The 127,863-nt window shown below is 40.3% G+C and overlaps 6 protein-coding genes across 10 annotated transcripts; 4 read left to right on the top strand and 2 right to left on the bottom strand.

The window, feature by feature from the left end:
- Nucleotides 1-7,470: 7,470 nt before the first annotated feature.
- serf2b (small EDRK-rich factor 2b) lies at nucleotides 7,471-9,202 on the bottom strand. Its single transcript, XM_072380268.1, has 3 exons — nucleotides 9,049-9,202; nucleotides 8,116-8,224; nucleotides 7,471-7,869 (listed from the first exon to the last, which is right to left on the bottom strand). The coding sequence occupies exons 1-3, from the start codon at nucleotides 9,053-9,055 to the stop codon at nucleotides 7,800-7,802; spliced, it is 186 nt and encodes a 61-aa protein (XP_072236369.1). The 5' UTR covers nucleotides 9,056-9,202; the 3' UTR covers nucleotides 7,471-7,799.
- An 18,605-nt stretch (nucleotides 9,203-27,807) lies between these two features.
- LOC140301682 (RNA polymerase II elongation factor ELL-like) lies at nucleotides 27,808-53,900 on the top strand. The gene is made up of 12 exons (XM_072380267.1): nucleotides 27,808-28,065; nucleotides 28,674-28,721; nucleotides 40,899-41,026; nucleotides 41,894-42,057; nucleotides 45,752-45,996; nucleotides 47,592-47,716; nucleotides 48,082-48,184; nucleotides 48,603-49,083; nucleotides 49,720-49,771; nucleotides 50,091-50,262; nucleotides 50,374-50,418; nucleotides 51,514-53,900. The coding sequence occupies exons 1-12, from the start codon at nucleotides 27,928-27,930 to the stop codon at nucleotides 51,622-51,624; spliced, it is 1,812 nt and encodes a 603-aa protein (XP_072236368.1). The 5' UTR covers nucleotides 27,808-27,927; the 3' UTR covers nucleotides 51,625-53,900.
- A 1,525-nt stretch (nucleotides 53,901-55,425) lies between these two features.
- On the top strand, nucleotides 55,426-60,520 carry wdr93 (WD repeat domain 93). Its single transcript, XM_072381302.1, has 15 exons — nucleotides 55,426-55,494; nucleotides 55,650-55,851; nucleotides 56,097-56,161; nucleotides 56,301-56,383; nucleotides 56,472-56,553; nucleotides 56,815-56,899; nucleotides 57,151-57,247; nucleotides 57,526-57,596; nucleotides 57,868-57,954; nucleotides 58,097-58,231; nucleotides 58,905-59,112; nucleotides 59,259-59,319; nucleotides 59,435-59,591; nucleotides 59,723-59,909; nucleotides 60,087-60,520. Exons 1-15 carry the CDS (start codon nucleotides 55,426-55,428, stop codon nucleotides 60,193-60,195), a joined length of 1,698 nt encoding a protein of 565 aa, XP_072237403.1. The 3' UTR covers nucleotides 60,196-60,520.
- Nucleotides 60,521-64,306: 3,786 nt separating this feature from the next.
- Nucleotides 64,307-71,742, bottom strand: LOC140301681 (putative gonadotropin-releasing hormone II receptor). The gene is made up of 4 exons (XM_072380266.1): nucleotides 71,654-71,742; nucleotides 67,607-68,210; nucleotides 66,408-66,612; nucleotides 64,307-65,155 (listed from the first exon to the last, which is right to left on the bottom strand). Exons 2-4 carry the CDS (start codon nucleotides 68,153-68,155, stop codon nucleotides 64,629-64,631), a joined length of 1,281 nt encoding a protein of 426 aa, XP_072236367.1. The 5' UTR covers nucleotides 68,156-68,210; nucleotides 71,654-71,742; the 3' UTR covers nucleotides 64,307-64,628.
- Nucleotides 71,743-79,385: 7,643 nt separating this feature from the next.
- Nucleotides 79,386-90,421, top strand: LOC140301679 (signal peptide peptidase-like 2A). Of its 3 annotated transcripts, XM_072380263.1 has the most exons (17): nucleotides 79,387-79,584; nucleotides 80,743-80,853; nucleotides 81,092-81,274; nucleotides 81,560-81,649; nucleotides 82,018-82,151; nucleotides 82,391-82,575; nucleotides 82,686-82,782; nucleotides 83,073-83,174; nucleotides 83,567-83,648; nucleotides 84,374-84,448; nucleotides 84,784-84,840; nucleotides 85,914-85,967; nucleotides 86,566-86,665; nucleotides 87,075-87,155; nucleotides 87,443-87,603; nucleotides 89,257-89,290; nucleotides 89,936-90,421. In XM_072380263.1, the coding sequence occupies exons 1-17, from the start codon at nucleotides 79,531-79,533 to the stop codon at nucleotides 89,965-89,967; spliced, it is 1,632 nt and encodes a 543-aa protein (XP_072236364.1). In that variant the 5' UTR covers nucleotides 79,387-79,530; the 3' UTR covers nucleotides 89,968-90,421. The 3 variants fall into 3 exon arrangements, with proteins under 3 accessions (XP_072236365.1, XP_072236364.1, XP_072236366.1); XM_072380264.1 differs by lacking the exon at nucleotides 89,257-89,290 and having other exon boundaries at nucleotides 79,386-79,584; XM_072380265.1 differs by lacking the exon at nucleotides 85,914-85,967.
- A 765-nt stretch (nucleotides 90,422-91,186) lies between these two features.
- Nucleotides 91,187-127,042, top strand: trpm7 (transient receptor potential cation channel, subfamily M, member 7). Of its 3 annotated transcripts, none has more exons than XM_072380256.1 (40): nucleotides 91,194-91,391; nucleotides 99,342-99,421; nucleotides 100,497-100,535; nucleotides 101,068-101,275; nucleotides 101,492-101,705; nucleotides 102,868-102,992; nucleotides 103,080-103,251; nucleotides 103,529-103,703; nucleotides 104,808-104,931; nucleotides 105,747-105,819; nucleotides 107,140-107,240; nucleotides 107,684-107,818; nucleotides 107,913-107,966; nucleotides 108,056-108,196; nucleotides 108,452-108,586; nucleotides 108,707-108,984; nucleotides 109,086-109,314; nucleotides 109,818-109,973; nucleotides 110,072-110,215; nucleotides 111,935-112,063; nucleotides 112,288-112,539; nucleotides 114,012-114,186; nucleotides 116,415-116,547; nucleotides 116,765-116,943; nucleotides 117,076-117,208; nucleotides 117,620-118,887; nucleotides 119,302-119,390; nucleotides 120,697-120,793; nucleotides 120,876-120,952; nucleotides 121,103-121,140; nucleotides 121,257-121,285; nucleotides 121,795-121,848; nucleotides 122,330-122,374; nucleotides 122,585-122,650; nucleotides 123,190-123,473; nucleotides 123,590-123,672; nucleotides 124,477-124,682; nucleotides 124,923-124,974; nucleotides 125,076-125,182; nucleotides 126,575-127,042. In XM_072380256.1, exons 1-40 carry the CDS (start codon nucleotides 91,389-91,391, stop codon nucleotides 126,685-126,687), a joined length of 6,195 nt encoding a protein of 2,064 aa, XP_072236357.1. In that variant the 5' UTR covers nucleotides 91,194-91,388; the 3' UTR covers nucleotides 126,688-127,042. The 3 variants fall into 3 exon arrangements, with proteins under 3 accessions (XP_072236359.1, XP_072236357.1, XP_072236358.1); XM_072380257.1 differs by having other exon boundaries at nucleotides 91,195-91,391; nucleotides 117,620-118,413; XM_072380258.1 differs by lacking the exons at nucleotides 110,072-110,215; nucleotides 111,935-112,063; nucleotides 112,288-112,539; ... (17 more) ...; nucleotides 125,076-125,182; nucleotides 126,575-127,042 and having other exon boundaries at nucleotides 91,187-91,391; nucleotides 109,086-109,307; nucleotides 109,818-109,906.
- The last annotated feature ends 821 nt before the right edge of the window (nucleotides 127,043-127,863 follow it).

The following is a 127,863-nucleotide window of genomic DNA, read 5'->3' as shown; positions in this document are numbered from 1 at the left end:
GCTAAATTATTGACTGGTCATGTCACAAACAGGTAAACTACATATAAAAGATGGACATAGCAACCACTGATCATTCTGTGATCTGCTGCGTGGATTTTGGATTTTGGCCATCGCTACCTTGAGTCGTTGCAAAGAACCTTTGTTGCTGGAAAACGACTTGCCGTAACAAAGGTTAGAATTAATCTTGCTCTCTTACAGAAAAGCCAACAGGAGAACATCAGATCATCAGTCAAGCTCAGCTGAGTGAGTGAGTCCATCCCTGAATGGTTCAGAATCAGCAAAGTTGAAGTTTTTGGAGTTTCTGTCTGACCTGACAGGAGGTCCTGAATAGAACCGTTCATGCTCACAGGTTATCAAATGTGGCTGCATTGAGCAGTTACACAAATAAGAATGGGCCAAAATCATACAGCAGCAAAGCCAAACTGACCCACAGTTCATTGAAGTAGTTGATTTGCGGTTGTATAAAGTAAAACACTGCCTTTGAAGTTGATCAAAGTTTTTGTTGTGTAAAAATCTGATAAAGTTTAGTATAAGTTATGGAATGACAAAAGAAACCAAGAGGGTGTAGAACACTAGTTGCACTTCCTCTGCTATCTGCTGCTACAGTCAACATGCAAATCTGAACATACTTCAGCACCGCATATAACTGTCCACCATTCTCACAAAACATCTGCAAACATCCAGGCAGTTTGAATAATTCCCACCAGACTGCATTCTAATGAGGCCACGCTGCAAATGGTCTCTTCATAGAAAAGGAAAGACGTGCATCATCTGTTGCTGTTGTGCAGTGACAGCTTTTATCTGACTCTTTGTTGCTCCGCAGGCAGTGGTTACAGAGAGAGCAGTTTGGGATGTAAATTTTTGCCACATGGCCTCGGATACTTCACTCTCTCTGGCACGGATTTTATTGGAAGTTTCTAAACATTTGAAAAACAAGATTTATCATTTATCATTCACCGACATTTACATGTGGAGTCAAAGGACTTGGGCTCTCATACTGTTTCCTGTGAATGTTGTGGGCTGTGTTTTTGATTCCCTAGTCCATTGGTCTGATTTTGATCGTATGTTCTGGTTTATGTTGTAGTTCGTCTTGCTTCCTGTTTTGTTTTGCATAGCCTGACCCCTTGTGTTTTCTGTTAAGCTTGCTTTCCTGTTCTTGTTTTACATTTGGATTCATTTAGCTATCACCACCACCTGCTTTCTATCAGTAGTTTGCTCCCACAGTATAAAATCTCCTTAGTTTCCTTTGTCCTTTGCTAGATCCTTGTCATTACTTTCTTCATCATCCCTGTTGGTCAGTCCTTTTTTCCCCTGGGTTTTGTTTCTTGTTGGTTTTCGCTTTGAGTTGCCCTTCCTGCCTCGGCAGCGCCTTGTGTTTATTATATCAGTAAAGTCGTTGTTTCTGCTGCCTCCATCTTTCAGCAATAAGCCTGAGGGAAAAAACAAGACCAACACACTAAAAGATTGGGAGAGTATTTAATGAATAAAGTAAAAAATATAATAACAAATTGTTATTATTATTATTACTCAGTGACTGGATTTGACTGCGATTGCAAAATATGAAGCAGAGTAATTATAGCAAGACAATTATACAGACAGGTTACATAGAGAGCTTTTGAATGATTTTTGAAAGAGTCTAAAATGGGGGTAGTGATGAGAGCACAGAAACGGTTTCAAGATCAGAGACTTTTATCAAAATGACCAAAATAAAACACATTTACAAGTCAAATTGTCTCATATTTGTAGGGGAAAAGACAAAAAAAGATTCAGTGGGTTTTTATTTCTATTGGCCACCAATAGCCACTTCCTAACAATCTTGAAACAATATTTGTTATGTTCCCTGTGTAAGGTGCGAGATGTTGGCCACAAGGTAAAATATCATCACAAGTACACATGTCCTCATTTCAGATCTCTGAATTGGACAGATTGTCTCTATTTCGTCAAACATTTTTGTAAAAATACAATGAAGAAACTATTTGTCCATGATAAGAAACGTCTTCTCTAAAGGTTTTTGTTAACATGCTGAAACCAGCTTGCACTCATACATCATTTTTTACATTTAAATGGTTGAATAAACTACTGTTGGAATCACACTGTCTCTCATGGGAGCTGTCATCCAGGCCCATCTTATTTCACTTCAATCGACTCCCGTATTGTATTGACATCGTAGTCTATCAGTATATAAATGAGCAACATTTTTAAGATTAAATGGCATACAAATGAGAATGTTTACGCTTTCAACATATGTGTTATTGTGAACATATGCATGCAATGGCTCTACACAGAATGAAAGGAAACAGTGAGACACAAAGCATGTCGGGGGTTTATTAAATGGTTATGCATATACTGTACCAAGTACTGAAAGTGGATCAAAAATACTGTTTTTGGCTGTAAAATTAACTTCACCGTGGACAAAACGTGTAGAAAAGTCTTAATTCATTTATGTCCCAACACTTAAAAATTCAGCTGTGAGCACAATTTACTGGCTTCCTGTATCTCAGACTGTCCATGTGAAAGCCACGATGGTCACATGGATTGAAAGAGCACCCAAAGCTTGAGATGATGGACCCTCAATTAACATGTGCGATTCGAGCTTAATGGATTAAAGCAACATTCTACTCGTATTTTCTCTGGCTGTGTTTTTTCCTCAGATTTAAAGCCTGTGTCTGTGTGTCAGCATCTCCTCTCTCCGCTGACGTCCTGTGACACATCCCATTTACTTTCAACACCGTGCAGCTCATGTGCTGTCACAGACAATTTGATGAAGAGCAAAGATGGTAATTTGCGATTCATTATTAACACATCACTGCACTGTGAAAAGTGACTTTTGTTTGCCGCAGCCTTGAAAGGAAATACAGTCAGCCCGCATTTCAGCCGCGATTGTGTTGCATATTTCGTGACACAAACAGTCATGACATACGCTGTTTGTGAAACCCAAAAGCAGATCTTTTCACAGTCAATAAAGGGAAATGAAAGATCTTTTAAATGAATTCAAACCACGCATTCCAGGTCAAATATGCCAACTCGTCATCTCCCTACCAGCATTGGTTGTTCGTGTAAAAATGAACAGGGTTTCTTTTGTTGAGTGAGTTCTTTTGTCTTCTTCGTATTTTCTGGGTTATTAAGATGTTCTGTAGTTCAGCCAAGCATTTCTTGTTTTACTTAAAAAATGGTTCCCCCTCCTTTCCAGATAGCTAAAGACATATATGGCAAAGTTTTGTATCAGTGTCAGTCTCAGTTTACGGTGAAAATTATGCCGCTGACCCGTCAGATAAGCATGGACTGTGAACTGACCGGTTTGTGGAAAACACTCACAGGAAGAAGCCTGCATAAAGAAATACCAAACAAGGAATCTTCCATGTTTCCAGTAGAACAGACTCACCCAGGAATGACAGGCGAAACTGAACATGATCAATTTGAGAGGTAAGACAGCCTAGCAATACCGTGCTTTTACAAATGGTAAGCAGCAATTATCTTCCACAGATGAGACAAGATTGCAGCAGGGGGTAAATTGGGCCCTATTCTGCCCACGGATAGAGCTATACGTGGCAAAGGACTCTTGAAAAATCTGCTTTCAGACACTGTATCGTGTGGAACAATGAAATGCAGCATGTCTGCCTTCTTTCTTTGACTTTTTTTAAACCATGACACACAGCAGCTGGATCAATACCGTTGGCAAATTTGAAGAGAGTCTGTATGCAATTTGCAGGACATAACACCACAGCTGTAACCTATCATTTACATCTTTTGATCTGTCATGGTGATTTCACACAGCAAAACTAAATGGGAACAAAGCAGTCACGCTCTGGATTAATCCGTCACCTTCAGAGCCGTCCATATTATTATCATCGAGTTCAAATGATGTGTCCTCCGGGGGAACAAAATATTCTTTCTAGTTTATGAAGCAGTTTCGTTTCAGAGGGTTTGCTGCGCCAATAACATGAAAATTAATTGATTAAATCACGGATACTGACAACAAGAATAGAGCAACAGTCAGTCTGTTATATAAAAACACAATCTATCCAAAAACCAATGAGTCTGAGTCAGGGACTTTGTGTAGGTACCTTTGTTGACTCAATAGAAAATGTATCATCCAGTTATAGGTGATCAAACTTTCAGTTTGTATTTACATGTACACATGTGGTGGGAGAATGCTAAGATTTTAATGCCCTCACAACTACCCGCTTGCAAACATTTGTCCTTTTTTTCACACATTGTAGACCTTTTATTCAGAGACACATCAAGCTGTAAGACTAAATTTATATTCAATCATAAAAAGCAGTCACACGTTTAATGTGTTCCATATCAGCACATACCATATTTCATCCATCCATCCATTTTCTATACCCGCTTATTCCAATTCAGGGTCACGGGGAGGCTGGAGCCTATCCCAGCTGCCGTTGGGTGAGAGGCAGGATACACCCTGGACGGGTCACCAGTCCATCACAGGGCCACACAGAGACAACCATTCACGCTCACACTCACACCGAGGGACGTTGCTGTGAGGTGAGGGTGCTATTGCTGCAATTGCATATCATTAGATTTTTTTAATTGTAACTGTATCACTAAATGTTCACACCCAGAAATCTTGTGTTTGTTCAGATGCAACTTTGCACACCTAAAAGAGGCTTTCTCCTGACAACTCTTCCAAACAAGCCACACTTGTTCAGCCTTTTGCTAACTGTATCATGCTCAACCTCAACAGCTAACATGCTAACTGATGCCTACAGAGTCTGAGATGTAGCTCTTTGGTTCTCTAACGGTTTCTCAGGGCATACAGTCTGACCTTTGGGTGAATGTGTGTGAGGGAACATTTGGGAAGATTGACAACTATCTTGAATTTTTTTCAACTTGTGAATAATTTTCTCGCTGTAGAATGATGGACTTCGACTCGTTTGGAACTGGCTTATGACCCTCTCCAGATTGATGGGAAACAACAACCTACTTCTGTGAGATCATTGCTGATGTCTTTCCTCCTTGGGATTGTGTTAACACACACACACACATGAGCGCTCCAGACCAGCAGAGTGCCAAAACATCTGCTTATTAGTAGCACCTGGCTGCTACTTACCCTGCGAATTCCTGGATGCAGTGAAGACTATTTAGTTTCTCACACGCATTTTTTGCATTTTGGCTTATTTTTTAAGTAATGACTCAGCGTAATAGGTATTCATCTTAGGTCATGTTCTACTTCATTTTAAGGACTGTTTTTTTTCCCACCACATAAAACGATGAAAAGACATCTTGTGATAAAGCAACATATATACAGTACACTGTGGTTATCATTTAGTGAGATGATCTATAACACTGTTTATTTCCCAAGCAATTATCCCATGAACAGATGGTTAGAGCAGCATCTCCGTTTAAAGCAGTGTTGTACAGGATAAATGTGATAATCTTAAGTTTCTTTAAAGAACAGCCTCCCTCGTCTACCTTGTCTCAGGCTATAACAGTTTGAGGAACTGGTAAGCAGGCGAGTTATTAAAGGGTACATCTGGCTCAAAGCTGCTGCTTCAGAAATAGTTTATTGTGTTTCATTTTTAAGTTTAAATGGATTTTTTAAATTTCATTTTTAAAACTATCTGCACTCAATTACATATGATGACTAGAAACAAACATGTTTTTAGAATTTTCTACCATTTAGCCAGGTGTCTTGTGTTTGCTTTATCAATGCCTGCGTTTTGTGTACAACTTGCAGTCTATTTTCAGTGAAGATGAAAAGGTTGAAACCATGAAATGGTTAGTTGGTTAACACCTGACCTCTAAGGTTGTGTGGCTGCCTCTCAGCAGACATAAATGTATCTGAGACTGAATCAAAAAAGTCTAAAACGCAGGGTGTGACTTTGTTAACTAGAAACGCCTAAAGAAGTTCCTAATCACAGCTGCAGTCTGAGGACATAGTGCTTGCAAAACTCCCAACAATCCTTTGCTCAGTCTGACTGACACATGTAGGACTTTGAAGTGACTGTAGTTTTCCTGAGATTGAGCATCCAGAGAGCTCTAGATGTAAAGTCTCTGTCATCTCATAGCCAGAACAATGGAGAAGTTGATTGTTGACGTGATCAAATAGTAAGATGTAAGCTGCATCTCTGTAGGGAACTGACTGAGGACAGTTGTGAGCCTTTATTGTCCCACTTCACCTTTTTAAGTGCAGTGAATGTGGGGTCTGGTGTGGGGTCTGGTGCCTTCCTGCTACTTATGTTTTCATCATGTGCTCTTTTCTCTAAATCTTTGAACAGCGCTCAAAGGTCATAGTGGGATGATTTGGAAACTGACTTAGATTCCAGTCTGAAAATGTTCCATCTTAGACCAAATTTAACATTTGAGAAGTCAGACACATGCACCACATTGTTGTTCTCCTTCCTGTCTTGGACTTTGACAGGGGGCTGTTCAGAATTGTAAATAACGCACAGCAAGGCATTTTCCCCAGTGCTTCTACATCTTAACAAATTCAGCAGAGGGAGATTGAAGAAATGCGTCTCCCCATATGAATCTAATTAAAGGAGCCGACTGTAGCTTTTCTTTTCATCTCTCAATACCCCCCTCGATCTATTGAAAAAAGACAACCTGCCAGAACCCATAGTCATAGCCTGTTGTCGGCCTTACGCTGGATTTCCAGCGATATCTATGCAAAGCTGTGGGCAGAGTACAGTGGATGATTGCGGATAAGCGTTGAATTTTCTCACATTTACAAAACTGGCTGATTCTGCATAATGTCCCTCTTCGGTATTCAGCTCCACAGCTGCTCTTTTGCTACGTGAGATGGAAAAAAAAAGATTAATTTGTGACTTAAGCCCACTGTGCTTGTGCTCCCTGAAATCTGATAACCAGAGACAAGCTTACTGGGCTTCTGTCAGGACTCATGGCTTATTCACTGTTAATAACCAGAGCAAGCTTACAGACTTTAAGATTTCAGCAGTATTAACTTTACTGTGTTTGAGTCATGTGCTCAAACAAAGCCCTTTAATTGTCTTAAGATTCAAATGGCAAGCAGTGTATTTAGTAAAAAACAACCAGCACAGTCAAGTAAAAAAATATAATACAGTGGTGTCTGCTGCCACCTGGTGGTCATTGTGAAACTGAAGGCTGCCTTGTAAATACATTTGACAACTCAACACCAATTTAATCAGGTTAGTCAAGTGATAAGAAGTCTTGGTGTTTCTTAAAGTTCTGTGTTTTAAACTAAACTTTGACAGATTTGTTAATCAAAGTTAGGTTTTACTCTATGAAGAGGCAACACAAGGCTGTAGGATCATGTACTTCCACCGCAGCACGTTTACAAAAGTTATGAATCGGGAGATTTTTGTAAATTTCTGCTGGAATATTGGATGACGAAGTCATTCAAATACTGAAAAAGCACAAAAACAGCAGGTAGTTTCCCCAAAGACCCGTAGCAAAAGGAAACTTCAAAGTGTACTTTGCTCGGCTCCTCGCACGGCACCGACGTTCTGAATAACTCAAGAAAGCATCAACTAAAAAGATACACTTTATTTGAAACCAGCAGGGGACACTTTTGTACAAAAATACACAACTGTTACTTGGGTGCTTCACGTCATGAACTGTTCAGCTGTGTCCTGCTTACGCCAGCAATGATCCTCAGCATGCAGGACCAACGTGGGACAAGCCCTAACTCGACGAGACATAATTTCACCGAGTAAAATAACAAATCCAATTAGCAATGTTATTTTCCGCAGGGAAGAAGTGAGGATCCTGGATTCTTGAGTCTTGACCAAAAAAACGACAGGAAGAATGTCGAACGGGGATGCTCTCAGAACAGTGAGCCGAATTCTTCTCCCACTTCATTTTTTACCTGGATCTTTTCCCGTTTCATTCGCCTTCTTTTGCTTTTGTTGCATTATTTCAGCATCCCTTGGTGGAGAAAAAAAAAAGAGACATTTCAAGAGAGAAAAGGTTAATCAAGAGAGAAATAACTGCAACATAAACTAATTATCATCACTTGCAGCGTACAAACTGTAGACACATGCTATTACTGTGTATTATTACAGCAAGGGTTCTATATTCAAGCATGGAAACAGTGTAGAAAACAGCCAAAACATGTGTACATACCATTCTATAACTATTATTATTTTCTTTTATAATAAATCTGCTGCTCACCTCTGTTTCCGGGCAGCAGCAGACAGCCCATCTTCATTCCTCTTCCCTTTACCATGTTCATTTTGCTTTTTGGCATGCTTCTGGCGTGCAAGCTCACGTTGGTTTCCTCCTGCATGACAGACAAAGACGAGCACAATGTAGATGAACAATAGCACAACAGTGAGACGCCCTGGCAGGTATGTGAGGTGCACCCTTCAAACTCTTAAGAATCTACCTAAAAAAACACGCAGAAAAATAAAAAACTAATCTGAGTTGGCTTTTGAGTGTGTGTGTCTCGTAAGCCATAATCTATGAAGACTGACAGATCAGTTTGTATCATGCACGGCTCAAGATAAAATGGAGCAAAACTTGAGAGCAGCCGACGTGGCAGAGGCGCTCGAGAGCAGTTTAATGCTCGGACCAACGGTACAGAGGGAGGAAAAGCATCTTCCACCGATATGTCGCACCCAGCAGGGCTAAATGAGGACGGGACAGCGACTAAAACTAAACTAAAATGCATCGTTGGTTAAGCCTTGTAATCTACAAGCAGGGTAGATCCCCAATCGTTCAGTGTTTTTTCCCCAAAAGCTACCAGCATCCGAGCAGCAGGCCAGGACTTCGGCTAACAGCCGGACAACAAACAGCCCATCGACCCGTCGATACTGACAAACATAAGACGCCTCTTATGCAACATGCTGACACGCACTGTGGTCTAACAGCGAATCGTTAAAAACCTACTGACGGCAGTATGGACATTGGTTACAATGGACTACTATTCAAACCGACGATACCGACAAGAAAACGGTGAAATGCGTAGATCAAGTTGGGTTCCGTCTATTTACTGAAACAGACGGAGCCCCACGTCGGCCTGTGCGAAGTGGCAGAGCACAAACAACAAACAACCGGGCAAAGTTCACGAATCCCTTAAAAAACGAGCCACGCGTCGATACTCACTGGTCATTTTAGTAATCAGCGCTTCTTTCGCCCAAAGTCCAGATAAGCTCAGCCAAAGGGCCGCTGGCTCCCTTCTCGTCGCTCCAGTCGCTGTTTTTGCTGTGGTTGAGCCTCACTGTGGCTGCCAAATATGCGCGAGACTTCCGTACAAGAACCAGAACATTCCGTCTAAACACAAGAGCTGCGCATGCGCTGACAGAAGAAAAGCTATAGGAAAAAAGGTCTGGGACTCTGGGAACCTACTGACATTTGTATATTGACGATATGCTTTTGATGCTTTGCATTGAATAGCTGATGTTGTTCTTCTGTGGAATAGGAGGACAATATTTATGGTAGCATAAATCATCTTGGTTTGGTCTGGTTTCATCCTGAATTGTGTTGCTTGTAGCTCCAGCAACCACATGAGAGACTCCGCTTTTGGACCGCCGGGTTTGATGCTTTCGTTAAAGAGCACGGAGGATGACAGTCCTGCAGGGATTTTTCTCCTCCATCACTCTGGCTAACCAAGAATGGAGACACTTTTTCACGTTTTCATTCAGTGTAATAGCACTTTCTGTCCAGTAGATGTAGCTATTCTGTTACTAAACTACAAGAAAAGTAAAGGATGCTTTAAAAAATAAAAAAATTATTTTCACGGCTGAAAATTATTCTGCATGTTTGAATGCAGAATCATTTTCGAACAAAGATGTTCTATCAGTACCTCATATTTAGAACATTAAGTTTAGGTTTGAAATGCTGATTTAATAGGACAGGTGACCATAAGGTCAATCTCAGCCCTCAGAGGTGGGTCCAAAGCTGGTTTCACAACAGCCAGCAGGTGGCAGGCTATGCTTAAATAAATGTGAAAATAAAGGCACAGACTCCAATGAGTCATTTTCATCCTGCACAGAGTGTGTCCATTGCACAGCTTATATGTTTAAGATATTCGTAAATAGAGACAAATTTATGATATCCAACAAAACTTGTCAAACTTATTTGAAAAAATACTGGTTCACACACAGATTTCCTGGAATCATCAAAATAATTTTCCCATTTTGCATAGTCAGAACAAGTACAGAATTAAATCCTCTAACAGGAAGACCGCAAGATGTTTCTCACCGGGCTTGGTTCTGGGATTTTATTGACTGTCTGGTTGTTAAATAAGCTTGATGACTGAGTCATGTCTGCCCAAATCTGAATGTGTTCTCAGACTCTGGAGCTATGAATAGAAGAAGACGCAGCACACTGTGCAACGCTGAACTTCCACATGGTTGATGCTCTGTCGTCTCGCTGAAAAAAACATATACTTAAATTGGGTTCTTGTGGAAAGTTTTGGATGTCTTTTTTAAAAGTGGGAGATAGAAAACTGAGTCCGAATATCCACCATACAGTGTGCAAAGCAAAACTGAAATAGACATCTTCAAATGTTTTCACAGAGGTGGAAGTGAGCTGTAGGAGGAGAGTGAATACAGGGTTGGGTTTCTTGCTGAAAGGTGGATACTGTATTTTAAGGACATAATTGCTGTGTGAATACAATGAGTAATTAAACTGCTACTGCAATTGTCTAGCCAGTGGTCTATTTGAGCGAAGAGTACGGTCTCTTTAGAATTTAATTATATGCTGTAAGTTTGCTCTGGTGTGCAGCTCATTTCTTCATAGCTTTTGGACTAAAAAGGCAAATGTACAGTTTTTGCCTGTTCCCCTCAGAGCTCTGGGGTCAAAATCATCTTCAGAGCACATTGCTTCAAACATTATTACACGTCAGTTAGAAATATCCTTGCAACAACCGGTCGTACATTACCAGCTGGGTACTCAATGTCAATAAAGAGGGATGCTCTTTTCTGTCTTGATTTTTACTGTGGACTGCAGCAGCTTTTTTAAAGCTCGTGCTTTAAACACAGCTAAAATTCAGAGGGAAGAATTGTAGCTGTAGTGGTGGCTGCCATAAGGTGTTTAAGATGGATTTATGTTATCACATAAAGTTTTTTGGATTATTTAAAGGTTTTTGGGTATGGGTTGCATTGAAGAACCGATTCTCCTGTTGAAATAATTCAAGAAACGTTTTCTTTCTTTTTTTTTTAAATTGATTTTCATGTCAATCCATTGAGTTACTGTAAAGTAAAGGCTTTAGGCGCCATGAGGCAAAGCAGACAGGTGAGAGCGACTTTGGTCGAGTCAGTGATCAATATCACTAAAAGAATATCAGCAAGACAAACGGGACTTAAGCCTCTCAAACTCTGTTAGACTTTCTGAGCTAAATCCCAGTCAGGATACTAACGAAAAAATCCAGACCAGCAAAAAACAGGAATAATGTTAACCCTGTTTGCCTTTAACATGTTTGCAAACTAACATTTGCTTACAGGCCCTAAACACACGGGGCAGCACAGACTGATGGCAGTTTAATTAGCTCTGCTTGTTTTGTCAGAGATAAAATTACTGGGCAGGTTTTGGTGATACCACGATACTTCAGGTTAGTTGAGTACAGAAAGCGCACACTGAAGTTAGGGATTCACCCATTAGGGGTCATGCACACACAACCCAAATGTTTAAGATCACAATTGCTCAACCTTTTAACATTTTAATGCGTTACATTTAAGGCTTTTTATTTTCTTAGGTTCAGTAACATTCAGATGAGTTTTTCAGATCTTGCCTGATGGATTCAAGGCTGGTTTTTAAGTATCCTTTATTAATAGAGCCCCAGTTTGTTCAGTTTGGTCTTAAAGTTGTTGATCTGTTACACTCTGATTTACCCTTTTTTATGTCCCCAAACTATGGACTTCCTATTGCTTACATACTGTGTTTGACACATTTTGATGCAATTGATAAGGTTTGTTTGATCATCTTTCTTCAAATACTTTGAACAGAATCTTACCAGGCACATATTTCTTTATATTCAAAGAACAAAGTCATCATATTGTTCCACTAGTTTCAGTCTCTTATAATTGGGCAATTTTGTCATTGTCCTGCCCTGGATGTATGAGAAAAATTCAATTCTGAGACAAAGCATTTATGGACGGTTCCATTAAAGTGAGTGACTGCAAACAGAGGAAAATGCGGATAAACAGCCCTGGCTCCTTGCGTGCTGGAGTAAGGAGACTTTAACAGCCTGTAGAACAGCATGTCAAACACTGTGGTCAGTTTATTGGGCTGGTGGCGACACAGGGCAGACTATGACTTGTTTTCCCCACAGCTGCTTTTAGTGACAGCATCTTGCTTTAACCAAACTATTTTTGTCTCCAAGTGGAATAATCACCACCTCTGCTTTACACAGCCTCTAAATGGTAATGCTGCCCTTGTGTGACTGTTGTTCCTCACACTGTCAGTCATGTCTCCAGTGTAATCAAAGACAGATGATTGGTAGAGACATGTTGTTTTTCCTTCAATTTCTTCCTAAATTTAACTTAGGGATTTTATGCCAACAGCTAGTGTCTTTTTTTCTGTCATTGCCTCCAACACATCCAGACTGACTTCCCAACAGGTGACAAATTATTCACAAAATTGTGGAGTGTGCGTGGAGTAATGTGGGGACATGACAACCATAATTCCTCCTCCAACATTTGATTACACGGTCCTAATGCCATAGCTGCACTGTTTTAGAGGAATCTTCGTTAACACTGATCATGAAGTGTTTAAAGCACTGATGTGACAAGTTAGACGTATAGTGCGTTTCTCTCTGTCTCATTTCACTGCCATCATCCATCACGCTGCCAGAGTCCTGCCTGCTGTCATGAATGATTGATGAGACCTTCTGATTCCATCCTCTGCATCCTTCGTGCTCTGATTGTTGGGAGCTAATTTTGACATTAGTCTGTGAAATTGTGTTGCTTGTGCTGTATTGCAAACAGGCATTTTTGACAGCAATTTTGCAAAAACATGCGTATTGTTTTAATTATGCAAATGTCTCTGTGTTTAACTCAAATGTGTGTGGTAACCATGCAAAGATTTCATTTAATTTCATTCACATGCACCAATTCTCAGCAGAAGTCATCTCTATCTTCAACAGTCTGCAGGCGAATGTTGTGATAGATCGCATCAAATTTAGCACTGAGATCCAACAGGACAAACGCAGACACAAGTCCTCAATCAGAGGCCAGGAGCGGATCACTGACAACTGTCACCAGAGCTGTTTCTGATGTGGTCTGAATCCTGACTGAAACTCTTCACTGATCTTTTCAGCGCAAATAATTATAAAATATATGCAATAAACATAGAAGGGAGAATGGATATAAATCTATAATTTGCAGTCCAGGATCAAGAACTATAAGGTTTGATTACAGCAACCTGATGAACATGTGGTACATTGCCTGTCAACACGGACAAACAGATCAAATCCAATAAGAAAGTCTTAATCAAGGTACAAAACCTCCTTAAATTATCTGGATGATAATGTCTAAATACAAGTTGATGGTTAAACTACTTCATTCAGTGCTTGTTTCCTTGCTGTTTTGTAGCTGCTTTACACATAACAAACACAAAAATTTGTTTTCAAAAAGAAAATGGTTAAAGTTTGGGATAAGAAAATGTTTGGAATTGTACAACCTGAGATCATTCACACTGATTAAACTGATTAAAGTCAGTTTGGCCACAGACGCTTCCCTTCCAGATCGTTTGTCTTATGTATTGTTGTTGCTTGAATATTTTGTACATGGTGAGGTAACATAGTAGATAACAGTGGTTGTTGATTGAAGTACCCGCGATTAAGTCACTGTTCTTACTTTGATTAATTCTATTGTACTATTTTAAGTGTGAAGTTGTGTGTGATCATCATGTATGTCTACTGCGATAACACACGTAGTTCTGATGACTGAGCGAATCAAGTGCTTCGTACTGGTTGTACATGATTAAATTAACACAGCCGTGATGATTTCCACACTTTTAAGTTGCAGGAATCTTTGCTAACGGCTTTCAACTTAATTGTTAGTCAGTGAGGAATGAGAATCCGCATCATATTTTCAGTTGATGCAAAGATGTTTTACAAACTGGTTCTTTCTTAAGGATCTGAGCGTGCAGCTTTCACAGGTGTAATCGTCTATATTATGCAGTGCAGTGTGTTTTTTTTCACCTGCACCCTTGTCCTCCTCTGCACTGAACATAAGGGTTTCAATATAAACAAAGTTTGCATCGTGGAAAAGAACAATGAAATGCGTTATTGCATCACTTTGTTGCAAAATAGGCCATTTTTGCTGGCGTGGTGACTTCTTCAAAAGACGTTATTGACGTTGCTGCCTGAAGTGAAGGAGTTATTGATTGCTCAGAATGAAAGTCTGTTTCTTTCCTCATCTTTTTCCCGTCTTTCTTGCCATGGAAATACTACTATTAATGTACATTTGAACAGTAAAACCTGAGGGAGTCTAGAAGATTCATATGCATTTATTCAGAATAAGGAGTTTTGTTGTGGTGATTCAGCCACACAAAAGTGTCTCCTCCCCCACTTCTTTTGCTTGTCCAGTCCAGTCTTACAGACTTAGAAGTCATTGTTTCGGCTGTCATCTGAACTCCAACTGTGTTGCCTGAGGGGAAATAGTCTATGTGGTCAAGAGAGGACATGTGATTGTTGAGATGATATCTCAAGGATTGCAGAGTTGAGCTGGTTGACTGTGGAACAGGGGTGGAGGTTAGGCTGGACTACATTTCACTGACAAGAGCGTGGGTGTAACTATGAAAGCACAGAAATCCCTCAAAGTCAAGACAGATCAAAGAGAACAAAAGGAACATTTCAGAAAAACTGGCAAAAAAGAGCAAAGACACTCTCTGTCACAGAAGTTTGAATTTCATGCTTTTCACACACATTTCAAAGTGTGGAAACAAACATAAATGAATTTCACTTAACATATTTCCCTGCCGAACCGTTACTTTAATATTAACTTAGCAGCTTGAAACACAAGAATTATGTCAATCAGTCAAAATATATGTATCAAAATTCCGATTTTTGCTTGTGACTGTGAGTGGAGGCCTGACGCTATCTATATTCAGGTGTAAGTAAGCGTTGTCACAAACACCTTTCTTATGATGAGACTAGTGACAACAAGTAAACATTGTGAATTCATCCAGACAACAATAGCTAAATTAATTCAGTCTACCCTTTACAAGATTGCTTCCATCTCACTGGTTTTAGATTTTACTCAGCAACACTGTGGGGTAAAATGTTTCTGCCTGTCCTCTGATACAGCTAAAGTGAATGTTCTTTCATTTTTCACGGAACAGCAGCAGCCATCCAAGGAGGTAATGATGAATTTATTTGTTCAAATTTACACCAGATGTACACTCTGCCTTCTACTGTGTTTACCTAGTTTAATTGTGTCTGTAACCTGATTTTAACTGTGTGAAAATGAGGATGTGCACTACATCAGCTATAAATGAAACAGGCTGCCGTCCTCTACAATCCTCTTTTACATTTTTTTTCTTTGCTACATTAATACTTTCACTATAAAGGCCAGATTACAGAATAATTCTTAATGTTATTTCAGCGATTTCTATTGGCCACATTGTCAGTATGGGCTAACATCAAGACTGTTCTTATAGCATCAATGAAAGGAACATTGTCCAGATGATGTGTTTAGCAATGGTTGCCAAGGTAACAGCCATATCCCTCGTACAAGGTTGGATGGTCCAAGATCAAATTGAGTTTGGCTCAGGATAATTGCACCAGAAGTACAGTGAACAGATACACACTCATCCTCAACTGCCAAAATATGGATCTGGTCATCCATTACATTTGGAAACGTGCTTGTTTACATTGCTTTTTTTTTTTTTTTTTTTTTTTTTTTTTCTCAGATGTCCCTGTCGTCATCTGTCTGTCTCTTCTTCATCCTCCTGCAGTGGATGAGCTCACCACTGTTCCTAACTGACTCATATCGGCCAGTTTCATACAAAGACAATGCAACCGGAGGCTTCCCACTCTGCATGTAAAGTACAGTGAATCGTTCCAACTCTGTAACAGACACTGCAGACTCCCTGAAAACACACAGAATACACGTGATGTCCCTATACAAAACATACATGTGTTTATGCATGCACTTACAAATGAGGATATAACAGTGCAGCTAACATCGAAGCTAACAATAAGCTACATAGGAGGAAAACACTAGTCAGACTCTGTCAGGGGTGACATAGAGGGAAGTGCAGAAGGAGAGTGCAGTAGAGGGGGTAGGGAAGTACAGGGTAAGTGCTAGGATAGGAGATGCTCTCTGAAGAGCTGGGTCTTCAAGAGTTTCTTGAAGATAGACAGGGACGCCCCTGTTCTGGTAGCGCTCTTTAGGTCATTCCACCATCGTGGAACGACAAACATGGTGGACAGTGTGGAACAGGATAAATTAAGAGGCTATAACATATTAATTGCATGTAATGTGTCTAAAAAAGTAGCACATCTCAAAGCTTTCATTGTCATAGGATGGCAGTGTAACGTTAATGCCACTTGATCATTATATTTCAGTTTAAGAGAAACATCCCAACAGCTCCTTGATTGATAAAATGCTGCATGTAGATGAACATCACATAAACCTGAATAATCCTATCGTGTGTGAATATGCTAAGTTTCAAATAAACAGACATTTATATTTTAAACAACTAATGGAACATCTTTTAAGCTTTTCTTTGCACTTATAGAAATGTTCAGCACTCTAAAAGTGTTCCCAATAGAATGACACTAAATGTATCATCCCAGATGTGAGATTTTCCACCATGGCAACATGCATTAACTAGGCCTCAATTAAGTGGAAGGACACATGGGAACCCCTTACCCATCTTGAGACACGGCACCTGAGACCAGAGCAGAGGGGAGAGAGTACGAAAGACAGGTTCTGTACGGTTACGTTCATTGTGGTTGTCGTGAGGTGTAACAAATATCCACAGTGCCCTTTTCCCAGTGGAAACATGTGGAGACAAATATTATGAAGGGTGGAATTAGATGCAGTAAGCAATTTTTGTCTTGTCGCAGCTCCCAGGGCTCTTTGGCTATAAAAGTCAGAGTAAAGTTGATTACGACAGGTAGTTAACACAGTCATGTTGTGGGGGAGTTCATCGTTGTATGCCTTCATTTTCAAGCAATATCGGCTGTTGTAAGAAATTTTTAAAAAGCATGACTTCTTTCACTGAGAGCTTGTAAACTTGAAAAATGCAACATGACACTGATATTTTATTATCCCCTCAGAGTTAATGTGATTAACTTATTAGCCTGCAGTTTCTTGTACTTCAGGAGAAAATTCAGGAACAAAATTCCAGCACGTAGTTTTAGCTCTAATTTGATCTCCAACACAATAACTCTCTCAAACTAGCTGTTTAAAAGCTAGCCGCTATCTATTCTTTTATTTGACACTGCACAAGCAGCATGGGGTGACTTTTTAAAGCTTTTTCACTAAATAAGAAAGAATAAGACAAAACATAAAACCAGAAGCAGACAGCGACCAAACACATGCCTTTTCTCAGTCCAAACGATAATCACATGCAAGTCTCCTTTAGTGAAGACCTCGAAGATCGACAGGCCAAAAGCCCTGTGCCATATGTATACATATTTACTCAACTTATTCAACTTCACTTCACTTCCAATGCATAAAAAGGACCTAGTCCAAAACAAACTTACAGTATTGTGCTTGTTTAGCGTCATTTCTGCAGTCTGTAGATAATAATACATCAAGTCCATGCCACCATCTCTTAAGCCACATATCACATATTTATTGTGATCGTAATCAAAAATAACATTCCGAAGCAATTCTGCCACCAAGTGAGACCCACTCTATAACAGACTCAAGCAATGCTGTAATGAAACCAAGGACAAATACATGCAAAAGATGTTGACAGATGTGTACCTTACAATTTTGAGCAGTGTCTGACAAATATTAGGGTTTAATATCCAAACAAGCTAAAGTTTTCAGATGTTTTCTGAATTTAAACAAAAGAAAAAGCTATTAGAAAGTAAATCAGCATTAAACCTTGTAGAACCTGTACTGCTCTTAATACCTACATGAGTGTTTAAGCTGGGATACAAGGGTGACTTGTATGTTTTCTAGGACTTCAAAAAGGATACATGTATAAATCATATAGATCAATTGGATCCAGTAATGTAGATTTTTTTATTAAAATGATCTGTTCCATTGTAAGAAAGCGGCACTGAGGTGGTGCATGCTCCAAAGCATGCATTGTTGTTTGTCTCGTTTGTCCCTAAGTTGGCCCTGTGATGTATCTTGTCTGTCGCTCAATGGCAGCTGGGATAAGCTAAAGTCCTCCCTTGACCCTGAATTGGATAAAGTAGTTTGAAAGATGGATGGTCTTTAGTGCATCTAATTAAAAAATAATCTATTAAATCAGTCTGAGAGGCAAATGTCATGGAAGTGTACGGAAGTAGTTAAACAGCTTAGCTTTAGATCGCAAGTAACACAGGACACATGAATGTTTTTACAACCCCCTATCAACAGTAGACCAGCTGCTATCTCCTCTTTTGAAGGGTTGCATTTATTATTGGGAGTGGCCAAAGTGGGAGTCCCCCCCCCCCACACACACTTTTAATGTTGTGGCTTCATTATGTATAATTCACAACCAAAATTACCTAAAACATACATGTTTGCAATATGCAAGGCTATTCCTTTTGTTTCTTTGTCTTGTTCTTTTTTCCACATCTATCTTTTTTTTCTTACTTATTCAGTTTTTGAAGAGCCATGCAGCTGTGGCAGTGCTCTGAATATGATGACGTCTTTGGCCTGAGTGAGTCATCAACACCCTCAAGAGCTGCCAGGAAAGCTAGAGCTCACTGAATGACTGTACCCCCCGCCCCCCCCCCCCCCCCATGAAGCTCAGGATGAGCTGGCTCCAATCATCCGGCTGAACAACAGGAACAAAATGAGCTGTATTGAACTCAGAGATAAGACACTGTGCAACTCATTTTTGGTGTTTTCAGTCCTTTGACTTTCAAGTGTGATTACCTTGTTGTGATACATAATGCAGCTCTTGACAAGGTGAGGACTTTAATCAAGCTTCAAAGGCAATAGCGCTATGTGGTGGCAAGACACACACAGACTCACAAAGAGAAGGATTTTCTCAGATGTTTCACATGATGACAACCCTGCTTTGGAGTCAAGAGTGTTGAAATATGAACTGCTGACCGTGCAATGTTCTGTCAACTGGACAGAGTCATCTGCACTGATCAAGATAAACTGAAATTTACAAAAATGTATCAGTTCAGTGTTGTATTTACTTCCTTATCCGAAATCTTAAATCTAATTCCAGTGCTTGTTAAACTTTTACATAATTCAGCTTACCAGTTAGGTACATACTTAGATATTCATGTATAAACTCCTGAAGATACTGAAATTAAAATTTCATGGGGTCCAGTCAATGAAATCCTTTGGCTATAGTGATAACAGTATGGTTACGGTACTCTTCTAGCATAGCCATGAGGTGGATATGTGTGGTGTCAGCAAAATGTGCAGTCTCGATACTTCACAGCTGGAGAGTGTGAGAACCTGTAAGATGCCGAAGAATAAACCATTTTATTTAGAGGACATTCTAAAAAAAAAAAGCTTTTTACTCGATGCTTATAATGATGCTCGGAGTATTGTCTCTCAAATGGTTGATGTTTAGAAAGATTTTTTTTCAAATAAACTTTTCTGGCAGTCTGCGTTCCTTTTGGAAAATTCAGGGTTAGCAGTAAAGACAACCCTTGAGTCGCTGAAAGTGTTTCCACTGTTTTCAGGCAAAGAGATGCTGCCTGAGCCAAAGTAAAGAAATCCAAAAATTCCTTTAGTTTGGACTAAATACAGAACAATGAGAACTAAAGGTAGGAAATGAATAACAGATTTAAAATGTGATTAGCATCTTACAATGTGAAATGAAAACCTGAATCATCCTGTTCATTATATTCTGGAAGCAGCTTAATTCTTCTTCAGCTTTCACTTTTTCCATCACGCTTTCTAATTTTCAGAAAGTGAATTAAAAGGAAGTCAAGGGAATAAAACCATTCTTATAAAAAAGAAAAAAATGTTCCTGACTTCACTGCTGAGTCTATTGCTTCCTTTGTCAGTCTTAACCTTTCTCCCAGTGTCATTTAAATTTAGTTCTGGTTCTCCTGCTGTTTAAGGGTAAAAACCCTTCACATTTAAAAACCAGCCTTCGTATTTGCAGATTATTGGAACTGGCTAAAATATTTGAATCCCTCATAAATGACCAACTGAAACCATTCATATCAGACAATAATATTCTTAGCCATTTACCACAATGACAGCAGCAATGCTATATATAAAGGATAAACTCAAAATGTTACCGTAGAAACATTTTAAGAGTAACCAGACACATCTTAAGAGTAACCACAGGTGTTCCTCAAAGATATATTTTAGACCCCATTTCATTTTCCTATTTGTGTAAAAGAGTAAGGACGGTAATTAAAACAGGCCAAGACACATCTTTATACTGGTGACACAACCCTTTATACATCAACATCTTCTTGGAATCAAGCCGTAAAGCTCCGACAGGAGGCTTTTCAGTCACTGCAGCTCTCACTGTTGAAACTAAAATTGGTCCTAAACTGAAATAAAAAACAAAGTTAGTACTTTCACTCATTCTGACCGTAAATCAGTTGGTTCTATTTTGACACCAGATGGTGCGTGTATCGCAAAGGGTCGCTTCTTGTAGAATATCTAGGCAGGTTGCTTTAAGATATGCCAATTTTTTAAATTTGTGTTCACAGTTTGCTTGTTTATTAAAAATGCTTTCCCAGGCATGTCATGCTGCATTGCACGAACTGTATCAAATTCAGGCTCACTCTCACCATTGCACTTTGAATGACTCATCAGGATGGCCTTAAAACAAAGCAAGAAATATGCACATGTTGCTGTTTATTGCAAAGACATTGCAGGCAAAGTATCTACTTACATTATTAGTCCTCTGACATTTTACAACAGCTAATATGATACTAAATCTACAACTTTGCTTCCTTTAAATCTTCCAAGGGTGCACTAAGAGCCAGGCACCATCTAAGCTACTTATGTATAGAATGAGCTTCAAAATATCATAAGCTGACAAAGACCCCCTCTTTTTTCACTAACATTTCGAATTGTCTTTTTTGCTAAACTTTTACATTGAACTTTTGCTCATGCTGCCTTCTTGGCTAGAACTCCCTGAAGAGGAGATGTTGTATCTCCATGTGACTTTCCTGGCTAAACAGAGGAAATAAATAAATAAATCTTTAATCATTCATTGTTGTGCTGCGGATATATAATTTACCTCTGGGAACTCAGAAAGTAGCAAAGTAATAGTCTTTGGAACTCCACTGCAGGGAGGATGCATCATTTGTCTGAAAGATTTTACTTCATTTGGCATATGGATGATGGTGATGCAGAAAACTGTCAGACTTGTTGATGCCTGAGAATGGCAAAAACTATATGCTATGATTTCATCTGAATGTTTGTTTTTTCATTGACCATTCCCTCCAAACACCTCCCACAGTTTCACTCGCTGCTCCCTTTAATTTGCCACCATCTATTCTTCAGCCACTATCATGAGGAATGTGTTAACAGGATGCTTAACCACATCAGCCAGATCCTCCTGAATGCATGACTGGACCAGTTCATCTGTCATTTTAGATAATAAAACGACAGAGAATATTAAAGTTTCCTTTGTAAAGTTTCTGCTATCAGAATGTGGCTCATCCATTCATTTGTTTTGAGTGAGAACTCAAAATGTAGCTTCAGAAACACAGCTCTTTTCTATTCCCCTGTAATAAATGTTTTAGTAGTCTGTGTCTGACTTTCATTGGGCGCTCTATCACTTTTGTCCCCTTGATTATGGGAAATTGGTTCCAGCTTCCAATTACCCAATCCTGTTCTAGGAGGCAGGCACCACTCATTGTCACTGAAAGTGTGTGGTGGCTGAGAGCTGGTTATTTCAGACTAGACTGATGTTTTAATCAGAAAATTGTCCAATTATGATGATTAAGCTGTGAAAACACAGACACAAAATATCCCATCACCTCTGAGATTTTGCTTTTAGCTGAATGTGGTTGGTACTGGAGTGCTTGAAAGCAAACTGAAAACAGGGAGGTTAGAAAATGGCAAATTGATGCAACGTTTACAGAAAGACTGTTTAAATCCAGACCTTCTCAAATTTCAACAGGAATAATGTTATGAGTAAGTCTACCAGGTGAAAGACAGTGAAAAACAAGGGCTGTTTGAGTTGCGTCTCTTTTCGTGCATTGAATGATCACTCATGCCTGTACAGTCACCGCAAAAATGGCCATAAAGGCTCTGTGTTCTCTGTGAAACACCAAAACACCTGTCTGCTTAGCAACAAGTGTGTACATGCAGGGGTGTGATGGCATAGACACAGAGGAACACGCACACACATTTTCAGAGGGCATGAAAAGTTTATTTTCACGTCTGATTGGGTTACTTTGTCTGACCCACACCTCCCTTTGAGAACAAGGAAAACAAATGTGCAACTCTCACATGTGAACATAATCCACAGTACTTGCTGAGTAAGCCAAAGTTTACAATAGACTACCAGCTCCAGATGTTTTTCTATTATTTTTGAAACAGTTTCTGTAGGACAGATGCTGGTAGCATGAGGCAATCGGGATTAAACTACAGCCTGTGCAATCAGCAAATATGATGTTTTGATTCAATCTTACTCTACGTGGTGAATTAGCACGGTAGGCTTTGACTCAGGCTATCACTGGAGCTTTTAATGTATTTGAGTCTCTCTTGCTCTTGTGTGTGGACGTCAGATGAAGCACAACTAATATTGTCGCGTTGAAAATTGCAAAAGATAACATCACTTCAGGTTTCACAAAAACCATAAAGGCCATAGAGATTGCTCTGGGCGGCAGGACTGCAGCTTTTAGTGAGAGATTGTGAGGTTGTGGTTGCAGCTGACTGCCAACATGCCTCACAAGTAACATGCAGCCTTGAAATTCCTCCACTTCTGAAGCACAGAAGCCTTGAGTATGGCTCAGTGTAACAATCTCAGGATTCCTGACTGATTCCCCCTCAGATTTTTCTCACTCACTCAAGTTTTAAATGTTGGATGAGTAAAAAAAACAACATAATACTCATGAATAATGTACAAACACACTGCTTAGATCAGTTTAAGCTGTGAAGAGCTGAACATTTCAGCAAATGTTAATAAACATGTATGTCATTGATGGTTTTTTCTGCACTTCTCCTGCACAGTTTACTCTTCAGTAACAACTAAATGCAATCTTAAGTCATCCTCCCATAATTGCTGTATGTCAGCAACACTTAAATGATCTATCAACTTGCAGCAAAATGGCGTTCGATCTTAGCTTTATCTTGTTCCTCAGCACAAAAATGCAGAATTAATTACGGTGTTGACCATACACACATGGGTGTGCCTAGTGTCTTGACACATTTGATAAGGCGTCTCAGCTTACTTGGTTGGACAACATTCTATCAGCTCGTGTTGACAGGCGTGAAAGTCAGATAGATATGTAAAAGAAGTCAAATAGCCAGCAGGACTGGATTATCTGTATTTAAAGATATCACGAAAAGCAGTGATATTGTCTCGGCTTCTGACATCAAGCTCATTTGTGAACATCACATGTATTTCAGAAAAACTAAAAGTGACTGACCTCCGGTGCAGCTCAGCCAGCATTCATTCATGCACTCTTCCTCCTTAACAAGCTAAAAGTTGATCAACTTTAGCTTCAACAGTGTACAAGACAAATTATGGTCTCATTTTCAGTAAGAAAGTAAATTTCCAAAACACATTTAAGTGATGTACAAAAAACAAACTACTGTATCTGAGCAATATAATATCAGAGATTACAATGAAAAACACCAAAAAAATAGGATGCAAATACAAAGTTATAGACATGAAACTTTATTAAAGAGTTAATTGGTAAGAATGATAACTCAATAATGATGTGTCTTTACACTTTGTTTAACAATAGAGGGAAATAGAGGAATATAATCATAGGAATACAGTTGCAGTCTAATTTCATGAAACTGTAAAAAATGGTCGTTGTTTGGCTAGGTTTAGACTGTCGAAGCTAGACGCCCCGGGGGGAGGAAAGCATCGCATCTTAAAATACACACTGTGAAAACCTCTGCCATGTACTGATCTATTTCTGGCTTATCAGCTGACGTGTGTCTATCATTAAACCATCAGCATAGATACAATGATTTATATTTTGTGACTATTACACATTTTGTCATAAAACAGGGTTCGGACTGTCCCAAGATTATAATAAGGAGCGACCTGTCAATCACCACAGTTGGGTTCTTTTTTTTCTTCAAAAATGTACTTAAAGTTATTCCACACGATAAAAAATAAATAAAATCCGTATTTTAAACAGCAGCCTGTTGTGTTTGACACCAGGCAAAGCAAAGTGTCTGTGTGATGCTTCTCTCAAGTCCATGTGTTCCTTCTCACTCTCTGTAACACCATCCCTGCCACAACATTTGACTGACGAGTTTGTTCTCTGCTGGATGTAAGTAGGCTTCGGTTTGATGGACAATATCCACCTTGTTGGTAGTATTGCATCATGGGTAAAATAAGCACCAGATTCTGAGCAGGAAAAATACATTTTTAGAATGCCTCTGACCTGCCAATCCTGGATCTGACTAGTGCAAACCATGGAGTTTCTCTATTTTCAAAAGAATTTAAAATGATTATACATCATAAAACTTGATAGATTGTCTTTTCTTTCTGTCAGGCTGTTATTTAATCCTTAATCAACATTTTAGATTTAAATTGATGGCAGAAGTCCATCACTGCATCCTCTGAACAGCAGCATAATGTGAATAAACTCTGCATTATGTTGGTTCCAGGTGTCTGGGAGTCACCAACCTCAGGTGTGGAACGTCACTCCCAGGGGTCAGTGTGCATTAGCAGTTTCCCATACAGCAGATGGCAAGCCACAGACAGTGATTGGATGAGACAGACAAGCCAGGTAAAGAGGAGGGAGGGAGAGAAGTGAGTTAATCTCCTGTTGGTTGTCTGTTGGAGGAGCTCGTTGAAGCCTCGTGATATTTGCAATGATAGATTGTACTATTCAAATCATAATACAGTATGTTTTCATCTAAGGAGCGATATTTGAAATTATACTGAACATTTCCCTTAAAACTTAAGTGTTGTATTTAGAGACTTGCACTGGGATCAGAGGAAAAATCTATTGTCTGAATTGATGTTTGACGTAAAGATGTTTGCCACTTCTGTCTCCCGCTGACCGCCGGTTAACCCCCCCCGTGCTTTCACTCAGGCAGTAGCTTAGCAATTTAACTAAATAGGTTTACTTGTCAGAGTCACCCTCCACCCCTCACTTTAGTGCTTTCTCACAGTTATGCTAACACTTAACGCTGCTTTGATTTGCTGTCATTCAGCTTGGTCACGTTTGCTGGACTGTGAGACATCTAATTCGGCACGTGAATACCCTTAACAGCAAGCAGGGCTACTCAGCAATGTGTTTATAATCAGTTTTTAGCTGCTCCTTTGTAGTCGCTGTTTCGCTGTTACAACTACAAAGGAACAGCAACAGGAAAAGCGAAAGTGAGCAAGAGTGTCATAAATGATGATAACTAAGACCATTAACTCATCAGCATAAGAAACTTTCCTGTTAAGAATTATTTGTTGACTGACCCTAGCTGAGCTTGTCCTGTCTTTCATCTTTACATTCTTGCTTTTTTCCATTATAAATGTTAGAAAGAAAACAAAAAATATTTTCATTTGCATTTCAGAATAACCTTATCTCATAAAAAAAACAAAAAACACTTTGAATAATACTTAAGAATTCTACAGAAAAAAACATCAGTGCATCTGTCCAGGAGGTGAATTTCAGCAGAAAGTAGTTTATGCAGTCAGACATCACACTTAAGCACATAAGTTGTTCTACTAAGGATGATTAAATAAGAGTAAAGTAAATGTTCAAAAATGGCCAAGTCAAAGTCCTGACCTTAATCCTGTTTAAATGCTGTGGAGGGACCTGAGGTGCACAGTTCGTGTGAATAAACTCACCAGCATCCTGTGCATCACAAGAATTCCTTCAAGTTGATTTAAAGAACTGATCAACACTTATCCTCCACAAATAAATCACACCAGATATCAAAATCAAAGGTTGACAAACTTTCGCCACTTACAGATATGCAATATCGGATCATTCCTCTCAATAAATGATGGGCAAAATATTGTATTTTTAGACTCATTTATTGGGTTCTCCTTCTAATCTGGAAAATCTGATGATATATTTAAGTTGTATTTTGGCAGAAATGTAGAAATATCCCAGAGATGTTCCCAAACTTTGAAGCTCGCATTGTAAGCATATTGAATCAATCAAATTACTTAAAGGGATAGCACAAGTTTTTTGAAGTGGGGGAATTCTAATGGAGGAGCGAAACTACCAGACACTGAGAGCAGGAACAAAAGAAGAGTGAATTTTCGCCAACTAAAAGAGCTCAAATGGAAAACGTAATAGTGGTCCGGTGAACACTACAATTGTAGACTTTTTTTTTTTTAAATGCATCACAATTGCATCAGACCTTTGTTCACTTTGACACTATTATCTCAGCTGAACAACTTCCAAGACGTCACAAATAATCTACCGTATATGGAAAGTGAGGTCTGAAGACTCGTTGTCAAACGGATCACCATGTAAACAGCAGAAATATTATGCTCGTTTACAAAGTAATTCAGCAGGAATGCATGTTTCTATGAATGGGATCAACCAAAACAGGCCTTTGGTGAATGCTGCTGCAACGCACTGATGACCTGGTGTTGTTTAGTGATCACTTTCTGCATCAGCATCCAGGACTGACAGAGGGGCTCGGTTCAAACACATAAGCAGGCAGCATTTTATTCTGAGTCGCTGAAATCAATCTGGATGCTTTGAGATCAACCAATAAGCTAACCGATACCAGAAAGCCTTTTGGTGCTCAGGGAAAGTACAGCGGAGGCTGATTTTTGTCATCACGTGTAAGCTCTTAATCATTGTACAGGCAACTAAGCTCAGCATTTTGCCCTTTGATTTGTAGTTCTTTTGTTTGACCAATAGGTCTCTCCTTGCTGGAAGTGGCATATAATTGATGAATATTGGAAAGATGTTTGACATATGGTTCTGAAATGTGAAGCTTGAAAGGAATGACAACAAGTGCAACTTCACTGACAATATGTTGGCTCAAAAACAGTTGCATTGTGGGATATTTTGAGTGCACTATATAGACTATAGAGTAACTAAAATCTCACTACACATTCGGACAGCATTACAGTATGGCAAACCCAGCATGTAGTCGGCTATATCATAAGTACTGAGTCATTTCAGACACAGCCTTTGATTTCAAGGGATGCTCTCCTTTTAATTAGTGTGCTGAAGGTTGTTCTCTCTTCATCTCCAACCTCTTGTCTAGATCTTGTACAGCTTCTGTACACTTCTTCTTCTGTACAGGCTGTGTTGTACTACTGCACAGTGAATTAAAAAAAAAGTTTCGATAGCTGCAGGATGAGGAGTGGCCCAACATTTGACAGGAATATGTGGACTTTTGGTGCCACACCCCCTCGGCAGCCCCACTAGCAGTATCGGTGCTAAATGGGCCCAGAATGTTAATTAGCTTTATTGGCTGCACCTGTGAAGGTCTGGATGAAAGGTCAGCCTGGTGAGACTTACAGGCGACCGCTGTTTTTGCTTCTGCACTGCAACGTGTTCACAGTTGCGTGTACACAGTAATCCAACGGATGACTCGCCCTGGCACAGACCTGAGCAAATGTGTAACAGCTGAAGCAAAAAAAAGTTTAAAAAAATAAGAATGAACGTCACATATAAACAGTAAAAGTGGTCTGGTTCGGTGCACAGTGAGCCCTCCGAGCACGGTGCCACCGAGGCCCCGCCCATGTCGTGACGTAGCAGGGAGAGTGCTGAGATGAGGGAGGAAAGCAGCTTTAATTGTAGGACAGCGAGAAGAGCCAGCGATGGCTTCGCTCAGGCAGGAGCAGCACTATGGGCTCTCCTGTGGAAAAAATAACAAAAACGGCCCCAACACAACGCTGTACCATGTCAAGCTCACGGACACTGCTATCAGAGCGCTGGAGGCTTACCAGAATCTCAAGGTACCCTTTTCTCCTGTGTTTTCTGATGAATTATCTCTCTCACACCTCTGAAAGTTTGCGTTTGAGCTTCTCTTCTTTGTAAAAAAATAAAATAAAATTGTTGCGCTTTGCTGAAAAAGAAATTACCGTGCTTTTATTTTTGTAGCCACCTTATTTTCTTAAAACTTGCCGTCTGTTTTTTGTGGCGTAAACACACATAGTCGCCTATACCAGCTGCTCCTACAGCTGCTTGCGTCTACGTTATTTACCCCTGAATCATTTGGACCACCACTGCTGCACAGCATAGCAGGACAGAACCCAGTGGTTGTCGGAAAGAAGCGGCTCCTCAGCTGTTTGCTCTCAAACCTTCCTAGTGCTTGAAAGTAAAGCTTAGAGCCCGCAGTTTGGTAGCACACGCTGGTTCACGTATTGACTAGTAGGTTAGTTTCACTCCCAATTATCTCCAGTGGACACTATTTAGAGCACACGGGCATTATTGATTGTGTAACTTCAACTTACATTTAAACAGATTACGGTATGATTGTGTTTACTGGACTAATTAAGGTTACACAATTACCTTTGCAACAGTGCCACAACAAATTCCATTTTTCTTTCTCCTCTTTCCTCAGGGAGCGTTACAAAGTGAACCATCAATCTGTTTCAAAGGAAACCAGGGGGTAAGTGGGATGTCTTTTTTTTTTTCTTTCCTTCTTTCAACAGGTTCAGCTTTATGTGCATTTAAAAACAACCAGGCTGAAGACAAGGGTTTCTTTCCAACCCCCTTTTACCTGTGATACAGTAGGTTATAGTCATCTGCATATGTCACAGCTTCAGCTCATTTGCTTAAATGGATGAAACTGCATTATGGGATGAGTGGATGTGTTGAGCAGGCAGTTATCTCTCAGTGACTTCTTTTGAAACCCTAGCAGATCATTTCTTGTTTTCCTTGTATATGTTACCCTCTGCTACTGACTTGCATTCTCCACCGTGCTGCCACCCTCACAGAGCTGGGGTGGGAGCTTATTGCTGGTCATTTCCAGCAGATAGGCGGCATGCAGGTTACTGGGTCAGGCTGGTGACTGTGCAGAGGCTTTGTTGGGTCAGCGAGCGGCGCTGGGAAGAGGATGAAGAGGAAGGGGGGTGGGGGGGAGACATTGTCAGAGCCAGAGTCAACATGGAGAGACGAGTCAAATGGTTCAACTGGTGTGCATTCTCTTTGGGAGAAATGCAGTTCAATGTGCGCTTGTGTGCGTGCATGATACATTAAGATAATGTGTTGGCAGCTTTTCTTTGGCTCTTTGATATTTAGCCACGTTATGCAGTAAGCAGCCTGAACTATGTGTGTTTTGACTTCAGTCAGGAGCAGCTGTGTCCTTGGGGAATACTTACTTTTCAGTCAATGCTAATTGCACAGGCTGGTTGGAAAGAGTTGCAACCCCCTTCCTGTCACGACAAGACGAGCAGAGTGGGTGTGAGTTTTGGAAAGGGGGCTTGTGTGGTTAACAGACTGGATGAAACCTGTATGGGTGGTGAAACAGTACTTTGTGTGTGTCTTTTGTGGGACAGTTTTAACTCATAAAGGACAGTATTTGTTTGTACTTTCTGACCTTAAGAATACATTTTACATTGAGCTCCTGGATGGTTGTAAGCTGACATTACTCAAAGTGCCGTGTAGGATTTATTTCCAGGTGATAGTTGTGTCCATGGAGGTTGGGTATTGAAGGTGAATGGGTAGTCAATCAGCTGTTATTTGTTTGGGGTTTTTTTTCCCCCCTCAGTTGTTTGTTTTGGTGGAGTTTTGGCTCTAAAGATTACAACTGCAACACCCAGCGCACAAAGCACTGATAAGAATACATGTGACATTTGAATTAAGAGCAATGCTGCAAATCCAAAGCTGTGAGACAGTATTTGCTGATAAGTACTAGTAGTTGTCCATGAAACTAAACACAGTAATTTGATTAAGGTGTTATTTTATAAGAGAAACTGATCTAATTGTAAACTAAATCCCTGTGAGTTTAGTATTTTAATTTTGTAATACTTTACTGGCTTTGTCTTGTGCATGCAAGTGGGAAGTGGCGGATTTTCTCAACAAGGATCCAAGCACGTGCGACTTTAATTTGGGAGACTGCTGGACTGAAATATATCAGCACAGCAATACAAATGGTTCCTGACAGCTCTCTTGTGTGCTCTGATGGCCAAGGAATTGCAGGGAATATCACACCACTCCTAATATGTGGCACAGAGAGCTAAAGTTATTAGCCAAATGAGTGTTTAGAGGTAATTACAGTGGCTATAATGCTCTTGATTACAGAGTGAGGCATCATGACTTCAGTTTGCATTAGCTTTCGCTGTCTGCCTGACTCAGACATCTGTGACTGTGTGTGTGCGCGTTTATGTGTGTGGATCTGACAAATCTTTGCTGGATTAATAGTGAAGCTGATGACATGAACTCTGGCCTGATGATTTTTCCATCCCATACCCGGTTTAGACTCCCACCTTTTGTGTAACTATGAAGGGCAAACGAATGTAAAGGGCTGATCATAGATATCTATAACCTCTACATTAGTCCCTTGCAAACGTATGTCTATGTGTTACAGTGTTTTGCTGCCTCTTGGGGACAGTCTCATAGATATGTGGAAACAATCCGAGCTGTGAGCTGCTCTTGGTTGTGTTGGTTATTTAGCTTTGCTCTGTTGTTGAAAACCCAGAACTCATAGAAAAAGATCTGCTTTGTGATCGAATAAAACTAAGTGTTGAGGTAATCAATATTGTCCTGTGTAGCTGTTGTCTGTCACTTAAGCTTCTTTGCTATTTATAGTTTGTCATTTTGTCTTCTTTGCTATGAAATTGGTAGTTGTTGATCCCTCCCGGCTCAAGTTAACTTTCAGTTGGTCAGTATTGGATCAATGCATAGTTTCTGGAGGGCTGTACGTATGTTCATCTTCATTTTAGAAAATAGCCATTTGCAGAGACTTGGAAAGGTGCAGATCGATTCTTCCGTGAAGGTACAAAATGGCGCTAAGTTAGCACGGTCACACGTGCATTTGAGTCGAGTTGTGAGTGTGATTACAGCTCACCTTGGCCATTTAAATGGACCACCATTCTTGTCCACATACACAAGAGTAGAGTGGGTTTATTAACTCGGGTACAATGCAGGGAAAAACATTAAAGACATTCTGCCACTTCTAACTTTCTCCACGCAAGATCCTCGTTCATGTAAGCTTAGCTGAATTCACTGCACAGATATCGTCTTCAAGTTACTTGAATGGTGACTTTTTTTTTTTTTTTTTCCCAGATGACTCTGTGGTCATCTATATGCTATAAAATCTAAATTTTATTAGAGCAGAGCGGCAGTCTTGTTTTGGTTAGATGTGTATAAAAATGCTATCATCAAGTGACTGTGCATGCTTTTTGTCACATTTGTTTGCATAACCTGGGTGTGGATGTGTTTTTTCTTCCCTTAATGTGGGTGTGTTTTGTTTATGTTTTGTCCTGTGTGGTCCAAAGACATGACTTATTCATGTCCAGCCTCCTTTTTCCTGTCCTGCCCCCCTGTGCCCGTTGTGCTGCAGTTGTCAGTCTGGCAGGATCAGAGTGGATCCCCTGAGGACCCTCTTTAAGTTGTGTGTATGTTAGTGTGGGCTGACTGCATGATTGAAAGTGTGAATTTTTGATACTGGGTTTACAGCAGCTGTGTGTTTGAATGCGCAGATCTGTCTGTGCGTGCATTTGGGCTGCCTATGCTGAGATCATGGGAGTCCCCTTGGGTTGTGTGCTGTCTCCTCTGATTTGAATAACAATGAGCAGGGGAATGCAGGCTATGTGTTGTCTCCCTCCCTGGATCACCCAAAATGAATCAGGTTTTTCAGCCCAGTGCACTGCCATCAGTCCAGATGTGATGTGGCCTGCCCTGAGGGTTTGTTTGTGCCCGGCATGATAGAAGCATCCCTGCTGTGGATAATGGAGTGGAAACTGAGACTAGGAACACTCTAAACGTCCTCCATCGTAGACACGTTTGTCTAATGTCCAAATTAACATGGCACCGTTTTGTTTATTTTTGTTTTGTGTCCTTTTTTTTTTCTTTTGTATCTGGAAAAACTGAAGTTACATCCGTTGCAGTAAATGCTTTATTATTGAGTAGGTGGGTGTGAATTACTGGCAGATTATCTAAATACATTCAGATACACTTACTATTGCAAAAGAGCTTTCTTTTCTTATCCGTAATCTCCTGTTGTAAACGTGTTTCTCCCAGACAACATTAATTAGTGTTGGCCCACAAAGGGAAAATTGTTTTAGGATTATGATGTTTTAAACGGCACGGCCTATTTCTACCTCTTCTAAAAAGCCAACAATGAAAATCTTATGCTCAGACCACATTAGTTTCTGTTGCAAGAGTGTGACTGCTGAACGAAGACAAACATCCCTCTGGGATCCAAAAAATGGGTTCTCTGATTAAACCGGGTCGAGATATGGAGCACATCTTGGCTTGCTGTGGAATGCGTCCTGTCTAATTGCCTCATGTGAAAACCATAAGTTAATGAGGCATGTGTGTCATACATGGTATGGCTCCACATGTCTCGAAACGAAGCGTTGCGCCGAGTAGAAGTAGATGCTTTAGTTGGGCACCATGACCCACAATTTAGTGTAGTGGGCAGTTTGGCCCTCAGGCATCTGACGGAGACATATCATTCTTGGCAGTTGAGGGGTAAACCCCAGAGGAAGCTTGTGGCACTGGACCCCTGCCTGTCTGCCTTATTCTCAGCGACTGCTGGAGCTTGAATCTCTGGCAGCAGCTCTGCCCCTCTGTGAAAATGCAAATGAAAAGGAATGGAAGGTGATTACAGGCTGGGGCTTGATTACATGCACTGTCTCCCACTCAAAGCAGCCACATTAATCACCCAGCGTCAGCATGTGGAACTCAGCGAGGGAGAAGACTCTGCAGCTTCAAGCGTTGACTGATTGACTGTGGGATCATAAACACACCCCTGCATTAAAAACACACAAGAAATGCTAGTTTCTGTCTTTCCTCTTCAGCTCTGCTGCCCCCGTCTTCTCTCTTCCATGCAACCAGAAACACAGACGCACATTGTGTTTTGCATCTTTGTCCTCTGTTGTAGGAGGAGGGGACTTGTCTTTAGTGGCAAGTGTCAACTTGTGGTCCTGGGAACAATTCACTTCTTTTGTTTGCGATGAGATGATGAGAAGTAGTGTTTACTGAAGTGTGGTATGGATGAGGGCAGTGGGTGGCTGTGGTCTGTGTGCTTCTGTGTGTGTGTGTTTCTAAGACAGTGGTGTAGATGTTTCCCTGATCACTCAACTTTGGCCTCACTTTTATGAGTGGCAGTAATGCTGATTACAGCCTGGCGAGAGAAACCGGAGCTGGGCCTCTTTTTGCTCATGCTGGATTAACACGCACTCACACTTGCAGAGTTTGCCGTAACAGCCACCCCAGAGTGACTTGGCTCCTGCTGATAACAAACAGAGGTGGTGGCGACAGGTTTAACTCCCCCCTCCTCCTTCTGCACGTCCTCCCTTCTCCTCCCATCTACCAGAAAGGGGAAGCAGTGTCATGGCATCTCACTCTGGAGCCGAGGAGGCCCGGACAAAAGACAGCCTGTTTTCAGACGGCCATTACTCAGGCTGCAGAGGATGTGGAAACAATAGCCTGCATGAGATCTACACCCAGTCCTCACATTCACCCAAAAGCTTGCAGGAAACATAAGCCCTGTGCACCGACAGCAGTCTCTTACAGTTTTTGTTCCATCAACTTTATAGTTTGATAAAGCCCGGAAAATGAGCCTTTCCCCTTCTGCGCCTTCAGCATGCAGAGACATTTATGACAGCTGACGGTGAACTTCAGATCATTACATAACCCACACAGATTTGACAGTATTCACTTTATTTTTATCAAACATTTTGCAGTCCATAGTTTGGTTAGTTTTGTTAGGAAATGTCTGTTTCATTCACTCTATTTTTTTATTTTTTTATTTTTTTAGGTGGGAAATTTTAATGTTTAAGATTTTAATTTCTAACTACCCTCTGAATTAGTTAAAAAATCAAGACAGAAATACTGTCTTAATATTTATAATATTCCACATCTCAACATATTCACTTTGCAACTAAATAAGTGTAACTATAATAAAGCATGACTGTTATTGTTAAAGTACTTTGATATTTTGACTTTGTGGGCTATAAGGGATGTTACCAAGGTGAGAATTAGCAAGAAAGAAGACGTGCATCATAAAAACAATCGCTTTATATCACTATGCATTGTAGTGGTTTATTTTTTTCTAAGTCTTTCTGACTTAAACTACAGTGATGCCTCATATAAACCAATTCTGGGGCAAAAGTTTAAAAGTCAATAATAATCAGCTGTTACAGCATGATACATATAGCAAAAAGGTGTAAGACCTGAGGGACTGAAGTGGAGGAAGCAACCTGTCCTGTTTGGTTCCTTTTGTAAAAACAGCGGAAAGGACACTCGGAGGGTGATGTTTCAGTTAAGCCTGTACAATTTAAATAAATGAATAAATGTGCAGACATTTCTGCACACCCTACTTGCTGTCGCTGATAGTGCCCAATAACATGTATTTTTACAGGAGTAACGTAACCGTGAGTTTTCTTTCTCTATCAGTTCTTGAACCTGTAAGACTAGATCTAGTCTTGAGCAGTGAATGTAAAGAAAAGTATTCTTTTTTTTTTTTTTTTTTTTAAATAAAACTTGGTTAAAAGATTTCAGTGTGTGTGTTCAGTACTTTTTGAACACCTCTAACAATAATAGTGATAATATCGATAACCGTGATATGAAATTTTCATATAGTTACATCTCTACACACTTACTTTTCAATCATTTGATTATTGCAATGTTGATCTGTTCCACATAATATATTACTAGAATGAAAGAAACATGGCAATAGGTTGATCTCAAAGATGGCCTGAGATTAAATTCCGACTAAGTGGACAGCAATCCTCCGACAGTATTCAGATTATTATGTTTGCATGAGTTTGAGATGAGATATTTTTCTCAGACTTGAGAGGTGACTCAAGCTCACATTTTTATCTGCCTGTACAATTGCAATGTTTGCGACCATCCAAAGTCTTAATTCCATCCATATTCCTCTAAACACAGAGGATTAGCCTTGTCAGACTTCTCTTGCCCCAAAGTGGCTTCTATTTACCGCAAACCTTCTTATTGTGCACTGAACTCTGTTGGAGCTGGTGTTGCTAGATTTTGTGACAGAAACAAGCAACCCAATCTATGAACATGTGCCCAAAACAAGTGACTGTGTCCTTTTTAAAAAGAAACAACCTAGAAAGTTACTTATAATGAGCAGACATGGCAACTCTGGAGTCGAGGTGAGTGTTTATAAAAATAAAAATAAAGTAGATTTTTATTTCACAAAATGCCATAAAAACTCTGGTAGGATGTAATATTGCAAATAAGGTGCATGCATGTCTTCATAATACTGCCGTACTTCACATTAGTTATCGCTTTCTCCGAATAGGACTTTTTAGATTATCAGAAATGTTATGTTACCAAAACATTTCTGTAAATGTAGCCACTGCTGGAATTGAAGATGGTGCAAATCACGGCGTAACTGCTGTTAAAAACCCTAATTTAAGGAGCCATCCGATATGAATTCAGCATGAAATGAAGCTTTCTTATGAGACATTGGCACGCTTGGAAAAGCATTCAAGCAAACCCAAATTGAATAAATGAGGAGAGAAAAGGTTCCAAACAAAATGTCTCGTATTTCAAGAAGGAAATCCAGTTTACTGTAAGCCCGCTGTTTAATTGTGGCAAGGAATACGCAAAAGGAGTAAAATGTAGCCTACAATTGAGCAGGTATGATCAATCTGCATACAGTGTTGCAATGAGTGGCTCGCATTAAGCTTAAAATGATGATATCTTTGTCTGTTAGTGCTTCATTTCAGCATGGTATTTCTTTTGTCAGACTGATCATATTACGGATCTTATACGGAAGGAATTTTTTTTTCTCTTGGTTCTTCTTAGCTTATTACTTTTACCATACTGCTCTGTTTCCTTCATTCAATAGAGCTATATACATTGTTGCTCCCCACCCTCCCCCCTAGGCGTTAACGGTGGGGACGTAACAGGCGCTGAATAACGTGTCCTTTTCTTTGTTTTTAAGATACAAATGTTATTGGAAACCTGTAAAAGGAGTCCGTTACTGACTGAAACAATAAAACTGATAAAACTTCTCAAAAGAATGAAGAAAACAGATGGAGACAGGCTTATGCCAAGAATAACGCCTTTGAGAGAGATTGATGGAGACAAAGGATGGAGTGAGAGAGAGACGGAGGCAGACTAACAGATGGACGTTGCACCATAGACAAGAATTTGGAAAGGCCGTATGTTTAAAAATGGAGAAATTGGTGAAAAGGTATAACAACCAATAGAAGATGGTGTAGGAGCTTAGTTTTGGTTTTAAAGTTTAAAATATTTCAAACCACTTGTTGGATTCGGGTTCTACTTGCTTTGCCTTTTGGCCCCTGAGGGTCACTAAGCTTTACCGGGGTCACAAGTCCCCTCTCAAGGGTTTTTTGTTTGTTTGTTTTACATTCATGTTTTAAGAATAGACCCCTTTTTCTTTTACAAACTGTTTTCCATTTCTTCATCTTGCTAACTTGTTGCTTGCTCGTTCTTCCAGTTTTCATTTCTGTTCATTCAAGAGTCGAGAAGTTTAGGAGCAACTCGAAGATTCTCTGAATATTTCACTTAAAAAGAAGTCAATAAATATTTGATTATTTATGGTCAGTTGCATTCTTAAAGAGCCAAATCCTTTGTAAGAGCTCCTCTCTGGATTTAAGTTGCAGTGTGTGGCTCTCGGGGGAGCGTGCAAGGCTTTTGTGTTGGAACCTGAAGTGCTTGTTGTGGTTTTCACAGCGGGAGCTCAGACATCTGCCCGTGGAAGTCGTACAAGCAATGGTCGAACGATAAATACCAGAGAGTTCCCCTACGTGCACTGCATGGTGGGACATCTTCCACAGCTGGAGTTCTGTGGCAGTACAAAGTACAATCATTTGAACAGAGTCTCTGAATTATTAATTGTTGTTGTTGTGGAGGAAGGCCAGAGGAAGTGTCCTCTGATGACCTCCTCATTAACTAAGCAGCAGGTTTGTATCATAAGTGAATGCTGCCTTTTTATGAGGATAACACTTAGGTTGAGATGTTTAATTTTCCCCCAGAAGTGTATTGTAAATGAGCTTTTTGTCACATCACGTGTTGTATGTGACCTGCACACAGGATATGTGAGGTAAACTTCAAACACATGGTTGAAAACAAATATTTCTGGCATGAGTCAGCTATGCTCGGAGCTTAGTAGCCTCGAGGCTAATTCATAGTTTTAGTATTTTTATGCAGAAAACATTTTGCGTTTAGAGAGATTCTATAATGTTGCCATATTCTTTGTGCTAAAAAGGAAATGGTGACTTCTTTCATAGGAGAAAATCCTATAGCACAAAAACAAATTAGTGTTTAAAGAGAGTGAAGATGTCAGTGTGTCATTGAAGGCCTGCTTTTTTTTTTTTTAAGGATTAATTATTAATATGTGGATAACTTCAAATCTCCTCGTCGCCCTGATGAAATCTTTTGTCATCAAGATGATTTATAGTTGCTGTTCTGCTAGATAAACAAATTATTCTTTCTTTTTCTTTTTTTTTTGGCAAATTATTTGACCCCTTTAGACTGTTTCCCAACCTACAGTTTGCAAGTGAAACATGAGCTCTTGCTTAAAACCAACCTGTCAGCTGTTTTTGTCGTTTAACAGCTAGTTCGTTCTCCTAAGGAGTTTATTGTTTGGAAAGTGAGGGTAAAATGTGCAAAAACTAAATGATGCAGCGACCTCTTGAATCACTTTTAGTGGTTGTCTAAATAACAAGGCTTTTAAAACTTTACTGCCGTTTAGTTCATGGGTATGTATGACTAAGTGGAGATTTAAAAGACGGAACACGCATCCCGTTGGAAAATGTTAATGAAAACGTCTCCTTAGGGTGATCCCTACACTGTAATCAACATTTCTCTTTTTAACAGACACTAAGACTCAAGTGTGACTTTTTAAGTGTATCACTGAGAGGTTATCCAGCGGCAAACAAACATTACACAATCCCACAAGGTCACATCACAGCACATGTTATGTAAGAAACTGAGGTCTACCTGAGCAGCTGCATGCAAGATACTCTGCTCTCACAGTTCAGCCGTATACAGTTTGCACAAATTCCTGCCGTGAAAAGCTGCCAGTAAAGACTTGTGCAGCAGCATGATAAGAAAATAAGAGCCAACGTCTGTGTGGCTTTGCTGCACACTTCTGTTGGAGTGTTTGAGGTGACCTTTATTGCCAATACAGAAAGTTGAGCCGAGCATCTTTCACATCATTATTTGCTCCAGTCTAGTTCTTGACCTATTTAGCTTTTAGTCATTTTCATTGTGTACATAACTTTCATGAAAAATGAGTGATTTTTTTTTAGAATAAATGGATAAAAACAACAACAAAGGGTGGTCCACAATAGTTTTATTTAATAGCCTCAGCATGCGTTATTGATAACTTGGTGTGTTGTTCCCAGTTAACTGTGTTTTTTTTTTTTTTCATAGAATTTGACTTATTTTATACCACCAGAAAACTTTTAAAAAAATATTTTTTTTTTAAAGCCAATTTCATTAACCAGAAATATGCTTGTGTGGTTTAAAGGAGCAATGTTACCTAATGATAAATCAGCTGCTGTCAAATCATGACATTTTCTAATCTTCTGATATGATACTTATGAGAGAATGTTGTTAAATTGGCGTGTCTGTGCATGTATATATTAATAATGTTGCATTATAAATTGATGGCATCAAATACACAATGCATTCGGTGATTGGTATCAGCCAATCCTGCTCCCAGCAATCTGTGAAAAATTATTTTATGTGTGTGTGTGTGTGTTGCTCTGCCCTGGAGGTTGCAGCCTTGGCTCTGCTGTGCTCCACTGAGTCTGCCAAGAGATCTCAAGGACGCCTCAGTGGAGCAAACTCTTAAAAACACTGCCTACCCAAGGAGATTTATTTACAGTTATAGCGCAGTACAGAATCTGAGTCTAAATCCTCTGTGTGTGTGTGTTATACAATGCATTTACTCATGCAAAGCTGTGTTGAAAACAAATAGAGCAAATGGTGGATAGAGTCATGATTATGAAATTTTAGGTGTTAGATTAACAGTGATTTGGTCGATTTTAATTCTTATGCCACTATTAAGAAAACAAACAAAAAAAACATGTAATGTAATAACCTACATGTACCTTTTACGGAAATAAAGCTATTTATTGGCAATATATTCTGGAACATTGACGATGATGATAATGCAGATGGGTCATGTTGAGGATTGGACTTGGTGGACTTAAACAATAGAAATTTCAGTTACTTTTTTTTTTGTATACAGGTGAATGAAAATGATTTGATCAAAGATTTCTAACAATTACACAATTATCAAGTAATGATGATCAACCAAATAGTAGTTTTTAGTTTCTCATTTCTGTCTAAAAAGGCTTCGGTAATTTTCTAATGTTCTTTTTGTTTGTTTTATATCTCTATACGTCTTTTGTGTGATGAGGATATGCTTTTAATTTCCTCCTCAGCCATGATGGAGGACGTGTGTGTCATCCGGTTTCGGAAAGTAATTTTTTCAAACTGCTAATATTAGCCAGTCTTTGTACAATAATTTGTGTGCCTCCTGTGTGGGGATCAGTGAAGAAAATAGACATTGAGGGAATGAAAGAAAAGTCGGTTGTCTCGGTTTCAAAACAATCAAGGTAGAGTTTCCTAGGCGCATTTTCTTTGTTTGTTTTTTTCTGTTACCTTATATTTAAAAGAAAATTTAATTCTCAGAGCAAGAAGCTCTGACAGATGATAAGATAATGTCCAACTCTCATTAAATTACACGATGGATGTTCATACAGGGGTGTGGTAAAAAGGTTCCTGGTTCAAATCCTGTGTGGAGTTTACATGTTCTCTCTGTGCATATTTGGGTTCTCTCTGGGTACTCCAGCTTCCTCCCTCCATCCTAAAACATGCATGCTGGGTTTGCTTTATAAGTGGTGCCTCTAAGTTGTCTCTAGGAGTGAGTGTGCATGGTTTAGTGTCATTTGTCTCTGTGTTGGCCTTGTGATGGACTGTCAGCCTGTCCAGGGTGTACCCCACCTCTCACCCAATGGCAACTGGGATAGGCTCCAGCACCAAATGAATGTGAACTAGGTCATTTGGGGGCTGTGAACTTAGTTCAAAATTTTGAATGGTGAACTAATTCAGTTTTAAGACTGACACCAGGCTATGTGTGATCCCGAATGAGTCTATAACTTACTTGAGTTACTCCCTCCATCTAGACTGGACTGTGAGAGCAAGCCAGAGTACCTGGAGAGAACCCCCCCACACAGGGAGAACATGTAAAGAAGGGTCCCAGCCTTCTTGCTGTGAGGCTACAGTGCTAACTATCACACCACCAGGCAGCATGGCAAGACCCTTTTGCCTGCACGTCTCCTTTTTACAGCTTCACTGTATTTGCCAGCCTGATACTTGCTGCGGGCTGTTTAGTTGTGAAAATATGCACTGATTTATGTTGATTGCAAAAACCATGACTTGGACAGCCTTGTGCTTCTTGGCTACAGTGAATTTGGCAGCATACTAATAATTGCTTTTCCCAGCAATATATTCGCAGTGTGAAGGATGACAAAAGATGTATAAATGCTTAGGTGAAAGTTGACAAGTTGAAAGCAAATGTCTGATACCAGGCCAGTGAACAAGATGTTCCGTTTTTTTGGTTATTGGTTTATACAAGAAATGTTTTATTCTGTTTCCCTCTTAGTGTATCAAGATTCCAGCTCCAACATCGGAGTCTCCTTCTGCTCTCCGCGTCTTCTCCTTCTACTTATCCAGTGACAGCAAAGACCAGCCACAAGCCAGTTTTGACTGCATCCATCAGTATGTCTCAAGGTATGAATTTAATGAGTTGAAACTCACTGTTGTTTTTGCATAACAATGACAGAGGTTAAGTGTACTGCTGTCATTGTGTGTTTAAAAAAAACAAAACATCTATTGACTCAGGAGAAACTGAGGTTGCAGCTTTTTGCACACAGTATGGAGCAGTTTGTGATTTGCTTCATATCTCTGAGGCTCTCATTACTGAGACTTGCGATACTTTATTTATGGAGGGGATATGCTTGGAAACTAAAAGTTGTGCTCCGTTTCTGCCTCTGCATGCCAGGTAGCTAATTGAGGACAAACTTTACTGGTTTTGGCCCCAGTATTTTGCTTCAACCGAGAAAAATAGGATAACAGCAACGGGCATGATCCTGCTCTCTGTGCCCCCACATGTATTTTCATTATTTAGAGGATAAAGAGGAGAGATGGTCAGTGGTCATGTGTGTATTTGTACTCAAATTAGGATTGAATGAAGATTAAAGGTTCCTGTTTTCATGCAGTTTGAAAAATGAGTTTGGCAGCACAGTAAATCCTTCTTACAGCATTCATGCACCCCAGGTTCACATATCAAACTATTTGCTTTTGTCAAAGATGATCCTTATTTTGCCGACTGGAGCCAAGGTAATCCTGGTGGTTTTCCACGTGCTCAGTCCTGCTTTGAACCAAGCTACAGGTCTATATCTAGCATGTGACATAACCTACAATAACCATAGATCTGTCTCAACCCGCTTTTACCACAAAGCCACATATTTGGCTGCATGGACACTGTACCGCTCTGAGACATCTTGCAGGACTGTTTTTCACAGAATTTACCATAGGGCGAACAGAAAGCTCTGCACTTCACCAGCAGTGTGGTTTTTTTTTTGTTTGTTTTTGCAGTGATGGCCGTGAGCAGCTAGAGGGTCAAGGCAGCATCCAGGACAAGATCACTGTGTGTGCCACTGATGACTCCTACCAGATGACCCGTGAGAGGATGTCTCAGGTGGAGAAGGACAGCTGGAGCCGCTCTGCCATTGAGATCAAACCTGGAGCCACACATCCAAGTAAGATTAGACTTGGGGCCCCTGCTGTAGAAAAACAGTGTGCATCGGGGGATGATATATCTGCAGTTTGTGTGTTTGTTAAAAGGCCATGTGGTTTTATGTTTTGAAGGGTAAATCAGAATTGGATGTGGGTACAATGGCTCCATGTAAAAAGAAGAAAATTGAAACGTAATAGCACCAATAAAAGTCATATGAATATTTGCCTTACTTGAAAAGGTACAGCTTAATTCACCGCTTAAAGCTGAAAACCAGATACTTTCCTCTTTTGATGACTAATAAAACCAGATGTGCAGACTGTGCTTTCAGTCACACAAAGGAGACCAATGGTAAGTATAGTCTCTGGTTTAAAAAATTATTAAATCAAAATGTCTGTTTTACCAGTTTTTAATTTTAATTTTTATTTCTCTTAACTTCTCAAAAATGGCTTTGAGCAACACCACACATTTAAGCACTATAGACCAGTATGAGATGTAAATACATGATCTTATTTTGCACTGAAAGACATGAGCGAGACATGTCAACCAAACATGCCTTAAATGCAAAGTTTGCTCCCCAACAATAGTTAAATTTTTGTTCAAAGCACGTTGAATTTCTGCGGTGTGGTTCCAGATGCTTGTCTGGAACTGGTTTAACTCTCCCATAATACCTCTGATCTTAACAAAAGTAAAATGTTTTCCACACAACTGAAAAGCTGAAGTTGACGGATAATATATTTGTTTCTTTTAGATTTTAAACACAAAGGGTATTTGAAAGCATATTAATCCTTTGAGATTATGAGTTGAGTAGCCTTTTTTAAAAAAAAAATTTTTTAGCTTTATTTTTTGTTGAGTTGGAGCTCCAGGAACCTGATACTCTGGTTGATCTGGGCCAAATTTAAACTTTGTAGATTGTGCAACATCAGATCTTAAGGTGACGATGACAAGAGCAACATACAGTGCCAAAGGGGAATATTTAATAACTACGCTCTAAAATCCCCTTTCAGTCTCGAGACATCTTAAATGCACTGTGTCTTATAAAGTATGCTAATACCAACATAGCATCTGACTTACTGTTCTTTCAGCCTTCATAAAAGTCAATAAATACAGAGGCAGAGGTCACATTTAAAGCTGGGCAAATGCAAAAAAAAATTAAGAAAGATGCAAATAGAAAATATAGAATTTAAGATGTCATACAAAAGAAGAACAGTTCAGAGTGAGTGGCATTAAAAACCTGCAGAGACATGTAGATTTAAAAAAAAAAAAAAAAAAAAAAAAAAAAAAAGGAAAGCTTTAGAATTTACTGGTTGCAGGTGCATAATAAGTCAAATCTATGTACAATGTCACTATAATCCATGGCTGAATGGAAATGTGCTTTCCTTTTGGTGAAAACCATTAATTTTCTTCATCTTTTTAAATAATCAAGACCACAAATACTATAGTAACACCAACACAAAGACAAACATGACAGTGAAATTAATTCAGAAATTATTTCTATATAATATCTATAATCTATATTATTTCTATAAAGACAGGCTGGCACAGGTCTTGGAATAGATGCACACTGCTGTCTGCTTATGAAGTAAACTACTTCAGAAGCATTTTCATTAAATCCAGTATATAATGTAATGTATCAAATTAAAGCAAGAATATTCCTGCAAGAACAATAAAGGCACAATGAAATTCCTGTCAGTCATGTCTTAGTCATGTCTACAACTGCGAGCCCTCTTTGCCTATGCTTTTCTTATTTTCCCAGGACATTGTTGGGTTGGTAAACTGAGACTTTAACACAAAATCCAACATAGCAGCGCCTTCCTGCAGGATTTTTTTGTAGGTCCTATGAATGCGTTCATTTGTGCTTTAAATTATAACCACTGTAAAACAAGCTGTAAGTAAGGTTTTACTTCTCTGAATTACTGCTTTGTTCTGTACTCTCACATTTTTAAACACTTCTCACTCAACACTGGCTGACCTGTTGAGTAGGAGAGGAGGGATCAGGTTAGACTACAGGGTTTGCAAACCGTGACATAAAGCAACTTTGTCTGCCTTTTTAAACAGTTTATTAAGTACAAATTCTGTTGGTTTTGCCAGGCATGATCATTTGAAGATGAGCCTGCGGTTGGTGAGGCCAGATTTCTCTCGACCTTTGTGAATGGTTCACCTGAAAGATTAAAAGTACATGTTATGTAGCATTTTACAATTTGCTTTAGGTGCAGAGAGGAGACCTTATTTTTAGATTTCACCTCTTCCAGTCTCGGTTGTATTGTCAACCTTCCATGCCTGAGTTATTTGTGCAGGCTGGCATGCTGTGAGATGATCGTAAAAGGTAAAGGTGTGCCGACTCTAATCGGACTTGGCCATTTCTTATGAACAGAATTAGTTTTTTGGAGTGTTTAAAGTGAAGAGCCATCCCTATTTGCTTGAGCAGGAGTATACAGAGGAGTTCAGAGAAAATGTAGAGAAGACATGGAGAGGGAGAAGGGCAGAAGTCAGAAAAGGATAAATTTTGTAAATATAATGACATCCTCTCTGTTTGCACAAGTTCTCCACTCTTCCAACAGCATTTTTGGTGCCTTGGTTTCAAATTTCTTTTCCTGTTTGAATACCAGTAGTCATTTCACTCCCCCAGAAGTAAAACGTGCAAATCAACCCCTACTTTTTTGGTTTTAGAGAGTTGTTTTTGTGCTTCAACTATGTTATGCTATTCCTCTTCTTTGCTACTTCCTCTTCCTTCGCAGACATACTTCCAACTCATCACCAACAATTTCAACGCAACACTTTTCTATGAACAGGAATTTATTAGAGATCTTTTTTTAATGTTGTCAGTAATCTCAGCCTGGCAATTAAACAGTTTTGCTTTATATGATTGCTCTGTATTATTGAATTGTTGATATTTAGCAGTTTCAAGCTTGGCGTTCTCACTAAATTTGACTTCTATTGGAGAGAAGAAAAATTCAATTGGAAAAGATATTATTTACTATCTGTAATTTACAATTCTTGACTGGTAAGTATACCAGTGACAATGCAGGGTATTGTTAGATCTTGGCTAGGCACACTTAAGTTGGTGAACAGAAAGCTCTCTTTTCCTGTGCTTCTCCCCCACACTGACCTTCAAAGTACAGATTAACCTGTAATGGGATTAGCACAGAGAGAGATGGCTTTCACTGCTCTAACATGCCCCATGTGTTTGCAGCAGAGATGTAGGCAGTAATCAATTATATCTTTACATTTGAGGAAATATAGCCACAGGCCTTAAAGCCCTGTGATGTGTAGATAATTATCAGCAGATATTGCGATGGATGCTTTTAAATGAATTAACCAGCTGGTAAAATAATGCTGACATATATGCTGAACCAGTATCAGAGGTGTCAAGGGTTGTCAGTCGCTCTTTCGTTGTCACATCTTGCAGCTTATGATTGACCTCTAACATGAAAATGTATTGCTATGATTGAAATGCCATGCTCTTTCCTGAGTCCTACTTACAGAATTTACATTTCTGTAAATGTCAAAAACTCCAATCTGAGGATTTGAAGTCTTGGGGCCTACTGACATCTGAGGGAGATGAATGTGTAATAGAATACTGGATAAAGATGTGCAAATTTGTAACATGATTTAATTTGGAGTTTCAGGGTAACGTCATAGTTATGCGACTAGCAGAATGACTTTATCTGATCGAGCATCACTTATCTCAATAGAACTGTCTTTTATTCTGTGTTCAGGTAAATGCATCAAGTTCCAGAAGAGACCAGCTCCTTTGTCAGCCCCAGACAGCAGCTTCTATAAGCAGTCATCCAACAACCGGAGGAACGGCAGCATGGCCACTGCAACCCTGAAGCCCCTGAAGGACCGCATCATTCACCTGCTGGCCCTCAAACCATACAGGAAACCGGAGCTTCTGCTGTGGCTGGAACGAGAAAGAGCCGGACCGAAGGACAAGGCCGAGCTGAGTAGTGTACTTGAAGAGGTACTTAACACATCCTGCATATAAACACAGACACTTAACCTGCAAGCACACACACTTTGTATTCCACAAATGCATCGAACAGACAGTTTTTTGCATTTATGCAGCATGCATGTCATGAAAACAAATACTCGTGTACTCTTATTTGGGTGTATGCTTGTGTGTATTTATCTGAAAACTTCCCACACCTGAATGAATTCTTATGTACATCCACGCAAACATGTTTCTGTTAGCCCTTGTTTGGTTACTCTTTGGTTTTCACTCACCCACTTCAGTGGGTTTTCATCCCCAAAAACACTAACATGTATCAACACAGTGTTCCAACCATTAACATGTCATAGATCACATTTGACCCCATTTTTAACCAACGGCTTCAAACCTAGCATTTAGTACCATTTTAAAAACCCCAGGCAAGAAATGCATGCTCATTCTACCATGTCTGTTGCCCAGGATCTTACAAACTGGAGACCAATATTTGGTCCAGCAAACATAAAATCTTGGGCTGACTGAAACAAGAACCAGCTGTGCTTTCATTGAAGTTGTGATCTAATTTGGAGAAGTTTACTTTCTGTGACTTTCCTGTATACATTTTTGAGTAATTCCTAAATGATGTATGTGTGTTTCTACTCACAGCACCAGTGTGTGAGTTTTCCAGGCCTTATATGTGTTGTGTGTGCATGCATGCATGTGGGTTTTTTTGTGTCAGTGCATGTGAGTAATTAGGTCGCTGCGGTAATTGTCTCTTCAGAGATTGTGTTTGCTGCTGGGCGGGTCGCTCTGTCAGGAGGCACCAGAAAGATAAATGTCCTCAGAGAAAGGCAATCGGACGAGATGTTGATACACTGTGAGAAAGAAGGTCTGAGACTCTCGGTTGGCACCAGAAGCACAGGGAGCTTTACTTTTTAGGAAAGCTCATATGATACTTTTTTAGACTTAATTTTGTGCAAAGTAAACTTTTTTTTTTTTTACATGACTGGGAATAATGAAATATTGTAACAAAAGAATGTATCCAAATGGCCAAATCATTATGGTTGTTAATTTCCCTCATTCTTTTAATTCTAATTCACAACACTCAATTTAAGCCAATATTGAGTCAGAATGGCTTTTTTTTTATTATTATTTTTTTTAAAGTTGGACATGAATGAGTAACCTAAACTTTATGATGCATCATGCAAACAATCGATCAATTTGAGTCTGGAGATTAATTTATGAAACTATTGAATAAGTAGAAATGATCTTATTAAGAATGTAAGGAGTGCTGTTGTCTTGGTTCAAGCTCACCACAGTGAGCCGTGCCTACAAGAGAAAATGCTCTAAAGATTAATTAACCACTAGCTGGTGAACATCGAGAACCTTTAGTGACCCAAGTACCTATTGCTTCCCTCGGGAACAGGTCCCAACACGTTTGTTCTTAGACAAGTTATACATTTTCTACATTTTCCCACATAGATTGATTGTTGCATTTTTTTCTTCCAATCATAGTTACACAGTCCACAGCTGTGGAGGGACTGCATTACTCCGGTTGCAGTCTACAACTTTACCCGTTAATTTCATGACCCTGCTCTTTAAGTTGAAATGGTTGTTTTCTAATGTTTCAGGTGGCCAAAGTGAATCCCAAAGACAGCAGCTACTTGTTAAAGGATGATTTCTACAAGCATGTGCAGAGGGACTGGCCGGGCTACAGCGACGAAGAAAAGCAGCTGATCAGCCGGTTGTTGGCCAGGTATGTTAGAGCGGCAGTGCTCTTTTTAAGGCGACACCTTATATAAAGTAGTAATTAGAAATGGAAACTTTCTAGTTCACTTGATTGTTCTTCTTTTGGGTTTAGGCAGGAACAAGCTCATGAGTTACCTTTTTCCTCTGTTGTGTTCATCCTCTGTTTTCAGTCTGACACATCTCTGTACACGTGCCAATCAACACTCTATGGCAGAGCTAGTCTGTAGTCGCTTGTCAAATAATCTGCTCACTGTCATGCTCGGCTATAGCAGGTCTCCTGTAAATCGATGTGACTTTGCAATGACATTGATTCAGACTAAATGCTTCTGACATCCAGAGACTATATCTTTGTTCTTTCTCTGTCTTTAACAGAAAGTTGCAGCCACATATCAGCAACCTGTCAAGAAACCTTCAAGCAAACTCATTAATGCTGAAAACCTCAGAGGATCAAAGCGTAGCAAAAAGTCCTGCTGTGGTAAATGGCTTTTTCTTTCTTTGGGTTGTGATTAACCTGTCAGTGTGTGCACAAATGACTAAATCAAGTTGTGAATTCAGAAAGCTAAATGTCCTCAGAGAAAGGCAATCAGAAGAGATGTTGATATGTGCTATGTAAGTCTGCCACTCTTTGTTGGCACCAGAAGCACAGGGACAGCTTTTTTTATTATCAGACTAATCTGTCTGTAAAAACTCACGCTCTCTGTAATCATGTTTACAACACATGTTCATGTAAATTAAAAGGCTTTGCATTTAGGTTGTAACCCTCTTGTCTTTACCCCAGAGTCTGTTGAAGTGAGGGTGTGAATGCCATTTCGTACCGGAGCTTGACATCACATCAGTTTAACTATTTTGCAACTTTTTTTTTTATTTTTTTATATGATTCCTTCCATTTTCAGAAACGCCCTGTGCCTTTTGACTCATTGGAAAGACTGGCTGTTAAGAGACAGAAGCTCGCAGATCAGAGGTTACAACACCAGTCCACAGTAAATGGACTCTTGAACAATAAAGGAGTGCACGATAACTCAACTCTGACCCTCGACCCCAGTTTCCACCCAAAGACTGAGTCTCAAAGGATAAGTAACCAAACTGATAACCAAATCAGCCAACCCAGGGGCCACCACGGCCTGATGCACAAACTGTACAGCAACTCTGACAGACCTGTTTCAGAGACCACAGAGCAAGAGCCCAAAATAAACGGCCTTCAGCCACCTCAGCATGACTCTAACTGCACTCAGCAGCTGCTCGCTAACAACCAGCACAGAAAGAAGAAATCCAAAAAGCACAAGGACAAGGAGCGGGAGAGGTTAAAAGATGACAAGGGAAGCGAGTGGTTAAAGTCGAGTCCTGATCTCAAGCAGAATCCAGACAAACTTGACAGTAAGGCCCTTTTGCATTATCCTTCTCACTTTTTATATATCTTAGATTGTTTGCTGAAATCATAAAACCCTATTTTACCACATTCCTCCTAACTTCTATGTGGCAGTCTTTGTTGTTGTTCTTGTCTCAGTGCTACATCTGTCATGCTTCAGTGGTCACACCCTTTTGTTACGTGTCTGGACTGTTGTTTCTCCCCTGCAGCTGCATATAGAATACCAGTTTAACCACACATCCTTAGAACAGATTACCAGTGAGTGCATGAGGTCGCACTGAGTGACCATTTACCTGACAGCCCACTGCTGCATTTGTATAGTATTATCCCATAAGCATGACTGTTTGCTCCTTTAAGCTCACCCTCTTGAGTCCTCTCTATCTTATGTGGCTGAGTGACTCAACAGCCTGAGCAGTGCACATGCTCTCTAAGCTGAGAGGTCCCCTGACACCCTCAAGCTCTTAACCAGTCAGCACAGAGGCGGGCAGAAACGTGCACACATACATATCGTGTGGCTTTTAGCCAAACAAAAACACATTGCTAAACATGCAGACAATGGCAAAGCATCCTATCATTGACTGTATTGACTCACCTCGGCTGATGCACTTTTCTTTTGTCTTTTTTTTTTTTTTTTTTTGCTCCAGATGCTGACATCACAAATGCCATGACCTCTGAGGAGAAGCCGGATTATGTGCTGTGAGTGTAAACATGACTTAAAGTAATGCAAGGTAGAACATAGCCTTGTGGCTTTGTGCCATCTGGTGTCAAAAAGAGGTACTGCAGAAGAAGAAAATAAAAGTCAAATGTTAGGCAATGCCGGTGGTCTCATCTAAAAAACTTGACATATTAAAAGTCAGTTGTCCATAAAGAAAAGGGTGGTCACTACTACATTTATCTATCTGCCAGATAAAATACATGCTCCAGATGCTCTGTGTTGTTGCGTTGTATTTAAGACCTTATAACATAACATGTTCATCATCCCTGGCTATGTGTTTGTCTGTGTGTCTTCTTGTAGCGCATACGGCACCATAACGAATTTGGAGCAACGTCAGAGGTACCAGGAGGATTTCTGTGCAGAGTATGATGAATACAAAGACCTCCATTCCCGGATCGCCACCATTACTCACATGTTTGTTCAGCTTGGGTCTAAGATCAAGAGCCTCTCCCCCGGCACACGAGAATATAAGGTATCTAGAAATGAACTGATACAAGGCATGTAGCGTTGAACTAAGATGTATATTTTACGTGCGGTGACATTGGTGACAACAATTTGGTGATTTGTGCTTTGTTTCCTTTAGATAATGGAAGACCAAATACTAGAAAAGTACAACAAATATCGAAAGGTAACAGCATTTAATCAGCATTTTTTTTTTCTTTTTTTTTTTTTTAAATGTTAAAAGCCCTACATCTTGATTTAGTGAAACTTGGTATTAAGTTCCTATGCCAAAATGAGTAGAGAAGTGTCATTTATCACGACAGGGTGGCAAGTTCATCAGCCAAAAGGTTTTTGAGGGATATCATCACAGAATATTGATCCATGGCTCTGATAGGACTGAAATATCCTTTACCGTCTCAAAGTGGTTCAATTATGGTAAAAAAAAAAAAAATTTTAAATCAGTGAACATGGAATTATTGCACCCAGTAAAAGCAATTTGAGATTGAACTCCCACCTCCTTCACAGTGGGTGCTAGTATAAATTCAGTCATTGTTTTAATTGGAGGGTTTTCTGCGAGTGCTGTGCTGTCCTCCCACAGTACAAAGAGATGTGTTGGGTTAAGTGGTGATTATGTAAAAGTATATGCGTGCATGGTTGCCTGTCTCTGTAATGAACTATTGACTTGTTCAGAGTGTACCCAGCCTCTTTCCTCATGACAGCTGGGATAGGCTCCAGCCCCCTGTATTCCTGACCAGGATACAAGAAAGTACCTGTACTCATTAGATCCAGAGTACATGGCTTTGATAGATGAACTTCATGTTGCACAAGATAGTTTTTTTTTTTTTTAAATGAAATTTTGAGAAAGTGTCCAAAAGTAAATCAAATGTACGCTTTTAACAGTCCAGTTAGATTTGAAAAAGTCACAAAATGGCCACCAATATGTGAAAGTTCAGTAGAAAAAAAATCAAAAATTAACACATCAATGTGTTTGGGTTTAAATGTTTATGCAGTGTCACTGTGCTGAACTTATAATTTACATATGTCACTGGTGTAGATGTTTCAGGTCATTGGATGCTGGTCTGCATTATAAAAAGTTTGCTCCTCGGGGCACATGTTGAATCTCATAGCTATGTTTGGAGTGCTAGTTTTCTCTCTGACCTTTGCCCACACCTATAACTTACATGAATATGCAAGGTGATTTGTCTGCCTCTACTTAACTGGTCGCTATCCATGTTATCTGAAGGCAATCATTTCACTGACACACCGTCTCTTCTCTCCACAGAAGTTTCCAGGCTACCGGGAAGAGAAGAAACACTGCGAATATCTTCATGAGAAACTGTCCTACATCAAACAGCTCATCATAGACTATGATCTCTCCAAGGCTTCCTTATAGCATTTGCTTGTAGATTTTTATATACAGAACCATCTACTTTGCATACACGATTGTCAAAAGCGTTTTCACACGAGAGCGATACAAAAAAGTTTTGAATGAGACTCCAGCTGTGATCAAAGATGATGCTGTGTTCACTAATAATGAGACCAGACGCTGATTTTTGCTCTAGTTTCTCTGAGCATATTTGCCTTGGAAAATTTAAAAGGAGAAACATAAAAAGTCACCCTGATTTAAAAAGAAAATAAAAAGTGAAAAAAAATCTGTGGAAGCAATTTTAAAGAAGTTATTTTAGAGGTAGGAATGACTAACTTATTCACCCTGTTTTTCACACTTTTTAATCAGACATTCCCTCAGGCAGCGTCTCTCTTTCCTACTTTTCTTACTTTTTTTTAGATTTTCAATAAAAACTGTAAAGGAGAAGATACTTTTCAGTTTATACAAAGAGAACTTCCTTTGTGACAAATGATTGATGTCCCCCACTAACCCAAAAACAAAATATTCTGAATGACTTGTTCTCAGAATTGGCCCTTGCATTTTATAAAGCAAGCAGGGTGAAATAAATCCACTTGTTCCAGCAACTTGTGCATCAAGTTACTAAAACTAGATTTTTATGAAAGGTAAGGAGGAACCTGTTTTTTTGTTTTGTTTGTTTGTTTGTTAGTTGGCTTCATGAATAGAGCGTGTGATCCTGGCATATCACGAACTAATTTTAGGGTCATTTTAAAATCAGCGAAAGTTGGAAATAAGTCAGCCTGTTGCAATTAATTGATCAACTTGTGTCCCAAATGCACTTGATTTAATCTTATCTATTCTAAGTATTTATTAACCACACTCCCTGTCGTTTGTACAATGGTAAATATACCAAAATACATGCTTTTTTTTCTTTTCTTTTTTTTAGATTTTTATCATCAATTGACATAACGTATTTAAACCCAGTGAAAAAAGGCCTCCATTTCTTTTTGCATAGAACTACTGATGTATTTATTTTGAAGCCATTTTCTTCTCTGTTCTGTTACATTGACCTCCGCAGCTTGTGGCGTCTGGTCTTATTGAATCAAAGTGTTTGTAACCGGGCAGCTGAGGAAACTGTGTGACGAAGGTTGTGAATAGATAAAAGGTATGTTATATCATGTGTTTTGTCTCAGTCTCAAGAGTCTCTGGGTTAAAGTTGGCCTCTACAGGCCTCTGTAAATGAATGGATTGATGCTGCAGCAAAAAGCCTATAAGTCCATAACAACAGTATGAGACACTTCTCTAGTATTGTAAAGGACAGAGCATGGTGATGTTGCATTTGATTCATGTTGTTCTGCTTTTTTTTAGGGCGGGTTACTTTATCCTTTTGCAGGTGAGTGAAAGAGGTAGCACTAAACTGTGAACTTTGACAGGTGATCAAAGTGCACAGTGAATAATTTCAGAATCGGCCCTAGATAGCTGATTTATAGCCTTCACATTCAAAATAATGATCAGTGCCCATTCCAGTTGTAATTGTTCAGTCTGGTTGTTTTTTGGTACTGAATGTAATTACACAGTCGGTGAAATAGAAGCCTTAAAGTTCCACTTTCATAGATTCAAGTCTTAAAACTGCCAATACAAACAAGAGGTAATTTTTCACACACATCTATTATCTGCCTTATCTTACTGGTTTTATTAGGAACCTTTTCAATAAACGCCACCAGTGGCTTTCTGTTTATAGCGTACTAATTGTTGATTGAGCTCATCGGCTGCATTTATAACCACTGGTACTTTTTAAACTGTCACAGAAGTAAATATTCAGGTATTCATCTTTAGGAATACCACAGATCTTTATGCTGCCGTTGACATCCCATTTGACTTTGCATAATTTGTGTCTTTGGTGGTTTCTGCCAGATTATGGGTGAAAATTGTGTAGAGGTTTCATTAATAATGGTGTCAAGGGGTTGATTGAGGACCATAATCATCAGTGGATTATTGACTTTGATCATTTGATGGAGACCACTGGTTATGCCTTGTGAAAATATCATGAGTCATAAAGGCAGAATATTTCTTGCAAAATTACTGAGTGAATTTTATCTTCTCAAGTCTTAATCACAAGCTCCTATACCAGCTTTCTTTTCTTTCTTTTTTTTTCTGGAGGGGATGGTGTCTAGTGTTGAGCATTTACAAGGCACCAGTGTGTACTGCACACCTGTTGCGAGGACGGCCTTAGTCAGAGGAGAGAGTATGCATTATGAACTGCAATTTACAAATGTGTACTTTATCTTGTGCTTTTCTGCAAGGTTCCAAATGGTAATAAAAAAGAATTCAAGTGATCTTTTCTCTTGAGTTTTTTTCTCTTTTGTACTCATTTCTCCATGCTGTTCACTCTAAAATTGGATAACAGTGTTTGCTACTTTTATTTATTTATTTTCTGGCATGCACACATACTCGGCCCAATTTCTTTTTTACTCATCAGACCTCATTCATGTTTTGTTTTTTTTCTTTCAACATTGTACAATCCCATACCAGGTTTCTGTGAGATGTGTATGGTCCCTGTGCATCACCGGTGGTGTGCAGGGTATATGTGAATATGTGGTTCTCATAGGGTATACTTCAAAATCCCCTGTGATATACGTCACCTTCAGTAGAATGGGTGTTTTTGTCCCAAACAGGCAGAGACATGGCCAGTCCCCCTCCTGCCTCTCATGGTGTAATGGTGTAAACGCTTGAAACCAGAGGAGAGCCTGGATTTCTTGGTTGTCCTCAGCCACTTCTCTTCTTTTTTTTTTCTTTTAACTCCACAGCACAGTGAAGGTATTTTCCAGTACGTTCAGAGTCGCTCGGTAATTTTATTTATCTTTTGCCGAAATCGTTGCAACTTTTTAGTGAGAATCAATCCGTTAACTACTACTTCAGACTGGTAGGTCTCGGCCGTTTTGAACGCATGCGCAATCATGTCGTACCAGACGCTGTTGTCATGACGACCCGAAACGTTTCATGGTGGCGGAGCGTCTCACAGAGCTCAGTGTAAACTTGAAACTAAGGTAAGGATTTCAGTGGCGAGTATTAATATTTCAAAGTCACGAATTTGCAGAAATATCTATTGTTAAAGGGTGATCAGGTTAAGTGCTGATATGATTAAATAAATTTAAAAAATAACTCTGAATAATAGGTGGTCCTGAATAGAATAAAATAAGCTTTCATTTTCTAAATCTTCCCATGATCTTTCCAATGCTAATTGGCAACAATCGCTTGGTATCACCTGCACGTTGTGATCACGTGCTTCAGAAATGCTTCTTATTATATCGCTGTCCATCTGAACACATCAATAAACCATCTTAGCACGATCAATTCTTCGTTTGATGCTTATTTAGAGCATGCTTCTGTGTTTACTTTATTAGGCATTATGGTTAGGATAATACCCTTGTTGTCAGGCCTCCTCACAGAATATCAATATACCTAAAGGCGGTCAATGATGAAATATGACCTCGGCTGGCAAAATAACTGAAAGCTGTTGAATAAAACGCTCACTACTGCGGATTATCTTTCAGACGATAATAGAAAACATTTTCAGTGTCAGTCCAAACAATCATTTACTACTGTGTAATGTTTGAAATGCTTTTTTTTTTTTTTTACGAGATCTCCGCTATCCCTGCAGCTTTGCATATCTGCACGCTGTAGATTTGCCTATTGTTATAAGGTCTAACTACTTTTAATAATATGACATCTCCTGCATGGTAATTAACTTTCATCTTCCAGCTATTGTAGTGTTTAATCAGATTCAAACCTCTTTGTTTAACATTGATATGTTTTTGCATATTATATTCCACCAAAGGAACACCAGAAATGAAAGCCACTTGCAAAGCAGAGAAATTTGGAGAAATAACAACTTTGGAGCTCCCTGGTGCGAGCGAGGTACTGTACAGGCTTCCTGAGAGAGATGTTAGCATCTTGTTAAATATTCTGATTAAAAGTTTTTCTAAAACGTTGCTTATTTTTAACCCAGATCGTGTGTTTTGGTCTTAACATCAAATAAGTTCAAAAGGCTTCATCGTAGGTCTCTTCTTCAGCTTCCAGCGAACACCAATTGCCTGGCATGTTCAGAGGATGGCAGATACCTCTGTGTGGGTCATTCCCAGGGCCTGTCTGTGTGGTGTGCATCTTCTTTGATCCGTGTTGCAGAGTGGCTGCAAGAAGGGCTGGAAATCACTTTCGTACAGATGACCAAAATGGCTGAGAATACCTATCTGCTAGGCACTGTTGATGATATGGGTGAGTGGGATGCCTCTGATCAGCCATCAAGATGCTTCAAATGTTCCATCCCTCCTTCGTGTTAGACCAGATGGTCAGATTTCTTAGGGTTGATATACACAGACTGACATCTCTTTGTCAGTTTGAAATACACGTGGTCCTGGAGTCATCTTGGAGCGTTACTGTACTGAGGTAACAATCTGAGTGAGGAAAGGTGAAGGTTTAACTGAACTGTATTGTCGTACATCTGTCATCTCCCACCACAGGCGTTGCCAGAGTGTTTGCACACCACTCTGATGGCATTCATCTTCTAAGTGTTATCAACATCATGGTTCGTGTCCTCACTTTCTGTTTTCAATGTTGTTTTGAAAAATGTTAAGTTTAAAAAGGCAGAATTGCGTCTTTTAGTCTTTTAATTCTACTCATGGGTAGAACAAAAGCAGAATAACAATGAATTATGTAAATAACAGGAAGATGTCAACAAAAGAAGCATTTGTTTGACACTTGAGCTACTTGCAGGGGGGCATTGTGGAGCCGTGGCAATCAGTTGTAAGTGAGGACTTTTTATTCTCTGACACAATTTCAGTTAAGACTGAAACTCATTCAAATTCTAATGACCTCCGAAATGTCTTTTCAGGCAGTGATGCTGTTTGGCTCGAGGTCTATCAGTTTCCCACAGCAGCATGGCTGGAAGAGTTCGAGATGGTGCCATCGCAAAAGCAGGTAATGAACGGTAATTTAATCTGACTATAGGTATGCATTGCTGCCAAAGGAAGATTTGCAGCTGTCTTTTGGTATCAAGTACTCATTCTGTGTACACATGAGGCGTGATCATTTTCCCAGCTATGCCATTCCTTTCATTCCTGTGAACTGACCTGGCTGGAAAGCAATTTTCTGCTTTCTTGTGGAACTGGTGCCGGACACTCTAGTGTGTCACTGTGCTCTATAGTCAGAGAGCTATTTAATTTTTTTTTTAATCCCCAGGACCCCAACTTAGCAGGAGATTCGAGTGTGAAATGGTCTCCTGTTACACTGATGATGAAAGTTACACCACCCAAACTTCCAGCAGGTATAACAAACATTTCACAGCCTTTTTTGTTGTGTAATAGACGGAACATAAATCTAATGTAGGTGTAGATTTCTGTAAGCACTATTCTATACCTTATCTCTGGTATTGATAAATTGAATAAACCATCAGTTCTATGTTTTGTTTTTGTTTTTCTCTGCTCTCAAACAAAAAGAAACCATTTCTCAATGAGATGGAGCAAAATTTCCAGGTTAAAATGCAGACAAGTGTTGCACATTTCTGCTGTTTTGCAGGAGGAGTAACAGAAGATCCACTTGGGACCGTGCACAGAACAGACTATTTGGCACACTTCCTGGCTCTGGATGCAGTTACAGGCAGCAGTCCTCAAGGGTAGGAATCGTTTTTCAATATATATTCAGGAAAACCAAATGAGAACCTTGAAAGCACAAGGTGTGATATCGTTTAAACAAATACAATCAGCATTTGACAGCTGGGCTGCTCTGAAAGCTCTTCTGTAGATTTGATATATTTAAAGCAAACTGACATGTGCGCACAGATTGCTTTTTGATGTTTTAATGTCACACTTGATGTATTCTCAGGCTGTGATCATTACCTGTAAATGCTTGTCATCGACCTGTCTCACATTAGTTACATGGATTCTCTTTCAGACGTTGCACCCAGCACTTCCTTCTGCCTTGTGGGCAGTTTCCTGATGAAAGTGAAGCTCATCTCCAGCCAGGTTTGTCATGGAGTAGGTGTCCTGTTGGACCGTGCAGCTGAAAATTGTGTTTTACATGTAAATTTCATCTGAACAACAATCATTTTTACAGTTTGAGAGGAAAAATGTATAGAGGTGTTCCACAGCCATTTAGATTAAGCAGCACATGCCAGCATACCTGCACACTCGATGATTGACAAGCACTCATTCAATCAAACCCTTTTAAAAGCATATTCTACTGCGATCACAGCCCATGCGCCCATCACAGAAACTTGTAAAGGTCTTTTCTCAGCAGGTATGCCTGTTGCTGTCGCTGTGTGGTGGACTGGCAGCCATAATCTCCTTCAATATTCACTGCAAAAAGCTCCAAAGAACAAACCAGGGAGGATGTTTTTATTCCTTCAGTTTTACAGAAAATATTCTGGATGCTCGTGACTATGTTTTTGACATGTTTCTTGATTTTGAGCTGGCAATGTGATGATAACATGTTGTTTTGATTTGGACCTTTCCTCTTTTTAAAGCAGACGTGGCATCCATGCCAGATGTGTTGTGGCCAAATGCAAAGGAAATCCTCTGCTCAGCTGTTAGCAGATGCACACGTTACGTAGCTCTTGGGCTTGATGATGCTCTGGTGTGTGTCTGGGACAGGCGATCTGGTGAGTAAATCCTACACTTGGGTTATCTCCACGTTTTTGTGCTTTATTGTGTAATGTATAACATGGATAAAATACTCATATCTGAATAGTTTTAGCTCTGCAAACAACACTGTGTTGCCTATAAAGGCATTTTTTTTGTTTACACCAACTCCGTCAGGATCTGTGGTCCCCACTGGAACCAAAGTTAGGGTAGAATCAGATTAAACCTTCAATATATGATCTTTCAAATCTTAGCACAGCACCAAACAGCTATTTGCTATGGCAACATAAAACTATACACGGCCTTTCTCCCTCTGTGTTTTTCATAAATTGAGCGGGTTTTTTTTAGTGTTGTGGCAGCTGATTCGGCTGCAGGTGTGTGTCTGAGTTTCAGCTGTTCTGTCCAGAGGTGTCAAGACTTCTCAACTGGATGAACTTTGTTCTTTAGCTGAAAAAATAAAAAACCTTGCCATCATTTTCCCTAAATGGATATTATCAAGGCGCTGTGAGCGGCTCCAAGATAGGTTTCACCCTCAGTTTTAGTGTTGTGTTTTGTTCTGAGATTGTGCAACTCAAGTCCTACACCAAGTGGGTCAGTAAGAGGGTATATTGGACCATTACAGTTAAGGTTATAATCTGCTAAGATAATAACTTTAGACTTGTTTGTGTCTCTGTCTTTGTTCTTTTCCGTCAGGAGCGCCTCTCTCCATGGTTGCAGTGCCGGCAGAAAACAGCACCCTCCTCAGGATGCAGTTTGTTGATTGCGGGCCCATGTCTGCTGCTGATTGTCATTTTTTCACTGCAGAAATGGTCCATCTTTTAGTCCTGTGTGAAAATGGAGCAATGTATACAGTGGCTACAGGACAAGGGACACAGTCCTGCCGCGTGCAGCTAGTTGAAAGGTTGCCTGAGTTTGATATATTTCCGTATTTATTATGCTTTTAACATTTTCCTTAACAAACAAAATGCTGGTGTCCGTCTGAATATATTGTTTTGTATCTAATGCAAAGACTCATCCAGTTACACATTACTTCATATGTCTTCATAGGCCAAAAGACCCCAAGGACCTCACGACTATCACTATGTCAGTGCCCCACCTGCGGGGTGTGGTAAGAGCTGTTTTTTAAATAGGAAAAAATGAACAGAATTAATTATCGCAATACTTTTATTTATTAATTTCAGACTTTGGGTTTCCTTGTGTGTTATTTTTCCTTCCTAAACTAGTCACTTGTGGTGCAAAGAAGTGGAAAAATGTTCCTTCTCGATGTAATCAACAAAGCCACTGTGTGCTTCTTGGCTCCTCCTACATCCTATCGAGTTGCTTCTCCCTGCAATCCTGTTTATGCACTGAACACCAAACAGCAGGCCCTGTTCATACGAGGTACACCCAAACACAGCAGATATACAGTATATTAACGTATTGATAATAGTGGTAATTTGTGTGGGTGTTGAAAGGCATTATATACTGTCACAACAAAAGTTTTGTTACTAAAGTTTTTATTTTTCACCAAGGTGACTGGGACTCCATCTGCAGTGCTTCCTCTGAAGAAAGCAGGCAGAGCCAGCTTTTCGTCTTTCATTTTGGTCACTCTGAAATCATTAAACAGTATCTTGTTGCACACGAGGACTTTCCACAACAACAAATTACACAGAGCCACGTTAATCTGGACGAAATGTGCAATCTGTATCTTCAGCAGAGGTTTGTATCGTTTTGGCTTCTCTAATGCGCTATGCAGCATTTCAAGTATTTCACTCTCAAGATGGGTTCGGAAGATATGAAGATTCCTTACAGTTGTCCCAAAGGACAAACCACAAAACTGTTCGTAATTGAATGTTAGTGAAGTGTCATGTTTTTCCCCTGTGTTTTCCTGTGAAGAGTGCTGTCTGCTGATGAAAGAAACAAAGCTGCCGCACAAACATGGGAGCAGCTACCGGAAATCGCAGCGACTCTCCAACAAAGACAGCCGGGCTGCCGTCAGCTGTAGAGGTTCAACAAATAAGTACTACAGCATGTAGAATTTTGATCTTTTTCAGTACCACTTTTCTGAATTCTGTTCAACATAAAGAGCTCATATTAAGTGTTGCCAAATTCAAGAACTGAAGAAGCTTTTCAGATGAAAGATGAAACATCTTCAAGAACCACAAAAAGAAGTCCAGTTGCCCTTATTCATGCTCTTAGGACTATAAAACAACTGACCGGTCCTGTTATTCAGTTTAAATGAAGTAAATGAACATTTTGATTCAATTCTCATGGAGTGCCTTGAATGCAGGCTTTATTGTAGGGAAGAGATCCTTTATTGTTCTTCAGATTTCCAGGAAATAGTAGTCATACCTGTATGTTAAAAGTAATGTCATTTACTGTAAGTTTTATTTATTATTCTTTCATTTTTTTTATTTTTATTCAAAGTGAATTGCAATAACTACATCTTGTTATTATAGACTTTCTTCCTTTTTTCTTTTAATGGATAGATTTAGATAGTTGGGAAGATTTTTTGTATAAGTATTCGATCTTGAAAAACTGTTTTGAATGATCTTTTGTCAAATCAAAGTCAAATTCCAGACTTAGTTTTCCAACAAATTAAAGATGATGCATGAATTATTTGCAGCAGTCATTTATACTAGCTTGCTAATGCTTTGTGTACAACATATTGTTTCCAGACACAATAAAACAAAAGGCTGCAAGGCAACAAATACAGTTTAATTCGCTAAAATGAACAGAAAAAAAATATTATTGCTTTAGTATCATTAATTAAAGAGCCCCTGATTTACAAGTTATATTTTTTAGGTCTGCTGGAGGAGGTTGTTTAAAGAAAAGGACAATCAATCAGCTTTAATTAACAAAGCAAACCTTTTACTTGCACAAAAAGCCATTTAACAGGAAAAGGAAAAAAGCCTGAAAGCATAATGTGACACCTTTTAAAGCTCTGTTTACACAACTTGCACAACCAAAGGTTTCATGACTGTGGGGTGAATCATCATGATTCAGTGAGATTAAGTTACTGAGGCGTCTCTTTTCCTTTTCATATTGTTAGTGGATCCTTTTACAGCACACTTGACTGAGCATCTTCGCTTGATATTCATTTCGTGGTGCCAACTGTGCCCGGTTTTTATTTAACGTTGAATAAAATCAAACAGATTTGAGGCACTGATGCTGACTTAAGAGAGAGGTCGCCGTGCTTATATCTGTCTTGTTGGAAGATCATCTCTAAAATGTGTTTTGAAAGGCAGAGTGCATTCTTGCTTAACTCAGTCGTGGCAACATGGGTGACTGAATGTCGTGTTTTTAAAAGACAGAAAAGTTAAGAAATGCTTTGGTGGCTTTTCTGTTAGTGCATTTCTCAGAAAATTATAAGATGTAACAAACTGTGAAGTAAAACTAATCAGACAATTTCAGTTGTGATGTATGTCGAACTGCAAGAGAGTGCAGGACTCAGTGAGTCCCAAAGTATCAGAGATGGGGTAAAATACTTGAGTTTAGAATCAGCATCTATGTGTTTACTTCTATTTGTCTTCACTTGTCACATAAGATCATACTGGTATGTCTTTCTGAAGGGGTATAGATACAGATTTTATTGAAAGTCTCACTTGAGTTTCTATAAAGAAAGAAACGAAAAAGTCCTTTTACTTTAGAATAGGCACCGACAACAAAGGAGAGACTTCAACAATGATATGCCTCTTTAAGCATTTTTACATATTGCCTGAGCCTTCCAATAAACTGTTTTGTTTTTTTACACCCTCAAGAAGAGTTCGATACTTGGCTAAAACAAAACCTCATGCAAACCTGTTTGATGTGAAGGACAAATTCACCATAGAACATGAGAAATTGTTGAAAATTTGATCCCTTCAAATTCAGTTTGAACTTAATTTTGTAGTTTGACATTCTGAGTGATAAACCCTTGTCCTGCCTTTTCAGTAGATGTGGCAGCGTACCACTTGGACTTTAAATGCTGTTTCAGGGGTTACTGGTAGCACTTCTCATTCACTTTGAATAAGGTAGATTTTAGGTCTGTTGCTGCCCTTTTACTGCCGTACTTTGCCACTGAAAGTTGAGATTGGTTTAACTCGTTTGATCAGCTGCAGCTAATCAAATCACCTGTCTAGTTGTGTGTCGGATATTGTGAGTGATTGTCGGTATAATTTCAAACATCTCACCCCATGCATTGCATCTGTTTGAGTCCTACGCAACATGAATCAGTTATGAGACCAGTTATGCCATTTGACTGAAGGGTGCCTGTGCTTTCACTTTATAAGTTGAACTTTTTTCAGCTCACCAACCGCAAGCAATACAGGCGAAGCAAAGGCAACAAGGGATTTTATTCCGCTCAAAGACAGTGAGAAACAGGACCCTTGAAGCCTGAAACATAAGTGAGAATCCTGAGTTCCATTAAGCTACAGCCAGCAGCTGGTAAAATAACCCTCCATTTAAAAAAAATAAATAAATAATTAGATATAACATGATTCTTTCTCCGTGACCTGGTGGGCAAACCTGGTTATTTTTTGCTCTTTACAGTTTTTAAGATGAGCTGAGCCAACTGGCTGCTGGCTGCAGCTTTATTGTATGTTTGCTTTGCAGATATGAGATTAGTTATTTGTATTCAAATTTGATTCCAAAATGCCATGTTTCCTTTTTCCAGTTAACTGAAGACACAGATATAATTTGGATAATCTATTCATGTCTGACCCCCTTTTGAAAGTTTTATTGCTTACACCCAAGAACGTAATTATTACATTGACATTATTTTCAAATGTCAATGTAGAGACTTATGAGGGGCTTTTTTTTTTTGGCTTCTTGCTATCGTCATGTAACTGCTTCCTCCATTCATGGATAAAATGAAGAAAATATTCAGAAGTAACAGCCTTCATCAATCACAGATATTTACCCAATGGTTGCATTTAAAATTCCACCATTGTCCTGGCCACATATCCACACTTTTTGTAGGAATTGATGAAAGACACAGGCATCAGTTTGAACAGCTGCCTTGTCAGGTTTCAAATTATTCTAGCTTGCAGTTTATAAAGAAAGTTACCTTGAAGTTCCTCCATGTGTGCAAATTCAGCCCTCATAAACTGTAGGGACACATTTCTGCAGATCATTCTGTATTTCCATTTGCATAACAAATATGACTCAATAAACCACAAAAAAAAAGGTTCTAATGTTTGGCATTTAAAACGGGTTTGATAAATGCTCCAAAATTACATCCTTCTCCTGGTTTTTTAAAACAACATTAATATAAACTTAACCGACTGAAAATAAAGCTGTATTTAAATGGGCATGTAGGTAAGGGCCCCCCATTGCATGAGCAGCTTATCAGTCCGTAAACGAGCATGTCGGACGGGACTTTTGTTGTGAAAATATGTTACTCCGTTTCAGAACGAATTAAGTTGTTGGTCTGCATCAAGCAAACAATTAAGGAGCCCACTGAAACTAAACTGGGTAAAGAATTCATTGTAAAAAGCTAGGCGTTTAGTGGTGAATCATTGTCATCGAGGACGAGATGTGGTTATAGTATTTCAACAGTAAGAACTTGAAAATAAGATTTTATATTCTTAATGCAAAGAGAACTCAAGGTACTGGGACTAAACAGCTGTGTATCTCTAAGAAAATCACTTATCAGAGAAGCTAATCGGAAAAGAAAAGGTTTCAGCTTCCTTGGGAGCTTGTAGATTGGACTGTAGGACAATACTACATCCATCATGTCAGGGTGACTTTTGTTGTTGGCCAAACAGTGTTTGTTTTCTATGCTCTGAACTGAGGCTTTTTTTTCCATAAAGAGCTAAGGATGGTTTTAAAAACTGACCGCCACATATTGATTTGTCAGATTCCAGTGTGGAAATGGCCTTTCAGTTTGGATGCAATAATGCGTCTGTAGGCAGCCACTCCCCCCCTCAGGGATTCTTCTGCTACACATCAGCACAGAGACAGAATTGTGTTTGTATGAGAGATCGTCACTGAAGTTGCTTGGAATTGCTGCCCAGTGCAAATTTGCCTCTGTGCAATTGCAGCCAGTTTTTTATATAATTTTCTCCATTCAAGGTGCTTACCTTTTCTAACAGCAGTAGATGAACCAGTGAGTCACTCTGTCAGCCACAGTGAATACATTTAATTCAAGATGACCACACATTACAATTTACAAAAAACAGTTAGTTTCTTTTATAACCAAAGCTCACATTACACCTGTGTAATTAGATCATTTTATTTATTTATTTTTTCAAATGCAGCTTCTTCTCTTCCAGAACATGCAAAGGTACGAAGTCTCAAGCTTAAAGGCATTTTTTTGGCCTCTATCTTTTGCACACGAGTATGCCTAAACAATATGTTTTATTCAGTTGGATCAAACACTTCAGACGGACACTGAACAAATAACAGTTATACTACAGTATTAAAAACCTGAAAGAAGGCTCTTCTTGTTAATCCATCTCAGAACATACTCTCAGGGCTGATCTGGTTGGGATCTCTCTCTGTGTCATTGTCAGCTATCAGAAAGCTGCTACTTCGGGATGACGGCTCTGCTTTGCTGAGGTTGTCACTGCGCAACATAAGCCTCTCCTGGCTGGGACGCCTTAACTCTCTTTTCCCTGACAAAGGATTTGCAGCACAGGCAAAGGATCCAGTTATCACTGTGTTGTTATCCATGTCCAATGCCGCGGTGCCATTGCTGTAATACCTTCGGAGCCCCTTTCGAAAGTGTATGGTGAATAAGCCGTAGATTATTGGGTCCAGACAGGCGTTGAAAAGCCCAAAGATGAACAGGATGTGGGTCAGTGAGTGCGACACCTTTCCCTCCAGGTCGTCAGGGAAGAACCAATACCACAGGCCCAGCAGGTAGTAGGGAGTCCAACAGATAATGAAGGACAACACGATCACAATACTCATTTTTAGAGTTCTCATCCGGGCTTTGGGGATGTTATTCTTGGAGCACCGCAAATACACTTCATTTGAGGGCACTGGGAACAGATCAGAGGGCAGAGACACAATAGATTACATATTAAAAGACTTTGATATAAAGTAATACATAAGTTTGTGTTCTGCATTTAAATTTAGATTTAAAAAAAAAAAAGATTGTTAAATAAAAAAAAAATCTCTCCTGAGATTACATTGGGAACTAGATGGTGCAGATCAAACCAGCAGCACATGGTTAAGAAGCACGTTCATGGGTTCTGACTTCGAGATTCTTCACTCATAAGTTTATGGTGCTTTGAGCAAAATATTAACGCATATTTCTGTGCTTACAATGAAATTGCTAACATACCATGAACTGTATATGAAATCTGTGCATCGCCTCCAGGGTCAGAAGAGCGAAGCCAGTGCAGAAGTGACATTTTTTTCTAATAGCCAGCAGACAGACAGAGACAGCAGAGGCGAGTCCTCTGGCTGCAAAAAGAGATCTAATTTATTGGAGGTCTTAGCTTACTAAGACAGCTAAATTTTTAAGGCATTTTATCTAATATTGAATGATCAACATTTGGATTCGGATTAAGTCTCACATGGGAACATTTTAGAGATCCCCGGTGGCAATTCATCAGCTGACCACCAGAGAAAAGTCTGAAATTTCTCAGTTCATTTTGGACTTCCAAGGGACTTTGTCAGCAGTGACAGACCAAAATGTCACTGGATACTCGTGGATGCAACAAGCAACAACAATATGTGGAACAATATAACCTAACGCTGAACAACGTGCTTTATAGTATCGAACCCACTCCTTTTTATACAAATATGATTCATGGCAGTGCCAGGTAGAAATCTGTTTCTGCCTGAGTAAAAGCAAAATTAACCATTGAATTCATCAGAATTCATCAGATTCCCATCACCACATTTGAACCCAATGTTAAGCCCATTCAGCCAATTGTTGTAAAAAGTTTTCAAGAAAGTGCTGGTTTTAGATGAAAAAAAAAAAGATGACAATCAATATGATTTGTCCTCTGCGGAGCATGAATTTCATGGAACCTCTGACTGATTAGACATTTCACCCAGTGAAAAGTTGTGGATAAACGTATGAAGCCTCTAACCAAAGTCATTGTCACTCAAAAATGCATAAAAATACACAGGATACATGATAAAAGGTGTACAGATTGTCCTCTGTAGTACACTGACTCACTGAAGATAATATAAAGCAGACTAAGGAAGAGATGTTTCAGATGATTTTTTTTCTCTTTAAATCTCTTTAAATTTCAAATGTTGGCTTAGGTTCAAACTTACAGTTGTCTTTTTTCAGCCGTTTGGAGATCTCGCAGAAGATCCTGGTGTAACAGGTGATCATGATGACCAACGGCAGCAAGAACAGACAAGAAAAAGTGAACATGTTGTAAGCTGTTTCGTGCCAGTGAGGGACGAAACTCCCACGAGTTGTGCACTGAGTGAAGTCCTCGGGATGGGTAATGGTCACGTTGTGAAAAAGGAAGATCTGAGGAGGGAAGTGAAAGGGCATTTTCAGTCAAATAAGGTAACATTGGTGGTTAATCCCACAAATCTGCCAATTAAATAACTCACAGGTATTATTAGGGGCTCAGGTTGACAAATCATGAGTGCGAGCTGTCTGAAGAAGAAACTTTGTGCTGTTAAGCTATGGTTCTAAAACTAAATTGCTCTTGACCCACACATTGATTACCATCCCCTCTTATGGGTGAACGTGGGAAGATTGTAGAAACCTCGGGGATAAGGTCAGAGTTTTGAACCCTGTGCTGGCAGAATAAATCTTTGTGGGAAAAGAAAAAGGCAGAGCTGGCCTCTCTGAGTGATTGTGATCGCTCTGGGCAGCTCTCAGGCAGGAATGTGAGCAGGTCTGTTTTTATTGTTTTTTTTGGAAATATAATCTATCTCAAAGATAATATTACAAACGGCTCAATGCACCACAGATGTTTTTATTTGATTTACACACTAGCGGTCATCTTCCTGTATTTCTTTTGCTCTGTGAACATAAACACCACACCAATGCTGCTCTATGACCTTATCAAGTGTTGGGGGGGGTTGATTCTTTTTTTTTTTTTTTTTTGGTTTGTTTCTTTTTAACGTGGCTGCTGTTGACCCACACTAAATTTGGTTACAACTGTGGAAGCTTTTGGTTGACTAAATGAAAAAAAACTTTAAATTAAAACATAAATTATTGAAACAAAAAAAAACTGATCAGTTTCTGGTCAGATTGTTCATCAGTATTAACTTGACAGTCCTTTTGAGCGTACAGTGACAGAGGAAAAAATGACAACTGCAAAACAACATTATATAATATGAATTGTGTTTGTTCATGATAATAGAAATATATGTTTTATTTTAAATCGATAAGAAAGTAAGCTGACACCCGTTTATACATTTCGCTGGCTAAGATTGCAAAAATAAAACTACACATTGAAAGTTTAATGGCTTCGAAATGAGTCCTTAACTTTTGGAATCTCTGACCTTACCTGAGGGACTGAGAACACAACACTCATGCCCCACGCCACAATGAGCATGACCCTGTTCCTCATTCTGGCTTTATTGATAGCCAGAGGGTTGAGGATGGCTGACTGCCTGTCCAGACTGATCACCACAGTGACAAAGGCGCAGGAATACATCGCCTGCAGCTTAAGAAACATCAGTAGTCTGCAGGCAAAGTCCCCAGCAAGCCACTGGACTGTGATGTTCCACACAGCATCCACAGGCATCACGATGAACGTAACCAGCAGATCCGCCACCGTCAGGTTGATAATCAGCACCTTGACGTGGGATTTTCGTTTCCCATCACTGTGTGCCGCCCACAGGACAGCCAGGTTGCAAAAGGCTGATATACCGCAGAGAATGAAGGTGATGATCACTCTAACTTTGGCTGCTGTGGTGAATGTGGGAAGCTGCGGGGCGTCTCCCCCGGCCGTCCAGTTGGAAGTGACTGTGGAGCAGTTGAGGCTGGTATTCTCTTGGTGGCCTGCCACCAGGTGATAGATGGTCATCGCAGAGTCACTCAAAGAGGTGTTCATTTTCTGGGGCGTGCGGAGGAGTGAGCATCCTGTTCATCCACTGCAAATGTCAGCGCTGATAACAAGACAAAGCAAAAAGAGGGAAGCAGCAAGAGACTAAATGGATGAGTTGAGAGCTATTAAGTGGGCGCAGTTCATTTGCTCACAGCTGTGTTACAAAAGAAATGCTAGCAAGCCATAAATTAATAATAACAGCACATCAATGTTTATGTTTTTTGCATTTGGCAGATGCTTTTATGCAAATCGACTTACAAATGAGGATATAATAATGCAGCTAACATCAAAGCTAACAATAAGCTACATAGAAGGCTCTGTCAGGGGTGTCAGTGCAGAAATAGAATGAAGGAATAGAGGGAAGTACAGGGTAGGAGATGCTCTCTGAAGAGCTGGGTCTTCAAGAGTTTCTTGAAGATAGACAGGGACACATCGCAGTTCTGATAGCGCTCATTAGGTCATTCCACCATCGTGGAACGACACATGAAAAGAGTCTGGATTGTCTTAAGCTTGGTGTAGGCTCTGCTAGACGACTATCCTTTGATGACCGGAGTGACCGAGTCGTGATGAGCCTTTGCGAGAGCTTATATCAAGGGGAAATAAAATGCTTACACAAAATGTCCATTTGCACTGAGCTGGAAGGATGGAACTTACACACTCTGAAGAACATGAAAGGAACATTTGCTAATGATAGAAGCACTGTTTGTTTTTTCAAGAGCGTATGCAACAGTGATTAACAAAACTTACATGCTTTTTTAAACCATGAAAATATCTATAAAGGTACAACCATTTTTTTTTTAAAAAGGACTCTAAAATGTAGATAAAGTCTGAATGTTTCCTTGATGATTTTGAAGGAATAAGTTACCATAAATCTAACTGAAAATGGTAATTTATGTCATACTGAAGCAGAGAAATGAAAGAAAATTAAAAGAGATGTGTCACTCTGTGTGGACAAGTAGTTCAACTCTTTGATAATAAAAGGATGTGTGGATGTTATCAACTGCAGTATGTGAATAAAAATTTCAGCAAATCTGGTGAAATTCTCTGCACTCAAAGGCCAAGGCTGAAAGTCACAACTAAACACATGCAATCTTCCAGCATCACAGCATTAAAAACCAACACGGTTCCTAACTGGAAATCATTGCATGTGCTCAGAAACACCTATGAAGACCACTGTCTTCAAACATTATTCATTAATACATCCAAAAATGCTATTTAAGACTCTTTCTTTAAAAAAAAATAATATAAATAAAAATAATTCCTGCTCTCTCCTCTGGGTTCTGATTAATCGAAATGCTCAGTTCTGTAATCATGGACACAGCATCCTTCAGGCTGAATGGACCATTTTGCTTTTCAAAAGCCAGCACCGGTGAAGACACGGGTGCATTAGTGCATGGACAAAGTGAGTCTTTATGAAAGAAGGGGTGATGGGAAATGGGCATAAACATGCCCTACTCTTCTCTGGAATCAAATTCAAATTGAGCATTTTTTTTCTTTTCGAAAGGTAAGCAATGTTGGTTTGAACATTGAATGATTGATTTGTAAGCTATGTTGTCAGTTTCAGCTTGATTTTTACAGAGAAACCTTTTTTTTATATATATATATATAATCAACAACACTGGAATGACAAAGAATGAATATACAGTAGTGAATAAGAAAGTAGAGGTTTCATGGATGAATAACAACTAACTACTTATTGCAATGTGTCAATATTTCTTCAACAAAACCACAGAAAACGCTTGTGGAAAAAGTAAATGCACCTCATGATTCAATAGAACAACCTTCAGCTGAAATAACTTGAGGGAACTTTCTTTTTGACATCATCAGTCTCTCATATTGTTGTAGAAGAACTCTGGCCAACTCTTCTTATACAACTTTGTGGGCATTCATGTATGCACAGCTGTTTTAAAGTCCCATTCTTTTTAAGTCATTCTGTTGTAGATTTGCAACTGTGTTTGCAATCATTATCCTTTTGAACCACCCAGTTTTAGCTCTCAGACAGCTGATGGCCTTGTATTTCACTCTAGAATACTTTAGTATCCAGGCGGGTTCATTTGACGACTAAATGAAAAGGTGTGCAGGTCCTGTGGCGGCAAAACAAGTCCAAACCATCAGCCCTTCAACACCATGTTTGACAGCTGGTATGAGGTGTTTGTGCTGATATGCTGTGTTTGGTTTTCTCCACACTTGGTGCTGGTGTACTATGGCCAAACATCTCCTCTTTAGTCATTTCTGTCCAAAGAACACTATTCCAGGAGTTTTTTCAGATGCAACTTCTCAAACCTGTATCTTGCTGCCATGTTCTATTCCAAGAGGAGATGCTTTTTGCTGGCAGTCTGTCTAAACTAGCTGTAGTTGTACTGTCAAACATTTTGACATTTAATGCTCTGACAAAGCCCTGTAGAGTCTCAGATATATCTCTGTTTTTTTTTTTTAGCATTGCAGTCTGGCCTTGTTATGAACTTGCTGGGATGTGACATCTGAATGCTCCAGAACTGCCTCTACATTTATAGAAGGTGGTCACTTGCTGATGATCAAGTAATCAAGTGTATGTGATTGGCATTCAGTTACCCCACACTATATGTAGCCAGCAACAGTCTGAGAAAAGAAAGCATGGTTTTATGTACTTATGCTATTGATATTAAATACCAAACGATAATTGTTTCCTGTAATTTGCTTGGAAGAATGAATGTACCCCGTAATTATAAATAAAAGACAAAAACCCTGCCTTTAACAGAGATTTGACAGAGAGAACTATGAAAGAAAACTTGACTATGTGCCATGAATAAATAATGTGGGGCAAAAACCTGACCTGACAACACTGTGAAAAACATGGCATGAATGGTAAGGTGAGGATTTCGCGATGACTGTGAGTGAACCTGGAAACTAAATACTGGGGAAGGTGATTGGTGACGAGGTGCAGCTGTGAAACTTGAGTGAAGCTAAGTGACAGGGGAAAAAACATGAAATTAACCTGGAAACATGACAAAAACCTGAAAACATGACAAAAGAAAACTTAAAACGTGACAACCTCTGTCTCTCACAACCACATACACACTTTAACATTCTCATTTTCAAAATGATTTCCCTGTTTTAAGACGATTTTCTTCTTGAAGATGAGCAATAGTGGAACAAAGAACTGAATCAGTATCATCTGAACATCCAGACGTCATTAGCCCAACGACTGCATGCTGCTGTCGGCAATAAAAAAAAAAACATTTAAATATCACTAAACACATTTCTGTCCTGGTCTCGTATCCCCATTTCTGTTTCTGCTCCACAGATGGCATTTTATTGCTCATTCAACAAGAACTTGGATAATTAACACTTTATAATCATCATCTCAAATGTTTACTGGCACCGAACAACTCGACCTTCGCCAATATCCAAATACTGCAATTAAAGTAAAGGTTTATGACAGAACATGATGAGCAGTTTTTATTCATCCCCTAAAAATATATATTTTTGTATTTTTTTTTAAAGGGGAAAAATACGTGCACATACCAGTAAAGCCAGGCTGTGGGATCCTACTGAAAAATGAAAACCAATGCAGGGCAAAATACAGTTCCTCGGTGTCCGTTTGTGTTGCTTTGGTGTGCCGATGTAAGTTTAGAGAGGCAGCACGTTGCTGTCAGCTCCTCCGCCTCAGCTGCTCCACCTTTATCTGCGCATCTGTCAGAGCTGCGCTGGATGAACCTCCGGGGTGGGGTCTGACCTTAACTCAACACACATGCACAAGAACATTAAAAAAAATCCCTCAAATGAAGATGGACTGGATCATCATCATTCCTTTTTTGTTGACTGGTCCACTGTGCACGAGGGTGTTGGCAAGGCTTCAGAGTTTGAAGGCTGAAAGCGCAAAGTTGAACTGAGAACTCACCTAAAACTGGACTATAAGATGTATTCCTGCCAGCAGCATTTGTGACATAATATTTTGATTGGAAACCAGTCCGGGTCCATTACAGCTGCAAAGTGGGAGGAGATATTGTTCCCTGTTCCGTTTTCTATTCATTTTCTTTTCCACACTCATGTTGGAACACTTGCACAGCACGGATTGGTCGTCCTGTCATCATCGAAATAACCTTTCTCTAACTTTCCTTTTCTTATCTTATTTTGCAAAGATCTAATCTAACATTTAATAATAAACTGTGTGTACTATCTCCTCCTGATGTGGATTCAGTCACTTCAATCCATTCTCACAACAAATGCTTGTAGCCCAAGAGGACTTGATATCAGGTAATATGGTAATATGGTACCCCTTAAAGTTTCTACATCCATAGTTATCTAATAGAGTTAGTCCCCCAGTGTCTTAAGGATGTGTCACTGTGGTAACAGGTATAATGGAGGGGAAGCTTGCTGCAGAAACAAGATGCGTGCCAAACATACATCCTGTATGGTTAATATCAAGCGATGATTTTATTATGATTTTATAAAACCCAACCATGTAGTTTGACAATTGGCAGATTTCAACCATTCAGAGTTCAGAAGTCAACAGAAGTTCATTTTCATGGGCCTATTTTCACAGGTAACTGGTAAAGGTCATGCAATAAAAGTACTTTGAGAAGGTGCTGAAAACATCATGTCAGGCATTACAATTAACAATCAATTAAATTTTATTGCTAAAAGCTTTGCCAAGATTTTTCATGTTGCCACGGTGACGTGTTATATTAACAGCTCAGGAAAAAGTGACACATTAATAATACCCTCTGCATTCAAAACCAAACACTACAGTGTGCTATGATAAATTGGGAGTGAGAGTGGGTTGATGAGAACAAAATATGAGACATTTTTCAGCCCGAAAACAGACAAACTCTTTCTTGTTGAGCTGCAAAATAACAGTAAGAATCAGTTTGAATATAATGCAGGCTCTTTAAAAACAATACCCCTTGAAGTACATCTATCTATCTATTAATTCAAACATATATATATATATATATATATATATATATATGTATGTATACGCAGTATTCTTCCCTTCGAGGTATTGCATAGAATAGTTAATGAAGTAGACTGAAATGTTAGACTAAGCCATTTGCAGAAAGGGCTGCGTGTGGTTGTGAGCACCATCCATTCACCTACTTTTTTTTTCATAATACTGACATTTCAGCTGTAAATACCTGATAAACAAATTGTGGTTATGAATTGCTCTCATAGTAGGCAGTTATTTCACCCTGGAGCAAAATAGTTCCAGCGATGCTCTTTTCTGAGGCTGTTATGTCTGATGTCATCTCAATTTTTCTTGGCTGATTACTTTTTAAATTTTGTATTGGATCCTTTTAAGTAGTTATTACACACCATCTATTTTTTTTTTACATTTTAATACATTTTATTTTCATTTATATCTCTTAATGCCAATTTGATACCACCAACAACAACATAATTAACCAACACTGAGCTGAGAGAGTAAGCTGATGACCTAATTAATGCTTAGAAAACATAATAATGATGCACAATATGCACAGTGCACATACAATCACTGCTAAAGGGTGTGAGATATTCATTCGGCTTTTACTCCCCTCCTTGTTGGTTAAGTTTGTAGTGTTGACGGAAAGAAAGCAACATTTTACTCATTGATATCAAGAAACCTGTTATCATCATGACATTTCCAGATGATTAATCTATTGCACGGAACTTGTAAAGCAGCATATGGCCCCCTTCCTTTCATGTGTCCTTGCAGGCAGGATTTTGATGTGATGTACTGAGACACTGAGATGGATTTATTTCGATTAAGTGTCATCCAAATTGCAGCCAGGAAGGAAGGGAACATACTGACCCAAACATGGGGATGTTATTATGTCATCCTATTCTTTGGGCTTTACCCAAAGCCTCTCTGGAGAACTTAACACTCTTGTTTTTAAGCTTTAAAACAGATTTGCTTAACTTGTAATTGTTGATTATTGTAAGATGGAAGAACACCAAAGACATTGATTGCAGTTATTTTCACTATTTATAGTGGTTTTATTTCATTTTTCAGTTGATAGAATTTGCCCTACCCATCTCTGCAAACACAATAAGACATAACTATAAAGTGGCGAAAAAAGAAGCACATTTTAGCAAATCTAGTAAAAATCTAACTAATTCTAACTGAAGTGTTTAGATTCTTTTATGCAGTACCTCATCCTGCTGTGTTTTACGGTTAACCTGTCAGATCAACAGGACAAGTAAAATCAAAATATGGCCTTTAGTGGCAATCTATCATTTAAGAAACACTCTCAAGTTCTGAATAAATCCTGCTGTGGATATTAACAAAAATCTCCTTGGTGGCAGCTGGTGTTCATTATAGCCATGACTAAAACCCGCAAATAGTTGCAGGTTTAGGAGACTGACTGGTCTAAATCAGCTCTTTCTTGATCACAAACACACTGCTCTTATAAGAGTTCAGCTAACAAACAAGATCAGCGGCTAGTTCCTCCCTTAGGTGTGCTGAAGCACATTCCTGATTACATATAAGATCCCACAACAACTTACAAAAAGCCATGAAGTCAGCACATCATGGTGGCCAAAAACAACAACAGCACACAGATAGTAAAAAAAAACCAACAACGTTTAAAATCTTAAAAAGCAAGAAAATAAGAAAAAAAATAAAGAAACTGAATGTTTTTTTCTTGATTCAGTTCGAACTCAAGGAGCAGAAAGATGCAGAATGTAATTTGAGCGTAGAATCCAATGTCACACTAACTAACTGACTTCAACAGACGGATGACTATTACAAGAGCCCCTTATCCATCAGGTCTTTCATGACAGCAGTGTGCTAAGGGGATGCTTCTCAGCTGCAGGGGTGGGGGGAATTAATGCAAAATACATAAATCCTAAATACGAAGATGCTAATACGAAATGCTCAACCCTGTGGAGATGATGCTCAGAAGCACACAGCCTGAACAAACTTGCTATCAGTTCAGAACAGCTCTTCAACCTTCCTGCCAAAAGCCTGAATTAAACCTTGAAGAACGTCTGTGGGGAGAGTTGAAGATGGCATTTTACAGATGCTTCCTGTCTAATATAACACAATATTTGGTAATCGGTCCTGAAGCACACAGAGAGGAACTGTCTTTAAAACTGAAATCATTTTCTTTTAATCCACCTGAAGAAGTAAAGAACCTGGGAGTTATTTTTGATTCAAATTTAAATTTTATATCTCACATTAACAATAATAACAAAGATGGGGTTCTTTCGTCTGAGGAATATTGCAAGAGTGCAACAGTTCCTCTCTCAGGCCAATGCAGAGATACCGATCCCTGCTTTTATTACTTGTAGAATAGATTACTGTAATGCTCTTCTTTCTGGTCTTCCTGGACTATAAGACTATAAATCCGTTACAGCTGCTCATCTGCTGACAAAGACCAGAAAGAGAGCTCATTGTTGAGCTCTTTGTCTTCCTGTATGTTTCCACATTGATTTAATAATTTTTTTAGTTTTTAAAGCTCTTTATGGTTTTGAAATAATTATTTATCTGACTTGCTTTTAGTTTACGAGCCTCCCAGAGCCCTCAGGTCACCAGGGACTGGTCTCTTATTTATTCTCAAAGCAGGGACTACATGCCACATTCACCCATTCACTCACACTGATACAGCACGTCTTACTGTATAACTACATGTTTTCTACTCATTTGTACAACGATGGATGCATCAGTTGGCAAAGTGGAGTTCAGTATCTTGCCCAAGGATGCTTTGACATGTGGGCCAGGGAAGCCAGAATTGAATCACTGCTCTTCATCCTGAGCTACAGCCACCAAATGTATGTCTATGTGGGACTCTTGGGCTTGTGGTTTGGGATGAGTAAAGTGGCGTTTTTTTTGGAAATAAAGATTGATTGATCGAATCTGACGGAGCTTGACATTATCTGCCAGGGAAGCAGTACCTTACAGAGTACAGAAATCCAGAAATATATATTTTTTAAAAAGGATATTTTTGCTATACAACCTTCAAGAATTATTGTATCACACCAGCCTGCTCCGTCTACTCAGGGAAACAACATAACTAAAAGCCTGAAGCCTCACTAGCAGCCTTGAAACACTGAAAGTAGTGGCATCTTATGGTGAGCTGTTAGTTTGTAACAAGAAGAGAGAGTATTTTTGACAGAGAAATGGTGTGGGGGTGACTTATGTGTAACATGTCATGGTGTTTTTTGAAGCCTGAGTGTCAGAACTTAATAGGATGTCAAATGTCAATGTCACTCTGATTCTATTTTCATTCTTTTTTTGTTTGCCTGAGATTTGCCTGAGATCCTGAGCACTCTGGAAAAGGTTTGCATTCAGGTTTAGTTCATTTTTCACTGTGTTTGACTGTAGGGATGGTCGGAGGTGATGCTCAGCACCTGGTTTCTTCCACACATGTTGAGGATGTGGAGGAGCAGGATTTTTCCTCTCATGATCTTAATGTGAAGCTGCACAGTTGTATTGAGGTTGGTCCCGTCGCTTCACAGCAAGAGGTTTCCTTGTTCGAAGCCTGGAGTATGCATGTTCTCTCTGTGTATGTGTAGGCTTCTGTCTGGTCACTCTATCATAAAGGTATGATAGGTAGAGTGCTGTAATGATAATTATCTTTTTTGTTAGGTTATCCTATCCTATCACTCATGGTGGCAATTCCCCTTATCAAATGTACTGGTCCGACTAAGGCCTTTTGTCCCTGATTATTGTTGCTCAGCAGCCTGTTTGAGGAGTTCTGTGGCTGGTTAAAACCTCTTGTATTTTAGAACAATCATAGCAAAATGGAGGCCGCTGCGCTTTCATGGACTTTAAATGCAGCAGAAATGTTTTTGTATCTTTCTTCAGTTCTGGGTTACTCTCAACCTCATGGCCAGAAATGTGGAAAACCTTTTACATCTGAAAACTTTACATCAGCACTGTGCAATTGAGCGAAAAATGAGAACAGAAGAAGCCCACTCTGATGCACATAAAGAGCTTGTCAGAATCAATTTCACTATCAGTAAAGAACAATCAGCAGAGCGCATTAGGATGCAGCAGGAATGACAATGATTCCCTGCTGCATGTAGCTGATTAAGGTGATACTGTAAAACCGCTCCTAGAGAAGCATGGCATTTCTCTAACTTGAGGCACAGCTTTCATCTTATCAGCTTTCAAGTTATCAGCATGAAAACTCTGTCCTGCACCTCTGTCCAGCAGAGCCTGGTTCGGCCATCATGCCTAAGGGCCATTTATTTCTTCTCTTTACAGCAGAAAGTTAAAGGCTCTCGATAGCATAGCTCTGTGGTCAGCAGGACGAATGCAACGATCCCCATATTCATCTGATTCAGACGGTGTTTCTATATGACAACCAATGTATCATTCAGTTTAAAATACTGCTGTATGTTCCCATGTTGTTGCTCTCAGTAATATACTTTGGTGAGTGCTTTTTTCATTCATAGCATTTATTTTTAGTCATTTGAACTTACCCAGAGGGAATGAGCATCAATCAATCCGCATCACATGGCTACCAAAGATTTCAGCTGGAGGAGTGGATATGTTTGTCACTGAGGTCAAGAGTGGTGTTGGAAGCTGCATGTGTAAACACAGTCACATTATTGACTCTTGTGGTTGTAGTGCTGGTGGCAACGTTAAAAGTAAATCTCCAGGAAATGAATGGTCAATGTAATGTAATTTCTTATTGAGGCATGGGCACAAGTCTGAATGTGTGTGCATATGCAGACAGATGGAGGTGCATTCATGTGTAGTTCAGCAGCAAAATACTTGATATGGACAAGGAATCCTTGAAATTAATTTATTTCTGTTTTTTGCTGTGTATTTCATGGGGTATATATTTACATATAGATAGACAACAGAAAATTGCACTGCAGATTTATGCCCAGCTTGTTCTGCAAAAGATTTAACTGACATATCTCTGCATTGATCAGCGCAACTACACATTATATTTTCATAAATCAGGCATGATTTATATTCAGAAGTAGTTGTGCAATAGAGATATGCGAGTGCTTCATTGACGGAACAGATCTGCAGAAGTGACTCGGTTAAAGCGAAATCCTCAAGCTGTAGGTGCAGCTGCCTGCGTTTCAGGTCAGGGTCAGATAGAGGAGAGCAGCTGCTGTGTTTATTACAAGTTTTAATTATGTAAAGCTGAGCCAGGAAGTCTCAATATCATCATCACCATGTCATTAGCTTAGCTACCTCTCCTTTCTTTGCCATGCTGTGATGTATAGGAACATTACTCTCCTACAGGGGAGATGTTTTTAACTCACTTACATAAAGATACAGGTAAGATTTGGGGCAATTTGCATGTCTGAGAGGAAACGTTGACACTAATGTGAAAAATCTGTGCTGGTAACATGTTCAGTCCCAAAATACAGTCTATGCATGCCATTTTTTCCAGATCTTATTAAATTCCACTATATTTAACAATATATGCTGAACTAAATGATTCATTCTTACAAAAATACTCACAGCACAGCAACTAACTGTCAGAATGATCTTCACTTGAGACAAGAAAGCAGAGTCTCTTGCTTTTCTCTAAATATTATAAGCTTTCCACGAACAAAGGCAGTCAGGTTAAACTGATCAATCTGAATCTGTCATCTGATCACATCTTGGACAAGTGACAAAGCTACCTATTGGCAAACTGACGCTAAGGAGCGTAGTGGAGTAAATGGTGTTTTGAAATTTGATTAAATAAAATGAAATATTCTGTTTTCTTAATGGAAAATTATAATGTTACAGGTTTTATTTATTTGTCATTGTGTTTTGCTACTGCTTCTGAAATGACCTTCTCTACCATTCTGTTGCAGCAGAGCTGAAGAAGCCTCTGACTGAACAAGGTCATTATGTTCATCATTCATCAAGATTGTAAAGAAGAAAAAGGGGTAAGAGACAGCACAGTTATGTGTGGCATATATGATAAATTTAACTCAATATTCTGATATTCCAAGTTCCTTATAGAAAAGGTCTGATTGCACTTTTTCCTCTCTAAACCGTCCCTGACCCTGTTCTGAACTTCAACCTTTCTGATTAGAGACCCAAATATTGCAAGTATTAAATTGTACGTTTCTTTTAGTCATTTAATGTTTTTTTTAGAATCTTACTGAAGATAAATAACATTTTCACTTTCGCTGGCCAACGGATTTGATCGTCATCGTCATTGTTATTTTTCTGATTATTTTTATTATTATCAAATCAGTCCGGCGTGTATGCGTCAGAGTGGCAGAGACGTCGTGAAAAGCATGTCTCTATAGTGAGAAGGAACAGAAACTAATGGCTCAGCGTGTCACGTGTCACAAACCGATACAGGAAGCTCCTGGCAGCTACTAGCATAGACATTGGCTACTAGCAACAATACAACGGTCATGACGACATAAGAGACTGAAACAGTAAAAATGTTTCCATAAATTCATATCGAAGCACCGAAACGGCGTGGAAACAAACGAGCGCTATCAAAATGGAAGGACTGTTCAGAGTCGTCATTTTGACGGTCATTTTCCTTACATCGCAGGTAAGTTTAGAATAAGAATAGGGCCTGATAGCCCCGATTTATCGTCGAAAACACGGCCAGATAGACCACCGTGAATGGTTCTCAGTTCACATCCTATGCGTCAAGTCCACTGTGCTAATGTGTATGTTTAAAAAGCTGTGTTTTTGAGCTGTTGAAAGCGGTGAGGGCTAACAATGGTAGTTTATGCTAGTGGTTTGAGTCGTTAGAGGGTTCATCTCTTTGAGATTCAAATAGTTTTTTGTCGCACAGGTGCTACTAAATGGCGGGTAAACATTAATGTATACCAAAGCATCCAAAACTGAAAGGGTTTCGCCTGTTACTAACGAATGTAACAAGCCCAGAGTTTGCTTTAAATAGAAATTTGACAGAAGGTGATTTCCCCGACGTCAACCCTCACCAATAAGGAAGTAACAGACTTGTGATTTCAGCTGAAGTTTGGGAGGCGCAGTATTTGGTGTATTTGTCACTGCTCTGGGGCTGAGTTGCATCAGTAATCACTAGGGAAGACTTTACAGTCGATAGCAAAAGCCAATTTAAAGTTTCAAAGTTCCTACATTTAGGTTTAGTGTTCAAAAGCAATCTGATTTGATAATGTGACAGCTGCTGATTACATAATTACTTCAATATAAACTTTTCCAGTGTGCGCTGATTGGTCTGACTCCCTGTCAGCTTGGGACAAATACACACATATTTGTTCAAGCTTGGCAAGCTGGATCTTGCAGTGATCATGAAAAGGCCCATCTCATGAGAATCCAGCTACCTGACAATGATTTACACTTCTAGATGCCGGTAGTTTAATTTCACTTCTGTTATGAAAGTTGACATTGAACTCAGCAGGGGATCTGACTACAGTTGACTCTGAGCCTGTCATCCAAAATTAGTCGGGGGGCATTATGGCGTTGTGGGCTAAAGCATGAACATACTTTTCCTTTCAGCATCTTTACCCAGAAAATCTTCACTCTTTTTTTTTTCTCTCTGGCACGAGAGTCAGAAGGTGCAGTTTCCTTTCCATAAAGGACACGGGAGTCACGTTGATGCCAAAAATGTAGAGGAAACTTAAATGTCACCAGCTGTGACATTCAAAGTCTATGTTTGACCACAGAGTGGTATGTGTTTGTTGGATTCATCAATTTTAGAATAACATATCTGTCCCCACAGATAAATTGCCAAGAGGCCATCTTGCACATTTCGAATGGAAGTGTATATAGAGAGTACTGCATTGTTCACAATCACTCCTGGACTCCCCTTTCACCGGCACTCGATGATGCAGTAAGTTTGGATCCCTTCTAAGACCAGAATCTCTTGCTTCTGCTGGCATTTAGATGCTTTTTTTAAAAAAAATGTATGTCAGTATTTTACTGTGTTTTGTGAGCTATCAGACCACAAATCAAATGTGGTTAGCTCTTATCAAAGTCGACATGACGCAATTGTACATTACTGTAACATTTATCGTAGTGATCAGAAAGCTCCTCCTATCCTGACTGTTCTACCCTTTTTATTTTTACAGACACAGTACCCATTGGTGAATCTGACCTCCGCTTTGCTGTGCAACACGTCAGGGGTCAGTCCAAATGTGCTGAAGGGAAAAGCAGTGGTGGTGATGAGGGGGGACTGTGACTTCAGTCAGAAAGTGCTTGTTGCCCAGAGTCTCGGAGCTACAACTCTGCTCATTGCAAGCAACAAATCATTGGTAAGACGTGTTGTTAACGGATGACCTGCAAAGGGACGTTTCCCTTTGGTGTTTTGAGTGTCAAGCGACTAAGTCATTAATTCTTCTTTAGCATCTCCAACTCATCAGAGCACTAACTGAATGGAATTAAATCGAAAATTGCTCGAAATGGAAATGATTTGGCTGCATAAAGGCTCAGTAACAATTATTAGTCATTAGGCGATGAGCAATTGTATGAGTAGTTTCCGGATAACAAAGTCTCACCTTGTTTATTGATAAAAATGTCCTCCGTACTCTGTTTTTCAGATCACTCCTTCAGCCAACAACTCAGAGTATGCAAAGGTCAAAATTCCTCTGGCCCTCATGAGGTATAGGGATTTTCTGGAAGCACGGCAGGTCAGAAAGCCCAGTTAACCGTTGCATCTGTTTTCCAGGAGCATGTCGGGTTGGCGCAAAGAGCCTGTTTGCTAATATAGACTGAAAGTGTTTGCTATAGTGCCAACAGATTGTTTCTACTTATTGAAACAGTTAACTTACCATGTTTCATCTGATAACTTCAGAATTTGCTTCAAATTCAGTCTCCCAGCCTCGACCGGCATTAATAATCTGTTTACGACTCATACATGGAAGGAAGTTTTCAACATAGACGATCATGTTTTCTGTGAAAAATGAAAAGTCTAATGTCTGCTTTGGTCGTAGGTTCACATCTTGCACTCGCCAAATTCCCATTCTCATTATTTAGTGTCATTCTTGTTTGTCCTCAGGTGTTTGGTGAGGGGATGCAAGTGAAGCTGTATGCGCCGCCTTATGCAAAGATCGATCCAAGCATTGCAGTCATCCTACTGATTTCTGTTTTGACGGTCACCTTGGGTGGCTTCTGGAGCGGAGCCTGTGAGAAGTGAGCTCGTAAACCCTTTTTTTTTTTTTTTTTTTCACGTTTCATTGATTAAGCAAAAAGAATATTATTGTGAAAACATTGTTACGGTGACTGTAGATGCAGTAACCGTGTTATGTACCTCCCCACCGGTCACACACATTGCTGTGCTGTTAATCTCGCCCTGACCAGAATAGGCGTTAGTATTGTGGATTTTGCCCCGCGTTCCTTTCAAAAATCCATTTTTTTCCTCCTCATGACAGGGATCGTTTGAATAGTGATGATGGAGGAGGAGGAGGAGGAGGAGGTGCTGGTGGTGGAGGAGGTGCTGGTGAAAACAAAGCAGACAGTGGAGAACTTTTCCTGTACTCTCCTCTCAAAGTGGTCATCTTTGTTGCCATGATGTGTGGGATGTTGGTCCTGATGTACTACTTCTACAACATTCTTGGTGAGTTTATCCCGAAAAGAAAACCAGAAAACGCGCTCTTTTGGGTTTGACAGAATAACATTACCTGGTGTTTCGCTGATGTGATTTACTTTTCTTTTATTCCCCCCCAGTTTACATCATTATTGCAATATTCTGCTTCGCTTCTGCCTCTGCACTGTTCAGCTGTCTGGATGCGGTGATGGACAAAGTTGGCTGTGGCACTCTAAGGTACGAGCATCCCTCGTTTCAAAAAGGGTTATGAACCCAACTACAAAAATGTGCAGATGTTCACTGCAAGTGTTGAATCAGCTTGAGCAAATATATCTCTTATCTTATTTGATAAACAACTGGTTGTGCACAAGTTTTTTTTATCTTATTTTTCAGTTATTTTCTGTTTGTTACAGTAATTCTTCCCGGCTAGACAAGATAAACATTGTCTTTCTCTTCCACCCAAGATTCTATGTTTGTTTTTGTTTTTTAAAGTGCGTGTGCATGCATGTGTGTGTGTCTTTTTCTAGTGTCGCTGTCCGAAACAAGAACTTCTCAGTGAGGTCTCTCCTGCTGGCTGCTGTGTGCATTAGTATTGCTGTGGTCTGGGGAGTTTACAGAAATGAAGACAGGTAACACACCCCTGCTGTTTAAGTTGAAACTGGCTGTGCCATCACCCTCCGGGGCAGATTGAATGGTGTAGGAGACCACGTTGTTGTTGAAATGTTTCTGACGTAGCGTTATATAACTCGCTGACACATGTATTGCATGCAGCTGCATAAATGAAACTAGTGTCTGAAAGTAAGATCATCATGATGCAAACAATGACCTGAGGCTTGGTTCTTTCTTAAGCATATACTGTATTAATGAGTTCACTTTTAACTTTTAGTGTTATTTCTAAACACTGTGATATATCTTTTCTGCTTTATCCTGAAGTAGAGATACCCTGCTGTAGTTACCTTTTAGAACCCATGCTTAGATTAAAAAAAAGACAGTAGATCAGAAAGCTTCTGTGTCTCTGTAGATGGATCTGGATCTTGCAGGACCTCCTTGGCATTGCTTTCTGCCTCAACTTCATGAAGACCATTTCACTGTCCAATTTTAAGGTACATCTTCATCCTCTCTGAGTGTCGAGACTCCTTTTGATGTTTTTTTTTTTCGGGCATATTAAGCACTTGCACTGATTTGCACATCTTCATTGCCAACAAAACAGGAAGTTCTGTCAGTTTTTTCAGGAGATTAACTGAATGGTTGGCTGGAGATGGTGGTGGTGGTGGTGGGGGGGGGGGTGTCTGCATGGGCTTTCAAGCCCATCTCAGATGTGGGATGGGTTGCATTAAGTGCTCATGGTTTCTTAAAGTCTTGTGCCACATCTTTGCTGAGCTATGTTTCCTCTGGCTGTTGGAGATGAGACTTCAGCTCCAGCTTTGACCTCAAACTTGTTTTTTCTTTTAACTTGTTTGGCTCAAGAGCGTTGTGAAAAACCACTTAGGCTTAGGAAAGTGCTGATGGTTTATTAAGTAATGCTTAGTGTGGGATTCCTTTAAAAAGCATATTCTGAATGAATGCTGTTGCATATCTGTCCATTAATCTTGCTGCACGCCCTTTAGACGTGTGCCACGGTGAAAGTGAAAGTGAGCCGGTCAGTTTGTCCTTCCACTGTTTATGGATGCTCATTCAGATAAGAAGCTGACACACTGACTTTTCTAAGGTGACACATGTCACCTTTAAATATCAGGGACTGTAATTGTAATTCCTTTTTAATGGAGCAGTCTGAATCTTCTGAACTTCAGTTTAAGATTGATTTGTTTTTCACTCTCTGATCTCACAGATCTGTGTGATTCTGCTGAGCCTCCTACTTGTGTACGATGTCTTCTTTGTTTTCATCACTCCTTTCTTTACCAAGGTTTGTGAATGTTTTTTTTTCCCTCAAAACCTTAAGGCTATAACAGCTGTTTTTAACTGACTTAAGGAAGACCTTTTCTACACTGAGAAGTAGTTCTTGTGTTTGTGTCTAATTAGTTGTCCACACAAGGTTAAAATGTTTTGAAATCCAGTCAACAATTATTTTCACTGATATTCAAAGTCATATTTTTCTTAGTATGTATTAATCTAATGATTAATAAAGGGAGTCGCAACCACATTTAGAGTTGCTGAATATGAGATGTTTCTGTTGCTCTTTAGTTGCTGTATGATGCATAACACTTAATACATTGTATGAATCTTGGCATCTCTCAACAGAACGGAGTTAGCATTATGGTGCAGGTAGCCCTTGGCCCAGATGCCTCTGGAGAAAAGGTAAACCTTCGAATTGTTTTTTTTTTTTTTTTTGTTTTTTTTTAACAGTACATTGAGGGGAAGTTCCACCTTTTTGTTTTAACCCACACACCATTTGAGGGGGGCTGGGGCTGATGGCTGAAGCAGAGTGAAAAGCATAGAATTGAAAATCCATAAAATAAGAACAGCCCTCAAATAGTGATTTTTAGGAAACAAACGGGCAACTGGAGAAGTTTACCTTCAGGATTTTGTGCAAGAAAGCTTTCTGGCACAGGCTGCCTATGTCATGGTTCTTATTATGAGTGGTTATTTCAAACCCAAACCATAAATCAAAACGTTTTGGTACCAAAATCAAGCCAAATGGTGCCTTTTTAAAGCTGGAAGGAAAAAAAATAAGACGAATTGTAAATGTATAAGATAACACTCACTTGTGGGACTTAAACCTTCTCCCATATAGATTATGTTGCTCTGAGCATCTCTGGGAGAAAATCCCCACAGCAAACTTCTTCAGCTTGCAAAATACATCCGAAAAATTGGATTATGAAATAATGAGTGACTGGTACTGCTTTCACTGGCTCCTCACTGACTGGTTTTCCTCCGAGCTCTGACTGCACTCCTTCCTCATTGTGCAGAGAATGAGAGGATGCAAGGATCACGTCGAACATGTTGTCATAAGCTGGCCTTTATCCTTGTAAAATGTCACATTTGAATGCTCAGACCAACTTACAGTAAGTGTGGCACCAGTAGAAGAACTACTGTCATGTTATGACAGTAGCAACGATTTCTCAGAAAATTCTCAGAGATCATTACTTGACTGTGTAAGGATGTCTGCAATTAATAGAAATTGGGAAGCCATGCAGCAAATCCTGGGACAAAATAGGCTAAGCGGTCCCACAAACGAATAACATGAATTGAAATGAACTGGTAGTGAGCACAGATTTGGCATTGAGCAATGATCTAAAAGCTAAGCTTGGTGGATTTCCCTGTCAACTTTGTACTGGCTTTATTAACATCCAGGCTGTTGTTGATGCTCTGAGGGTAAGGATAGACTGCTGGACTAACTGTGCGCTGGGGTTGGGTGGGCTCTGTCGTAGACACAAGGTAACATGGTGGAGATCCCTGCTGAACCCCAGGCTCCCTCTGAGAAAGTAAGACTTGACTTGTTACCTATCCACTACCTTTTTTTTTTTCTCCCAATGCTGTGTCCCAGTTTAGTGTGATGGTGGGCTTTCATTAGATCTGTTTTAAAATTCTATCCCATATAGATGCGCACATGCACCATCTTGATCCAGCACACCGACCTTCATAAAGATTCCACAGTTACTCATAATGAAGGCATTAGTCTGTATAGTACAGGTATTTGTTAAAAGAGCAGTTTTGATGGTGTTTCAGCATTTTTAAGTAAATGCACCTCAATGCTAAAACACCAAAATCCAACTGTACATTATGACTGTGTGCAGGCATCACCTGTACAGTTGTCAACCAACTGTGAGGCTGGGATTTGTTGCCTCACTTCAGCTCAAATTGTGCATCAGCTGTTCTTGTTGTCCACACTAGTCATAGAGCCTCTTATGTGCAGGGAAAACCGAGATGCTTCTATAGTTATTCCCTATAGGTTCTCGTCAGACTGGGTGTAACATTAAACATAGCCACTATATTTGGCTACATTCACCCGGAACTTTAGTGTCACACTTGTCCATTTTAAGCATTTTTTAAAATTTTTCTTTCTTTCTTTTATTTCCTCAGCTGCCAGTGGTGATGCGTGTCCCACGGTTCTCGGCTTGGGCTCAGAACCTGTGCGGGATGCAGTTTTCCATTCTGGGTTACGGGGATATCATTGTTCCAGGTAAGGTTAAAGTGTCACTATCTAGTCATTCAAACACAGAGAACCGTTGGTGCTGCCAGTAACTTTAATGGGAGAATATTAAAACAACTTTTAATTGAACTTTCTCTCAGGGCTGTGCTCCTGCATTGCTTATTCAGTTTGGAAGTGATGGATTCAAAATCATTAACGCCACTCTCAATTTAATAAATGATTTGGTATCCACCTCGTTGCATTTTCCTATTATTTCTTTCCAAAAAACGAACAAAAGAGAAACATTGATTTTGCGTTGCAACCTGCTGGGCCACAGCACCAACTGGAGCACTTTTGATGGCCTGGATGTGTCATTTGACAGACTGAAACAATCAGAAAGCACTCAGCATTGTGTAAGGGGACGTATGCCTCACGCTCTGCATTGTCACCGAACCTACAGGTCTCCTGGTGGCCTACTGCAGCAGATTTGATGTTTGGGTCAACAGCAGCAAGAAGATCTACTTCCTCAGCTGCTGCATCGGTACCTTCCACCTCACTCATTTTCAGTTTATCGTACCGTTCCCTTTTCTGAGCATAAAAAGTGTTTTTAAATATAAAGTTAAACCTTTGATGTCAGCTTAGAGGTATAATAGGGTTGATTTAAATCATTGTAGTGTGTAAGATATGTTTATGATACTGTATATTGCACATGTTTAATAATTCTTACATTCAATCCTCATTTCCTGTAAGATGCTGCCATTCGTTTTGATGACTATGCGGTGCAGGTTTTAAGTGTCTTTCTGTGTTGGTATTTGTCGCTCTCTGTAGCCTACCTGCTGGGAATGATGCTGACATTTGCTGTGATGCTGCTGTCAGGGATGGGCCAGCCTGCTCTGCTCTACTTGGTGCCTTTCACCCTGATAACCTCTGCCGTGGTGGCTGGGTGCAGGGGAGAGATGAGGCAGTTTTGGGCAGGAACCACCTACGAGGTGAGATGAGTTGAGGGAACATAGTTTTTCTTGAATGTTTTGGCCCAGTTTAGGCAGCTAATACTGTGTTTTTCTGTGCTTTTCTTTTTAAATCATCAAATGAAATTTCAGTTAAATGTTGCTGTATGTTGTTCCTTCAGTGTGAGATTTTAATGTCCAAACGGGTTTGTACAACCGCAATCAACAACATATTATCTTTAAGACCAAGGAGATACAGCGAAAAGGCTTAGTGCATCAGAAACTGGCAGTGAGCCGCTGATCGCTGGAACAAATTATTAAAACTATTATTCAAATTTGTGTGCATGCCGTAGGGCCTTCCTTAAGATCCGCATGCTAATGTGTGCAGTCACTGCTAGAAACAGGATGGTAATTTGAATATTTACACTATTAATATGAAAAAGGCTCCCGTTTCATTTGCAAGCTGCTTGTGCATAACAAGACAAAAATAACCATCTCACCATTTCTTGCTCAGCCCTGCCTAACTATTTGTCTTCAAACGGTTATTTCAGTCCGGGGAACAAAACGGAATCTCTCTGCACAGCATGTTGTTGTCGATCTGCAGTTGATTTAATCAAAATATAAAGCCCTCCATTCTTTTAATCACAGCCATATAGATATTATTAGTTAAAAAAAGATAATCCTGATAGTTTTCCCAGTCTCACTCCCAGTGTCTCCCACTATCGCAGTCTTTTACTCAATAAGATATATTATTCTTCACTGTCGTAAATATTTAATGTTTAAGTTGTCTGAAGAAAACATGGAAAGATGGACGGATGGATGGAAAGATGGACGGATGGATGGAAAGATGGATGGATGACTATTTCTTTGGAGCTGTATTCAGGACTAAGATACATTTCAAAATAACTTTGAATTTTAACTTTTTCAAAGTATTTAATATATATTATATTGAAATAAAGAAGTATAAAAATGATCTCATCTTCTATTGCTAAACATACTATGTTTGTACACGTGGTCATGTCATTTGTTTGGGATATACTAACGTAGAACATGGCCTACGGCAGTTTTGTGAAAGATTGTGGTTGGTTGTGCACATTTAGGCCTAAAATTGTCCAGCATACAAACAAAAATGATTACGGTGATGAACAAGCACTTATGATCCCAAACTTCAGGGAAAATAGCTTGTTGTGTAGACACACAGTTATTATAGAGACAAACATTGAATGAAAAAGGACTACGAGTCGGTTTACAGAGAACCAAATGACATAAGTGTAAGAAAACAACGATAAATTCCCTTGACGATTGATCTTGTCATCAACAAAGAAACAGCAGTAACATTTAGGAAGCAGCAACTGTTTTAAATGTTCTCAGATTGTCATAGGTCTGTAACTATAAAATGTCCTTCTCAGCTGTGTGTCATCATGTCTCAGGTTTACATACATGAACTAAGGCATCAGTTGACATGTTTGGAAAACCGTTCATTAAAAAAAAAATCAACAAAAAGTAATGAAACAAAACAAAATTAACCATGTTACTCAGCATTCCTTATGCTGAGGTTACAGATTGATTCAAAACATTTAAATCGTGAGACATTTGCAAGTGTGTGTGTGATTTTTCTGTGTGTGTGAAGGGTGATAAAGGCAGGAAAAAAGGTAGGAAATAGATGCCATTCTGACTTTGCTTGATTTTCACCAGGTTTTGGATTCAACCAGGGAACCTTTGCTGCCAGGTGTGTTCCCAACCCTGCGGTGCCTTATTGTCTCTAACTAGCTTGTTTCATCCATTTTTTTCTTTTTACATTTAACTCCTGTTTTCCTGGGTCAGTCTCACATCTAAAGACAATGTGTTTGCATCTGTAAAATGCTGCGGGACAAAATCTGGGAGAGCCCAGTGTTTTGCATTATTTCACCACCAGATGTCTCTGGTTGACTGAAAATAATCTTCTGTGGCACCACGTGAACAGCTGTGCTGCCACAGATTCAGGTGGCCCTGTTTTAGATCTGTGGCCCTGGAATACCATCAACTTCATCTCTTTGTTTCTGCATTTTCTTTTCTGTTTCGTGTGTTTTGTTAATCTTCCATTTACTGCACTTATCCCTCTTTTCCAATCAACAGAAAGTATGAATCGACATACTCATTTTGCCCTCTGCATGGTATTGCTTGCAGTTAATGTGGGAGAGCTGTGGCATGGATTTTTGGATCTCTGTGGTTTAGTTTTTGTTTTAAAACATACTGCTTGTCCTCTGTTGTATATGTAGTACGCACTGTGCAGTATGCCTTAAAATCCCCTCTAAGTGACTGGACTTTCTTTCTTTATCCGTCTCTTTTTCAGAGAGCCTGATCTAATTATTAACATATTGTTTCCTTTCTTTAGAGGGAAGAACTGATCGCTCCGTAGACGCTTAAAGTTGCTGACTTGCAGCCGAGCACGGAGCCCACTTCTGGATGCTTTTGTTTGTTTGTTTGTTTTAAAAAAATACATTTTACTTTTTCAAAGCAAGGGAACAAATGTAATCGATCAAGCCTTTCTGACGGCGTGGACTCATTTTGACAGATGTGATACAGGGAGAGCAAAGATGATTAAGTTAATTAAAACACTTGTAGTGCCTGAGAAGTTGGAAAGGTTCATTTTCAGAAAACTCTAACGGCTTTGCCTTGATGATGATTCCAGACGACAAAATGAGAACGCACTTTATAATTTTGAGCTTGAATATTGTTTCATTGTGGGGAGGGTGGGGGTTAGGTGTTAAATTACTTGTAGCTACAGTATGACCCATTTTGATAACAAGGGTTTCTGTGTGACCTGTTTGTAAGATGTGACTTATTTCATTGCCTTATAATAAATGAAGAACTTTGCATACCCGTGTGTTGAGTTTTGTTCCATTTAAACGTTGTTAAATAAAAATATCATGTATCAAACTTCAAATATCACCCGCTGCTTTCGTTGAGGGGAATAAAGCATACATGCATGGCAGTTTAGATGCATGACACTTACAAAAGATGTCTTTCTGTGGTGCCAGGTACAAATGGATAAAATGTCACTAAAAATCTTTAACTTCATTGTTTACTCTCTTTTAGGGTTTTTTTTTTTTTTGACTGCAGAATAAATTTAAAAACCGAGAACAGACTGGCTGCTGTGAAACACTTCAAACGCCACTCGGCTGCCAGATGTTTTTCGAAAAGTAGTGTCTCCTCGTCTACGTGTGAAATAATCTTTTAAGAGGGGTGTTTTCATTAATCTCGTCTAAAGATGCAATATCTAACTCAGACCTTGGCGGAAATGCTCAGCGAACCATAGGACGGGTCTCATTGATTAAAGAGCAAAACCAGTGTGGATGAAGATTAACAAAGGGCAGTGTCGACGTTGCTGTCATAACTTAGCTTGTGCAGATCGGTACACTTTATAAATGATCTGTGCGGTTAAATATTCTCAAACCATTGTGACATGACAATGTATCATCTGCTGGTGTTCTGTCAGCAGGTTAACCCTTAGCCGGGCAAAATGGGTGAGACGGGACGAGCAAAGTTAAATACAATGCATCTTTGTACTGGCTGTTTGTATTTATCAGGGACTAAAACAAAGCGCACATGTGGCTGGTGGCTCCGCCCCGGCCACGTGACAGTGAGCTGGCTGAGTCAGCCGGCTCGTTACGCAGCGTCAGTCTGGAGTCGCACAATTATGAAAAAGCAACCTTCCGTTGGAGCTGCAGCCGAAGCGGATCTCTCCAACGTCCAACGGGCTTTCCTTCCAAGGCTAACCGAGAGCACCGCTGATAGATGGATAAAAGCCACGACAAACCTCTTCCTGAGTCTCAACGGTGAAGAGAATGGTACGTTAGCCTCCCTGAGTAACCACCTCATTCCTCTCGGTTTATTAGTCTTGTTTAATTGGCGCGGAGGATCGTCGTGACCGACCGGGGGGTTTGAGTGGCAGGTCCCCCCCCCCCCCCTCCTCATGCATGCTGCCTTCTCTCTGTTAGGCAGTCAGCCGGAGATCCCTGGGCTTTTTGCTGTGTTTGCCGTCTGTCTGGTTGTTCTGATTAAACACTGTAACGTTGGTGTCTCTAGTATTCGTAGACGGTGACATACTGTCTAACAAGAAAACCCCAAAATCACACACGGGCGTTAGCAGGCTAAATAGCTAGCTTGCTAGCGTTGGCGCTAGGTACTTAACCTAAGCTAACTAGCTTACAGCTGCGGAGGTAGCGGTGTGATGTTAGCAGCGGTTTCTTTAACCATGAGACGACACAAAAGCCGTTTGCTCGCCACATACTCGGACAGACTCGGGACGAATGAAACAATGGCGTTCAGAGCTGCTGGCACTTGTTAGACACTTTTCTTCCAGCTGTCTCCGATGTCAGACAAGACACGCTGTCATTGCCAGTAACAAGTCAATGCCAGCTTGAGTGACTGCCAAGTCTCTTCAAACTGAGGGCTTTTAATTCAGACAACGTTGAGGGGTGGTGGAGATGGAGATGTTGGGTGGTAGAGGTGGAGATGGAGATGTTGAGTGGCGTTCAAACGACGACACGCATAACATCCCTGATTTAAATGAAACCGCTGCACACCCACGCCTGTGTGGTGAAGGGTTAAGCGTTCGAGGCCCGCCGCAGTCATTGCAGAGGATCTGCCTCGACATTTGTTTGTAACTTGTGACATTTTTCGTCTTCGTGACAAACACGGCCTACTCTTTTCCCAAGAATTTCCTGTCTAGCCCTTTCTCGTGCCGCAGAACGTGGCTTTTCAGCGACGTTGGGGAGAGACATCTCCTGTGGCCACAGCTGTGAGTCAAAGTTGATTCCAGTGCTGTTGGTAAACAGCTGGCTTATACTGACCAAATCACCAATGACACTATACTTTGGGCTTTAATAGCATTCAGTTAATCTTAGTGTAGTATATCAGTTGGATATTTTCATACATTTTGCTTTTGATTTAAATATCGATGTATTTTTAGTCTATTTACACCAGATAAGTAAATGCTCTTTATCAAATTGGTGCATAGCTCGATCCATTCCCCACAATGTACTGCTATACATCTTAATATCAAGGGGGTCGATAGTTAAATTTAACAAGGCGAAATATGATATTGTTATACCACAGAGCTGTATTGTAAATGTAACTATTGGCACTTCTAGTCTCGTAAAATAAATTCCTTTGAGCTGAGGTTTGACCTTAATTCTTTACTCGTTCCTATGATTGGGTAAATACAAGCTCAGATTAACAAGACATGATATACTTTGCTTTTATTATTCATCTCACAAAAGAAATAAGCTGAAATGCCTGTGCATTTATTCAAGATAAACTAGAAGTAGAGAATAGGTAGTTACCCTCAGCATCTCAGGCTCTACAGGCCTCAGTTAGCAGGATAAATGTTAAAGTTCGAATCACAAGACTTGTTTAAGAGCATCCTTTGGACGGGCCAGAACAGAAGTGGTGGTGTTCGCCATCACGCACATCAGGTTTGGGTAAACCGAACGCAGCACAAACCAACTTCCAGCTCAGTGATGGACCTGGTCACTTTGCGATCAATGAGCTCTTCTTTATCCTAAAATATTCTCAAGTCAGACGTGAGGCCATCAGTCCAAACAGCTAAAGCTCGGTCCAATTTGGGTCATGTTGCCCAGGACAATGATTTTGAACATGCCAGTAAATCTACAACTAGTCGGCTAAAAAAAAGCGAAGAATCGATGTGTTGCAATGGTCCAGTCAAAGTCCAGACGTCAGCTTGATTGTGATGTCGATGGTGGGTCCTTTAGAGAGCTGTGCGTGAAACCATGCCCAAACATCAGCTCAGCTGATATTCAGCAGCGTTGTTATGAAGACTGGGTCAGAATTCCTCCACAACGATGTGAGAGACTGACGACATCAAACAGAAAATGATTTGTTCAGTGAGTAAGTTGCTGCTGCCAAAGGTGGTTCAATGAGTTATTAAGTCATGGGCTTTACTTGGTTTATCACACACTGTTTCTGCATTTTCACTCATTTTTGCTCAAAAACTAATGCAGTTGGAATATGCCGTGTGTTGTTGTTCATCTGAGGTCCTGTTTACTTAATTTTAAGACCTGGTAAGGACCACAGAGGTTTTTTTTTTTTTTTTAAAAAAACCTTTGCCCCTCGTGGTAGCAGCCCTGGTTTTGGGCTGTTCTTTCTCCCAGTCCTGCCTTGAGCTGATCACATGCCCCGGCTTACCTCTGGAGGAGGAACACTCTCCTCCTCTGAGCCGTCTGACAGCAACTCTATGATTAGAACTAATGCTGCTCCATCTGAATGGTCATCATATTTGTAATTTTATCTGTATCACCGGCTTTGTTTTCAAGTCAGGCTCTCTGAAATAATACAGGTGGTTTAAGTTGCAAACAGCTTGGGCTTTAAGGCCATGTTTAAATGGTCTTGCAAAACTTATTTGTGGTCCAGGGTGGACTGGCTCGACTTGTGTTTGCAGGCCTAAGCCTGCACAGTGACTGGCATCCATCTCTGAGCTCTGTTATCTCTCACTCTAATCCATTTGTGCCACACACAAGCCCATTTTGAGAAGGCTGATTAAGTTTTTTTTTTTTTTTTCCCTAGTAGCCGTGGAGTTAGGTTTTCAGATCAAAAAAGAGAAAATGTGGTCACATCTTGGTGATTTTATGAACTCCTTTGTAGGATCCAGTTGGCTGTATTCCTCCTCTCTGCAGCACTGGAACTCCGGCTCAGTTATATTGCTGACTTTCCTGCTCTCTCAACTGCCCTAAAGAGCACCGTAGGGGAATTCCCCAAACACATGTTGGAACTGTTTAAACGAAGATGGGCAGTCACTGTTTTCTCTTTCTCTTTGTTTTATTAGAGAACAGAGGTGTAGTAGCTGCATTATTGCATCTCCCTGATCCTGTCTCTTCGCTTTTGACTGCTAAGGTTGCAAAGTCTCTCGTGACCACGAGTACCAGGTGTGGGCTCTGCAACACAAGACTCAGGGCATCGTATCAGCTCATGCCGTTGAGCGTTTTAGAGCTTTGCCCAGAGGGCACAAGTGTGAAAGCTGGAGAGCGGTCACACTTTGGTCTCATGACTGTATGTAGTTCTGTGTGCAGCCTTCCTGGAATCTTATCTGAAGGCTATAATGAACTCGCTCCCCCTCAATTTAACATCCTTTTATATGCCACGATCTTGGAAAGACCAAGGATTCCAAACTGATAAGACTTGTTTTAAGTTACCGAAATCAAAAAGACTGCGATACTTAAACGCACCATTTTGTATTAGAGGTTTAACACAGAGCTTTTACCCACCATGACTGTCCACAGCTGTAAACCTCACATCTGGATATGAGTAATATTGCATCAATGTCTGACTTATGTCCTGCTAAAACCTAACATCACTCTCCGGATGGTTTGTCCTATAGGACAATCTAGAAAGTCACTGTTCAGTAAGCGTTGCAGGCATATATGCTTCAGAAAAAAGTAGTGACGCAGGTGATTGAGTGAGCCGTCCGTCTGTTGCGAGTGAACTTCACCCACCCGTAATTAACAGTTTATCGTGTACTTGCAATTTGTTGAGATAATAGTCTATTACTGGCCTAATCATCTGTGTGAAAACAGCTTCTTGATACCAAAGACATGTCCTATTTCCCATGTTGTTTGCTGGATGTGATAGTTTAAGCCCTTTTAATGCAGCCATCTTCGGTGTGTCGTAAATATCAGCCGGGAAAGACGAATAAATAGTTTATTGGAACAGTTCAACACCGGCCCGTTATAACGTAAAACTGTAGCAGCATCGACATCCTTTGGAAGCCACTATTGTTGACTGATGTTGGACTTAAGATCAGCTCTATCCTGATTGGCTTGAAGCCTGACAAGGTGGATTTTTTTTTTTTTTTTGTGATGGATATCTTGCAAATCTCACCAGAATCCTGCTGCTTCACAAAGAATGTTAAAACTCATCCGCTGGCCAACCTGCATTACTGTTGCAGAGAATTTTAGACCTTCCTTTCATTCCTTACAGCATTCATCAGAATCAGACTTGATGGGATTTGGCCTCCGCCCACAGCTTTTAGGGGAATTGCCACCTCTGTGTGCGTGTCATTATTCAGGGACATGGTTTGTTGTATTTGTTTCTAAAAACTTGACTTGACACCTGCCGTCAAATTTTTTTTTTTTTGGTGCCCTAGTTTGAATTGAAAAGTAATGAATTGTGGCATGGAAAAAAACTCATGACAAGGGCTTAAGCTCACTGTAGCGTGGACGATGCCCCAGTTCTGAGTCCATGCTTCCGGCACTGCACAAGTGGTGCAAAATGTGAGATCTGGTTGGTATTATTTTAATCTTCCCTTTCGAAAAGAGGGAAGTGCTTGAAGCCTTACTACAATCAGTGCACTTTGAATTGTTTCTAAATGTAAATGTGATCAAAGACTAAACAGAATTTCTTATTTTGTGTGTGTGCCGGTTCTCAGAGAACCTTCCTCTGTTTGGCTACTGCTCGCACTGAAGTGCTGACCCCAGTGCTTCCACTCTTTCTTATGGTTCATTTGAATTGCCAGGCCAGATGTTATCTCGCCCCATATTACGTCAGACAGGGCCATAGGAATGATGAGTTGACCAGCCTGCCTTGTTATACGGTGGGAAATGGAAGATGCGGGGCGGGGGTTGGGGTGTGTGTGGTTGTGAGTTTCTGTGGGATGACGGTTAAAAGATAAAGGGACACGACCCGATCAAATTTTATGCCTCTGAGTGAAAACGCACTTCTTCCCAACGACACACGGGGCTTCCAGTGAATAAAACCCACTGGATCGACTGGGAGGGACAGAGAGGTGCTGGCTGGTTGTTTCTACACAAACCTAGTAATCAGAAAACATAGAGCACAAGGAGAGACGCCAGAGAGGAAAGGGAGGGAAGGAGGAAGTGAGAGAGAGTGTGAGTGTTTGTTGGCAGGACCTCTGAAGATCGAGTCTTTTGTTGCCTGACATTCTCAGGTGCCATAGTTACAGGTTAGCAGTCAGTCCTGCTTTATCTGCCTCATTAACACTTTGTTACAGTGAGTTGGATCAAAAAGGAGGAGGCGTTCTGTTGAAGGCATTCCTCACCAGCACAGCTCAAAGATCTCCCTCTGCTCATGATATGTGTGTGTCGTATTTGTCACTAGTTCAGCAGGTAGCTAAATTTAACACACTGAATACAAGTTCAGGCTGTCGTTCCTTCGTCTTCAGCTGCATCGGATCGACACAGATGCATACCACGTTAGAAGTTGTTTGCACGAGCGGTTCTTCTATTTTGAGTTGCTTTCTGTTGCGCTTTTATGACCACAGTTTGCCTGGATGTGAGGCGTTTCAGGAACATCTGTAGAAATGGTGCCAGTTCACCCACCAGCACAAGTAGTTTCTCAGCCGCCTCGGGAGCACTGCAGTGAAATATGGGCACAGTAATGAAAAACACAGCTCTCACCATGTAGGACACAGCAGTCTGATACAGAGCAAGTTTGGATTTGTTTAGCATCTGATTCAGTTTGTTTTTTCTCTTTATTAGCAGCAACACACACCTGCTGCACTTGCACAGTTCGGTGAGTTTATCTTTTGAGCTGTGCCTACTTTTAAAGTCATCAGGGTTTGCGTGACACGCAGTCAACTGACAGCTACTGAAAATGACACCCGCCAGACAAGAAATGCTCTTGTCACACAGATGTTAGGCAGGTAATTAACTAAAATTCCTGAAAATATCGTGGTTCTGTTTCTAAAACAGAGAGAGATGTTGGCCTGAAAATGCAGCCACAGCTTTTAAAATTGGAGAAATACCGTACGAGATTGTGCTCCATTTGTATAGAAATATCTACCCTATATATCTATATATATATAATGATGAGGTATCTTGTCTGTTTATGAAAAATAAGCCCTGAACCAGTTAGCCTAGCTTGGCTGGGCTTTTTTAATGATCATGTTCTTTTTTAAACTACTATTTTTACTATTTCACCTTCAGAGCTGTTCCCCTGGATTTTTTTTTTTAAGTTTTTTGGTGGGGGGGTTTATTGTCAATCATTTGGCAGCACTCACTTTTTATTTCACTCTAAATAAGTGGCTCTGATAATGTTGGGGTTGTCAGACACTGTGGTTAACTCAGGATTCATGCTAAGGTTGAGCCAAAACACACATCCAAACAGAAAGGAGGTGATCATTCCTCCTGCTGTTATAATAATAATTTCCAACAACAACCCCATCACGCGGCAGACGTGAAGCCATCGTTTCGCATTGGCCAAAAAACTCAAATGTTCGACCGTTTTATGTGAAATGGTCGTCTCCAGACTCCCGGGTGTTATTAAGCATCGTGTGATCCTGTTAACATTGCAGCTCAGTATGTTAACCCTGCTCTGGGCTCAGTGTCTGTAAAGTGTAGCGAGTTGATTCTGCTATTTGATCATTTATTTTCTGTTTTTTGAATGGGCTGATTTTCTCTTTTAATGACTTTCTAAACAAAAGAGGCCTCTCAAAGAGGGTCTGAGTAGTTGGGAGAGGTTTTTTTTTTGTCTACTACTGCATGAATCACAGTTGGTGGTGTGTCATCAGTAGACAAGTAGGTATATATCACTGAGGCCTCTGCTCATCCGCTAATCCTCTCCCACACCCCCCCTCCCCTTACCTCTTTCTCCCCAGTCTTAGTATAATATCTAGTTTGTCTCAGACACATTCATCTGCCACCTGAGTGGCTTCTTACAGATTAACAGTGGATGGAGTTTAGAGGCAGCAACCTCTCACTGATCACTCAGCTTTTAACTCGGGCCGGATCTGTACGGTAACCGTACGCCCCGTAGACTTTGAGACCCAAATGGAAATTGCGTGCAGATCTTCAGAGACGGAGAGTGGAGCGAGGTGTTGCTGATGCTCCAGTGTTCGGGGAGGCTGCGGTGACAGTGGTTTTACTGGGAGATGCATGAAGAATCCTTGTTATGTTCCTGTACAAAGCCCTTAAACACAGAGATGAGGAGGAGGACTTCCAGGTATACACTCAGTAGCTCGGCGTCATCAGTCAGGCAGTAGGATGACCTGCGTGTGCAGATGCTTCGGTGGAATTGCTGTTTGTATTAAGTAGAATTAAAACCCAGTTATGTTGTCTTTAACTTATCTCAGCAGATGGGGAAACCAGTCTTCTTTCACTCTTTGTTTCCGTATTTTTTTTAAAATGAAAAAACAAGCTGACACAGAGAGTTCGTGTCCTACATTCAGCTGTATTACTGGTGTTAGAGTTTCAGGAATTGTTGCAGTGCTTTGGTGTAAAGCAGGCGATGGTGTTTGCAGGCTTCCCGTCTTTGTGCTGTGACGGATTAATGGGGCTAATCACCCCTGGGTTCCTCCTGAGCTCCACTGCAGGAACAATAAAGTGAAAGGCAATTATTAAAGATTCCTGTAACTTAACACCATATGAAAAGTGTTTTTCTTATAGAATGAACTGGTGTTTTTGTAGCTTTTAGCTATGATAAGCACATACCTGAGCTCAAGTTATTGTGAATGTGCTCTCATTGATGATTTATTAACGCCTCTTGTTCTTTTAATTTTCATAAAATTCTAAATCCTGGATTAAGGGGCACATGATGCCCTCTCTCTCTCTCTCTGTTATAAAGTTATGGGTTCATTATTTACAGAGCGCACGTTTATGCCATTTCTCCTTTGTCTGTTTCTGCTATGAAACTGCAGCCGACAAATGTCACTGATTGTTCTGAGACTGCATTTTACATTTTACTTGAAATGAATTTCGAATGCATTAAACACCAACTTAATTTTTTGACTTCTGTTGTGCTCACAGCTGTTTTTCTGTGTTGTTCAGTCCCAGAAACCCTGGATAGAAAGCACTTTCACCAAGAGGGAATGTGTGTACGTGCTTCCAGTGTCAAAGGACCCCCACAGGTATGTGCCCTGACATTTTCTGGTGTGTCCTCTGTCCGTAGCCATGGAAACGGCGTAATTGCATGGCGTGTGTGTTTAAAGTAGGCCCAAACCCTAACCACTGTTCTCCAGAGGGTAAGCGGGTTTGTCTGTCGTTGTAATTGCAGTGTTTGAGAGGGAAGGCCAGTTGTGAACCTTTTTTTTTTTTTGTCATATTCTCTTCAGATCTTTAGTATTTTCATTTTAATTTCTTTACCAAACTGAAATTTAAGGAAGTTTACATTCACCCATTTGAATGTTTCATTTCATTCAGAAACAACAGGATCCCCCTTTTCCTTATCGCCACTTATTTCCGTGTGTATCAATGTTTTAAAGGTATTTTGTCTGTCTGTGGAGCCCTCGAGTTGATGTTCTTCTCTCTCATGTATCAGGAGTTTTCTCCGAGCACACGGGAATCTTACAAAGCAGTGTTATGACTGTATGTAGGCCTCTTCTTGGCTTGTTAACAAGGGGACTCATTGACCGTGCGCTGTATGTATGAGAAGTATTCAGAGCTCTATTAAATATAGCGCATACAGCAGCTGGTGTAAACATTCATCCAAACCCTGATGACTAGACAAAGAAAACATGTTATCTATAAATTCTTCTTGGTCGTTTAATCAGTGGGAGTTTCCCAGAACTACATGTTTTCACTGTTTAACAACTTCCTTTGAACACAAGCCATTTCTGTTAACATTTTTAAGAGGTGAGATGCCTTCCCTCCTTCCTTCTTGTTGGTTTTTTTTTGTTTTTTTTACATTAATTATTTCCCATTGGCTTCTCTCCACTTAAACGCCCGTCGCAGATCTTTTGCAGGTCTTGGTGGACATAAGCTTGTTTAACATTAGGTCAAAGGCCTGAAAATGACTGCGATCGAGTTCTTTTGGCAGGTTCTGTAACTCTTTGTTAAAGGTCGCCGTAATCAGATTGCTCTCTCTATTGTCCTCAAACATTCTAATCTACCTCGAACTTCCCCCTTAACATCATTCCTGTATTATATCAGATTTTATTATATTCATGTTGGTGATTGATCGTGTTTGTGGAAATATCCTTGCAGATGCCTTCCAGGATGCCAGATTTGCCAACAGCTAGTGCGGTAAGTGTTTGTTTGGTACTCGCTCGACTTCCTCTTTTACCTGGCAGGATTAACCGGTCGGCTCAGTTTGGAGAGATTCACGCTAACCAGTTTGGTTACACAGGAAAGGGGACAGGAATTTATTTGAAATTGTAATTCCACTGAACAAAACAACCTCCTCAGGGAAACCGTTACCTTTCTGGCTTTGTGCACCAAAGGGATTAAAGGTGGTTTTAAAAAAAAAAACCCACATTTTTTAGAATTCTTCAGAAAGGCTATTTTGGATAACCTATAAGGCTTCGAATACTTGCATTGATTTGGTATGGCAGCCCTGTTTTATAACAGGATTCTGATAGTCAGGAACTGCAGCATGGGTTCCTGTTCCTTGTTTTTAAGCTGTTCATCGATGCCTTTTATTGTTATTGTGCTTTTGAAAACAATTGTTTTAAACTGGGTTCTGTAAGAAGTGCCACTGTCATATGATCTGCTTCATTCTGTCTTTTTGTGCCATTAAAAACAATGTGTCTGTTGTTGTTGTTTTTTTAACCTGAAGGTGCTGCTGCGGGCGGCTGGTGCGGCAGCATGTTGGCTTCACAGCCAGCTTGGCCACAAAATATTCAGACATGAAGTTGGGTGAAAATCCCACCGTGCCCATGCCCGAGCTGGAGAAGTGGTCAGTGGAAAAACACACGGAGGCGAGCCCCACTGATGCCTATGGTGTCATCAACTTCCAGGGAGGGTCTCACTCATACAGAGCCAAGGTATAAGGGCATATTGTTGCTGCTCGTTAGCACGTTTTTTTTTTTTTGGTTTGTTTTTCAGTAATTTTACTATTTGTTGATAGAACACATTTGAAATCCAATGAGTCAATATTCTGTCTGGTTTCTGCTTCAGCAATATGAAATCACGATGGTTCTTTTTTTATTTGTTCATGGCAGCATTCTCGTTCTTTTTTTTGTCTGTGCGAACGTGAACAGTACGTGCGTTTGTCCTATGACGCTCGGCCCGAGAGCATCCTGCGGCTGATGCTGAAGGAGTGGCACATGGAGCTTCCCAAGATCCTCATCTCAGTCCACGGAGGAGTTCAGAACTTTGAGCTGCACTCGCGCATCAAGCAGGTGGTGGGCAAGGGCCTCATCAAAGCTGCAGTAACCACTGGCGCCTGGATTCTCACAGGAGGGGTCAACACAGGCATGTAGTCTGAAAGGGAAAATGTTATCTTTCACATCAGGTTGAAAGTGCAGGGTTTCCCTACTGGTTGGGTTGTTTCTACGGGGCTTTTGGAGGGGAATTCAGTTTTAAACTAGTACAGTTTGTGTGGATGTGTGAGGACTCTACAGTTTTGTTTGCAGGAATCTACCATCATTAATTGTTCACTTGCTTTAAAAAGCTTTTATCTTCTCTATATCTAAATCACCCGCAAGCCAATCTGTGGGCTAGTGAAAAAGACGGTGCCAGCAGACATGTGAGCGTCTTCAGAGTAATGCGTCGTAACGTCCCAGAAACCATTCTGTTTTCAAATAGGGGGGAAAATGAGACTTTTACTGCCTGTAGAAGGGGAAGTCAACATGAGCACTGCTGTGGTTGGTGTTCCTACCCATAGGCGTCACAGCTTTGCTTTGCGTCAGTTACTCTTGTTGTTCTTGATTGACTAAAAAAATAAATAAAAATAATTTTATGTTCGTGAACTCATTAAATCAACAGACTCTGCATGTTTTTTAGAATTATATTTGATATTATAACTATATCTGAATAAATGTAGGAACCAGATAACCCTGTCCTATTATAAATATTCATAGATGTATAATGTGGTGGTGGTGGGTGGGGGAGGGGTGCTTACATTGACTTTGTACACGCACACACACAGCCCCTATAAGAGTGATGCGCTGATGTAGCAGAAGTTGTAATACTGGCCTCTAAGCATGTCATTTTGCCGTGAGTCGCGGCTGAGGTGTGTCTGCAGCCACAGCATGGCGTTAAGATGCTGTGGTCTGATCATAGTGTTTAAGTCATTACTCACAGGGTCAATTACTCAGACCAGTGATTACTTTTAATGCCTCATTGGCACCCTGGCCAGCTGGGATGGTCTCCTAGCTCACAAATTACAGCTGAATCTATGAGATCCATTAGCTGAAGATTGTGGTTCATAAACAACTCTGAGACAAATGCATGTTTTAGATTTGTCCCACGGCAGCATTTTGGTCATTTACAGCTCCAGTTTTCGGTCTACTTTTACAGATTTTTCAAGAAATACTCTAGTTACTTTTGACCATTTTAAACAAGATGAAGTGAAAGAAAAACTCCTTTTTAAAATGTACTTGTTTTTTTTTTCTGAAATGCATCCATCCCAAAGGTGTGGCAAAACATGTGGGAGACGCTCTTAAAGAACACTGCTCAAGATCATCGAAGAAAATTTGCACTATCGGCATCGCACCCTGGGGAGTCATTGAAAACCGGAGCGATCTCGTTGGCAGAGATGTAAGAGAAAACTCCTCAAATATGGATGGGATTCATCTGAATCTGCCCCTTCTCACCTCTTAACGGCTCCTCATTTCTCCACCGCAGATCGTGGTTCCTTACCAGACACTGCTAAATCCTCTAAGCAAACTAAATGTTCTCAACAATCTGCATTCCCATTTCCTGCTGGTGGATGATGGGACGGTGGGAAAGTACGGAGCTGAGGTGAAACTGCGGCGCGACCTGGAGAAACACATCAACCTACAAAGGATACATGCACGTAAGAAAAGCAACAATCCAATCGTTTCCGTAGCAGCGATCAGGTGTGTCCGATATAAGGTTGGCTAAAAAAAATTTTTTCAGAGATCTTTTCATTGTCCAAATGAATAAAATCACTGAAATTAATCGCTTGCGTGGGAAAATAGATCTGACAATTGGGCCTCAGAAAGACTATATCATTATTAAGCTTAAAGTATTTAGGCAGGATATATTATTGGTGCTCTGTCTGAACATCCAGGCTAAATGTGATGTGTTGGCCATTCTGTCTATTCTCCCAGGAATTGGTCAGGGTGTTCCTGTCGTGGCGCTGATCTTTGAGGGCGATCCCAACGTGATCCTGACTGTGCTGGAGTACCTTCACGAGAGCCCTCCGGTCCCAGTTGTGGTGTGTGAGGGGACCGGCCGTGCTGCTGACATCTTGGCCTACGTCCACAAGCAGACGGAAGAGGGAGGGTAGGTTAACTACACACTGAGGACGAGGCCTGAGCAGCAGAAAGCAAACGAGGGCAAATAAAGGAAGAGCACATGCTGACTGTTGAGTCACTGTCATTTATTGAAGGCATTCTGGCGTCCGCATGGTCAGATTCATCCTAAAGTACCACAAGTGATACCCATATGTTCCATAATGGAAAAACTCAAATTGGTTACTTATGGTTACGTTATTTTTTCGATAACATTTCAAACCCTGAAATTAGGGACCTTTTTTATTTTTATTTTTTTATTATTATTTTTTTTAATAAAATGATTGCTGTGCCTAAATCCATCCGTCCATCCATTATCTGCCGCTTCTCCGGGGGTCGGGTCGTGGGGGCATCAGCTTGAGCAGAGAAGCCCAGGCGTTCCTGTCCCCGGCCACTTCCTCCAGCCTCCAGAGGCGTCCAGGAGCCATCCTAACCAGATGCCCGAGCTACCTCTTTTGGCTCCTCTCGATGCGGAGGAGCAGCGGTTCTACTCCGAGCCCCTCCCAGATGACCAAGCTTCTCACCCTATGTCTAAGGGAGAGCCCAGACACCCTGCGGAGGAAGCCCATTTCGGCCGCTTGTATTTGCGATCTAGTTGTTTCGGTCACTACCCACATTCCGGCTCAGATCCTTCTTCACCGCTGCGCCTAAATGTTTTATGTATATTTAAATTGAGTTAAAGCCCTGAGCAGGTCACCACGGTTGCTGGTACAGTCGGCTATCATTTAAAAACTTTTGTGATGTTCTGCAGAGCCAGAGTTATGAACATTGCACAACTGTCTAAATATGATACAAGCTAAAAGATAAACTGTAGGACTGATGGTCATATAAACAATGTTAGAATGAGCTGATAAAGACTCAAGCTTACAATGAAATACTTACTTACTTTGAAATCATACTTAAATAAAATCCATTCTAAGGAATATTTTGTGTGAAGTATTACTCGGTGATGAGTACATTATATTTACATGGCTACAAAAAGGGAAATCATTGTCAGAGCAACTTAAACTGGACTCTAAAATGGATTAGATGAAACGTTTTCAGGTCAGTGTTTGATGAGTGTGACTAACCGTGTTGTGCTGTGATCATTCCACAGCGGTCTTCCCGATGGAGTGGAAACGGACATCATTGCAACCATCAAGAAAACGTTCAACTTCAGCCAGAGCGAGGCCATCCGTCTCTTTCAGACTCTGATGGAGTGCATGAGGAGCAAAGAACTGGTAAACTTTTGCACATTTGCTTTATTTTTTTAAATTTCACTTGTCAGTTGCAGTGAGTCCAGCTGTGAAATCAATTCAGAAACATTATGTAACTGATTAGAAACTGAACATTTCCCACGTGAGAAGAGAGTGCCAACGGTTCAACTTTCAAGTAAAGTTACGGTTCTCAAGCTCTTACACCGTGGGAGTATAATGTTGCCACAGAGTCGGATGCTTGGCTGTGGACTATAACCATGCATTTCTTTGGTGTGTTTGACTGCAAATTTGCAACATAAAACTTAGCTTAATTGTTTTTTTTTCTTTCTCTTTATACTGAAGAAATCTCATGAATCTCAACCAAACTGCAGAGCAGCTGAGGACAGTTTGATTTCTATTTTGAAGCACATTTATAGGGGCTTTTTTGGTAATGATTGTATAGATAATCATATAGTCAGAAAGGGAAAGTTGTGCAGGATCCTAAAATTTTCCAAAAGTATTAATTTTATATGTAGAGACTGTCTGAATCCAAACTCTGAGGAAATCTGCAGTTCATCTCTCACATCCCCCCCCCCCCCCGTCCCCCCTGGAACGCTCTCATGCCCCCATCGGTTAGAAAACAAAAGGAACTAGTTTACCCTCTATCACGGAGATTACTAAAATCACTTCTTTCACATCTGATTTGACAAATTTACTGCACGACTCCTAATCTAATTGACAACAGCTGGTGGTTCTACTGTGAGTAGAGCAAACTGCTGCCATGGGGAAACGACTTTGAACATCTGGATAATGTCTGTGGGAACCCGATGATGAGTGCTCTCTTGTTTCTTGGAAAACAGATCACTGTGTTTGACATCAGCTCAGAGGAACACCAGGACATTGATGTAGCCATCCTGAGGGCTTTACTTCAAGGTTTGTAGATGCCTCCTTTCTAAAACTTTGTCCTCCAACGTCTTTAATAAAGGAACTTGGAGTTTGTCACGAAAGTTTGATTAAGTCTATTCATATGCTGCAGTTGTTGGCATTGGGAGTTAAGATTTCAATACCTCATGTTTTCTTTCTGATATAGATATGCTTTGAGAACTCGCTTCCCCCTGGGTGCCCCTCTCTTTCTGCTTCTGAGGAGATCATGTTGCTCACATTCACATGGGCTCTTTATTACAACACTGTGCCCCTTGTCTCTTGATCTTATCCTCCTTCTCTTCTCTGCTGTCCTTTAGGCCCTCTGTCGTTTTTCTATTGTCAAAATGAAGCAACACTAACACTCTTGTACTTCTTACTAAGACACAGCTACTCTTCATGTCAACTCGGGAACACATGCTTTAGCTAAAAGAGGGTTTTTGTACTGAATGTAGGTTGGTGTAGCACATTTTTGCTGCTTGTTCACCCTCATTCCATTCAACTTGGAATCTTTAAGTGCCTAAAACTGATCGACGGTTCAGAGAAACGAGTTTAGACACTAAAGAAAACTCCCTTTTCTGTTCCTGAGGTGCATGCTTCGAACATATTTATCAGTCTAAGGTGCCGTCATCTTGCAGCTCATCCTCAGAATGACTCTAGAAAAGCTTTCAAGCCTTTTAAAAGTACTGAGTGTTGCTTAGAGGATTTTCTTTTTTTCCACTAAGCTGCAAATCATTTTGCAGACTGTACATTGAATGGGGAATTTTGGAGAGATGCCAGAGATGCCATCACTTTCATTTGAAGTGGGGCTGGGTGAAGCTGTATGATTAGACGGGGCGTCAGCGAGCGGCCAATGTGCTCTTAGTTTTTTCTAACATTCATTCAAATTATTTTAGGTTTGAGTTATAGCTAAATATCTTTTTATTGTACCGAATAAACTCAAACGAGTCTTATTTTTTTACATTGAAATTTTAAGCAGACGGCTAAAGCCAGCTGAATACTGGATTCCCCCGAGATCCTTTTTGACAACCAGTCAATCAGCTCTGTTTGCTCTGATTATTACCATTTGAATCAAATGGCTCCCGGAGGACAACCGGGCTGATAACTCTGGAAGAGACCAGCAGACTGAGCAGGGATTTACTTTGTAGTCTGATCTGCTCTGCTGCTGTATTTGTGTGTAATTGACTGTATTACTGCTCTGTGCCTGCTCTAACCCCCTCTAATCCTGCTAGCTGGCCAAAAGGAAATGCACAGTTAATATGATTTTACTTGCGTGTGGATTAATGTGTGTCTGTGCGTGCGTTGACCCATGTCTGTACCTGTGTATTTCAGGCACGAACGCATCAGCCTTCGATCAGCTGGTCCTGACTTTGGCCTGGGATCGTGTAGACATCGCCAAGAATCATGTTTTTGTGTATGGGCAACAGCTACTGGTAAAGAAAAGTCACAAACTGTTTGTATGTGTGCATGAGCCACAGCTCCCAGGGATGTTTGCTTAGCTCAGCATAAGCTAGAAACCTTTGGACTCACCCAGAATGACCCCAAAGCCTCTGTTGGCCAGAGTTTGTGTTCTGAAGAGCCAGGGGACTGGGCTTGGGCAGGCTGCCACGAACTGCTTGTCTTGACTGTAACATGAACCCCATTACAGTTGTCATCATAAGCAGCCCTTTAGTGCCTGTGTTTATTTTTAAAACTGGAGGACTCCTGGCTCTTGCGTGAATGATAAGATGGATATTTATTTGTATGCTGTGTGTTTGTTGTGTTTAACTTGGCCATATTTTTGGTCTTCTCCCTCATTGTGTTTGTTTTATAAATAACGGTTTGCTTAAGAAAATATCCTTCATAACTGCATGTTGCTTTTTGTTTGTGCGTTTAGGTGGATTCTTTGGAGCAAGCCATGCTGGATGCACTAGTCATGGACAGGGTGGACTTTGTGAAGCTGCTCATAGAAAATGGCGTCAACATGCACCGCTTCCTGACAATCAATCGGCTGGAGGAGCTCTACAATACGGTAATCTGGTGCACTACACACCGGCCTGTGAGTTAAGGAGGGGAGCTGAGGAGAAGTTTGTTTTTGAGTGTCCTCTTTTATTATTTTATTTCAGAAACAACCTCCATACAACTCAACTCTCCTTCACCTGGTTAGAGATGCTAAACAGGTACTGGGTCTGTTTCTTATCCGTTCATAAGAACGCTGGCTGATCTGATGCAGAACCCTCTAAATATCAGTGTTTTGTGCCTTTTACAGAGTAATCTGCCTCCGAACTATAAAATCACGTTGATCGACATCGGCCTGGTGATTGAGTATCTGATGGGTGGGACGTACAGGTGCAACTACACCAGGAAACGCTTCAGAATCATTTACAACAATCTCCACGGAAACAGCAGGGTGAGTGAAAAGAGTAGCCATTTCTGGTGTTTAGTAGGTGAAGATGTGCGTTGATATTTTGATTTGATCCATATGTTTTGGGGAATTTTTCCATTGCTGGCAAACTTAAGGTATTTATTTAAAAAAACTAATGGTTAAGTATTAATGTTTTTCCTCCATCAGTGACTGTAGCAGTTGAGGAATTTTTTTTATCTTGAATCCTACCATTGTGTGGCATGAATCTGGTTTTTAAACACATTTCCATGTTCTGCACAGAGATCAGGGCGCCACTCAGCAGGTCCTGGTTCTCATTTGAGGAAAAGTCACGAGGCTTTTAGCATGCAGGCTGATAAGAAGGAGAAGACGAGGCACAACCACTTCATCAAGACTGCGCAGCCGTACAAACCCAAGGTGATCCCCTGCTATTCAGTGAAAGTAAAAGTAAAACCCGTGGAATGTCTCTGGGTAAAAGGGAAAAGTAATGTCTGCCCACTTCTCATCCTCCTTTGTTGTTCTTCTTTTCCCTGTCAGTTGGAGTCTACAGCTGAGCAGAATAAGAAGAGAAGCAAGGAGGAGATTGTGGACATCGATGACCCTGAGACGAAGCGTTTTCCATATCCTTTCAATGAACTGCTGGTGTGGGCAGTGCTGATGAAGAGGCAGAAAATGTCTCTTTTCTTCTGGCAGCATGGAGAAGAGAACATGGCAAAGGCACTGGTGGCCTGTAAACTGTGTCGCTCTATGGGATACGAGGCCAAGAAGAGCGACGTGGTGGATGATACCTCAGAGGAGCTGAAGGACTACTCAAAGTAAGGAGTTTTTATTTCTCCTTTTTGTAAGTGTCAGCTCTGAATTTCTCTTATATTTCGATAAAAGTAAGGTTTGAGCTAACATTGCTTATGTACATCAGTGACTTTGGAACGTTGGCGGTGGACTTGCTGGAGCAGTCATTCAGGCAGGATGAGACCATGGCCATGAAGCTTCTGACTTATGAGCTAAAGAACTGGAGCAACTCCACCTGTTTGAAGTTGGCCGTCTCCTCCCACCTGAGGCCCTTTGTTGCTCATACCTGCACCCAGATGCTGCTCTCAGACATGTGGATGGGACGACTGAACATGCGCAAGAACTCCTGGTACAAGGTTCATGCTCCATCTAGATTTTATTTTTGCTCAATTTATGTGCAATAATCACCAATTTCCTTCTAAAGTTTAAGAAATTCTTAAACAAAGAAACCGATCTGGAAAGTCTACCTCGATATATCAGTGTTTGGTCTTCATTACATCTTTTTCCCTGCAAGCATAGAGCATAGAATAGGTTTTCTTCTGTGTTTAGGCATTGTTGGTCATCAAAAGGTAGACTTGAATAGAAGAATGATAGACAGTTGTGTCAGTTTGTGTCAGTTTGCAGGTTTATTTCAATCTCAGTCATTGACGTAACCGAATCAAAAGATGTAATTAAATTGGTGAAAAGCAGGAGAATGTCAGCGGAGAGTCACACACAGTCCTTGTTTCTGGTTTCTCCTTAGATCCAGACTATGGCAGTAAAGCTCGTGGGGTATTTCTGTGTGTAATTCAAAGACTGTTAACAGAAATAGCCGCAGCCACCCACAGTAGTGTGTCTGTTTGTGTCCGTGTACCTGCAGGTGATTCTTAGTATCTTGGTGCCTCCTGCCATCCTGCTTTTGGAGTACAAATCTAAAGCAGAGATGGCTCACATCCCTCAGAGTCAGGATGACCACCAAATGACCATGGAGGACAGCGAACACAACTTCCAGAATATAGCTGAGGACATCCAGATGGTAAGCTGAATCTGAGGAAAAACTGTGAAATGTAAGAAAATGGTGACTCAAAGACTCTCAATACTTGACTAATTTGGGCTTCTTTAACCCCTCTGCAGGATGTTTTCAAGGAGTCCAGGTCCCAAGACCACATGGAGGCGAAAAGTGACATAGAGACACATGTCCGGTCCCGAAAACTCCCCTTAACCAGGAAAATCTATGCCTTCTACCATGCTCCTATTGTCAAGTTCTGGTCCAATACGGTATGGCAATTACAAGAAAGGGCGCACACACTTCATAATCGGAATATTCCTTTTCAGGCAGCTTATCTGGGTAAGAATCGGATTAAATGGACCCACAATGAGAAGATGTTTATACCCAAGAGAAGAAACTCAACATTTTTGTTGAAGTTCAGTATCGAAATTTTGTCTTTGCTCCATTAAACTTGACAGGAAATGTCCAAAATGTTTGGCCAGGAAACTTAACCTTCGCCTGGACAATAACCACTAACTCACCTGCTGGGAATTGGTATGAATAGTGTGAATTTCTACATGCTGCACATGTCGTCACCTCACCGGCAAGTTGAGATTTGTCAGAAAGAAGGCAGTGAAAGTTTATTTTAAAGACATTTTCTAAATATATTCTTGTGCACATGCACCCAGACTTTGCTCATTTTCTCTGAGGTTTATTTATATACACAAGCCCGAGGCTGGTTCTCAGGTGCCTGGGAGTCATCGCTGGGTTTTACCTAAAGATAGGGTTGTTTTTCAGGCTGTTCAAGACTGAGTGGTTCCGATAACATCACTGAACCAACTAGTCCGCGTAAAATAGCCTTCGCCCAAGCTTATCTACATCTGCTGTACCTGCTTCCATCCTGATTCCAGGACATCAATGCAACACTGCACCACTGACTAATGCGTCACCCATGGAAGATCGGCTCTTTTTTCTTTTTTCCATCAGTAGCTGAACCTTGACACGTGAAGCTGTGAACTTTGAAAAGTGCAGACCCGATCAGAGCTGCACCCAGAGACTTGATGCCTTTGTGAATGCTTTGTATTTTTTCCCACAGTCTGCTTCTTGGTTTACCTGCCTTTTTTTATTTTTTATTTTTTTCCTGATGCAAAAAAGAAGCTAAATGTAGTGCGTTCATCTACCATTGGGAAGCAGCTCTATATAATTTCTATGCTAGAAAAGTGTCTTTGTTCCTTGAGATCTCGGTTTCACATCAGAGAAACCTGGTAACACCGGCACATAGATTGTACACGTCCATTGAGTTCAAACTATTGCAATAAATGCCGTAAAATGTTAACCTGGGTTTGTGTCGGAAGTTAACCAAAGTCTGTAAAACATTCACACTCATCTTCAGGGAACGCGAGCGTCTGTACAAAATTTTGACAGCCGTTAATGGCAGAACGGCAGTGTCGCCTGTTGGGTTTTATGGTTAAAACCTTAGAAATCCAAGACGAAACAGCAGAAAACTAAGTGCTCAGTTAGAGAAAAAAAATTAAGAAAATAGTAGTAGATGTATGCTACTCATATTGTGGGCCAAATCACAGCTTTTGATAGTTGCTACAACGCTAACTGATGTAATGCTGCATTTGTGGCCAGTAGAGAAGAGATATACTGAGCTCTGAAGTTGGTGAGATTTTACAACAAATGTTCCATGAAACTGAGCAACAAGCAAAAGAGGCCCGAAATGAATTAACTTTTTCAGATTAACAACACTTATTGTATTGAGACATTCCTTTTGGGTTGTAATAAAATTGGGATGCATATAATTTGGGTGAAATGTTGTTTCAGCGTCTTCTGAAGCACCCCCCCTCCTCTGTGAGCTGGCTTTGTGGGGGACCTCATTTAGAGGCTCTTTGTCAACATAAGCTGGTCATCTTTTTTCATATTTCAGACACAGGCAGTTGGAAGAATGACAGAATTTACAGTCACAAGAGAATTAATTTATTTCTCCCCTTTGTTGTCTTTTTTAGCTCTTCTACCTGGGTTATTTGATGTTGTACACGTACGTTGTGCTGGTGAAAATGCCCGAATGGCCTTCTCCTCAAGAGTGGGTCGTCATCCTGTACATCTTCACCTCTGCTATTGAGAAAATTCGAGAGGTATGTGAAACGAGAGTCTTGCACACGTAAGGCTCTGCAGGTGACATTAACGGATGTGAAGAGTTTATATAACAACAGGAGACAGATGGTTATTTTTAAAAAGAAGCGTCTCTCTCACTCTGGTGCTTGAACCCATCAACCCCTGAGAGTATATATATATATATTTTTTTTAATCTTCCTTCATTTCACTTGTCTTCTCTACGGTTTCTCTTCCTTTTCGTCAGATGTTCATGTCTGAAGCAGGCAAAATAAGCCAGAAAATAAAAGTGTGGTTCAGCGACTACTTCAACGTGTCCGACTTTCTGGCCATTGTGACCTTCTTTATCGGCTTTGGCTTAAGGCTGGGCGGAGATGATGCCTTTGTCCCCGGTAGGACAGTTTACTGTCTCAATATCATCTTCTGGTATGTGCGACTCCTGGATATCCTGGCTGTAAACCAGCAAGCTGGGCCGTACGTCATGATGATTGCTAAAATGGTGAGTGGAGGAGGGGGGTTACTTACACAGAGGGTCATATTTACATGCATTGTGATTGCTTTCTGTATGTAAATGGGTCTAATGTAACTGTTACTTGCACTTCTTTCTCATATAATTGACCTTGAGGCGCACAGATTCGCAGATATAGATATTGCGATTGTTTTGACATTTATTTTCTCAGACATTTAACTCCTGAACACGACAGACGAGCAATAATATTGCTCTGCCTGTAGGTTGTTAGAAGCAGGTAACTCCTTTTAAAACTAGTGTTCGATGGTGTAAAAGATGACCTGCTCCATCAGGGTTTTTATCAAGGTGCTTCCATGTGTTGGTAATGAAGAAAATGAAAAAGCTCAAATAACAGAGCAATTCTGATGTTGTACATATTGTTGTGACCATATGAATCGCTCTTGATGTCTGGCCTCATTTGTTTTATAGTTTTTTGCCACTATTTTCAGGATTTGTTAGGTTTTCACATCAGTGTTCATGTTTTCACTTTGAACATTCACATTTAAACAGCATTTTTCATCCACGTGATGTTACCAGGTATTGTACCACACTACGTTATCCTGAGCAGCCCCATCAGTTTCACCACATACCGTGCTTCGTGCTTCTTTCTACTTGTATAACCTCTCAAATGATGGCAAACTTTGTAACCATGATTAATGAAGAAATGTGCTATTTTTTTTTTCTTCTTCTTCTTCTTCTTCTTCTTCTTCACTTGCTTTTCTTGCTGAGATTTCTACTAAATTTGTAGATGTGAAGCTAAAAGGCAACTAGCTTAGCTTAGTTTGGGTAAATTAACTGTCAAGCCTTCAGCCAAAGCTCAAATAATTCTTCTTACCATAATTTCTAAACCTTTTTTAAAACTTGTTTAATCCACCTTAAACTTCCTGAAGTCTAGCTATTGAACTTGGAGTTTTTGGTCTTTGTTAAGCTAGCTGCTTGCTAGCTATAGCTCTCTACTTTTTTTTTTATACGAGTATTAATTGTTGTGTGTGTAAATGTATTGTGTAGATGAAATAGCAGTGGAATGAATCTCTGCAAGAAAACAAAGCATTTTTCCCAACTTACCAAACTCCTCGTCGAACTACATTTAATCCAAACGTAGTCAACATGATGATCCATTTTGTACATAGTAATCATCAGAAATACTGTTTGCCCTGAGGATTTCAATACAGGCAATTTAGAAATTTGTACCCTGCAGCTGAAAGCATCAGTAAGTTTGTTTTATTTGTTTAACAATGGACATTAGACCAAAGCAAAGAACATTTTCCTTATTTGTTGAGCCAAAAGTAAAGAGATTTCACATGTGAGCAAAAATACTGAATTATTGCTGACCTGGGATCCTCAGAGTTGACGTATATACACTGAATATAAATAAGTATGCTTTTTATTTATTTATTTTATTGTTTCAGGTGAAGCTGACTCCATCAGTCATGTTGCCTTCACTCTTGTTATATCTTTTGCAGGTGGCTAATATGTTTTACATCGTGATAATCATGGCTATTGTCCTGCTGAGCTATGGTGTACCAAGGAAAGCCATTCTGTATCCAAATGAGGAGCCCAGCTGGACACTAGCCAAAGACGTGGTGTTTCAACCATACTGGATGATGTACGGGGAAGTGTATGCCTATGAAATCGATGGTAAGGACGATGAGGATGGGAGGGGAGAATATGAGGGTAAGGCCGGTTATATTCAAAGCCTCTCGCTACAGCATGACTGCTGATTGTCACTTGGCAAAAAAAAATAAAAAAGCTCTGAAAATCAAACCCGCAGTGCTCCCCCTCACAGTTTCTTTTGCACCACTGTTCCTGCCAGTGCAGGTCTGTCTGGGGAGGGCTGGACTTTTTGCATCACTGCAGCATCACAATAATCTGTCCTTATGAAAGGCAACAATTAAGTGATCGCCACTTAAGTCTTTTGAAGCTTAGGCAGAGGAAAACACTGCTGTGCTCCATGACCTGAGTTGGCATCCTGGGTTTTCACAAACCCCTGAAAGTTATCATGTGGTTTATCATTGGTTATATGAACAAGTTCATATCCGTGGAAGATGCCATAAAAAGTTTTTACGATTGGGACATAATGAAAATGTCGTGTGGTCCTGACCTGGTCCGACGGTTTGCAGCATTCATTTACGTACAGCTCTGTTAAAGTCCCACCACAGCATGCCAATCGGGTGGAAGTCTGGACTTTGTCTGGGTCATTGCAACACCTCAACTCTTTTCTTATTCAGCCATTGTGTTGCAGATTTGCTTCTGTGTGTGGGACCATTGTCCTGTTGCATGACTCGGTCTCTGCCGAGCTTTAGCTGTCAGACAGGTGGCCTCACGTTTGACACTAGAATACTTTGCTATAGTTTGCTAGAGTTCATGGTCAACTCAACTCAGGTCCTGTGGCTGCATGCCCAAATAATCACCCCCCCACCACCACGTTGAGTATTAGATATTTTGCCATAATGCTCAACACTGCATTAGGAGAGAAGAAGAAAAAACAACTCGTATCAGTACAAACTTATCTTCTTGGGTCCCAAGGACCGATTTCTTTTTACAGAAGAGAAGATTTCTCCTGGCTTTTGAACAATCAATGGTTGTTCAGTGTTTCTCTAGTTGTACATTTGTGAACTTTAACAATTATTATGCCAGCTGAGACCTTTACTCTGAGATGCAGCTCTTGGATTCTTTGCAGTTTCTCAGAGTATTGCAGGGTCTGACCTTGGATTGATCTTGCTGAGTCGTCCACTAATGGGAAAATTGGGAGCTGCTGTGTTTTTGGTTTTTTTTGTTTTTTTTTCCATGTAGAATGATGGACTCCAAATTGTTTGGAAATTGCCTCAGAACCCCTCCCAGATTGACAGGCAGCAACAGTCGCTTCTCTAAGATCACTGCCGACGTCATTCCTCTTTGGACCTGCCAGCAACCCGCCTAAACCTCTGCTTCTATAGATGTGCTCACACTTTCTCATGATCAGTTAATCTAATGCATTTGAGTAGTAGCACCTGCCTGTTGCTTTCTTCCTGTAGAAGCAGTAAAGGTGTATTTAAATTTTTCACACATTGCTTTTGTATTTTGGCTTTATTTTTGTTAAATACTGATACGTAATATGTAATGTTTTTATTTATATTTGTTCATCGGAGGTTTATTTTCCTCATTGTAAGACCATTAGATTTAAAAAATGATTATTTCCTGTTGGGTACAAGCTTTGAACCGAAAATAGATGTCATTTTTTTTCTCATGACTATATTCTCCCCTTGTGTTATAAAAAACACGGTTGTAGAGGATATAAACTAGACCTCAGTGGTCAGTTTTCAGTGTCGCGATCTGAGCAGTTTTTGTTCAGTTGTCCGATTTAAATCGGCTTTAAAATAAGAAACAGGCAATCGTCGACTCTTATCCTGATGATGTACCAGGCGGCAAACTCGGACAGAAACGGCTCTTAAATGTCATCGGGCAGAATATTGGAAGTCGATGCCTGGAAGGTAGAACATTTACAAAGTGCTTTACTGGCGTTAAACAAACGTTTGAATAGCCTATGAGTAGAAAAGCAATAAAAACAGCCATCGCTGTAAAAGACTTGTCAGTGTACCACATTGAGATGTTAAATTTGGAGACAAAGATTTGATAGACATCGGTACAATGTTGAGCGCACACAAAGCCTGAAGAGAAAAGCCTGAGTTGGCAAAGATCATAACCACCCTATAAACCTGTGACCAAGCCAGATGACTTAAAGAAGGCCTGGCTGTGCTCAACTTGCTTCATAGCACACACCACTAAATGTTTGAAAATCTACACATTGATGGTTTTTAGAGAGGGCTGCTGGATATGTGCAGGCTTTCAGGTATGCGTTCATTCTAACGGGTCCCATCTCTTCGCAGTGTGTGCCAATAACAGTGAACAGTCAGTGAAGCCCCTGTGTGCGGCAGGAGTGTGGCTGACTCCTCTCCTCCAAGCAGTCTACCTCTTTGTACAGTATATACTGATGGTCAACCTTCTCATTGCCTTCTTCAAGTAAGTGCACAATGTTTCAGTGTTTCATAACCCAGGAGGGGCTTAAGGTTTACCCTTAAAGGCTGTTTTAGTGGGATTCACCTGTTTGGCATTTTTCCAGTGTACTGATTCAGTTGGATTGTTGATGTTTTCTATGATAGGGAGTAGTTCCAATATCTACATTTTAAATGTGGCGGGCATTCATTTTTAAGTCATTGTTGGATGCTCTGTTTTACAGTAATGTATATCTGCAAGTGAAGTCCATTTCTAACTTGGTGTGGAAGTACCAGCGCTACCACTTCATTATGGCCTACCACGAGAAGCCAGTCCTCCCACCTCCCTTCATCCTCCTGTGCCATATATACTCCCTCTTCTGTATGTGCAGAAAGAGGAAGAAGGAGAGTACCTACGGACCAAGTAATTACACCCTTTTTTTTCTTTTTCTTTTTTTACATATCAAATATTTAAGAATTAGCTTTTCAACCAAGTGAACTCTGCATCAGGGGCAACTCCATTAGCACCAATCTGCTGCACTGTGCTTCTTTTCAGAGCTGTTTCTCACTGAGGAAGACCAAAAGAAGCTTCATGATTTTGAGGAGCAGTGTGTGGAGACATACTTCCATGAAAAGGATGATCAGTTTCACTCGGGGAGTGAGGAGCGCATTCGTCTTACCTCAGAAAGGTGGGACTGTTCTCAGCCATTTACGAAGTTATCCAAAACTTCAGGGATGTTTAAAATTGAATCTAAAAGTAGATTTTTGTCCGGTGAGAGGAGATTTACTTGGAAATTTTCGCTTCAGTGCTTTTTGTAATGCAACATTTAGATGCCTGTTTTTGTGTTTTTTTTTTTTTAGAAATGAGGTTTTTGAAGAGACAGGAAGGAGAATACATCACAAATTAAGTTCTGAACATGTCAATGAGCATTCTATGGACTCTTCAACTTGTAAATGTGATTGTATTAAATGACATTCAGTGAACTGACTAATGTGATTGAATGATTATGCCACAACGGATCACTGTAAAAGAAAACCTAAACAACAGCCAGTAACTCAAGTGGACCATGAAAATGACTGAAGCTCCTCTCTCTTTCCAGGGTTGAGACTATGTGTTTGCAGCTGAAGGAGGTCGGGAACAAGGTGAACTTTATAAAGCGTTCCTTGCATACATTGGATTCGCAGATTGGTCACCTGCAAGACCTCTCAGCTCTGACTGTGGACACACTGAAGACCCTCACAGCTCAGAGGGCATCGGAGGCCAGCAAGGTCCACACTCAGATCACTCGGGAGCTCAGTCTGTCGAAGAATATGGTCCCCAGCATTGCCCCTGCGCCACCAGACTCCAAATCATCAATGATATGCAAGCGCAGTGTGGGGGCCTACTTTGGGTCCTCTTTTTCCCAGGCTGGAGCCAACATAGCAGATTCTCTCTTTGGAATTGGTGCAGAGAGGGGGGCTGGGATGGAGAGTCGTCGGAGATTTGGGCCCAGCCCTGGAATAGAACAGGAGCTGGACCCCAGCATGAACCCAGCATTGAGTCCAGAGAGGAGGGGCTTGTTTGGGCTTGGACACCTTGCTGCAGAGGCTGGCTCCTCAGGCAGTGCCGGATCCAGTGCCTTTGTCCAAAGTGCTGCGGCCGTTTCCCCTCCGGAGCTGCGTCTCCGAGGCCACTCTCTCACCCGGAGTAAGCTGACCCGTCCACAAGAGCTACTGCGCCTTTCTGACTCGCCATCCAGCCTGCCCAATGTGCCCTCCCCTGGTGCTCAGTTCCACATCAGCAGCACCCCTTCCCAGCCCAGTGGCTCCAGCCACCCTGACCTTGCCCTGGCTGGCCTCTACAAGCAGCCCCTCCAGCAGGACAACATCTCTGTAGAGTTTGGGGCTTTTGTTGGTAAGTACAAGGGTGAGGCTGAATCTGATGTTGATGAGATAAAGGAGGAGGAGAAGTGTGTGTATCCTACTGTGGTTGTTATCTCTAAGAAACTGAGCTCTGCCCAGCCTGCCTGCTTGCCTGCTTGCACTGTTAAGCCTGAAAGCACAAAGGTGTTAAGAACAGGGGAGGGAGAGAGGGTTGTCAGTTGGGGGTATGTGAATGAGGCCTTCAGCGACGATGAGGGCCGATCCGGCGGAAATTCTACACACCCTGAAGTTTCCCTGGCTCCAGAGTCGCCATTGGAACACGACAACAGAAACTGTGGCCCGCCAGGTTGCACTCCAGCCCCTGTAGTGGTACCTAAAAGACCCCAGAGACGAAAACGAAGGCAGTGGGCCGAGTCAGGACCAGCGGCCTCCCACTGTGAGGGTCAGACGGGGTCAGAAGGCCAACGTGTCAAGAGGAACTTGGCCAGAAATTCAAACATAAGAGGTTTGACTTTTAGTGAGCTAAAGTTGAGGTCTGCATCTGCTGGGTGCTGGGGCCTGTTCATGTCCACATGAGGATTCTAATGGACTTTTCTGGTGCCTTCTCTCTTACTTTCTCTGCTCCGTCTGACTTAATTATTCTCTGTTGTCGAGGGTGCTGAGATTTTTTTTACAACAATGTGACTGAAGCATGAGTTAATGGTTGTTTTATTGAGGTTCTCAGCTGAATGACTAAGAGATTTCTGTTCTATTTTGTGATGTTTGTCAGGTGGAGGAGTTTCTCAGTAAGAATCAGCTGTTGGAGATGTAATTATTTCCCCATTGGTGGCGGTGGTGTATCCGGCTGTATTTTGTTTGTCTTACCCTGAATGATTGCATGAGATTTGTCTTTGTGACTATGGTATGTGTTTTGGTTTAGGACATAAAGACAGTTTGGATCTTCAGGACCTCAGGCCAAAAGAAACCTCTAGCAGACAACAAAGCCCAACCACACCAACCCGATCACAGGTGCGTGTGTGTATTATTTCCTGTCCTGAGTCCTTTTTTTTTAGGTGTTTGGAGTGTGTTGCTGACATACTTTGTCTCACTGCTCTTGCAAATGTCTTATAAGTTGGATTTCTGACCACCTGCTCTGTGGTGAGATGTCGAGCAAAAAGGGTCCAAAGTTAATATCTGCCAAGGAACAAATAAATGGGGGCCAATAGCCAATTGTCTGACAGAAAATCTAAGATTACAGCGCTGTTATTTTTAAGTTTTCCTTAAATAAACTAAAAAGACCATTTAATTATTATAAGTTCAGCAGATTTTATTCAGCCTAAATTAAAATTTACGCAGTGTCAGTACTGATCCTATGTAATACTTTGGAGCTAATAATACTTTAGTAATACTTTCTATATTACTAAAAAACTGTTACAGTTTCATACTGTAAACTCAGTTCTTTTGTAAAATCTGATCACATGAATGAACCTCAGACCGCTGCCTTCTCTGCGTTGACAGTTCGTCTCATGCAGCTCTTGATTGTCCATGATCAGAACTCGACAGATACAGGTCCCATGACTTGTTTTGTCTCACAGAAAGTATGACCTGTGGGTGTCGTCTCAGAGGAGGTGAACTCTACAGAGCACTGCTGCAGAAATGACACGTTATGTTGCTGTTTGCTTGGTGCCTTGAAAGTTTCCTCCGTTGCCACCATGATAATGAAATCGATGAAAAAGATTATCTCTACTCGTGTTTTTTCATCCTTTTCCCTCGTGCTTTAAGATTCCTTCGATGTAACTCTAAGCCTTTGTTAATTAGCCCCTCTTCTGTCTCCACCTCCCTGCCTGCAGCTTCAACTCTGCTCAAACGCACGGAGCTCTTCATCTTCGATGTTCCTAAACTGCTAATAATGTGCTGTTAAGGTTATATAACTCTTGCTGTGTCTGAAATCACTGGCTCCTCACTAAATAGCGATTGATAGTTTACAGTGTAGCATACAGGGGATGTAATGATGAGTTTACTGTCTTTAAACATCAGCTCTGAAAAGGTCCAACCTGCAAGTTGATTGGATTGTTCCTCAGGTTTGTTTCATATGAAACTGACTGTCTGGCACTTAAGTGTTGGCCTCTGTGCCAAATGATTCAGTGTGGAAGTGTCCGGCCTTCGTTTTGACTGCTTACTTCCCTCATGATCCCTGTTGCATATTTTAACCAAAGAAAGCCGTGTATGGGCATATTATCAGTAGAGATGGTCTTTTAACTGAAATGAACAACCTCACAGAATCTTCCACTAACTCATGTATTTCTGTATCTTTGTCTCCATCTGTGTGGTTCAGGCTCTGTCTGAAGGTCACGGTCTGATCCGAGCTGTTAACTCATACGCTGGCTTCACAGAGTTTGACAGAACCCCAGCTTATCTTCACCCCGAATCAAGTAGGTTCACAAAAGAACATTAGATGCTGTATGAAAAGAGATGATCTTACCGTGTTAATGCACAATGGTTGTGTTTCTGTAGCTCTGACAAAGAAGGACAGGAGCAGAGTTTCTGCTGAGGACATCCGGATCCATGAAGACCCCAGAGCTGCAGTACTTGTAAGAGCTGTGTGTGTATTTGTATGTGAGGGTGCAGGTGTACTTTTGTGAGTACAAAGAAGAAGTAAAAAAATAAATAAACGCTGTTTAGTTCATCTTTTTATTAACTGGTCCCTGTCATTGTTTAATATCTTCTGCTTTTGTTACCAGGAAAGAGTTCAGGTCAAATCGGCCCAAGCTAGCAGCATGTAAGTGTCGCCACATGTCCATATCTTTTCATCTCAGACTGTCTTTTCCTTCCAAAGACTCAGTCAAAGTCATGTCGGGTTAAAGCAGAGTCACTTACTTGTCTCTTCTCTCTCAGGAGGGCCCCCGGGGAAGAAACACTAAATGGTAAGATCTGGAGTTTCACTGAAGTGTCTTTTTGCTCAGTTTAGTTGTTGCCAGACTTCTCTGTCTGGACCGGCTGGTCCAGCAGCATTACATGAGAAATGACCTTCGATCTTTCACCTTTCTGAGCATCTTTTATGTGTGATGGAATGCAAACTGCGGCAGGCCTCCCCTGACCCATGACGACACTAAATGACATTCTTTCAGTTTTGTTCCACTGAAGAATTGTAATTTTGGTTTGGCTTCAGCAGTGTCCTTGTGTTGCTGAATACAATCACAGCAACCCAGAGGCAAGAGCTGCTCATGGCTGATGGAAACAAACTCATTCGTACAAAGAAAATGTAAAAGTTGAATCTGTGATGGTCTTAAAGTTTTAGGACTCCATTACAAATAATTGAAAGCCTGGACTTGCAGATTTTTGCATTGGAACTTGTTTAAAACTCTGTGTGGTACTTATTAGCGTGTTTGTCCCTGGATAAAAGCTTTACTGGGCTTTTCTTCTGTGGTTACAGCCGCAGTTTCTCTCTACATGCCACGTCCCACCCACCTCGGAGCCAGAAAAGACTGTGAGTTTAACTAACCCCAGCAACCGTTCATAAAGGTCTGCATATACCCAAAAACCGAGAGGACTACTGAAGTGCCAGTTTATTCGAATCATTCAGTATCTATTGACAGAACTTTTATTTTGGATTCAACTTTCCCGATATTCCCATTTGTTGCATTTCTGGGTTGTTTTTTTTCGTAGAAATGGAGGGACATTGTTACAGTTTGCATCTGTTACCTGATCTTCACTCAAACACAGCTCTCTGGGTCTCCATTCATGTTTTTATTACTATTTTTAACAGAAAGTTGTGCTGCCTTCTGCATCAACCTTTGGGCTGTTTCTTTAGGTGTTACACTGCCATCTACTGGTGGATGCTGGAATTTGTCTGCATTTTTCGTCCAGATCGTTTTAAAGTTATCAACACTGTGCATGTTGACTTTCTGACGCCGACCAAGTATACTGAAAATTGTGTAGATACATTAACAGCTACTTTGTTTCTGCAGCTATCGGCTCCCCGTTCAAACCCATGGAAAGCTATCAATACTCTGGTAAGATGGTCATTTAAGAGTAGACAGTATTGTAATGCATTTGTGTCCATATTTATTTTTATAAGATCCGAAAGGTGCATTTAGATGAAGTATCAACGTTTCACTGAAACAAACTGCATTGTTACGATATAGTTAACCTCCTGTTCTGCTGCTGTAGTTGTAACCGTTGTGTGTTGTTCATATTCTTTATTTTTCTCCTTCTTCTTGTAGCTGTGGAGCGCAACAACTTGATGAGGCTGTCTCAGAGCATCCCTTTCACTCCGGTGCCCCCCAGAGGTAAAAGTGGATTTTTGTTTTTTTTTCCCCTGACCTCTGTTACATTAGGCTGTACTGCTGGGGAAAAAATGACAGCAGGCAGTTGGAAAATGAGGAAGTATGGAGGCAGATAAGAGATTAGACTTCTGAACTTTTTCCATCTCATGCACCTGCCATTGTTTGTTTCACAGTGGAGCATGAACCAAATGTAAATGCTGCCTTTAGTGTTTCTTGTGCTCTTGTTTGCGGTTGTATTGGCTTGGCACTTATTGTGATTCTCGTCCTTGATAAAGTTGTTTAACAAAGGCAGGAACAAAAGCCCATTTCACACATGCACTGCTTTCCATTAATCATGTGAATTACAGCCCATGTGCCTTTCCTGCTCAAAACTAATAAGTTTCAGATCACTTGTAAGATGGCACACAACATGTGGAGTGCTGCAGTCACATTAACAGAGAAGCAGGGATTCAGTAGCACTGTTCTGACTTTCCTCTTCCATCCTACTGAAGGAAGTGAAATGCAGACTAATGACGCTGACCTTGTGCTTTGTGTTCCTCCAGGTGAGCCGGTGACTGTGTACCGCCTGGAGGAGAGCTCCCCCAACACTATCAACAACAGCATGTCTTCATGGGCTCAGCGGGGCCTCTGTGCCAAAATAGAGTTTCTCAGCAAGGAGGAGATGGGCGGAGGACTCAGAAGGGCCCTGAAGGTGCTCTGTACGTGGTCGGAGTACGACATCCTGAAACCTGGACACCTGTATATAGTCAAGTCCTTCCTTCCTGAGGTGGTACAAACATGGCAGAGCATCTACAAGGAGGACACCGTGCTGCACCTTTGTCTCAGGGTAAGAAACTCAGTGTTTTTTCAGTGTGTTTCCAGCTCTACTTTGTCACACTACATTGTCAGAGTTAGTTTTGGGAGGCATAAAATTGGCTTTAAATGGTTTCTCCCCCGCAACAGGAAATTCAACAACAACGAGCTGCTCAGAAACTGACATTTGCCTTCAACCAAATCAGGCCGAAGACGATCCCTTATTCACCGAGGTCAGCAGGCACCGACACATTTATCCTTCAACTCTCTTTCTGCTTTATTTTCATGTTGTTTTGTTCTTCTTTTTTTTTTTATCCTTTTATTATTATCTCAGAGTCATGATTATCAGAACCACAGCCTGTGGGATTCCAACACACCTCTCCTCTGATATACTGGAAAACCAGGTTTCAGCTCACAGAGCTACAATCATAGATACATTGCTCACTGCAGTGGGAAAGGCTTTTATTGGCACTTTTTAGGTGTCATACCCATGTTCAAAAACACTACTTTTGGTGTAAAAACGGTTTAATCAGAGCCCCAAGTGTTGTTTGTCTGAAACTGAGTATATTTGGGTCCTCACTCAGGAAATAGATCGTGTCATCATACGACCTCTAGTGTAACTTTTTTGGGATTGACGGTCAGCATCTACACCACAAACCTCCTCACACAGTATTTGTTAAGCAAATGTGTTTGGTTAGAATCCAAAATGTCAATATTATAGATTTAATCATCTCGTGTGAAGATATATGGGATGCAGTTTATGCTTTGCTGTTTTTAAGTTGAGCTGCTTTTGATTATTAAGAGACTTTTGAAATCTTCAAAGTGTCCTCAGGGCATTCTGCTCGGTGGTGTTCGGGTGACGAGAAAAAGTCTTTGCTTTCATTCCCAGTCGGCTCTACTGTCAGAAAATGTCAGAATATAATCTTAAAATTATAAATTTGGAGAAGAAACATTAATTTTTTCTCTTTTTAACCCTGAATGTGTTGTGTGCTGTGGGGCAATAACCTCAAACCTGAGCTTGAACATTCGGTGTCCAGGTTTCTGGAGGTGTTTTTGCTGTACTGCCACTCTGCTGGACAGTGGTTTGCCATAGAAGAGTGCATCACTGGAGAGTTCAGGAAGTTCAACAACAACAATGGAGATGAGATCGTCCCCACCAACCTCCTGGAGGAAACCATGCTGGCCTTCAGCCACTGGACCTACGAGTACACCCGCGGGGAGCTGCTGGTGCTCGACCTGCAGGGTAAGGCTGGCTCAGCTCTGCTCAGATTACTCAGGAGACACTTCTACACAACTTTACATTCAGCACATGGACGGGACATTTATTAAACAAGGAGCTGCACAAAGAGCTCGTTGTTTAAGGTTTGATTCTGATGTCCAGATGTTGTGTAGTTCATCGCTTCCCTGTTTTAAAGTTTAGGTGATGTTTACTCTCTTTAAAATCTTTGATAATGAAGCTCATGTTTGGTGTTTGCGTGTGTAGGCGTTGGGGAGATTCTGACGGATCCATCGGTTATAAAGAGCGGGGAAAAGGGGTGAGTCAGTGTTGTGATTCAGTATTGAGTTCGAGGTGGACTTAACGGGCTGCTTTTTGCGTCGGCTCTGGTCTTAATGGCGTCTGTGTGAGCCCCTGCAGATCTTATGACATGATATTCGGACCTGCCAACCTGGGGGACGATGCCATCAGGAACTTCCGTGCAAAACATCACTGCAACTCCTGTTGTCGGAAACTCAAACTTCCTGGTGAGAGCTGTTTTCTGTCTGCCGTTTGATTACTTTAACTTTCCCAAAACAATTATAGAAATACTCATAGCTTCATTCTTTGTGTAGTTTTTACAGAAAATAATTACAGAACTGTACAAAAGTCTTGATCCAGCCCTCATTTCTTTATATTTTGCCTCCAAGCAGTCTGACTTTCTTGTCATCTTTAGGCTCTCTGAAAGATCTCCACTTTTTCTATGGACATTTGCTGCTTTTTCCATTATTTTCAGTCCAGTCTTCGTAGCTGACAATTTTCATATGAATGCCATTTAATGTTCGTAAAGCCTCTTAACTCTGACCTCTGAATCATTCGAGTAATTAGAAAAGACACCGAACTTAGCAACAAGCCGATGTTTTTATTGTATCTTAATGCACTTTGTTACTAGCAGCCTGTCACAGACACAGTTTGTCTTCATTTTTATGATTGCAGCTGCAAAAATGGTGCATAAGATAACAGTTTAACAGGCAGGATATGTTATGTATTTACACCTAAAAAAAAAGGGGGTTATTTGAGCTACTGGCCAGAACTTTGGCACATCTCAGTACGGTGAGTGTGTCCTTAAAAAGTATATAAATAAATCCTTAAGATGTAGGCAAAGAGCTGACACAGGACCTGACAGACGTATGAGGCCCTTCAGTTTATCCATCTACTGAAGCCTCATCAGAAATGGTCTAAGAAAGCCTGGAGAACTATTCCGAAAGACTACTTAAAGAATAAAGGTGCTCATACCAAATTCTGACTTTCAAGCTCCTTAGAATTGTACAAACTGTTTTTTACTTTATAGACTGAATTTATATTGATGTTTGCACTTTTTCTATCAATATATATATATATATATATATATATAGAAATATATATATAGAAATATATATATATATATATATATATAGAAATAAGTGGTGTCTCAAGACCTTTAGACCGTACTGTAGAATTGTTTTTATTTTTTACTCTCTGAAAAAAAGACCCAAATAGATCACGTTTGCATAGTTTTAATCAGACGTTATCAATTAGAACATCAAAATAAGACGGCTGCGATGAGCCAAATCACGTTTCAGCAGATGTATTTTACACATCGTAGAAATCGGTTTAAGATAAGCACACAGGAATGTTTCCTCTTTGCTAGACGGATATGAGAACATCACTGTAGCCTTTGTATTGGTATTGAAATGTCACAGAGTACCGTAGACAACAGGAAAAACAAAGCTGCGGTCACAGATGCATGCCAAGTATTTAATGTCCCAACATCATTTGAACCTTTTTGGATGCCAAACAGCCAACGCCGTTGTAGTTTCCTTTCAAAACGTGTGAAAACTGACCTCAGTGTGGCCCGCACACCAGGTTTCACTTCATTTTGTTTAACTTTCTCGTCTCAGATCTGAAGAGGAACGACTACACACCAGATAAGGTGACGTTCCCACAAGAGGACCCTCCGAACCCAGGAGGTGGAGTCAAAGAGTCCCGCCAATCGATGAGATTGATGCTGTGATCCGAGGCACATTGCGCGTGTGTGTGTGTGCGTGCATGCGTGCGCGTGTGTGTGTGCGTGCGCGTGCGCGCGTTTGTGTGTGTGCATGCGTGTATATGAGGGGACAGGGTTCTGATCAATTTCAGTCACAGCCAAGGAGCAAGAAGGTGCACCTAATCAACTGGAAGCATCACCGCCGTGTTTCCATGGAAACCAGTGCATGCAGACTGCGTCATGTCTTTCGGTCCCACCAAAATGCTGTCGAACACAAATCACCCATCTTCACCTTTTGTTTTTAGTACACGGGGGAGGGAAGGTTTTAAAACATTTTTTACAAGTTCATGGATAAATAAATATATATATATATATAAGTAAATGTATTAAAAAAAAACTGGATTTATCTACAGGTACAGTGTCATTGCAGAGGGTTTATTTATTTTAAAGTTTGAGAAGTTGCCTTGTTTTGCCAAAAAAGAAAAAAGAACAAAACTTAAGTGCATTGTACATCTTTTCCAGCAGCTTCAGAGAGGAAAGCCTGCTGAGACGGAGTCGCTGCAGATTGCCACCTGATCGTTTTGTACACGGACTTGTATCACAACTTTTTGTCTCTTAGCTAATGAAAAGATACACATGGATTTGAAAATCTTGTAAAATATGGGCAGATTGCAATGCAACTTTTACAGAAAAATGTATGTAATTTTATTGTGTTGAAAGTGTGTCCACCAGAATACTGCTGATAGTTTTTATTGTTACAAAGGTACTATTACTATATCTTTGTCATCAACTGTTGTATGAGCAAATTTACAATCTAGTGTATCTTATAGATACAGTTATGTGGCATGAGCTGAGCAGATTGAGATATTTTATTCAGGGGAACTGACAGACATAAGGGTATTACTGCATACATTTTGTACTGGATCTCATTTTAAAGAAATAAAATGTAAATGATAAAAACAAAAAAAACTTGATTGTCTCTTAAATCTGAAAGAATTAAATGGACCAATAATCTAACTTTGTTAGATTCTATTTTTTTAAAAGCTCTTCAGAAACTATACTGCCAAACAATAGATGGTATTTTTGTTAATATTTAAACAACTGAATCATTCTAGCTGCAGACATAAAGGTCATAAACACTGAGCTCGTCCAGTGCGTCTACAACGCCGTTTCCATGCATACAGGTGCGGCGTATCCCTTTAC

Source organism: Leuresthes tenuis, unplaced genomic scaffold (genome assembly GCF_036924035.1).
Source record: "Leuresthes tenuis unplaced genomic scaffold, fLeuTen1.0.hap1 SCAF_2, whole genome shotgun sequence".
Taxonomy (NCBI): Eukaryota; Metazoa; Chordata; class Actinopteri; order Atheriniformes; family Atherinopsidae; genus Leuresthes; species Leuresthes tenuis.
The sequence above is the reverse complement of the archived record's forward strand: the minus strand, read 5'-3'. Positions and strand labels throughout refer to the sequence as shown.

Coding starts and splice junctions, on each gene's coding strand:
- wdr93 (XM_072381302.1), top strand. CDS start 55,426: ATGAAAGCCACTTGCAAAGCAGAGAAATTTGGAGAAATAACAACTTTG. Junction 57,955..58,096: donor AAAAGCTCCAAAGAACAAAC/CAGGGAGGATGT, acceptor CTCTTTTTAAAG/CAGACGTGGCATCCATGCCA. Junction 58,232..58,904: donor TGTCTGGGACAGGCGATCTG/GTGAGTAAATCC, acceptor CTTTTCCGTCAG/GAGCGCCTCTCTCCATGGTT.
- trpm7 (XM_072380256.1), top strand. Junction 110,216..111,934: donor TCAAGTTCTGGTCCAATACG/GTATGGCAATTA, acceptor TGTCTTTTTTAG/CTCTTCTACCTGGGTTATTT. Junction 116,944..117,075: donor GGAGAGTACCTACGGACCAA/GTAATTACACCC, acceptor GCTTCTTTTCAG/AGCTGTTTCTCACTGAGGAA.
- LOC140301681 (XM_072380266.1), bottom strand. CDS start 68,155: ATGAACACCTCTTTGAGTGACTCTGCGATGACCATCTATCACCTGGTG. Junction 66,613..67,606: donor TTGTGTTCTCAGTCCCTCAG/GTAAGGTCAGAG, acceptor TTCCCTCCTCAG/ATCTTCCTTTTTCACAACGT. Junction 65,156..66,407: donor ACGGCTGAAAAAAGACAACT/GTAAGTTTGAAC, acceptor ATCTGTTCCCAG/TGCCCTCAAATGAAGTGTAT.
- serf2b (XM_072380268.1), bottom strand. Junction 7,870..8,115: donor GCTGCTGCCCGGAAACAGAG/GTGAGCAGCAGA, acceptor TTCTCCACCAAG/GGATGCTGAAATAATGCAAC.
- LOC140301679 (XM_072380263.1), top strand. CDS start 79,531: ATGGAAGGACTGTTCAGAGTCGTCATTTTGACGGTCATTTTCCTTACA. Junction 81,650..82,017: donor ATTTTCTGGAAGCACGGCAG/GTCAGAAAGCCC, acceptor GTTTGTCCTCAG/GTGTTTGGTGAGGGGATGCA. Junction 82,783..83,072: donor GTTGGCTGTGGCACTCTAAG/GTACGAGCATCC, acceptor GTCTTTTTCTAG/TGTCGCTGTCCGAAACAAGA.
- LOC140301682 (XM_072380267.1), top strand. CDS start 27,928: ATGGCTTCGCTCAGGCAGGAGCAGCACTATGGGCTCTCCTGTGGAAAA. Junction 28,066..28,673: donor AGGCTTACCAGAATCTCAAG/GTACCCTTTTCT, acceptor CTCTTTCCTCAG/GGAGCGTTACAAAGTGAACC. Junction 42,058..45,751: donor ACCTGGAGCCACACATCCAA/GTAAGATTAGAC, acceptor TTCTGTGTTCAG/GTAAATGCATCAAGTTCCAG.